Raw genomic sequence first — 116,903 nt, 5'->3', positions numbered from 1 at the left:
TGGCCTGTTTATAAGGGTCTCCTAGTGTGACCCATTGTCCCCAGTGTCCTGCACATCATCAGTGCAGCCAGGGGTTACTTAAAAGGCTTTCTCCTCACCTCTAACGCACAGATGAAGTCCAAGGTCCTCTCCAGGATTCATCTGATCCCTACCTGCATTTGCAATCACATCTTCTGTTACAATCCCACCTAGCTCCAGCCATTCTGAGCTCCTCAGCTGGAAGGGCAAGCACTGGGATGACCGACCATTCCACTTGTAACCTAGATAGCGCCCATTCCCTCCTCCCTTTCAACACAAACCCACCCTGACACATGGCACCTACCCCCCCACTGAAGAATCCACTTGCACAAAATTTTACTGATGGCATTACAGGGATGTACTGAAGGGGTTTTCAACCGCTAGCACCTTACAAGTCCTCCTAGAGATGTGGCACCTTCAGGGCACATCACTGCCTGCGGAGAGGGGAGGGTTTCTTCTTTACTGACCTCTGTACATGCCCGTGTGCAGTCCCAGCCTCAGTGGCTTCTCATAGTAACCCAGGTTTGTTCCACCTTCTCCCCTCAACATGGATCCTGAAAATAATGATGTTTTGTCTCCTTGGCCCTCTCGAAGCCCTTTTGGTGTGTAGGCCTTTGCAGGCACCATTTCCTCCCCGGGGAGCCTACCTTGTCCCCCAGGAGACCTCCCCGTGGCAAAGGCCACTTCCAGCGAGGGTTTTTTGTGGAAAAGCAGTTCTTTGGGCTGCTCTCCCTGCTCCCTCTGCAGCTGACATCTGTCCTGGGGGCGTTGAGTGCCGTGGGTTGTTGGCTGACTCCTTGTCAACCTCACCACAGCCCCCTAGACTACGAGGAGGGTGGGCAGGAAGAAGTTCGTGTGACAGCTCATGTCCCCGGTGCCTTGTCCTGGGCTTAGCCCTCCGGAGTCCTCAAATCCAGGTGGAATTAGTTAATAACTCTAGATATTATGAACCCGAAAAAAATTTCACTACCATTGACATCCAGGATGATGCCTTGGAAGAGGCATAGAATTTCTTAGGACTTCCCCAGAACCCAGAAGAAAATGAGTTCGGTGAAGGCAGAGTTTTCTGTTTTGTTCACTGCTGCATCCCCAGAGTCTAGAACGGAGCTTGGCACACAACGGACGCTCAGTACATGTTTGTCAAGTGAATGAGTCTAGGAAAGAAAGGTTTCATCTAAGGGAGTGATCTTAAATTTTAAAACCACCCTTGAACAGCAGGGGGCGCGGGAGAACTGGGCCTTGTCTCCGGGGAGGCCGATCGGTGGAGCCGCGGAGCCCTCTGCTCCTTTGCTTGGTTGGGCTCGCGCCCTGTTTGAGCCCCCTCCCTGCTTGAGCCCCCTCTAAACCCTGCACCTCAGTCTGTTCCCGAGAAGCCTCTGGAGGGCTTCTCCCCAAGGTGACCATCCAGTGCACCCCATGCAACATCCCTGCTGATGGGGTTCCCCGCAGGAAGACCTTGGCCTCCACACTCCTAAATCTCAGTGATCCTGGCTGGTCCCCAGACGTCTCCTCCCCACCACCCCCGCCACCCCCGCCATGCCACGCCCACCCCCCAAGTGAATGCAGTAGGACTGGGACACCCCGATTTCTGTTTTGTTTTTAAGCTTTTCAGTGGGGATGGCAGAATTGGTATCTGGGGCTTTAGCCTAGTGCCTGAGATTCTACACCAGTCACTCCGGGACCACCTGCACCAAAGCTTCCTCACAGAAAGCAGCACTGGTGCAGGTCAGGAGGCCACTGAGGTTGCGGTCCTAACTCTGCCACTGAAAAGCGTTGTCATCTTGGAGGAGAGAGTTTGGATCAGATGGCGGGGTAGAGAGAAAGGTGTCTCCCATCTGGACAGACAGCTCTATGATTGTCAGGCCTTTGAAGAAACCAGGATTCCCTCCTCCTGTATCAGTCAGGGCAGGGCCCATTACCTTTCAGTAACAAATGGCCCCTACGACACCCCCATCTCCCTTTTATTCCATGACCCAGACTGACAAGCAGTGTCTCTCTGGGACGTTGCCAGGGGACAGAGACATGAAGAACCATGCTCATAAATTTGTCCACAAATGATGCTTCCCCCACATTTCACTGGCCAAAGCAAGTCACACTGGCCACTTCTGAGTTCCATAGGGCAGATCATGAGATCCCCTGGAGGGAGGAGTGGGTCAGGGTGAAGTGGAGGGGCTGTAATAATTAGCAGCATGGCAACACCACCTGCTATTTATCCATTTGTTGAGCCCTTGCTGATACCCCAGGCACCTGGTGGCAGGGCCTCAACTCCAAGACAGTGATTAACTATGGAGCCGGCCAAAGCACTGCATACACTGATCATCAGTCTGTGCTTACACCGATATTTGTGTGAGAATACTATTCATAGGAGGTGATGAGCCAGGCACTATGGGAAGATTCAGATACAAGATCTTATTTTGTCTTCACAACTCTGAGGTAGACACAGTTATCCCCATTTTATAGATGAGAACATTGAGATTAAGTCACTCAAAAGATTAGGTCACTTGATCAAGTTCATATGGCTAGCAAGTGGCAGAGCCAGAAGATGAATCCGGAATCCTTTGAATCTGAAACCTGAGCTTTTAGCCTTCCCAACACATACCTCCCACAAGGAGCAGAAAAGCCCAGATGGGCCTGCCAGGATTAAGTGCCACCCACTGTGGGTAAGAGGAAGTCAGGGGGAGGCACCTGCTCAGTCAAACTAGGCTGTGGTTCCTGGCCGGGCAGGACCAAGGAGCCCGGGCATTCGGAGATGTGCCTGCCAGACTGACACAGGCCCTGGGACTCCTGAGCGCTCGGTCAGACTCCCCAGGGAAGACACACAGAGGCTCTGATCAGGCCTCCCTGGGAAGGGGACAATTTTCACTCTACGAAGAAGAGAGACCCTGGTGTTGTCAGGAGATGAAACCAGAGAGTAAAACCAGACCCTAGAAAGAGGGGTCCCCTGGAGCCAGACGCCCAGATTCGAGTCCTATCTCCCACACACTCTGGCTGTGTGACCTAGGGCAAATTACATAACACCCCTGTGCCTCGTTTTCCTTGCCTTAAGATATAGTTAATAATAGCGTCCCCTGCAGTGGCTGCTGGAGGCAAGGGAATGACTTGTGGAAAGCCCTAGGTACAGTGCCTGGCATGAGGAGGCCTCAGTCAGACAGCAAGTATTGTCACAGGGGCCAGAGGAGGTGTCTCCCCTGAGGAAGAGGGAAGTGGAAATGATGCTGCCAAGAGCCAAAGGTCCTGCCTTCAGCCAGGTCACTGGAAAGATTGTGAAAAGGTTAAATGGTATATCTGTATAGTATATGTCGTATACCAGTTAAATCTGTATATCTATATTTTTTAAAGTATGTGTGTGTGTATGTGTGCACACACCTGTACTCTGGACACCTGAGTGAGTGCGCACAGAATCACACTGGGGTCAGTGGATGAGAGCACGGCTCTAATACTGATGTCGGCTCTCCCTCCTTGGTCTTGGAATGATCCCCTTCAGCCCTGAGGTCCCCAGGAGCAGGGATGCAGAGGGCCTGGTGTCCTACCTGGGAAGGGGCAGCAGGTGGGCAGGACATCACTGAACATCATGAAACCCCTCTAGGAGACTCCTCGCGGAGTTCTATAAGAGCAGAGCAGTGAGGGCGGCTCACTCTGGGAAGGCTTCTTGGAGGAGGTGGCATTTGAAGGATGGCTATGGGGGTGGGAGTGGGGAGGACAGTCTGGGCGGAGGGAATGGCATGTGCAGGACAGGCCGTGCATTTCATTGATCAACTCCACATTGAGTCATTGTCTTGGAGCCAAGGCCCACGGCACACCACGCCGGGGATGTAGTAAGCACTTGATAGAAGTGCAACAGAGTGTGGAGGTGGCGTTCGTGTTCTGCACGAACAGAGGGCACGGGCTGGGATCCGACTATAAAGGGCCTGCAGGCCTGCGGCGTTTCTTTTCAGCAGGAGGGGGCCGCAGGGGAGGCTGGGAGCTGGGGAACGTGGACTTCCGGGTGGACTTCCGGGAGGTGAGACCTTGGCAGGAGACCACATCCCAAACCTCCAAACCATGAGGAGCCCTGTCCAGAAATCACTGTTAGGAGCCATTTCTGAGGCTGATGAAAGGATGCAGAGCCTAGCTGGGAAGAATAAGCACGGTTTTGTTATTCGTCTTAGCTTCCTGGAGGAATGTTAGCAGTCAGATGGTCCTGCTTCCTTCGGAGGGTCAGAGAAGGCTGTGGTTGGGCACCCACTGTGAGTGAAACCCCCGCTTCCCGGGCACCCCTCCTGACAAGACTGAGGTCTGGAGACGCTGTGCTCACCCCAAACACGCTCTGGTCCTGCAGAGTCCTCGCCCCACCCAGGCAGAGCTGGCTGCTTCTGCCTCTGCTGGCCAAACGTCTTTCAGGACAGGTGAAGAAGGCATTTGCCTTCACACCTCTTCCTCGTCTCCAATGCGAAAATTATTCATGGTTAAAAAAAAAACCCAGGAGGTTGTGAGCAGGAAGAAACTGTGAATCCTGCCCCACTTTCACATAGCGTGGACCATGAAGTCAAGGCCCGGAGATGAAAATCAGAACAGCCTCTTCCTCAACCTCTCCACGTATCATAACCCTCGTGGGCCAGATATGCGCCATGCACAGTACATTCATTTTCTTCTGTAAAACCCACAGGACCTCAGTGGGTAGGAACTACTGTCCCCATTTTACAGATAGGAACACTGAGGCTCAGAGAAGTTAACTTGTCTGGAGTTCACTGGCTAAATGAGCAATAGCCCTTGGTGCCTGGCTTAGCTGTTTTGGATTCCAAAGCCTTGCCTTTAATAATCTGTAATAACCTCCTCATGGTATTTATACCATGTGATTGGTTTCCTGAAGTGGCTGTAACAAACTACCACCAACCTGGAGGCTTAAAAAAAAAAAAAAGAACTTCATCCTGGTGCAGTTCTGGAGCTCGGAACCTCGAGATCAAAGTGTGGGCAGGGCCATGCTCCCTCTGGAGGCTCTCAGATTCATGACCTTGTCTCTTCCACCTCCTGGCAGCTGCTGGCATCCTTGGGTTATGGCCACATCCCCCCAATCTCTGCCCTCTGTGGCCACATGGCCTTCTCTTCTGTTTGTGTCAAGTCTGCCTCTGGCTCCCTCTTATGAGGATACTGTGATCGCATTTAGAAGCCCTCCAGCTGACCCAGGAGACTCTCCAATCTCCAGATCCTTAACTTCACACACCTGCAAAGACTTTTCCCAATGAGGTAACTTTACAGGTCCCAGCGATTAGGATGCGGGTATCTTTTGAGGACTATTTTTCAGCTTACCACACCACATATGTTCATTCCTTCATTAATTTGTTCCTTCACAGACCTTAATTGTGTGTGTTGACCATCATGCTAGGAGCTGGGAACTAGGAAATCAAAAGGAAAAGGACATAGTCCCTCATGGACCCCATGGTCACTGTGTGAACAGTTACACCTACTTCCCAGAAGCTCTGGGATAAAAGACAGGAGTCAGAGACATCAGGACAGTCACAATAGCTGGCACCTACTACCTGCAACATTTCTGATGTGTGCATATTAACTCACTTGACCCTCACAATGGCCTCATCCCCCTCTGGAGGGGGGTTCCACAGTCTGTACCTGTCACCTCCCTGCACAGCACAGGGTGAGGAAGTCAAGGTGAGGGAGAGTGTGGTCAGGGAAGGCTTCCTGCAGAAGGTGCCAATTCCACAGAATCTGGAAGGATAGGAGTTGGCCAGAGGAAGTGGGATGTGGGGAGAGGGTAGGAGTGAGGAGATGCCCCTGCACAGGGAGGCAGGAGGAAGCGGGATGCTCCCAAGTAGGGATGAGGAGACACAGAGGGTATTGAGGACTCTCTGAGGAAAGGAGTTTTGAATTTGGTGTCACTCAATCTTTGGGGAGAAGAACCACAAATCTAGTTGTGGGCTTTGGGCTTGGTGCACCTGGGGTTTGTTCATGCTCAGGTCTGAAGCCCCCACCTCTGCCAGATGGGCTCACTCAGCTCCCCTGGTCTCCTGTGTTGTGGGATCTGATGCCAGGGGCAGCCGTAAGAGCCATTTCTGCAGTTCCTAACAGGGCGGAGACCCAGCCCTGCCCGTCTCGCCTCTGTGCTGAGCCTGTTGGGTGAGAGGAAATGGGCATGAGCTGGCTTTGGAGGGACAAATACGAGGGTCCCAGGGGCAGGCAGCAGCCCCCAGCTTCCACACCCTACCTTTCTTTCCACCAGTGGGCTTGCTGGACGTCCCATAGCCAGCCTCTCCCCCTTCCCCGGATGTCCCTGAGTCTCTTCCTTCCCTTTCTCCTCCATTTCACAGGGCAGGTGGAAAGGGAAGGAATACCCAACCCTTTGTATTCATCAGCTCTATTCTACAGTTGCTTCATAAGGGAGGTACAATCATTATCCCCATTTTGCAGATGAGGAAACTGAGACTCAGAAATGTTAGTATCTTGCCCAGGAGCATCTAGCTAGCAGAGAAGCCTATGCTGTTCCCAGAATACAGCCTTCCCCTTCCTGCTTTCCCACATCTTGGACTCCCCAATCCTCAAACTTACAAGTTTCTCTTCCCAGGAGGTACCCCCAGAGAAATAAAAATCTCAAGGGGGAAAAGGCAGATAAAGGCCAGCTTTGTCCCCTGGTGCTGAGGCTGAAGAGAAGGGAGCCTGGCCCACTATCAGAGAAGCTACATGGCAGCCCCTGAGCAGGGTATGTTCACAGATGAGCAGGAAGACTACAGAAGGGAAACTAAGGTCCAGGGAGGAGAAGCCACACAGCCCATGTGCAGACCTGGGCCCCAGCCCACCCCTGGGTCCCAGTCTGGGTCCCTATGCTGCTCTTGTCTCCTGCAGATGATGGGGCAGGGCCTTATCTCTTCTGGGCAGGGGCTTTCTCCCAACCCACCCTTGGCTGGAGGTCAGGGACAAGAAGTGACTAAGACACATCCTGCCCTGGAGGGGTTCCCAGCATGCTGAGGGGAGATGGGTGCCCCACCAGAGAATTATTGAACTAAGAGGCATCTAGAGGAAGAGACCAGAACTCAGGCTAACAGGCAAGATGAAGAGCCTTCAGAGAAGCCTTCCTGGAGGAGGAAACCTCTGAATTGAGTTGGAAAACATAAGTAGGGGTGGGCTCAGCCAAGACCTGTGTTTGAGTTGGGGGTAACTAGTGTCACAAGGGCCTGGGTGCTGAGCAACACGGAGAGAGGGGAGAGGAGAGGCAGGCCAGGTCCTGAAGAGCCCCAGGCGGGGCTGGGAGTCAGCTAGGGTGGAGGCTCATCTGGGCACTCCTGGGAGAAGGCTAAGGTCCAGGCCTGCAGGCTGCCACCAGCCCCCAGGGCCAAGACTCTGTTCTGGACTCTCAGCTTGAGCGTCCACAGCTGCAAGGAAAGGGTGAGAGTGGAAACCCAGGGGAAAAGCAGGAACCTCCCCAAGGCGTTGGGTGGCCCTGGGCCCTGCAACAGGCAAGTCTGGTGGACAACCCTGGCTTTTCCTTCCTGCTGCCTGCTCTGGACTCCTTTCTGGCCCTTGTCCCAGGGTCCCTGCTCCCCGGCTCTGCACCCTTTACCAGGCAGGAGCTGCCCCAGAGTGCTCCTGAGGAGGCCTGTGCGCACCTAAGCCCGGAGACTGTCCTTTCTGAGGCAGCACAGAGAAGGTTGAGTAGGGGGTCTAGATCCATCCAACTTCAGACTGGTTAGGAATTCTGACCGGGCCTCCCACCGGCTGTGTGGCCTAGGGTAAGTAGTTCAGCCTCTCGGCTTCCTTGGGAGATGAGCGTTAACAATCGAACCTGCTAGTGTAGGAAACCCCTAGGACATACTGAGAGCTCGGGGCTGCTAGGTACCCCCAAGGGGCGCGGTAAGCGGGGATGGGGTTGGCAGCGAGGTGAGGGGGTTTGAGGTACGATGACAGGCGTGTGGACCCTAGCGCGGGTGGTCGGGGCTCGCGCCTCCTCGCTGACTCCTCCACGCAGGGGCGGGGCCTTCTGGCGGCTCTGGATTTCCGGGCGCGGGTCGCGCACCCGCCCTCCCGGTTTCCCAGGGGACGAGACGAGCTCGGAGCCGCCGCGGGACACGGAGTCCGGGGTCGGCGGTGCCGCGCGGGCGGCCGCCCTCAGAGGCGCGCGACTCCTTTTGTCTGCAGCCTCCCCCCTCCCCCGCCCGCCCCGAGGCGCGGGGCTGCGGCGCCGCTGCTGACACGGCTCGGCCGCCGCCGCCACCGGGCGGAGGCTGCGCGTCGCAGCGCCGGGCGGAGGGCGCGCGGCGATGGCGGCGGCGGCCGCAGCGCGGGACGGGCGGGCGCGGCGGGCGCGGGGCCCGAGCTAGCTGCGGGGCCGGCCCGGATGGCGGGCGGCGCGGGCTGGGCGGGCGCCCCCGCGGCTCTGCTGCGCTCCGTGCGCCGCCTGCGCGAGGTGTTCGAGGTGTGCGGCCGCGACCCCGACGGCTTCCTGCGCGTGGAGCGCGTCGCGGCGCTGGGGCTGCGCTTCGGCCAGGGCGAGGAGGTAAGAGCGCCGCGGCGGGGGCGCCCCGATACATCACCGCTTGGCTTCCCTGCCCTTTCACCTGCCCGCTCCCAGCCCCCCGGCGGTGGCTGCCCCCGGGAGGGATCCCGCCGGAGCTAAGGACCCCGAACCCCTGGCATCCCCGCCCTGTCGGACTCTCGCTTTCCACCATTAGCGCCCGTGCTGCGAGCGTCACGCGTCACACCCCGGGTGGCCTCGCTGCCCACCTTCCCACCCCCAGCCGTGCGGGTCCTTCGGACTGCTCTGCAACCCATTCGGTGTTTTCGGAGGAAGGAGCTGGCAGACCCTGCCTTCGGGACACCAGCCCCTTCCCACCCGGCGGAGAGCAACGCAGAGGTCCGTGTGCGGGAATTCCAGGACGCGGTAGGGAGGCACGCGCCCCACTGGGCCTGGCCAACGAGGAGAGGACAACTAGGGGCGCCCCGCCGCCTCGGCTCCTTGGCTACATCCAGCCGGCCTAGGACACAGCGGGAGGTGTCTGCTTGAGGCCTTCCTGGATTCTCGACCCAGCGCCCTGTGACCCCCATGCGGGCTCCGATGGGTAGGCCTGGCTGACAGCTGGCTGTGGTGGCTGCAGCAGGCCCGCCAGGAATCGCAGCTGAGCGGTTTCCAGCGGTGGGCCCGCTTCTATTTGGGGGAAGCAGGAGCTATGCTGATTGTTAGCAAGGCTGAAATCGGAGGGTGGGTGCTGCCAGGGGGTGGGCAGAAGAATATCAACAAATGTACTCGAGATCGGTGTCCTCTCATGCCACGGACACGGGCTGATGGCTGTTTCTCAGGGGGAGAGGGGAGAGCAAGGACCTACCTGGCAGGGGAGCATCCCCGCCCTCCCATTACTGCCCACTCTCAAGTGGTCAGGGCAGGAAGCCCTGAGTAGTGAGTTTCCAAGGCCACCTGAGGCCTCAAGCTCTGCATGGGCACCGGCTGGCATTCTGTTCCGGGGACAGCTGGGGCCTAGCATTCCAGAACGTGGGAGAAATCAGGGCATGGCTGGGTTGGATCCATGCCTCCCTTTCACCTGGCAAGGGGGAGATGATAGATAATCATCTCTCCATGGCCCCTGGGCATGACCCCCATCTGGGAGTCCCTGGGAGCAGTAGGTGAAGGAGGGTGAAGCAAGTGTCAAATTCAAGAACTCGGGTACTGCATCCCAGGAGGCTTACTGCTGCAGCCCGGTTGCAGCCCACCCTCCCCCTCTGCTGGTATCTGCACAGGCGAGTGCCCCAGCTCCTTCCCTTCTGGTCACAGGCTGCAGGGGAGAAGAAGCCTTGGGCTCTGGCTGGAACTGGAGTTCCAGAACCACAGTCTCTGTGGTGGGAAGGGCTTCCCTACAGGGTCTGGCAGGAGGGCATGGGGCCTCAGTCCTGAGCCCCCATCAAGTCTCGCCAGCTTATCCCTCATGCACTCTGTAGCCAGACCTGCTTGTCACTTAGTCATCGTGGTTCTGCACAAGGACTCATGTGAGTCTCTGTTCTACGTGGCAGCCTTTCAGTATTTGAAAACAGCACTCCTGTCCCCTTCCCACCCACTTCCTCCCTTTCTCCCTTCTCCAGGCCAAATACCCCCTGTTCCTGAAGCCCCAGGCCATTTCCATACCAAACCTCCGGCTTCCAGCCCTGAAGCTGCCATCAACTAATTGTGTGACAGAGCTTTCCTAGTAATAACAGGGAAAGCCTGGACCAGGGGACCCCCCAGGACTGTTCCAGCCCCAACACCTCTCACACTCACTGATGGCTCGGGGTGGAGCTGTCTTTTGAGTGGTGCACTCATACTAAGTTTCTGGCCATCAGACTCCCCAGGGATCTCTCTTAACAACCTCTGCCATGCCTCGATTCCCCTCCTTCCTGGAGGAGGGTCAGTGATTTCTTTCTTTTTTAAAGCATAATCTTATATCATTACAAGAAGCAGTTTATATGCACTGTGGGAAATTAGAAATATGGACAAGCAAAAACAAAAATATTATGTTCCCATCTCCCAGGGAGCCTTGCTGCGACACCTTGGTCACATCCTTCCAGAGCTGCTTCTATGCTTATAGGTAGATTTTCTCCGTAAAATGAGATCGTGCTGTGCATGCTGTTTTGTAGCCTGCTTTTTTTCTGGTAAATGATCAGTGCTTTTCTGCTTCAATAAATTCTCATCTCACTTAATATGCATACCTTATTCAGATTTCCCTATTTGGCCCCAAAATGTCAATCTTTGCTTTTTGTTTAAACCAATTTCCTCTCCAAAACTCTGCAATGCATCCAGTCGTTATGGCCCTTTGGTCTCTCTTACTTAACACAATTCTTTCTTTTTTTCTTTTTTTTTTTTTAATTTTAATAATCCTGACTTGTTGAAGAGATCAGGCCTGTTGTTTGTGTCAGTAATTTCATGAAATCTAAACATGTTACTTGGACCTTATTCCTATTCAATTTCATCTTGTTTATTTCATCCTATTGTAACAGAAAATAGAATTTACAGTCTTACCTCTGTCACTTTCAGATACTATACTGCCTGCAGATTGGAAAATTGGGTGCTTTGTGTCTCAATCTGCAAGGCTGGCTGTAAACCCAGGGCAGGACCACGGACAGGGCCTTGTAGGGGCCAGTTCTGCTCACACCGTTATTGACTGAGACCCACAGAAATATATTTTGCATCCTTGCTCACTGCACGCCAGATTCACATGGCACTAGAGAATATTATGTCATTTCCCCACAGGTAGGGACCTCTTCAAAATGCATGTTCTCTGACAGTTCCTGTTTCATTTGTTTAAAAATCAGGCAGAGACCTTGATTTCTCAGCCCCTCTAGTGCTCTAGGGTGGATAACTATCATTTGTTAGATATGGAGTTCAGAGAATTTCTCAGAGCTGAATATTCACATTTTATCAACTAGGCCCAGAATACCAGAGGTACTAGAGTCAAATGCTTTGCAAAAAGCAAAATATACTGGGTTGCAAAATATAAAATAAATATCCATGAGGCCATACTGATATCAATAAATGATTGAATAATGAATAAATAAATATGAAGAAAGTCTCCCATGCAGAAGAAATTAAAATAATTTATGTAGATAATAGATAACTCCCCATCAAGGAGGTGGAGCATAACTCCCCGCCCTGTAAATGTCAGATATGCATAGCAACTGTCTTCTAAAGAGCACAACATGGAAACAGGGGGAAGGTGCAACTTTGCGGTGAAGAAGCCAGACACACCCTGACTCAGCCAGGTCACCAAGGTCAAAATAAGCAGTGATAAGTCATGCAGGTGGTATGTACCCTTCATACCATGTGATGGGAGTGGCACTTTACTTTGTGATCTCCCTCCCAAAACCCAGCACCCCTGTCTAGTCATGAGAAAACATCACACAAATCCCAACCAAGGGGCATTCTGCAAAACACCTGCTCAGTCTGCCAAGGTCATCAAAACCAAGGAAAGTCTGAGAAACTGCCCCAGGCAAGCAGACCTAAGGAGACATGACAACTAAACATCATGTGGTGTCCTGGGTGGGATCCTGGCACAAGAAGAGGACGCTAGGGAAAAACTAAGGAAGTCTGAATGAAGTATGGACTTCAGTTAATAATAATTGTATGTATTAGCTTGGCCTCTGATGTTGCCCTGATTTGTTGACATAGGAATCATAGGAGAAAAGAGAAGATGAGGAAACTGACAAAAACTTGAGTAATGTGTGAGACACAAAGCTTGACGTGTTAAGGAACGTAAGGATGGAGAGGAGCCGGGGCACAGCGCTGTCCCAGCCCCGAAGGTCTGTCATACTTGTCAATAGGAGCACAACTCCTGGGACGAATACAAGAAACGATGGCCCAGGGCCCTGAACCGTGTTGGCCTCTGATATTTTGCTTTTTGCCTCTAACCTCTCTAGGCCTTTGTTTACTCATCCATAAAATGGGGGTGATGATAGTCCCCACTCCATAGGGTTATTTGGGGCTTGAGTGAGTTAGTACATGTGAAGTGTCCAGGATCTGCACAGAGTGGGCGCACTATGAGAACTGCTGTTGCTCTTATTACAGGCTTTTTTGTAAACACTTGCCAGCATCTTTGAGACATCCTTCTGGGCTAGGGGGTTCCTGGGGGTTGAGGCCATCTGCAAACAGTCCCCTGTGCTCTCAGCCCACTTTCTGTGTCCAGCTCTGAGCTCTGCATCTAAGAATGGAAGATGTTGAGAGCAGCCAGAGATATCTTGGGCCTCATCCCTGTTAAACATATCCTTCTCCCTTTTCCAGTTTGAAAATCATCCTCCTTGCTAGAAAAATGGACACAAAAATAGTTGAATGGTGTTTCTGCTGTCTGTTAACTCAGAATTATCTCCTCTGAGCAGAGGCAAGTCCTTCCTGCTGGGAATAGAGTTCTGCTCCCTCATCCCAAAGGGTGTTGTTAATTATTTTGGGAGGGTACCTCAGCTTTAGCTCACCTAGGGACTGCTCTATTATTTCCCCTCTTCTTCTCAGGTGCCAGAAACAGCTGGGACACTGTGCCTCCTTGTTCATATTAAGCAGGAGACGGAATAAGGGTTCAGACTGGCCTCCCTTAGGTCCCATGTCCCTCTGGATTAACGATGGCCACGGGGGAGATGCTGGCGCTGCCTGGCTTCAGTCTGGTGTTTGAATCGGCAAAGGGGTGGATGCGAGGAGGGCCAAGACTTACCAGGAGCCAGTCCTGGGGCTGCCAGGGGCTGGAGAACCCTGAACTAAAGCTGGATTCTGCCCAGAAGGAGAGGGAATTGGATGCTGGGGAAGAAGCAACTCTACCTCTGTGGCTGGAGGTGGGGAGGTTTCAGGAGCAGAGGCTAGAGGGGGAGGCGGGGCCAGGTCAGGAAAGGCTCTGTAACCGGTGGGAAGGGCCAGCAGCAGATCAGATGTGTGCTTGAGAACAGAAGCTGAGGCCAGGAGGGCGCTGTGACACCCGGTTAGACAGATAGAGGGGCCTGACTTGGGCGGTGGCAGCAGGGGTGCAGAACTGACGGGGATGGGGGGGCGGAAGGCCTGCAAAGCCCCAACAGGTCACTCCTGAAGGGTAGAATTGGAGGGTTTTTTGGAGAACAGTCCCCTCTAAGTGCCCCACCCTGATGGGGACGAGATGCAGACAACAGAGCAGGCAAAACAGAAGGCAGGCCCGGGTCCTCTGATCCCTGGGGGAAGGGCTGTGACCATGAGTGGGGAGCCAGATGGGAGTGGGGCCCAGAGAGACCTCTTCCCTGTGTATCTGCCTCACCCGGTGCAGTGGTGCTCCTGGGCTGGGAGGGCAAGGCTGCGGTCCCTCGGGGGCAGGGCGTGAGCACAGGGCACGGAGCTCTGGGGACAGGCTAAGAGGGCCAACCCCTTGGGCCTCTGGCTGCCTGCACCCCCTTTTGGCTGTGCTGGGAGGAGGGGCATGTGGAGAAAGTCCAGGGGCGGTGGGTTGGGGGCTGGTCCATCTTGTCAGACAATCTTGACACAGCCTGAACCTCTCTGGGCTACAGCTTCATTCCCAAGACCCGGGATCTAGAACAGGAGGAGGCTCCAGTCTGTGGGGGGCTTGGTGGAGGGCAGTGTGGTCTCTGCCAACCTCATTGAGATCAGAATGGGGGGTAGAGTCAGGCCTGCCCTACAGCAGGACATGCCCTCTGGAGGCTTTCAGTGGATGGAGACTCTCAAAGACAAGCTCCCCTTGGGTGCCGGCCGTTCACCCTGTGGGATAGAGCTCACCCCCTTTGGCAGTTGGATGGTAAAGGGGTCGGGGTCACCAGGCTGGGCTGGCAGAGCTGCTGTCAGACCTGACCCCAACTCTGAGGCCCAGGAACTTCCCCCAGCACCTGGAAAAGAACCAACAGAGCAGAGGAGAAAGGTGATGGGAGGGGGTGGAAGCAGGGCAGAGCTGGGGAGACCTAGGCTGTGGCTGATGGCTGAGGGGCAGAGCCGAGAGAGAGGCTGGAGGGCTGGTGGGCTGGGAGCAGGGAACTGGGAACCTGACTGGGGAGGAGGGTGGAACATGGCTGAGAAATTGCTCCTCTTTCCACAGGCCAGGGCTCCACTGCCACTGGCACAGGTCAGCCCTGCCTTGAAGGGCAGTGCAGATTTGGGGCTGGTGCAGCCCTGAGTGCCTGGCAGGTCCCACCCAGGTGCCCCACCCCATACAGCTTGGTGCAGACAGGAACTCCCATGTTCACAGGTCCATTTGTATGGGGTGGGGAAAGGGTTCTGCTCAGCCCTGGAGTGACTGCAGGGAGTGGGGTAGGGAGAGGCAGCCTGCCAGTGGTCGTCCCCACCCTGGGTCCTGAGCAGTCCCAGGTCAAGCACAGAAGGGGAGGCTGACAGCTGGCTGAGGTGGACAGTTAAAACTGGGTGAACCAGATCTGAGGTGGGATGGAGGGGAAATGCCCACTGGCCTGGAAACAGAGTGAATGTCATGCCTGGGTGAAGTGCTGCCCTCCCCGCCCCTGACATGAGTAGGTGAATGCCCTGGAAGTTTTCTAGAGTAGTCTTAACGGAAATACCTCTTGCATTTGGCGGTTGTCTTAATATGTTTCCAGGATTTAAAAAAAATTTTTTTCCCAGTAATATCTTGCATACCTACTATATGCCAAAACTCTTCCAGGCACTGAGGATCGGGAGTGTCCTGGAGCTCACATGGGGGAGGGGCTGGAAAAGAAACCGGCAAAGGGATGAAAATTACCATCGGGTGGAGTCAGGTGCTAGGGAGAAACAAAGTACTGAAACAGAAAAATATTTGCCCTTAGAGTAACCGTGGATGGCCTCTTCTGTCATAGATGGGCATTTAGGTGGAACCTGGAATGAAGTGGGGGCTGCACCTTGCAGACATCTGGGGGTGACTGATCAGGCAGAGGCAGAAGGGAGCCTTGGGATTAGAGGCCCAGCAAGCGGCCTGGGAGGCTGAAGAGGAGTGAAAGGAGGGGACAGGGGGCTGGGCTGGACGGGGAGACCGGTGGGGAGGCTGTCACTTCATCCCGTGAGACTTGCTGGAGGCTTGGAGCAGGGGTGTAACAGTGGAGACATGGGTGGATTTGGGTAACAGAACCCATTGGAAGTGGGTGTGAGAGGAGAGAATTTGGAGAATTTGGAGGCTGCCATGTGCTGAATGGGGAAGACAAGGGGCGAGGAGTCAGGAGTTCCACGTGGGCCTGTGAAACCTGAGATACCCCTGGCATCCCAGTGGGGCTGCGGGAGCCAGCAGTGGACAGCCAAGTCCAAGGAATGTGCCTCATCCCTGCTCCTCCCCACAGACCCTTGGCTCCTTCTACCCTGGCCCTTCAGTCACCCTGCCCACAGCAGAGTTGCTTATCTGAGGGAGAAAACACAGAACCTGATAAGGTGTGATTCAGCCCCCTTGAAACTCCAGGCTCGGGTTTGGGGGTCCGGGGACTCATCTGGGCTGGCTTGGGGCATCTCATCTTCCAGGCCAGAAGGCATCCTCCAGGCAAGGTGCTACCTGTCTACTGTCTGGAATGCTGACTGCCCATCTGCCCAGCTTCTCAGTCAGAGCTGCCTCCTCCCTGCACAGAATAAGAACTGTCCACAGCCATAACTCACTGCTTGAACCTGCTGTTGGCATGACCACTGGCCCTCTCCAGTGGATCTGGTTAGAACCACCCTCAAGCAGAGCTGGGCTCTTTTCACCCTTCTGTCCCTCACAGTCTCCCTGATTCCCAGCATCTTCTGATTCTTGGAGGCCTCCAAAGAGCCATAGCTTAGGGTCACCAATTCTTTGCAAACTGCCGCCTCTGGGGTCACTGTTGAGGGACCCATTGTCCATAGCTGTATGCCGTTGGGGACCAGGAGCAGAGCAGCTCGGAATCCAGAAGTTTGGGTACCAGTGATCAGGAGGAGAGTGGGGCTCCTGGTAGCCAAAGCCCCACCTTCAGCTATGAAGGTCTGAAGTTCCCTTTAGACCTAAGACCTTGAGTCTAACCCACGTCTCACTTGCTGTGGCACAAAACTCAGAGAAAATTGCCGGCTTCTTCCAAAACACATGGGCCAAGAGTGGGCACTGTCCCCAGGGAGATCCCAAGTTGAAGGCCAATACCTGGACAGGGTAGACAGAGGGCTGATTTACACTGAAACAGAACTGAGAGGGGAGTAGAGGTCCATTCAGTGCCTGTGTTGCTCTAGAATAGCTCTGCCAACAGATGAGGACCCACTGCCTCTCGAGGCAAGGTCATTCCATCTTGACGAGGCTCTGGGTGAGCTCTCTTTCCTAGAGTGAGCTAAGGTCTGTCTCCCAGAACTGCTGTTCTTCCTTCCCTCCACCCATCCATCCAGCTACGTACCTTCCTATTCAATAATGAATCCATTTATACATCCACGTATCCATCTATCTACCCATTCACCATCCCCGCCATCCATCTACCTGCTCATCCATCCATCCACCCAGCTGTCTATCTACCTGCTCATCCATCCGTCAATTCATCCGTCTACCCATCTACCTCTGTTCATTACCCATCCATCCATTTGTCCATCCATCTGTCCACCCAGCCTTCTACCAGCCTCCCCATCTATCCTCCCACCACCCACCATTTTCTGAATATCTACCTACACAACGCCTAAGCCCAGATCCAGGGATGGGGACTGGCATTTTCAGGGAGTGACCAGTGTCTCTACATGGTGAAGGCACAGGAAGGGCAGGAGGGTGAGAGCTGAGGCTGGAGCAGGAGTCGGACAGGAACCTTAAGGAGGGCTCAGGAGCTGGGCCTGCATGACTGGCTCAGATGAGCTTTGGATGGGCAGCAGCACCCCGGCACCTGCTTACCCTCGCTGGCATCTGCTGTTTCTGTGACTTTGCACCTCCTGCACTGGCCACTGGGTCTAAAGGGCTGACACCTTTCTGAAAGAAGTGAAAGCCCAGGTTATTTAAAAGATGCTTATGAGGATGGATGGGCCTCAGTTTCCTTCTCTGTAAAATGGGGGTCCAAACCCCTTCTTGTGGGGCTGTTTTGAGGGAAGGAGATATCTAAAGGCCGAGCCTGGCGCCTGCTGGCACGGTGCCTGCAGCCCACCTGCTCCGTGACCTGCGCTGGGGTCCCTGCTGCGCTCAGCCCGACAAGTGCACCGCTGACCCCTTTCCTCCACCTGGCACTCTTCCAGGCCTGGCCTCCCTTATGCAAGGGCCAGAGATTCTCCTGGAGCCACTGGTCACTTTCCGTGGACAGAGCGAGTGAGGGGAGGATTTGTGCTGATGGCCTTCATATTTCTTATTCTATTTCATCCTCAAAACAGCCCCGAGAATCTGAGAGGTGAGGTGCGTTGACCAGGGTCCCACAGGAATCGGAGGAGCTGGGATACACACCCAGCTCTGTCTGGTTCAAGAGCTGCCTCCTTCGCTGCCTGCCATTGGTTGAGGGGAGGGACAGGTGGTTCCCAGGTACTTCAAGAGTCAAGGGAGGGGGGAAATAACCAGATCTGAGGTTTGGAAATTTGGCAGAGGGGAAACCTCCAATCTAAGGCTTCCTGTGACTTTCTGAATCTGGGGTGCTGTGGGTTCCAGGGGTGGACCAGTGCCTGGCAGCGGCTGTAAGCAGGAGATTTGTATCCGCGGGGCAGGCGGGCATTGCCAGGAGCCCTGAGTGGGCCCTGCAGGCGGGGCTGCGGGCACTGTGCCCGCCAGAAGATGCCGTGGAAGGAAGGCGGCAGGTGCCAGCGGGAGCTGAGGTTTCAGAGCAGAGAGAGGCTGCCTGCAGCCGCGCCCTGAATTATGCATTGCCACCACTTCCTGTGCAAACGGTGATTAAAGAGCCCCAGGAGGCCAGTGTTTCTCTGCAGCTCCGCTTTCCTGCCGGACGCCCTCCTGAGATCCTCCCCAGGGCGGGTGTGTAGCAGGGGCAGGGCCGGGACTCAATCCGGACACCCCGCCAGCACCCAGTCCACGGTCCCTGGGCTCCTCTGTCTCCTTGGCCAGCGCTGCCAGCTCTTCCCACCGTGGCTTTGACCCCTCTTGCTCCCCGGTCCCTCCACCTCCCTCCATCCTCTCAGATCAGTCCAGGCCGGCTTTAACTTTCTCTCTGCGACACAGAGAAGTGGTTGGGAGCTGGGTCCTGGCATCAGGCACACCTGGTTTGAGGCCCGTCTGTGCCACTTTCTAGCTGCGTGACCCTAAGAAATTCCTTAACTTCTCTGTGCCTCAGTCTCCTCACCTAAAAAGTGGGCCCATAACATTGTGCTTGACACATAGTAAGTGCTGTAAATATTTGTTAATATGACTGTTACCACTTAGTCTAGGTTTTTTGGGTGGTCTATGCATTTCCATTTTTTCACAGATCTTTTTGAGCACCTGCTCTGTGTTAACAGCATCAAACTTGGGTCCTCTCACCCAAGTGCAGTAAAGCCAATCTACTGACACCGAGTGGTGGTGAAGGAAAGTGCAGTGTCTTGCAGGGTGCCGAGCAAGGAGCAAGGGTGGCTCATGCTCCAAAGACCTGAACACCCCGCTGGCTTTCAGAAAGGTTTTTAAGGACAGGGTGAGGGAGTGGGGGTTGCAGGGTGCATGACCAGCTCGTGGACATTCTTCTGATTGGCTGGTGGTGAGGTCATCAGGAGTCAACATCATCAACCTTCTGGTTCCAACTGGTCTGGGGTCTCCTGTGGTTTGCATGCAGTTAACTTCTTCCATGGTGGGGGTTTCAGTATCTGCAGAACAGGTCAAGGATACGGCTCAGAGTATTAGCGCAGCCCTTGAGGAGGAACAAAAGGCCCTTGGCTTTGTTTAATGGCTAAACTATTATTATTTTGTCTTGCTTGACTGTTTCCCTTTGTTTCTGCATTTGCTCACTTCTCTGATTAAATGTGCTCTTTGGAACTCAGGGAAGGCCTAGGAGGCTAAAATTTTGCTACAAACAAGAGGCAGACGGAGGACATGGGAAGGGGGCCTGTCCTGGGAAGGCTCCGCGGGGTCGTGCTCCGTTACAGTGTGAGCAGATACTCAGATGAATAGGTCACGATTCCTTCCCTGGGGAGCTCACCTCCTGATATTTCCTGTGTCTGGATCCCAGGCAGAGCCCTGTCACCTCTCTTCTGAAACCTGGTCTAGGATTGATCACCCATCAGGCACTGTTTATTCCTCCACGGTGTTCCGTCCTGCCTGGTACACCTGGAGGGGACCCTGGGCTGGCCGGTCAACCCCTGGCTTCCCAGCAGCCTCTGCAGGGCCCAGCCCCTGAGCTGGTGCAGGCAGGGTGGAGCCCAAAGGGAGCAGTGCCCCCAGATGTTGCTCTGAGAGAGCAGAGGTGGGGGCAGGAGTTATTGGGGGAGGGATCTTGGGCACCCCCAAGTCTTCCAACTGCACTGCACACTGGGCTGGACCTCCCTCAGTACCACTGACCATCCCCTGGGTCCCAGCCTGCCTGGGCTCTTCCCAGCCCAGGACTGGCCTCTAGGGTGGGCTTCTAAAAACCTCTGACCCCCAGTGGGCACTGCCAGGGGACACCTGCTCCCGTGTCCTAGATACTGAGTGGGTAGCACTGAGAGCCTGTTTGCCCACTCATCTGGCCACAGGCACCTGGGCTCTGGCCACGCTCCCTGGGGCTGTGGAGTCTTTGTTTCTCTCTCTGTCTCCTCCCCTTTCCCTCCCCTGCTTCCTGATTGACTGAGTTTCAGACCCTCCCCAAGGCATGAGGACGCCTGTTTCTCCCCATCAACACTGAGTATTATTTCAGATTTGTTTCTCCAGTTTAATGGATGTGTAATAGTATTTCAAACATTTTAGGTTTTCATTTTTAATTGCTAATGAGACTTTACTCTTTTTCCATGTTGCTGTTTACTCTTGGATTTCTGCATAAACTGTTGTGTCCATGTCTTTTGAGCACTTACCAAGGGGAATTTTTTTTTGATCTTTATATGTTTAAATCGATTCTTTGTATTTTTTCAGGACCATTGGACATTTTTTTTCTTGCTCTGTTGCTTTCCTTTTTTTAATCTGTGGATCACATTTATTACTCAAAAGTCCCTACATTTGAATATTTCTGTTTTTAGTGATACCATATCTGCCTTATTTCTAATTATAGTTATTTATTAGTTAGGAACATATTTCCCATCTCTAGCAAGAATAAATAAGCTCTTTTGTTTACAACCCCCAATTTGTAAAAATAGTTGACTTTAAACCCATTTACAGTTTATTTTGATGTTCATCCAAGATTTAATTCTACTAGTAATTTGAATTTATTTCTAAATTTATTTCTAAACCAGAACTGAATTCCATTATTTTTCTATTTTTTCCTCATTCTATTTTGAAAATGTTCTAACAGAAAAGTTGAAAGAAAGTGATAAGACCAGATGCTCCTCACCTCGATTCACCGTTAACGTTGTCACGTGCGGTTTCTCTTTCAGTCACTGATCATCTGCCGGCTCTCTCCTTTAGTGTTGCTTTGTGTTGCAGAAGCATTTGAAGTGAGTGACGACTTCTTGACATTTCCCCCATAAACACTTCAGAGTGTAAAGGCAAGGACAGGCTGCTGCCTAAACAAGTGCCACTGTGACACCTCAGACTTGATGTTAATTCCATCAGCTCGTCTGATATTCAGTCCATATTCAGATTTCCCTGGTTGTCCTCAAAATGTCCTTTCTCACTCCTTTTGTTTTGATCCAGGATTCAATCAGGGATCATGTGTGGCACTTGGTTTGTCGTGTGCCTGTTTCATCTCTTCCAAATTAGAACTGTCTCTGGGTTTTGTTTTGTTTTCTTCTGTAACCAACAGTGACATTTTCTGCCGAGTCCCGGCCGTAAGAGACTGGATGTGTCTGATTGTTTCCTCGCATTTTTGACAACGAAAGGGGGTGTTGTGAACTTCTCAGGAGTCCCAGGCTGTCGATTTGTCCCGTTATTGGTCATGCTGAGTTTAATCAGTTGATTAAGGCCAGGTCCGCTTCACCTCTTCAGTATAACGGTACTCCTCCTCCTTTTAAATTAATAAGTAGTCTGTGGAGTGGCATCTTAGACAATGTAAGTATTTGGTTCTCATTAAGCTTTTCACGCAGTGGTTTAGCCTCCACTAATGCTCCTTTCCTGCATAAATTGCATCGGTGGTTGCAAAATGGTGATTTTTCTAACCTATCCTTCCATAGGTAGAGCATTATTCTGTGCAGATATTTCCTTCAGCTGCTTTTCTGAGTGTTGCTAGGACCTCCTGGATTCTTTTCTTTCCAGTGTGTTATAATTCGTTACCATTGTTATTCTTATTGATGCGTAAAGATTTTTTTGTTTTGCTTTTAATGCGGCGTTATAAATTTTTGATCATTATTATTTGATATATTTTAAAATTGAGACAAGTCAACCGTCATTACCCTTTAAAAAAGCTCTTTGATTCTTCACCATTTATGTTTTTTTAAGTATGTCAACACATTTTCAAGGTCTTTAATTAGTGTTGCATTAAACTTATTAGAGAGTATTACCCTCTTTATTATATATTTAATTCTCCCAATAGGATCGAAATATTAACCTTAAAAATAAATGGCTTACAATTCGGCTAAATTAATGTTTACTATTTAATGAGTTTTGTTACTACTGAGGATGAAATACTTTTTTCCCATTGATTTTTTTCCTAGCTGAATGTCACTAGCATATAGGAATGCAATTAAATTTTCATGAATTTCTCTCATATCTCGCCACTGGTATGAACTCATTTATTAAACTTGTAATTTTCCGGTTGATTTCTTTGGATTTTCTAGGTAAGTACTCATGTCCTTTTCAAAAAGTCATAATTTGATTATGTCTTCTTTTCCTTTCTTTGTGAATCCAGTTAGTTTTGCTTCCGAGATGGGACTCGGGTGCATTTCTAAAACTAGTTGGACCAGGGGTAGGCGCTGGAGACGTCCCGCCGACTTAGGAGGGCTTGGGAGTGAGGCACGCTGGGATGCTGGCCACCCAGCTCGACTGTACGTTGAGGGAAACGGGCTGGAGTGGGTGCCTGAGCTGCAGCTGCCCTGCGTGGTCTCACAGACAGTGTCCCACAGGCAGTGTTGCCAAGGCTGGTGTTGCTCCGGGGGATGGTCTAATGCAGAGGGAAGGGGCTGATGAGACATAGTCAGGTATCTTGACCGAGGATCAGGGGAGGATGCCGCCTCCAAAGGCTGGAAAACCGAGGCAGAACAGCACAGCAGGGGGAAGGACAGACGGAAACTTGCTGGGACAGATGCCCTCAGAGCCGGTCTTGGGCAGCCAGAAGCAGCTGGTGGGCTGACGTTGTCCCCTGACCTCTGCTCCGGCCTTGGACTAGCTGGTGGAGCCTGTAGGTCGAAGGGTTGGTCGGGCTGGCAGATGCAGAGCCCCATCATCCTTCCCTTGTTATTTTTTCAGAGGGAGGGTCAGTTGCTTACTACCGTTAAGAATGTTGGTACCTGGGTTTAGGTTTATAATCTTTAGCACGTTAGTTCATAAAGACCACCCCCTCCCTGCCCCATTCTCCTTTTGTCAGAATGTTATTTCAAGACCAGATGGTAAATTGTACCACATGTCTTCCCAACATCTACTCAGTGTTTTAATGATGTTTGTTGTTTTCCCAGTTGAGGCAAAGAATTACGCCTGGGAGGGGAGGGTCTGATTGGCCAGGAATGGTCAGGCACCCATCCCCAGAGGCAGGCCACTACCTGGAATGGAAGGGTGTGGTTCCCCAAAGGAGAGCAGGGTGCACCTGCCAACCTGATGTCGGGCAGAGAGAAATGACAGATGTGGGACGCCTGCCTCTTAGCCTGCCCGGGAGGAGCTGGGTGGAGTGGGGGTGGCATTTATTTCTGTGATTCTCTTGGAAAATAGAAAGCGAGGGCCAGAGAGCTGCGTTCATGCACCGCTCTGCCCCTGACACCCCGCCCTGCGTGTGGCCATAACACAGGCACAGTGTCACCTGAACGACTGCCCGGGTGAATAAAGGAAGTACAAGTGGGCCAGCCAAAGGCCCAGGGGCTCCAGCCCCTCCTGAGCTCCACCGTGAAATCGTGTGATTTGGAAGCAAGGCCCTCTCTGCCTCTTGAGGTCACCCAGTGAGGGGTTGTGGGGACAGGATTTTGTAGTCAAGGACACAGGTTCTGGGCTGGATAGGTCAGAGGTCAATCCTCAGCTTTCCAACCTGCCAGCTCTGTGACCTGGGATAGGTCTCTGTACTTCTTTGAGCCTCATCTGGGAAATGGGGATGCGTTGATGCTGTCCTCATAGGGTTGCAGTGAGCATGGAATGAAAGAATGAGGCAGAGCCCTGAGCACCGTGCCTGGCTCATCCTAAGCCTTTTATACAGGGGAGTTGTTTTTGTGGACTCTCTAGTTTTAGGGAGCCGTAGAAGAGGAAGTATGGCTCTGGGTGTAGCCTGCTGCTGCTATACCTGCTGCCGCCACCGGTGCGGCCCCAGGCTGTTGATGACAATGATGATGATGGCGGAAGAACAGGTGAGCACCTGCTCTGTGACGGGCGCCAAGTCCAGTTGCCGAGTAAATGGCAAAAGTGGTATCGCAGAGCAGGAAAGAGGGTAGGCTCTTGAAGTTTGAATTCTTGCTTCTCACTTCCCAGGAAGACCGTAACCTCTCTGTGCCTCAGTTTCCTCATCTGTGAAATGGGGGTAGCAACAGAACCTACTTCCCAGGCTTGTGAAGTGTAGGTGGATTAACACACGGAAATACTGCCTGGCTTGTAGTAACTGCTCCTGAGTGACGCCCCTGATTGTATCCTTGTCTCCATCAGTATGACTGCTGTGACTTCGAGGAGCTCAGCCCAGCCAGGGGGCCAGCGGGGACCCATCACATCCCTGGAGAGGTTGTGACCTTTGTGGGCTGAGTCTGCCTGGGAGGGGGTGATGTAAAGCCCTTCTGTTTCTGCTTCTGCTGCTGCTGGAATATTCCCCTTCCCCACCACAGCCACCTAACTGCCCTCTTGTCAGCCTCACAAGGCACATGCCAGGGCCCTGGGTGAGGACTGGGCCACTGTCCCTGCCTGTGTGAGGTCCACCAGCCATTCAACGCAGATTCCCCTCCCAGGTCTTGGAGCTTTGAAACTGCAGACTCCACACCAGCTCCCGACCTAGCAGGCCTGTGCTGGGATGACTGGGTTGGGACTCTCCCCTTCCCTCTGCCTAGAGGCTGCACAGGCTCCAGATCAGAAGGCCAGGCTCCCAGCTGGCTGTCCTCCTTCCTCACTGAGAGAGCCCCTCCAAGCCCCTGAGCCCCCTAAGCCTCCACGCCCTGGTCTAGTAAATGGAGCCAGAGACACTCCCTTCGGAGGGCACGTGAAGGCAGGTGTGGTGAGAGTGGGCAGGTGCCACAGCCCTAGTCCCTCTGGTGCCGGGGGTCCTTCCCAGGATGGTGCCAGGGGCCCTGTGCCTTGGGCCTCCGCCCTCCGCCCCAGGCGCCCCGTCCACTTTCTCTGGGAGAGAGGCACACGTTATAAATAAGGGTGTAAATCATGTATGAGGCCTCTCGCCGCTGCTTTTTACTGCTGTGCTGCCTAGAAAAGAAATGTGTGAGGGGAAGGGGCTGGGCCACATTGGTCCCTGCTGTCCTCACTGGCTGGGCACAGCGACCAGACCGCATTTGGTCTCTTGGTGGCCCCCATCCCCGGCTGGGCCTGGTCCCCAGAAGTATGTGGTACACACCCGTGAAGCCCGTGGAAATAGACAGGATCCCAGCAGTGGTCCTCACAGGCCCTGGGCGCTTGTGGATTCCAGGCCCTCTGCCAGGGCCGCCGGCTGTGCAGCTCTGCCGAGGCCCTTTGGGGTTTCTTCGAGGGAGAGACCTCCTGGTAGGCAAGACACCAGCCTTCTCCTGTAGCCACTGTAGCTGTCTGCCTGGCCCCTGCCATCGCTGACGGGACGTCAGTAACACACGCCTGCAAGTCTTTCTTTTTTACAAGAGCTCTCAAATCCATAACCTCCTTTGGTCCCCACAGGAATAGTATGAGGTGGGGCCTGTCTGCTCCATTTCACAGGCCAAAAGGCTGAGGCTCAGAGAGGTCAGTGTCTGTCCAGGGTCCCATGGTAAGTTTGTGGTGAGACTGCTTTTCTCCTTGCCCCGATTTAGAAATTCCACAGTGAGGCTCTGAGAACTCATACTCTTTCTCATTTGCCACCTTCTGTTGTGTTGACAGCAACAACATTGGAATGTTGTCACCACCTGATTTTGCTATTTCAAGTAGCTAAACCTCAGTTCACCAGAAGGCAATGAGATATTCTGTTAGGCCCATTTTCTGGGTAATGGAAGGGTGGCAGGAAGGCATTTCTGTTTGAGTTGAAGTGTCAGTGCCCAGTGGAGGGCAACCTGGGGCCGTGGTGGGGTGACTGGAAGCAGGGGCTGGGCCAGTGTTGGAGGACTAGGGTGGGAGAGGCGGGGTCCCGGGACCATAGCCTGGGACGGGGCACTGGTGAGACACAAGGTTCCCGGCTCCCACAGACCAGCCACTCCCCTTTGATGAGCAAACACTCCCATTAAGTAGTTAAATGTAATGGGCCTAAAATCAACCAAAGCCCTAGAGTGAGCAATGCCCTTCAGACCAGTCTGAAGATCAGAGGTGCCAACAGAGGACCTGACGCTGAGGTCAGAGCTAGCGGTGGATATGAGGTGCACCCCATCACCAGGCTTTGAGCACTGTGTCCCACTGCAGAAAGCAGTGTCCCGGGGCGGGTGCCCCTCCCCTTCCAGGGTGAGATCCCTGCCCCCATGGCCAGGAGGCTCCCCACAGAAGCGGGACAGACTTGGGGTTACCACCCACCTGTGTCGGGATTAGCCCACCTGTCTTTGGGCCCGCCCCCAGCTCCCTCCTGGTGCTGGCACCCTGGAGTTCCAAGCAGCATACAGAGATTGTATCCCTCTTGGACCCCTGCTTCACAATCCTGGGGGGGTCCTTAGAGGTCACCTAGAGCCTCACTACTCCAAGTGTCCATCAGTATCGGCATCCCCCAGGAGCTGGTTAGAAATGCAGACTCTCAGGCCCTGCCCCAGACCTACTGAATCAGAATCTGCATTTAAACAAGATGCTGGGTGTTTCACAGGCACACTGACTGACGTGAGAGCCCTTCTGGGCAGGCCCATTCAGAAGCCCAGAGAGAGTACTTCCTGTACCTGTTCCATCCTACAAGAGAACAGGGCCATGTTTCCGTCTTTTCTTCACAGCACAGTTGGTGCTGGACCTGCCCATGGTAGGCACGGGGCGACTGAGAGAGGGCACCCCTGGGCAACTCTGCCCAGACCTGCAGGTTTCTCTGAGTCCTGGTCACTGAAGCCATCAAACCAGAACCTTCTCCCTCATGCTCAGGTGGCCACCCTCGTCCCCCATCCCAGACAAGCTCCCTGCATCTGCCACCATGGGGAGGAGTCAGGGCTGCCCTTCCCACCCTTGGAGACAGGTGGATGTCTCCAGGTCCTCTGTTCCTCTAGGCTCCCCCCTGTCCGGATTTGGATAGCATTGTGGTGGATTCTGTCTTACCTAACCTCACGATACTGTGAGTAGTTTTTTAAGAGACTCAATCAAACTCTTTTGGTTCTTTTCCCTGAGTTTAAAAATGATCCAATTCATTTTTAAAATTCAACCCATTAAAAAATGTAGAAGGAAGAGATAAAAGAACTGGCCATCTCAGCAGGTGCAGATAACCTGTGTTTACCGCTTTGTGTTCGTGACCAGCTTCCAGGCGCAGTGTGCCTGTGAAAGCTCTGGGCCAGGTTCCAGGCTAAGTCTTAGTGTCTTTCCCTTATATCCTAACACCCCTTGAGGCAGACGTCATTGCTCAGAGAGGCTGGGTCAGTCACCGTTGGTCACACAGCTGGTAAATGGAGGAGGTGATATTATCCTGCCCCTGGGCATGTGGCAGAATTAACAGTCATCTATACACTTTTGTGCTGGGCCCTAGGCTATTTTTATTTCAGTCTCAAGTACGGCAGGACAGCTCTCCCTTCCCTGGGGAGCTTTCAGGGAGCTGGTCTGTCTCCCCACAGGGCAGTCAGGCTGAGGGGCTGAGGAGACGTTTTGCTGAGGGAATGGACAGAGGGACAGATGGATGCATAGGCCAGTTTACCTCAGAGACCACCCAGGCTTCTGTCCCTTTCATTCCTATTCACACACCAAACAAAGCCCTCTTGGGTGGCCTAAGGGATTCTGGTCAGCGGCAGCCAGGGCATGAATGAGGGGCCACCTAGTGACACTGGGACGTTGGGGGTCTCATATAGGAAGATGTTTCCAGCTCCAGAGGCAGTGGCCTGGGTACCATGTGACTGACCCTCCTGGCCACCTGGCCAGAGGCACGCCAGCCACCCTGCCCCTCTCTGTTAAGCACTGGGCAATTTCATTCACGCAGCCACCCTCCCACCACCTCTATCACCACTGCAGCTCCTTGAGGAGGGGGTTCTTCATCAGTCAGAGGCCCCCAGCTTTAAGAACCAGGAACCAATGCAAAGTGGCTTAAATGCTGAGGAAATGTATTCTTTGTCTGAATGTGCAGGCCCAAGGAAGGTGGGCAGGTAAAGAGGGGAGGCACAGGCCTCGGGAGGGAGAGGGGAGCCACACCAAGAGGGGTGGGTCAGGGTTCCTTGAGACTCCCTGGGGCAGGCCAGGAAGTGCCTTCATTCTGGCGGGAGCTGTTTTGCGCCCCCACCCCCGCCCCCTGTGCTGCCTTTGGCTGCACCAGACCACCACCAGGAGTGCCTCTACACGAGGCCTACACTGCCTGCAAAGTGCTTCTGGGGAGGAGACCTCCTGGAGGAAGTGAGGCAGCTGCTGGAGCTGAGAGTTCTCTGGAAGGACACCTGTGGGGACCCTGGGGTAAGCAACACGGACCAGGGACATCCTGATCCCAGGATAGGTGGACAGTATCCTGCTGGGAGGGAGCGGGTGGAGAAGCATCTGTCTGGGGCAGCAAAGGGAGTAGTGTACGGGTAGGGAGGAGAGGAGGTCCAGCCCCTGCAAGGGTCTTGGGGTGCAGAAGGCAAGGTGGGGCGGGCATGTGGGAAGCAAGGTGTCATTAAGAAATGAGGCCAGAGAGAGAGGAACAGGAGAAGGGCTTGGAAGCCGCACCAAGGAGGCTGCACTTTATCAGGAAGGTCTGATGGCCCTGGTAACAGTCACGAGGATGGCAGCTCACAGCTGAAAGCTCTTCCTAGACGGCAGGCTGAGCACTTCACAAGTGTTGCTCCTCGCCGTCCTCAATGAAGACAGCTCCGAGAAGGAGCTGGGTCGTTCCCATCTTACAGCAGGAGGTCTGGAGGCCACAGCGGGTAAGGCTGAAATTCAGCTGCCTCCCACCCCCAGTCTGTGAGCCCCTCCTGCCACCCCAGGGGGCTCCTGCCCTCCCCTCGGGCCTCAGGGCCACACGCTCCGGGCAGCTTGTTTATCCACTTTCGCAGGCAGCACAGCTGCCTGATGTCAGGGCGCACAAAGGGGCCCTATATTCTGGAGCTCCCACCCCCACCCCCACCCCCATGGGACAAAGGACACAGAGGTGGAGGGGGAGGCAGCCACTGGCCCTCTCCATTAATCCTCAGGAAGGAGGGGAGGGGAGTCAGGCAACAGTTTCAGCAAAGCCAGAGAGAGACATAGACAGGGAGGGGTCCCAAAGTGATCCTGCTAGTTCCCATACCCCTGCCTCTGGCTGACCACCCCTAGCCTCCAGAAGCCGGCTCTCCCCTGGGATCAGTCAGACTTGTCCCAAATGGGCAGGGGAGAGCGCGTTGTACAAAGCGCCCCAAGGAGACAGGAGCTGGGGGCTCAGGGTCGGCTTCAACATCTGGGGGCAGCGCAAATGGGCCTGCGGGGCCCCTTGTTTAAAACTCACAGTGACCACAGAGCATTAGCCCTGTGTGGCTGCACAGGTCACGTGCCAGTGAAGGGGCTTCAGTATGTACTCATGCTGTGATCTTGGGCAAGCCACATGACCTCTCTGGGCCTGCCCCAGGGAGTCTGTTTCTGTTTTGTATTTCTGGTTTTTTTTTTTTTAGATTCCGCATATGAGCGATCTCATATGGTATTTTTCTTTCTCTTTCTGGCTTACTTCACTTAGAATGACATTCTCCAGGAACATCCATGCTGCTGCAAATAGCGTTATATTGTCAGTTTTTATGGCTGAATAGTATTCCATTGTATAAATATACCACATCTTCTTTATCCAGTCATCTGTTGATGGACATTTAGGCTGTTTCCACATCTTGGCTATTGTACAGAGCACATACTTTATATAATTTAATTCTTTTAAACTTGTTGACTTTTGCCCCAGTGGCCCCAGGATATGATCTGTCTTGGTGAATGTTCCATGTGCATGTGAAAATAATATGTATACTATTATTGAGTGAGTTCTATAAATATCAATTAGGTTAAACTGGTTAATGGTGTTGGTCAGGTCTTTTATATCCTTGTTGATTTTCCATCTAACTAGTTCTGTTGATTACTGGAGAGAAGTACTGAAGTATCCAATAGAAATCGTCAATTTGTCTGTTTCTCCTTTCAGTTCTATTAGTTTTTGCTTCATGTGTTTTGAAGCTCTGTTGTTAGGTGCATGTGCATTTAGCATTGTTATGTCTTCTTAGTGAGCTGGCCCTTTTATGTAATGTTGCTCTTGATCTTTGGTAATTTTCCTTGTTCGGATTAGATCATTTCTATTGTTCTATTTTCAAGTTCACCAACTGTCTTTTACTGTCATCTCCATTCTGCTACTGATCTTATCCAGTGAATTTTTAATGTTTCATTTCTTGTATTTTTCCATTCCAAAATTTCCATTCAGTTCTTTCTTACAGCTTCTATTTTTCCGCTGAGAATTTCTAGATTTCCATTTATTTTAGGAGTGTTCACCCTTCCTTCATCGAATGTGATTATAACTGCTTTAAAGTCTCTGTTTACTAATGATCACATCTGGGTCATCTTGGGGTTGTTATTTACTGAGTATCTTTTGTGCACTGTTGAGCTTTTCCTGTTTCTTTGCATGTCAAGTAATTCTGGAATGTGTCCTGGACATTCTGAATATTATATTATGAGACTCTGGGTCCTGTTAAAAATCCTCTGAAGAATATTAATCTGTGTTTGTTTTTTTAATCAGGAAATCAACCCAATTAGGTTGAAGCCTCAGGTCCCAACCTGCCTGCTGAGCTATAGTCCCAGTGTCAGGTCAGTTCTCAAAGCCTTTCAAGTGCTGTTTTGGGTTAGTTCCACGTATGTGCAGCTCAGGAGTGGGCCCAGGACTTCAAATACAACTTAGGGGGTCCTAATCTCAAGCTTTCTCCTCTCTGTCATCTCTCCCCAAACCCCTCACCTCCAGCTCCCAGGGGCCCCTTTTCCTGGTCTTCTGGTCAGAAATCTGAGGTCTTGGCCACCCTGTGCCGTTTCATGCCTCCCATGACTGGTCTACCTGCAGGGTGCAGTGGTGAGAGGAAAAAGAGAGAAACAAATAGCAGGAATCTCCCTCCCCATTTTGACCACAGGGACCCTTTTTCCTAGTTTCTCATTCCACAGAGAAAGAGTTTCCTTCTCTCAGAGTTTTAGGTGCCTGCCTGGCTGCTGCGGCTACTGTGAGCACCCACCTCTGAGCCTGGATCTTGCCTTGGAGTAGGGCTGGGAAAAGGATTGAAAAAAAAAAAAAAAAAAAAGGCCTTTCTTCCACTCTCTGTCCCCAAACAACGCCCTTCCCTGGCCTCTCACCAAAAAAGAGAGAGTTTCTTTGGGAGCTTTTTCTGTTCACACCTGCTGTGTGGTTCTGGGGTTTGAGCTACCTGAGTCTGGGCTGGAACATAGGCGAGAAAAATAAATCAGGGAATTTACCACCATAGTCATCTTACTTCAAGATTGATTGTTTATTTTTGACTTCAAGTTTTACTTTTTCTTCCAGTTTGCCTGCTCCTCTCCACTTTTCAGAGGTGTCATGTAGTTGCTTTATGTGGTCTGTCCAGAGCTTTTGCTGATACTCAGTGGAAGAGACCGAGTGCTGTGTACTGACTCCATCCTAACCTGAACCAGAGGTGTTTGGGATCTTGGCATTTCATTTAAAAATTTTGTGAGCTGCATTTGGTATGCAAGTGAGAGACCTGTGCTTGTCAACACGTTTGACATGACACATTTTCCTTTAAATATTCAAATTCTTAAGCAGAGGTCCTCTGGACCCAGTTTTCCTAGGTTAAAAGAGAACATAGTACAAATTTATTCTTTCTCTGGTCAGAGCAAGGCCCAAACTTGTGATAATGATCATAGTGATTATTATTATGTTAGTAGAAATGATAATAATTATCATTCCTGTGTTCAAATCCCAGCTCTGCCTCTTACTAGCTGTGTGACCTTGACCCTGAATGACAGCCTTCCTGAGCTATGGGAAGAAGGGTAGTATCTACTTCTGAGGTGGTTGTGAGGATTCGATGAGTTCATGTGTGTGGAGTGCTTAGAGCCAGCTTGGCACAAAGGAGGAGTTACTGAGCATTTGTTTGATTAATAATTTAATGGCTAACATTTATTAGGCCCGCAGACTGAGCCAGCTTATCTCCCTTGTTCAGATAATGACTTGCTTGAGTCCGTCTGGCTTGCAGATGTCAAAATGAGGGAGGCGTGGGTGGCTGGGCACAGGCTCAGGGAAGATCTGGCTGGTGATCAGTCAGAGGGTGGCGGCAGTGAAGCGCTGAACATCTGAGCTGAGCTGGAAGAGATGCGACCCGGGGGAATGAGCGGAGAAAGGCAACAGAAATAGAAGGGGAAGCCTGGTAATTGAGTGGCCCAAAAAAGGAGAGATCAATATTTTACTGCCAGGGAAACAACCAGTTTCCCCGGCAGCCAGCTGAGCGGCCCAGCTGTGTGTGTTTCAGCAAGGACAGCTGCTCCTGCAGCCCCCGCCTGGCCCGGGGTGCCCAGCCCTCCTCCCTGGGAGGACAGCCTGGCCCTGCGTGGTGTGTGGCCCAGCCCCCGGCGGGCCCAGCGCCTGGGGCCCTGGTTCACCACCAAGACCCCATGGGGTGGTTATCTGCTGCACTCACCGCCATGTGACCTTGAGCAAATCCCTTGCCTTCCCTGGAACATGGCTTCCCTGTTTGTAAAACCAAGGGCTGGGTCAGATGAACGCACCCCTGGGGGCTGCTGGCAAAAGGTTTCTGGTGTCCAGGAAGGTTAAGACTCTTGGTGATCCAGGTGAGAGGTTCCAGCTGTGGCGGGAAAAGCCCCTTCCATACACTATGGGACAAGAGATTGAAACACACTTTGGTGCAGACAGCCTGGCAAGAGCCTGCCTCTGCGGAAGGCAGTAGGGTTCAGAGGCCGATACTCGGGTCAGCGGGACCTGGGTCAGGAAGAATTACCACTGCAGGGACTGTCTCAATGTCTTAGCCTCTCAGTGTCTGAGCCTCAGTTTCCTCAGCTGTAACATGGGGGACTATGATAGTAGCTACTGTTAAGATTGTTCTGGGGGTCAGGTGAGACTAGTCTGACCAGAGTTCACAGCAAGACCTTGGTGAACACTGCCCGTCTTCTAAAGGGCTGCACAGCGGTTGACACGGCACGTTCACACCCACTGCTTTCTGGAACCTCTGCTCTTTGAAGTGCCCAGTGCGAATCCCGGACTCACAGCGCAGGGGTGTTCCGGGGACTTCGCAGTAGCCCTGAGATCCCATCTATCTGCCTGTCATCAAGCACCCTGGCACCTCTGCTCCAGGTTGGCTTTCCATGGAGGCAGGGGATAGACAGCCTGGCCCACCAGTGTCTCCCAGCCCCGGGAAGTTACAGACTCCATGGATCATGGAATCTGAATCCACAGCCTGCTGCCCCTTATGTGGATTTGAGGTTGGGTCTCCACATCAGCCATTCAACACTCGGTGGCGACTCTGCCCTTGACTCGCATCAGAGATAATTAATGCACAGCCCCTAACCTTGGAGAGGACTGTGGGGGTGAACACCAGGAGCCCCAGCCCATCCCTGCCTTCATAGACTCCCTGCAATGCCAGTGATGGGGAGGCAGGAGGAGAGGAGCCGGGACATCAGCTGGGAGGGCAGGTGGGCTCCCCTTGGCCCTGCAGGTGGCACCTGGGCATTGCTATTCTCAGAAGCCACATCATTGCCTGGCAGTGTCAGAGGCTGCGTGGCTGGAGGGGTGGGGGGGTGGGAACAGCTGCAGTGCTGAGGAGGCGCCGGCCAGGGCAGGAGTTGGCAGACAGCCCCTTCCTCCTTCCCTGGAATTCCTCCAGCCTTTCCCTAGGGCTTGCTAAGTGCAAAGTTCAGGGGGGTCCCAGAGGCATGAGGCACAGCCTCTGTCCACGCCTCACCCCCAGACTCACACCCGAGTGGAAAAGCAGTGTCAGCAGTGTCAGAGGTACACACTCAGGAAGGGAGGAGGAATGCTCACGTATGGTCTTCCCTTGCTCACTGCTCATCCTTCAAAGACCACTGGGCGTGTCCCTATAATTGGAGGGGGCTTCAGACCCCTGCTGCAACTGCCTTGCTAGAAAAGTGTCCTGTGGGCATGCAGGAAGCATGATCCTTGCAGATGGATGAACCCCCTAATATGGCTTGGACTTCAGAGCACGTGGTGGGCGATGTGGGCTGGAGGGTGTCTGCAGTGACAGTATTAACAGGACAACAGTGGCAGTAATCTGTTCTCTGCGTGCTGTGCTCTAGTTTCCCAAGAGCTTTCACACCCACCACCTGTAACCCAGCCCCAGAGGAATCTGGGAAAGGGCTCATCTTTGCCCACCTGTGCTTGGGATACTGATGGTGATTATGGCAGGTGTGGGGAGGGGAGTGGGTGGTGCCTGGCCACCAGCGTGTGAGAGCATATGAGAGAGTGTGCACGTGTGTGTCCATGTGGCTGTGTGTGTGGTTAGCCAGAGGGGCCAGTAACTACCGCCATCAGCCCCCAGCAGAGAGCCCGGCATAGAGGGGGTGCCCAGTTGTTACCTGTTGAATGAATGTTTGCATGTGTGCCGTGGAGGGGCTGCCACTTAGTGACAGGTTGATTTAGAAGCAGGCTTCTGAAAAAAAAATCAAGAAGCTGAATTTCAGGTATTGGAAATTTCAGGGTTGGTGGGGGAATGGGCTCCAATTAATTAGAAAAGATAGTTCTAACAAAATTGGCCGTTGACCAAAATCAGGAAAAAAATACCCAGAGCTCACAAGTTTGAAGTCAGTTTGCTCTGATCAAAGACTAAATTGAGACATCTTTACAGAGAACAGTATGGCAACTGTTATCAAATGTCTTAAAAACTTAGATGTCTTGTAGAACCATTTATTTTCATTTATTCAACAAATTTATGAAGCTTCTATTATATGCTAGTAATGGTGGGAGCTACAAGGTATACAGTGGTGATTAAAACAGACATGATCCTTGACCTCAGGGAGCTTACTTTCTAGAGGGGAAGATACAAATTAATAAAATTATCATAAATGCATAATTATGTATTACAACAAACGGTTTGAAGGAAAAGTATAAAGTGCTACAAGACAGAATAGCAGCAGGGTAAGCCCTAATTTGATAGGAGTGGTCAGGACAGGCTTGTCTGGGGGAGAAACAGTTCATAGAGGTACAAATGGAAACCTGAAGGATGAACAGACATTGCCAGATGATGGATGGAGCAGATGAGCATTTGAGATACTGAAAACAGCATGTGCAAAGGCCCTGAGGCAGGAAAATACGTTGGCTTGCTTGAAGAACTGACTGATGGCCGGTGTAACTAGAATGCAGTGAGTGATAGAAACAGAGGGAGGAGAGGGGAGGGTATAACTCAGTGGTTCAAACCCCAGTACCTCCATTTAAGAAAAAAAAAGTGACAGGAGGTTTGGCTAGAGGGGCCAGAGAACATAGGATGTCATAGGCCATGTTAGGGAATTTGGTGGGAAGGGAGGAAGGATGCATTCATGGAGTAGGATGATTGAGTGAGTGATGTTGGAGAGACAAGCAACAGTGATGACTGGGTCCTCACCGTGGCCAGGGGACTTGGTGGCTGAGGTGGGATGTGGAAGGAAAGTTACTGGCAGCAGGAAGTCAAGGATCTGAAAGGCCGGGAATCCGTGGGTCATCCACACAGCTGTAGAACCCCCCAAAGATGAATTGTAATAGCAAAAAGTTGGAAATAACCAAAATGCCCAACTGTTGGGGTGGTTAAGTAAATGATGGTATATCCAAGGGGCAGAATATTTTATAACCACTAAAAATGAAGGTGGTACCCACCAGGCAGGGTGGGAAGGTACTTCTGATGTACTGTTGAGCAGGGGAGAACCTTTCCAGCATCAGGAATGACTGATTCCTTTGGGCTAAACCTTATTTACGAGTTTTTTTTTTTGACACTTTTTATTGAAGTATAAGGTACAGATAGGACAGAAAAGTGCACTGGCCACAAGTGGACAGCTCAGTGAGTCTTCACTGTGTAGCTGGCACCTAGATCGAGACCTGGAAATGCCCCTGGTGTCCGCCTGCACAGCCCTGCAGATGGAGCTGCCGATTTTGACCATACTTGGTTTTGCCTTAAACTTTAATTTGTAATGAGTAATTTTAAAATAATGGACACAAATGTGACAAACTTATTTCCTCCCTGTAGACAAAGGGGAACTTGATCAAGGGTGTCTCAAAACTATAAAATGCCAAAAAAAAAAAAAAAAAAAGAAGGGAGGGAGTTAAAATGATGTGTTTTAAAGAAGAGTGGGAAGAGATGGGGTTTTGAGCCATTCTCTTTTCTAGAGTTTCGGTGATGAGTTTGTATTTTGTATGAAAGAAACCACTAAGTGAAAATTGAGTGTTTGTTTTCTATGTGCCGGTCTTTGCAGGAGTGACTTGGATTCAGAAGCTCAGCCCAAACAAACCCATGTTCTGAGCACCGCGGTGACAGATTTGCTTTTCCTCTCTTGTGCTGTCTGTTGACCTCAGAACAAAGTGGTGCCACCTCTGTCTGGGGCTGATGCTGACGCAGGCTGAGGGGCAGAGGGCTAGAAGGGGACCGCTGGCATCCCCTTGGCTCAGTTGACAAGCCCTCCCTCCATCCTGGCCTCCCTGGCCAACCTCACCCCAGCTCCGGGAGCCTGCTGAGGTGTCTCTGGGGGCCTCACACTTGTCCCTCCTTCCTTCCCACAGGTAGAAAAACTCGTGAAGTATTTGGATCCCAACGACCTGGGGAGAATCAACTTTAAGGACTTTTGCAGAGGCGTTTTCGCCATGAAAGGTGAGGTCTTCTGGGGGAGGGGGTCCCAGGGGCTCCCCAGATCCTGTCCAGCTGGGGAGGCTGACATGGCTTGGATTGCATCTCCCATTCCTTTCTACGGGGTTCCCAGGAGCCCAGGATGAGTTCCAGAAGTGGGTTCTGCCCCCGACTCCCCAGGGGGGCCGAGGGGACAGGTCTGAGGCTCTCACAGCTGCCCCCACCATGGAGGGCCTGTGGGTGTCTCTGAACCTCTGCCTTGGGGTCCCATGTCCAGAGCCAGGCTTGGCTGGACTGGCCGGACATCATTTCTGCCCTTCTGTTGTCTGTCCCCGTCCTGAGAAAGGCTCCCTCTTTGCTTTCCTTTCCTCTCTCGGCCTCCATCTCCCTCAAGGACAGTCAGGCTCCTGAGAGGTTTCCCAGGACATGGGACTTCCCGTTTTAAAACCAGGATGGTTCTGGGCAAACCTGGACCGAGCTGGTCTCCTCACCTCCCTCCCTGCCTCCCTTCCAAGTTTCCTTCCTTTGTTTCTTACCCCTCTCTCTAACTCCTCCTGCTTCCTCCCTTTCTTCCCTTTAAAGAGGGCAATATTGTAGAGGGGGTGGGTGGATAGAACGTGTGCTTAGCGTGCACGGGGCCCGGGTTCAATGCCCAGTAGCTCCATTAAATAAATAAATAAGCAACATAAAATCCCCCCCTGTTCCCCCAATTCAAAGGCAGTTGTGAGAGACCCACAGGAATCGAGTGGCCCCGCATGCCACTCTCAGTACTGTACTCTTTCTGGAGAAAGTGGTTCCTGTCACGAGCCTGTGGGGAGAACACAGTTGACGTCTGGGCACCCAGAGGCCCTCAGTTACTTTGATGGATGCCGTGTTTCCATGTCTGAGTGGGTCAGAGCAGGACGAAGCCTTTCCTGGGTGGCCGGGGGTTGGGGGGGGGGTCCCTCAGAGTCTGGGAGGGTGGGAAGGGAGCACAATTACTTCCATTGACATGAGGGGCAGAGAGAAGTGAGCTGAGAAGTTGGGGGGCCTGCTCACCGCAGCCCCAGTAAAGGTTTCTGAATGGAGTCGTCAGACTCAGCAGGGCCGCTGCTAACCGTGCCTGTCACGTGCCCGTGCTGGCACTCTGCAGGTTTGATCTCCTCTTTGCTGTTCTGAGACCAATTCCTATGTGTGGAGGGTTCCCCCGACAGCAACCAACAAATCAAACCCACAGGGTGTCCGAGGAGAATTCAGCTCGATTCTGACACCATCTACCCAGAGACAGCGTCAGGTCCCACTAGTTAAGGGTTCAGTCCTACAGGACTACTCCCTCACCGCCACTTCAGACGCCAGTTACAAGCCCAGGTCACCTGCGCTTCTGACCAGCTGGCTATAAATCAGAGGTTCCCGTGACCCCCTCTTTGGATTGGATTGATTTGCTAGAGCAGCTGGCAGAACTCAGAGAAACATTTTACTTACTAGATTTCTGGTTTACTGTAAAAGGATGTAACTCGGGGACGCCAGATGGAAGAGGTACACAGGGCAGGGTCTGGGTGCAGAGCTCCCATGCCCTCTCCGAGGGCACCACTCTTCCCAGATCTCCACGTGTTCACCAACCCAGAAGCTCTCCAAACCCAGTCCTTCTGGGGTTTTGTGGAGACTGCATTCTAGTCACGATCAATCAAATCACTGCACATTGGCCATTGATTCTACCTCCAGGCCCTCCTTGGAGGTCGGAGGTCAGGAGGTGGGACTGAAAGTTCCAGCCCTCTAATCACCTGGTTGGTTATCCTGACAACCAGCCTCCATCCTTAGGTGGGTCCAAAAGTCACTTCTGTAACATAAAAAAACCACCTTTTGTCACGCTCAACCCTTAGGAAATTCCAGGGATTTTTGGAGCTGTGAGTCAGGAACTGTGGATGAAGGCCAAATATGTATTTCTTATAAATCACAATATTACACCTCCTTTGTCCAATATGATTTGGAGGCATTTGCTCAGGGGAGGGGGGCCACCTGTGTAATGAGTCAGCAAGAGGTGGATCCTTCCTGAGCGTGGCTAGGTGTTGTGGAGTTTGCAGGGCTGCAGAGAGCCTCAGCCTCACAGCCTCAGAGTGCATGTGTTAGGAGTCCCTGTGATCCAGGCAGGGAGTATGGTCTTATGTCCCTTCCTCCAGGAAGGCCTCCTTGATTATCTTTGTCTTCCCTCTGCATTTGGGAGTCACTCATCTGTGTGTTCCCTGTTGGGGTTAGTCCCAGTGGCAGAACGTCTGGAGGACAAGGGCTTGAATCAGCTCCCTCTACCGATCCCTGGACTGGCTTCTCCATAGACTGGGTGCCCCATCTTTGCCTAGAATGAGCAGCTGGTGTCTTGGTGATGTGGGGCATCTGCCTTCCCGCAGACCTACCCTCCCAAGGCTGGTTCATCAGAGGCAGAGCTACCAGGCCGGGCTGAAGCTCTGCCCCTCACGGTCTGCCTGTCGTCCTTCCGCAGGGTGCGAGGAGCTGCTTAAGGACGTGCTGTCCATGGAGAGCGCCGGGACGCTGCCCTGCGCGCCCGAGATCCCAGACTGCGTGGAGCAGGTGAGCAGGGCGGCCTCCTGGGCAGGGGTGGGAGCCTCCCGCCGCCTATCTTGCCCTTCTTGGTCTTCTTGCCTTTGCTTCACCTTTCTGGTGTCAGGGAGGCCCCAGAGCCCTCTCTGAGTGTCCTTTGGCTTTGAAGTCAAGGAATAGATTTTGGAACCAGTGCACTGCGGCCCCTTAGGAAGCCACAGCAGAGGGTGTGGGGGCTGGGGGTCCTCACAGAGCACCTTTACTCTGCCCTGTGATCCCAAGGGGAAACTGAGTCCCAGAAGGAAAGTGGTAGACTTGAGGTCAATAGCAAGCAGGGTAACAATTCTCTTTTCTTCGACACCAACTGGGTGTCTGGGAATTCAATTCACTTCTGATGCTACTGCCCAGAGTTAGTGCAGACCCCAGGGTCAGAGACTCAGTCCCACAAGACATTGGGGACAGCCACAAAGGGGGTGCCCAGAAGGGCTCTGCACTTCTGTCAGGCCAACTACAAATGCGAGGGTTCCCACGACCCCCCTCAGGTTCAGTAGTTCACTAGAAAAACTCACAGAGCTCAGGAAAACACTAGATTTACAATTATTGCTTATTATAAGGGACACAATTCAGGAAAGATGCCCAGGGCCAGGTATGAGGGAGGGGCCTCTCCAGGGCCACCACTTCCCAGCAAGCAGTGTGCTCACCAACCCAGAAACACTGGAGCTCATTGTTCTAGAGTTTCTAGGACCATCTCCAGCCCTCTCGCCTCCTGGAGGTGGGGGTGGGCGGGCCTGAAAGTGCCCAATGTGGAATCACTGGTTTGGTCCTTCTGATGACCAGCCCCCTCCTGAGGCCCCCCTGGGGGCCCCACCTGAGTTACCGCATTAGCATGGACTCAGGTGTGTTTGAAAGGGGCTCCTTACGAATAATCACAATCACTCCTATCACTCAGGAAGTTCTCAAGGTTTTAAAAGCTCTGCTCCTGGAAGTGGGACAAAGGCCACAGTTTTACTGTTTTACTGTCATCATCACCTAATGGTTTGTTTATTAGAAAACTTGGACCATTTTTCCAAACCCTTGCAGCTGCGTCCTACAGACAAATAGGTTAAGATGCCTGGGTTGACAGTCTGAGGGCCTTTCCAGCTGAGACACCCCAGAGCTGGAAGAGAATTATCTTGGTTTCTTATCCAGGCCAGCTCCGAAACCTCTTCCTCAACTCTGGTTGGTGCCTCATCTGGACCCCAAAATGACTATTTTCTATAGCTGAAAGGGGCCAGGACCCCAGAGGTTACTTTGGCCAGTGGAACACCTACCTATTGGAGTCCAGCTGGGTGGTGGGGTCAGGGCTGGGACTGGGTGAGGGGGTCCCTACAGAGGGTCATAATGCCCAGGGCTGCCCAGCAAAATGGTGTCAGAGAAGGCCAAGGCTCAAGGTGGCAGAGACCAAAGCCAGGCAGAGACCAGGTATAGGCCAGAGCCTCCAAGGTAGGGGTCAGGTTGTTGGACCCCAGGGTGCTGTGCCCTGGGATGAGTGAAGAGAGCTGGGCTCCAGGCAGGCACAGAGGCCAGCAGTGAGGGCTCTGGCCTGCCTTGAGGATATAGGGTGAAGATGCATTTGGGCCTAACTCATGGGACCAGGACCAGAGCAGAGGACCCTGGGTACAAGACAAACACTGAGTGTCCCATGAGGTTTTGGGAGTGGACCCTTCGTGTATTGAACAGGAAGCAGGGTAAGGAGGTGGGCGGTGGGGCCCTTCAGAACAGGGTCTACACCCCACTTCAGCCACTGACTAGCCCTGCAAACCCAGGCAAGTCACTCTCCACTCTTTTGAGCCTCAGTTTCCTCAGCTGTCAAAGGGGGCTTGCCTACCAGTCCTGTGAAAATTCAATGAGAAAACAGACTGCTGATACGTGAGAATTGCCTTCCTCCACGTGTGGTGTCTGGGAGATGAGTAGGAGAAACGGTACTGAAGTTGCAGTCTGCATCTTTCTTTTACCTTTGGATACCGGTGTTTCAAAATTACATCAAACTAAAAGCCGACTCGTGAGGGGCTGAAGGTCAGGGTGGAGCCCTGGCCGGGCTTCCCCACTAGCCAGCAGCACCAGGGCTGGGTCCGGTTCCTGCAGCCATGGGCTGCTTTCATGGCCTCCACAGTAGGCCGTCCACACTGGCAGGTGGAGAAAAGGAGAGAAATACTCCTGGAGGAGTCAGCCTCCAAGAGAGCACTCTTCTTTTTAAAGCAAGATGATTTTTTCCAGAATACGAAATCTAGAGATTACAGAAAAGCAGAAAGATCAGGTCAGTCTAATCTCAGCAACCTTGTCGCCCCTCTCCTCTCCTCTCTCGGGACTTTTGGTGTGAGCCCCTCCCGGTGAAGTCTTTTCTGCCCTCCATGTAGGTCTGGTCCTTACAGGTGGCTCAGGTGGCCAGAGCCCAGCAAGGTGGCTGACGATCACTGGACACACTGCGCAGCCTTGGTTGTGAGCCCACTAGACAGGTGGGCAGTGTGGGTAACCGGGGCTCTGTTCCTTGCCATGGGCTCCTGAGTGCTGGGAGGGGGACAGTTCAAAGGCCAGCCTGCTAGGCCAGGGGACTCCTATGGTGAGGGGCTGTGAAGGCCTGGAGGCCCCAGATCCTGTGATGTGAATGAATCCTGTAGGGGGAGCTGAGGGGACCGACCTGGGGCAGGTCCTAATCCTGTAGGCTCGGCCCTCAGTGCCCTGCTGTGTCCCAGCTGTCCCCTAGGGGTCAGCTTGAGACCAGCCAAGCCAAAGGGACCCTGGCTTGTCACTTGGGTCTCCCAGGTACCGCTCTCAGGGAGGGAAATCTGAGGAGTGGTTTAGGACCACGCAGGGATGACAGATGCCCTCAGGGTGAGGGGGAACCTTTGACATGAGCACGTGACAAGTGTCTTGGTTAAAGTAGTGAAACGCTTTGTGTTGCTGGTTGGTGAATGGCTGCAAACTCGGCATCCTGCGGAGCCCGTCCCACTCCTCCTCTCCCAGGCCCCTTGAACCCCTGCTGGGAGCTGCCACTGCAGGGGCTCTGGGCCTGCTGTCCAGACTTGCTGGCCTGTGCAAGTCCGTCTGGGTAGGTGCTGCCTGCACCCCACCCAGCTCTTGAAGTCACTGGCTATCACCCTGCCTGTGTCCTTAGAGCCTATGCCCCAGTACAAAAAGCCTCCTTTAATGGCTTGGTAAACCCAGCTGTTGGCGAGTTTCCCAATGCAGGAGATTTGAGTTCGGTCACAGGGGATGCTGGGTGTCCCTGGTGTCCATGGATCGGCATCCCAAGGCTGAGGTCTCAGGAAATGTCCTGGGAGTCCCTCTGGAGGTTGGCCTGCTTGGTGGGCTGCCCACTGTTCTCCCTTTTTGCAGCCCCCAATCCAGATGGTCTCTGCGGGGTGGGGGCATGGGCAGGTGCATTAGGGCCCCACCCTCAGGCCCCACAGCCCTCTGGGATCCCGGTCCCTTGGTTGTTCTCTGACATGGGCTGGTTAAGAGGGAACCCCATAAAATAAATAGGGTGTCAGGCCACCTTCTCCTCCTGTGTAACTTACATCTCAGTGAACAGTGTCACCATCCACCCAGCCTCCAAGCCAGAAAGTCATCCTTGACACCCTGCATCCAGCCAGCCTGAGTCCCCCAGGCCCCACTCACCCCTGTCCCTCTCCCACGGTGCCTCCCGGCTCCTTGTCATCCCCAGCCTTTCTCTCTCCAGACCCACATCCCACAGTTGCCTCAGGATCTTCCTAAGGAGCTGCTGGGATTGTGTCACCTTCCTCTGTGGCCCCTCATCACCAGTGGGATGAAATCAGCTCCTACCCACTTCTCCAGCCTCGTCTCTCACCACCTCACCTCTCACACCCTGAAACTGGTGACACCCAACTGCACCTTGATTACTGAAAAGGCCCTGTTCTCTCTTGCCTCCCAGACTTTGCACAACGTTTGTCTTTCTCCTGGGATGTCGTCCCACTCACTGTCCCTGGGCTAACTTCTGCTCATCATTTAAGATGTATGTAGGTGCCCCCTCCTCCAGGAAGCCTCCCCTGGTTCCCTCTGCCCCCAGCCTGCACTAGGACCTGCACTGAGCTTCCCTGGGGCCCTGTGCCCTCCATCATCACTACCTTAACCTCACCCTCCAGGACAGCTCCGTGTTCCCCACACAGTGACACCATTTTGGCCTGGTGGTACCAGAGCTTGAGCTGAGCGCATCTCCTTCACACCCAGCACGGGGTCCACAGCGAACATCCTCATCCACACTCCACAGAGGGTTTCTCTAAGTATTTCTAGGATTCAAAATCTAGAAATGGAATTGCAGTATCAAAGGGTATGCAGATTTTATTTTCTAATCTATGGGGCCAAAATTTTCTTCCAAAAAGACAGTACCAATTGTATCATCCAACAGTAGCTGGGAGTGCCCAATTCCTTACCCCTTTGCCAGTCCTGGAAGTTCTCCATCTGCTGGCAGGCCCCCCGCCCCACCACCACTCTTTCCCCTTCCCTTCTCCTGCTTGGAGGAAACTCACTCTCACTTTCATTTGTGTTGCCATTTGGGGTGAAGGAGACCAGCTTTCCTTATGTTCACTGGCCCTTTGGGTTTCTTCTTTTGTGAATTGCCTATTCACAGTCTTTGCCCATTTTCTGTTGGGCTGTTTCTCTTTTCCTTATCGATATATGCAAAATCTATTTATATTCTGTCAGCCTGTATGCATTTTGCTTGTATTTTAATTTTGTTTTTGGTGTCTTTTAGTGTATAGAATTTTCAAGTGTGGATGTAATCATTATCCAACCTTTTATGCCATTTATGTTTGTGTATGATTTTTGTGCCTTCTTTACCTCAAGGCTATAAACATATTATTCTCCTAATTTTTTTTCAAATACTTTTTAGACAAAAAGTGTTTATGCTTAGCTCTTTGATTCACCTGGAGCTTATTTTTCATTTTGGTGAGGGTAATATTTTTATTTTCCAAATGCTGCCAGCTGTTCACATAATTACTATGGAATAGTCCCTCTTTCCACAGTTAGTTGGAAGTTACACCCCTTTATTGTAAGCTAAGTTTCCTTATAACATGGGTCTCTTTCTGGACTCTGGTCTATTGTATTGATCTATTTGTCTACCTACTTCTGAGCCAAAACTACAGTTTTACTATAAAACTACTGCTTTATAGTGTAATATCTGATAAAGCCTCCCCCATCATTCTTTATTTAAATAATTTCTTCATGTTATTCTTACTTATTTTCTCTTCCAGATTACTTTTTTTTTTTTTTGGTCAAAATCTATTTAAAAGCCTACTAGACATTTTGGTTGAAATTTGTAAATTAATTGAAGGGAACTCGGTTTGGAGGGGGTGTTTGTTTTTACCATATTGAATTCTCTCATCCATGAACATAGTATATCTCTTCGTTTATTCTGGACTTCTTTTATGCCCTTCAGGAAAGTTTTATGATTTCCTCAAATAGGTTTTGCACATGTCTTCATTGGGTGACTCTATTTAGAGTTTCTGTTGCTGCTTTGTGTAGGATCTTTTTGCCATAATTTTTCTAATCGGTTATGGCTAGTGTTTAGGAGACCATTTGATTTTTGTTGTTGATCTTGTCATAACAGCCTTACTGAACTCCTTTATTAGTTCTGATAGTTCATTTACAAACTCTTCTCCAACCTGCTTAATCTGTATAACAAGGCAGCCATGTTATTTTTTTCTGCATAAATTTAAGTGGCTACATAATATTTCATTTCAAGAAGACAACTAAATATATTTACTATATAAATATATAATTATTTACTACATAAAACCCAAATGTATATAGTTTCTTATTGTTGGGCACATATATGTATATTTTAAACTAATTTGGGGAATTCACAAAAGCAGTGTTATTCTTGTAGCTAAATCATTCCCCACAGCCGCAGTTGTCTTAGAGTAAGCCAGAGGTTGGCAAATGCCAGTTCTCATGAGCCAAATCTAGCAGCCTGTTTTTGTAAATAAAGTTTTATTGGAACACAGCCATGCCCATCTGCTCATGCTTAGATGGCTGTTTGCCCACCACAATGGTGCAGTTGAGTGGCTGCCACAGAGCTGTGTGGCCCACAGAGCCTAACATATTTACTACCTGCCCTTTACGCGAAAGGTTTGCCAACCTTTAAGATAAATTCTGATTGGTGGAAACTGTTTTATCAAAAGGATGCAAATCTTAACATTTCTAATACATCTGTCAAATTGCTTTCCGGAAAAGTTATCTCACTTACTCTCTCATCAGGATTGTGGTATATTCCTCCTACCCTTTGGGTCCTGGAAGTTCTGCTTTCTCAAATCTTTCTCATGTGAGAGGCAAAAGTTAGTTGCTCTTTGGAATTAAATTATGGTTGAACTTCTGACATTGCGCGTATTGGTCACTAGGAGTTCCTTCTTCATTCTTTGCCCACCCACATTCTTCACCCTAGTTTCTGTGGTTGTATTCATTTCCATTGACTTAAAAGAACTAGAAATCTTAACTTTCGACCATACATACAAGTGTTTTTTTCAGCTTGCCATTAAAAAAACTTGAAGTATAGACAGTTTACAATGTTGTGTTAGTTTCCGGTGCACAGCATAATGGTTCAGTTATACGTATATACATATATATTCCTTTTCAGTTTCTGGTGTACAGCATAATGGTTCAATTATATGTATATGTATATATATATATTCCTTTTCATATTCTTTTTCATTATAAGCTGTTAAATGGTTTTAAATATAGTTCCTTGTTGTCTTATCTATTTTACATATAGTAGTTAGTATCTGCAAATCCCAAACTCCCAATTTTTCATTTATTTTTGACTTTGTTTACCACAGCAAATTAAAAAAAAATTTAAGCCAACTCATTCATGTCTTCCGTTGTGGCTTCCGCCTTCGGTGTAAAGCTTAGAAAACTTTCCAACCCAAGACTGTGAAATGCTTCTGTTTTTCGTTTTCTTTTTTACGTTCAGTTGTTACGGTTAAAGCTTTGATCCACAGAATGAATGTTGATGTCTGCAGTGAGGTAGGGGTCCAGTTTTCCTTTGTTTCTCCTCAGCCCCTCTTCCCCTCCCTCCTGTCCGCCTCGCCTCACGGGAACCAGAAGCTCTTTACAAGGTTAGGCTTAAGTGGTCCCCTGATGGCAAAACAAAGGGAATCAAGACCTCAGCCTGAGCCCAGACTGGCTCTTCTGCTCACATTCACAGAAGGAGCTTTGCCAAACCCAGTCTTGCCAGAACAGGTTTTTGTTTGTTTTTTTTTTTTTTCAAATCTGTCCTGAAAAAAAAAAATCTGCCCTGGGCTGCTCTCTAGAACTGGCCCTGGAGGTGGGTAGGGCCTGAAGGTCCAAGTCCATTATTGTTTAATTTCATACATTCTGAAGTGAGTGTTTCTAAAACCACTTGCAATAATGGCACTTTTAAATTCTAAAAATACTTTTCCTGACAAACAGCGCTCTGATTCAGCTGTGCTGGTGAAGGTGTGGGCGGTGGTGCCATGCTTGCACTGGTGAGGCCGGGTGGGGGGAGGATTTTTCCTAGCTCAGGGAGGGGCCCAACTTGATCCTTTCTGCTTATATAAGGCCCCAGTATTTTTTTTTCTGTTCCAACACCTTCTTCCTTCCAGAGGAAAGAATAATTTACTTATCCCAAGCCTGAGAATCTCTGTAAGAATAGAAAGATCCTTGAGTCATATCTTTGAGAAGTAACTCAATTCTGATTAAACCATCAGTGCTAGGACCGAAGCAGAGCAGACGTGGAAGGCCCTTTTGTTTGTTCCCTGGCCCTGGTCTGCCCTGGACTGTCTGTCCCCCGCCTCCTGTCTCTGACCGTTGTTACCCTAGGTACGCATGGCTGAGCATTCCCGGACTTCCTGAGCCATCTTATACTCCACCTCCTGCCTACTCCAGCCTAAATGCTCAAGTTCACACCTGTCGTTAGAAGTTAAACTCACTGAGTTAGAGTTTGAGCAAACTTGAAAGAGTGATCACTTACATCCCCGTCTTTTTTAAGCCAAGCAGAAGGGGAAAGCTTTGGTTTTATTACCCTGTAGGATACCAATTTTGTGTCTACCCTTGCATCTTCTTTCAGCAGCCTTTCTTTCATTGACTGTACATACGTCGATCTCTCCCATTCTACTTTGAAGCCACTATCCCAACTTGACTCACTAATGAGTTAAGTAAATTTTTGACACAGGTAACTGTCGGAAAACACAAACATACACAATCCCATAAGGACAGATGATGGTTCACACATAAAGTTACATCAGGACAGGTGCTAGTTCTCAGAAATAGCAATGTAAGCCAGTGGGTCTCAACCCTGACTTCACACTGGATTCATGCAGGCTGCTTAGAAAACATACCGATGCCCCAGTCCCTCCTCCCAGAGATTCTAATTCAGTTAGTCTGAGGAAGGGTCTGCTCATCTGTTTTTAAAAGTTCCCCAAGTAATTCTAATGCACACCCAACATTGAAAACCAAGGATCTAAGCCAGGAATTCTCAGATTTTGCTGCATATTAGAATTCCCAGGGAGCTTTTAAGATTCTGGATGCCCAGCTATCCCTCAGACCAATGAACCCAGAACCTCAGTGGGATGTGGCCCAAGCATCAGCACTTTTTAAAGCTCCTCAGGGGATTCCATGAAGCTGTGACCCGTACAGCATCCTGGATTCTGGTCAGTTCACATCAATATTTCTTTCCCTGAGGGTGGAATGCAGAGGCTGGGGCTGGGGGAAGAGAGGGAAGAGTCTTCTACCTTGAAAATGGCGAATGCCTGGCATAGGGTGTGTGTTCAAATGTCAGCTGCCCTTTTCATATTGCCCCAGAAGTGTCCTCTGCGGAGAGTGGTTTGGGACAACAGGGCCCTGGCCCGGGATGTCCATCCCCCATAGAACCCGGCTGCCTGGATGATCAGACTTGGGCAGGGAGCATTCTTAGAGTCCAGTGAGCCATGACAGCCTTCCCAGACAGAGGCTGCAAGGGCCCACGGGGACCCTGGGGCAGGGGCGCTCCCTGTGTCAAAGCCCAAACAGGCATCTCATTAGAGAGTTCCCCGCCTGCCACCCAGTTTTGCAAACTTCTGAGAGCTCAGGTTGCCCCTGCAGAAGGTGTGAGAATGGAGAATGTACTTTTCCTCCACCTTTCAGGACAGCGGTAAGGGCAGTACAATGAATACCCATAGGTCCGGTGCCCTAGTGCACGGTTGTTGACGTCTGGGCAATTTGCTTTCTCTGCATCCGGGTGTGTCTCTGTATACACACTTTTTGGGAGTGGGGCTGGACCACTTGAAAGTTAGTTGCAGACATTATGATTCTTCATCTTAAAATGCTTGACCCTTCCTAAGAGCAAGGATCTCTCCCTGTGTAACCACGATACCGTTATCACCTGTGGGAAGTGTAACACTGATGCAATATATTATCTAACAGAAACTCCATATTCACGCTTTCCCAGTATGTTTATCACTTTACTTTTTGATCTCGGCTCCAACCCAGGATCACACCTTACACTTAGCCATCACGTCTCTTTAGTCTCCATTCATCTAGAATAGTTGACCAGCCTTTTGGTTTTTGCAGCCTTAGTGACATTTTTGTGGACGTTTTTGATGCGTTCAAACCGGTTGCTACAGAAAAGATCCCTCAGTCTGGATTTGCCCATGTTGATTGTCTAACCCTTTGGGGTAATGCAGTTTAAGTCCAAATTAAACACACAGAAATCTGGCCCTGGGTGGCCGGGGCCAGGGAGCAGGTCCCTATCCAGGCTCTTGGGGTAACATGATTTCACCTCCTATCACAGCTAGTCTCAGAGAGGCTTGATTTGAGCCCCTTTTGTTGGGGGGGGGGGGCTACTCCGAACCTGCCAGAAGCCCTTTTAGTCAGATCTTCACCAGGCATTGCTATGCCTCACCCAGGCTGCTCAGAACCCTGGAGAGAGCTCAGGTTTGAGTCCCAGGGGCCGAGGGCAAACTCTGCTCCACCACTTTCACTGTGTGTCTTTGGGCGAGTTGCTTCACTTCTCTGAGCCTTCTTCATGTCTGCATGTGTGATGCGTAACTTGCAGGGTTATGGTGAGAATGAAATGGGGCCATATTTCTAAATGGTCCTGAGAAAAATGGGTCCCCTAGGAAGAGGTGGTTTGGATTATTGTCTTCTCAGTACTACTCAGATCCTTGAGGGGAATCCTGGGTGCACAGGTGACATGGAGAATACCCTCCCTTTGTCATCCCTAGAGCCACCGACTTGCCTCCAGGTGCGCTCACCATAGCTTCCATCCTGGGCTTGTGGACCAGGTGACCCTGCTCTGACAAAGGCCCTGGATCCCAGCACCTCTTGTGGTTCTGGACGCGCCCCACATAGAGCCCCTCCCCTGCAGCGCCCCCTCCTGGATCATTTCCACTGGCCGGCAGCTGATGTACTATAATGCTCATGGGGTGGGGGTAGGAGGCCCCCTGACCTCCCATCCCCCTCTCTCCCCTCTTTAGCTTCTGTTTCCTCCAAATCTGTCTGACCCACTTTCTCACCTCCTTTCTCTCCACTACGCCACCCACTCATGTCTCGGCCCCTCTGTCTGGCTGAAGCACTTTGCGTGGTCACCAGGGACCCCGTCTTGCCCAGTCCTAGCGTCAATTCTCCGTTCACACTTTACTGGAACTCTCAGCCCGTCCTTGGCACAACCATCCTCTCCCTCCTGAGGATGTGTCCCTCTCTGAGCTCTGTTGGCCCCTCCTGCCTCTCAGACGTCTCGGTCCCTAGACTTCTGTCTTCCTCACACTCACTCACCCGCCGGGGGAGCCTGTGGGGTGGGGGCAGGGCTCTCTGTGCACCACCATCTATGGGCCCCCAGCAGTGACTCCCCACTGATTTTGCCTTTGGCTCCAGACCCTTGTATGGAACTGCTGCACCCTGGGCACTAACGTCTAGTGCGGTGTCACAAGGTCCCTTTGGTTCTGCTCCCTCCTCTTAGCCCTCAAAAAGGCCCCGCCACCCACCTGGGTGCTCAGACCAAAGACTGAGCCATGGTCTCTTTCTCTCCTTCCTTATAGGCAACCCATCCACAAGGCCCGTTGGTTTTACCTCCAGGACATGCCCTGGGGTGTCCAGTTCTCTCCACCTCCGTGTTCCACCCCTCTCAGAGCATCACTCCCCCCACCTGGTCGTCTGCATCCTCTCTTGTCTTTCTCCAGATTACAGCCGAGTGGCCTTTTAAACTCTTCAATTATGTCCTAGAACTCCTTCACTTAAGATCCAATCACTTGTCATCTTAGGGCAAAATCCTGAACCCTGACTTCTCACTGTGAGCTCCCGGATTTCACTTTGGCCTGAATCTTTGACCTGAATCTTCCCCACCATCCTCACTGGCCTTTTTTCTGTTCCTCAGACCCCTTGAGCTAGTTTCTTACTTTGCCTTGCTGTCCTGTCTACCTAGAACCCTTGTGCCTCAAATCTTTGAACAGCCACCCTTGCATCCTTCAAGTTTCAGCACAAACATCACCTCCTCAGAGAAGCCTTCCCTGCCTACTCCTCTCAGAGAACCCCTCCCCCACCCCTTCCCCATCACTGTCATAACACCCCGCTCATTTCCTTTAGAGCCTACACCACTGTTTGTCATAATCTTAAAAAAATTTTTTAATTATTATTTTTTAAATGGAGGTACTGGGGATTGAACCCAGGACCTCGTGCATGCTAAGCACACGCTCTACCACTGAGCTATTCCCTCCCCCCGTTTGTCATAATCTTAACTCTCTGTGTGTCTTGTCTGTCTCCCCCACTAGACTGTAAGCCCTGTGGGTGGAGGGCTTTGCCTGCCTGTTTCACTGCTGTGCCCTCCATGCCAAGCACAGGGCCTGGCACGGAGCAGCTGGTAGTACATACTGGATGGATGAATCTCAGCTGTGGAAGGTCAAGTCTGCCAAGGAGGGATGGGCTAGGTTTCATCCCACCTGGGAGCTGTGGAGGGGCATCCCCTTCACATCAAAGGCTGTGTGTACAACCACAGTCAGTGGTGGTGGGGTGCAGGGGGGCAGGCAGGGGAAGAAGCTGAAAGGAAGGGACTCTTTGCCGACTCTGCACCTGGGCTCTGAAACTTTAATATGTGTGTGAATCACTCGGGGCTTAACACAGCACAGACTCTGATTCAGTGGGTCTGGGGTTGCCGGACTGTGTATCTCCTACAGGCCCCCATGTGGCGGTGATGCTCCGGGGTGGTTGGGGATCACACCAGTAGTGCTTTTGGTCACTTGTGGGTCCACTGCCTTCCCATCAGTGCTACGGGAGGATGTGGAAAGAGTCTGGGGGTCCCCCTCCCCATTGCCTCCCACCTCCTGCCAGCAAGTGTTGTTTCTAGCAGTGGCTGTCACCTCCGCATGTGGCAAGGCCCACGTGGTTTCTGTCTCCACATGTCTGCTACCGTGACAGACAAGACATTCTCTCCCAGGAATTGTGCCCAGCCACCTGCTCTGTCACTGCTCTGATTTCTCTTTGTGCGCCTTTCGTTAAGCTGACTTTTGTGGGGCAGGAGGGAGTCAGGCCCCAGTGCAGGACGGGACAGCTGACCTAGCTGGGAATTGGAGGCTGAGGGGTTCCCAAGCTTTGGTTCAGGCACATATGGGCAGACCTGACTAGTCCTGGAGGCAAAGGGTTAATTTTAACTTGGGGTGAGCATGGGCTTTGGGGACTGAGAGTCCTGGCTTTGGATCCTGACCTTGTCACCTGCCACCCTGAGCAAGTTACTTAACCTCTCTCAGCCTCGCTCTCCTCCCTTGCTAAATGGAAGTCGTAATTGGTGTCTTTTGCACAGGGTTCTTGTAAAACTGAGAAATGAGGATGCCTGCAAAGCACTCAGTACAGTGCCTGGAAAACACTGGAATCTCTCAACTCAATGCATAGATTGTGAGACCTATCACGTAGATTGAAAACCTTTGGCCCCAGGTGTGTTGACCAGGTATTGACAGGCAATGCCTGTGTCCCAGGCTGCCCTCAACACCTGCATCCCAGAACCCCACAGCACAGTTAGGAAATCCAGCCCCTGGGGCAGCCTCCGAGAGTTGGGCCAGCCCTACATTAGACCCTTTTCCCAGGGTAGAGAGGGCCTGAGGGCATGAGAACCACACCTGCTGAGCCTGAGGAAGAATGCTCAAATATTTTACAAGAGAGATAAACAGCTGCTCCCATCCTGATCATTGCTACATTCTGTTTCCTGACCAGGGCAATGAAAATAATATGACACAGCACGAGGTCCGATTCTTGAGGGGAACTCTCTGTGAATTCTGTGGGGGTCCCCAGCCAGTTGCTGACTTGCCAAGCCTCTGATTACCAGCACAGTGTGGATGGGCAGGAGGGTTACTTCACAAGTCTCTGCCTCAGAGTCTTGCCTGGCCCCCTGCTTTGTACACTTGCTGTAACCAGTTGGACAGAAAAGGCTCCTTTGACCACAGGGGCATTGCCTCTTTTTTGGTTGATGGAGGTGCTGGGGATTGAACCCAGGACCTCATGCATGCTAAGCATGCACTCTGCCCCTGAGCTATACCACACCTCAACCCACTCCTCGCCCAGGGGGCTCTTCTCACCGCTGATGCTGTGACGTTACATATAGAACCAGCTTTAGAATGGCTACTGTTATCACACCCAGCCCAGGCTTCTTGCTGCGCTGTGACTTGGAACATTCTGGCTTTCCTGGGCGGAATTTTTAATCCAGGCTGAAAGGACCCCTGAGATGGGTGGGCGGTCTGGCACCCAGGCGGAGGCCTGTCAGGGCCTTTATCTGCTGCCGTGAACATCAGCTGATGCCTGGGAAGCGGCTGGACCTCTCTCCATCGGACTTTATCGGCAGAAACTCACTCAGATGTGTGATACAGGGATAAGTATTCCTGAGGACACACTAACCCCATTCCTTTAGATTTTCCATCCCTGGTATCAGGTTCCATGTCAGAAAGCACTGTTTCATCCTGCCGTCTTGCTAAATCCTCTTCACAGACATCTTGCTTTTATTCCCTGGGCTCGGTGTACGGCAACCCTAAACAGAGTATTTCTCCAATGTCCTTAAAATTGCTACTGGAAATCTTATCCGACTTGCTGCTTTGCATGCTTTGATCCAATACATTCTTTTTTGGATTTTTGCACCAGAGGGAAAAACAAGTCTTTCCTAATGAAATGCTTTCCTCCTCTCGTCAGTCGTGATACAACTAACTCCTCGCTCTCCCTTTTTCTTGGTAGTTAGAAAATTAGAGCAGTGGTGAATCAGAAACTTTCAATGTCCCTGCTTTTTCCATGTGGCTAATTTTTGCTTCATTAATCCACCTGTGAATAAGGCAGTCTGACTGTCTTTTGTTGTAAGTGATTCCACAGATGTCAACAACAACAAAAATGGGCGGGGCAGGGTGCAGGAGAGGGTGGGGAGGTGGAGGAGGGGCTTCCGTGCAGCCCCCCAGCCGAGCAACAGATGGAGCATCACCACTGCAGCCTGGCAGTGGGTCCCCTTCTGCGTGCTCGCCGGGCCTGGCCTCCCCAGGTGACCGCACCCTTCAGGTGCCAGGGCCTCTCTTTCTCAGCTTGTCTCTGTTTCTCTGCCTGTGTGCTTGCTCTCTGACTCTCTGCCCCTGTCTATCCAATCTCTCTCTCTCTCTCCCCTCTCCCCTCTGCCTCTTATCTCTCTCCAACCCATCTCTCTAGCCTGAAGGCTTTCCAGTTGGCCCCAGGTCTCAGCAGAAACCAGAAACGAGGGCAGGGCTGGGGAGGGACAGATGGAATGTCAACCCCGCACAGGCCTTTTCTGTATCTAATCTCTCATCACCGCCCGATCCTGTCCACTCAGACCAGCCCTGCACAGTAGGTACTAGTATACCCACTTTATTAATAAGGAAGCTGAGGCTCGGACAACAATTAAGTCGCTTGCCCAAGGTCTCAGGATGACAGTGCGCAGACCCAGGACTTTAATCTATACCTGTCTGATCCCGGATATCGCAGATCTGGGTCACCTCCCTGACCCCAGCCCGGGAGAAAGGACCAGGACTCATTTGCCCTGCGGGGTTTGCCCAGCGCCAGAGGCAGTTCATCTGGAGTATCTGCATTGCTGGAGGACAACCTTTTACCCAAAGGAATGAAACTATTCCAGGAGTTGGGGTGAGGTCTACACTGGGGAGAGGAGGCAGAAGAAATCCCCCTGCCCGTTCCTGCTCTGTTTGGAGCCCTGCACGTGGCCTCTGACCTGCACACACAGGGTCCTAACACTGAAGCCTTTTGGTTGGTGAAGGAGGCCATTGGCTCCAAGCTCTGGGCTGTACATGTTAAAAGGTGTTCCTCAGAAAGGGGTTCCTCTGCGAGGGAGTCTGGGAAACGCATCAAGGAGAGATGCGCTGGCTTCTTGGCTGCAGGACTTCGAGAGCCGTCAAGATGCTCAGGTTCACCTCTGGGACCCCAGCAGGATTGGGAGGCTGCTGGCCAGCCTTCTTTGCTCTTGGAACCCTTTGTGCATTAGCATCTTTTTACAGAAATGCAGAACTGACAGGCCCTGTGGGTAGCCCGGAGTGTGGTGTGAAATGTGTTTGGGGCATGGCTGCCACTTCTTCCCCAGAGGAAGCAGAATGTGGCCTGGTTATAACAGTGTGGGGTTTGGTCAGCAGCTGTTACACAGGGACCGAAAGGCTTGTGGCAACATACATAGTCATGGGTGAGTCTGGTCCCTCTATCCACTAGGAGGGTCACTGTGCTACACAACTTCAAAGGGGAACTGTTCTCATCATAGTCCATGGGAATGGTACCTCGGAGTTGTGCAGTGCACGACCCAAGCAGCCGAACATGACAGTACTGGTCCTGGCCCTCAGCATGGTTGTCTGACTGTTGCAATAGCCTCTCTGTTGACTTCCTATCTCCAGTCTGCCACCTTTGGTGTCTCCTGCCCCCCACCTCTCCAATCCTACCCTCCTCCAAGTCCCTTCTCCCCTCAGCCAGCTGCCAGGGATCTACAAGTACCCTCCAGCTGTGCACAGCCCTCGGAGAGGAATCCTGTCTCTGAGATGGGTGCATTATATTGTCTCAGGCAAATCACTTACCCTCTCTGGGGCTAATGTCTCCATTTGTAAAATGGAGATAAAATATTTGGGTTATATATATTTTTTATCACTAGATTCTGAGCTTCCAGAGGCCAGAGGCTGTCTGTCATTCATCTCTGTCTCCCAGTGCCTGGCACATCCTCAGTCTTGGTGACTGGTCACTTGGACCAAAACCTTTCTGCAGCTTCTCCTCTCATGTTTGATCAATTCACCCAGGATTTCTCGAACCCTACCTGCCCTTCCTACTCCTAAGTTTTGCCATGTTCTCTCCCCTAGAATTCTGCCTCCAACTCTCACCATTTAGGGGACAGCTCAGCTGCCCCCCAGAACCCTCACTGGAAGCAGCCTCCCCCTTTCACGCCTGCCCCTCCCCCATGGCCCTGCCACTTCTGCCTGACCGGGGTTGGGGGGGGGGTTCCTTTTGTCCCAGCCAGGCTCCTCTGTTGTTCGAGGAAGAAAAGGAGTTGGCACTTCACTGTACCCTCTTGGGGTTCCCAGAGCCTGCGTGGTGCCAGGTGCGGGGCAGGGCTCAGGACAGAAGGACACAGTGAATGAGAAACTGGTGGTGGCCATGGTGCTTTTTCCTGCTTTCTGGTCTCTCTCAGGCCTCTCTTAACGGAGGGAGGAAATCCTGGGCAGCATGATCCGCCCCGCCGCCTCCCCAGCACCGGCCCAGGCTGTGCCAGGACAGACCCGTGTGCTAATGCCGACTTGGGGAGTGGGGGTGGGGCACTTCAAGTTCAGGTTTGGGGTCCATTGAAAAAGTAGTCTTTGGGTCTGGTGGAGAAGGAAGCACATTGGAGACCCGTGTTTGATGCCTTGGCTTACTCGGCTCTCTGTTGTTTAAAAAAAAAAAAGCATTTAAAATGCCGAACTCAGGACATGACCCATTGTAAGTGGTCAGGGTCTGCTGTCCATGGGAGGAGGTGGTAGCTGCCCACTGAGAGCATGGGCTTTGGGATCAGGAAGACCTGGGTCTGAATCTCAGCTCAACCCCTTCCTAGTGAGACTTTGGGCATGTCCTGTCACGTCTCCAGACCTCAGTTTCCTTGTCTGTGAAATGGGCACGATCCTGGTGCACGCCTCTTCAGGCTCATTATGAGGATTCAGGGAGATCCAGTTGAAGCCCTTGGTGTCAGTTAGGATGTGTTGTTGGCGTCTGACAGTGAGACACAGGGCTAGAAACATTGGTGGCTATAAATATTTCTATTTTGTTTCTATTTTCTGGCAAAAAAACATGAATTTCTTGGACCTCTTTGTTTTCTCTCGCTTTCCATGACTGGCAGTAGCAGGTGGCTTTTCTCTGCGACGATCTTTTCACGGAAACAAAATTGTGTTTGTGTTTGATATCACTTCATAGGAGTGATCGCACTTGACTAGTAAAGAACAGCTCTGCTGTAAACCCCAGCTGGGCCACGTGCTGAGCCCTCACCACCCGCAGCCCCCACCCGCAGCCCCCAACCCCCCGGTCCCCTACCCACACACCCCCATGGACCCCTATCCACGGCAGCCCCCTCAGCATCCCCAGCCCCTCAGCTCCCTGCCCCTAGCTCCCCAGCCCCACAAGTCTGAAAATACCTTAACTATTTTAAGGCAAATTCGCCACAGAGGAGTAGGGGCACAGGTAGGGCAGAAAGGTCCCTCCCTACACACAAGCCTGAGCCTGGCCTCTGACTTAAATCAAACACTATCCACATCTCCATCCTCCCCCAATGACCCTTCGGTCAGGCCCCAAGGAGCACAGATAAGAACCACCGCCACATGCCCGGCTTGGCCGTAAGCCAAACAGCCAGTCAGAAATAGATGTGTAGGACTCCTCAATCTGGTATGCTAATATCCCTCAGGAATGTCAAGGAGGGTGACAAGACTTGGCCAGGGAACCCTGTCTTCCCCACAGGAGCAAACTTGGGAACTGCTGTCACCAGCACTCCAAGTCCTTCCTATTGGAAGTGTGGGCCACGGATGGCACGTGGGACCCTGTTAGAACTGCAGACTCTAAGGCCGAACCCAGACCTGCTGAACCTGAATCTGCATTTTAACAAGACCCCGGGTGACTCATTCACATGCTCCTTGAAGTTGGAGATGTGCACTGCCGGTCACTGGGTCCCGACCTTGGCTGCACACTAAATCACCTGGGAAACTCAAACGTGCTGATGCCCCAGGTCCCACGTCCAGATCCGGATTTCACTGGCCTGAATATCAGCTCAGACGCGGAGAGTTTTACATGCTCCTCGGGTGACTGCAATATGCAGAGTTTAGGAAGCACTGCTCTCAGTCTTATCGCTGGACCAAAAGCTATTTTATTGCTTGTGTTTGTGAGTAGGACTTGGTGAAAGGAAGGGTGTGGGTTAAGGTGGCCCTGGGCAGCACATGGAGGGGGAACATAAGAGAGGGTCAGGAGTGTCAGCTTGGAAATGCGCAGGGAAGCGTTTAAGGCCTTGGAGCCGCCCCAGTGAGGCCCAGGGGAACAAGGCAGTGTCCCAGGTCCCAGAGCTGGCTGCTTGCAAAGCCTGACCCAGGACTCACTTCCCTGACACCAACTGCCAGTTAGTGTCTGGGTGTTTAGAGTCACTACCTCCACATTTTGGGCCCTGAACCGAAACCTCAGCTGGGTTCTGATCAGCAGGCTGCCTCTGCTCTGCTCCTGCTTTGCGCGCGGGCTGCTGGCGCAGGACTCCAGCAAATCATCTCTGAAGCCAATAAAGCTAAATCCACCAAAGCCGGAGGCGTTAACACATTGTAACCACGGGCCTCATCCCGTCGTGATGAACACCGACTGCGAGGCAGCTCAGCTCAGCAGAGAACGGGGTCTCCAGACGGGTGGGGCCTGAGCGCCAGTCCTGCTGCTGGTCAGCTGTGTTGCCTCGCACTGACCCTTCTGCCTCTCGGGCCTCGGTTCCCTTATCTGTGACCTGGGCACGACAGTACTCCCCTGCTGCAGGGAGCGTGCAGACTGAGACACGGGACAGAGGCGCAAGCAGGGCCTGGCAGGTGTAGGCACCAGATCAGAGTGAGCCGGGGTTGCTGAGGGCTTCGTGTCACGTGGCATGGCCTCGGGATACCAGCCTCAGTCCCTGGGAACACCCTGACCCCCCGGGGCCAGGGGCCTCCAGCACATACCTTTCACCTCCCCTGCCGGACACACAGGCTCCATCGCCATCCCACGTGTGTGTTTGGGGGCTTCGAGGAGACCTGCACTGTCAGTGTGGGGGACTCCCCAGCCTTCCTGGGCTCATCCAGCAGCAGAAGGTGGCCACGCTGGCCACCCTTGGTGGCAGTCTTCCCACCGCGTGGGCCCACTCACGACAGAGCAGCTGTTACTGTCATGGTTATTTTAGTTTCAGTCCTCCCTCCGGGAGCCCAGAAGTAAAAGGAAACCTTAGCTCTGCAGCCTTGTTACTGAGAGCAGAGAAAGCGGAGGGGGTGGTGGGTGAGCTTGCATCTTCTCGGCTGGGGCTGCACAGGCTCAGAATCGCAACATCTCAGAAGACAGAGCCCCAGCCACTGTCCGATAATGACACTTCAGATGACAGGTGGGGAAACAGAGCACACAGGGTCCAGAACTTCCTCAGTGGTGAGTCAGGGCCGGGTTGGAACCTGGTTCTCCTGGCTCTGGTGTGTAAGGTCTTTCTCCTGCCTCCTATGACCACGGCAGCCAGGGAGGAATTAAGGGTAGTTGATTCAGAGACCTCTTCTCTTTAGCCAGTGTTTCCATGTGAAACGCAGATCCTCGAGCCTCAGTGCCAGACTCAGGATCTGGGGTGGACCCGGGGATCTGCATCCTGAGGAAGCAGAGTTTGGAATCGTGGCTGCGGACTCTCCCCATTGGTCCCAAAGCCCCAGGCCTGTGCTCCGGGCGCCTCCTCTCTCCTGCATCAAAACCCCAGCCCCTGACTCATCTACTTCCCTTTAAAGCATCACTTATGTGGCACACCCGACAACAGTGGGTCCCAGAGGAAGGCGACATAGACAGGGTCCTGTCATGGAAAAGCACATTCACCCTGGACCCAGGCAGCCTGGGATCGAATCCCACATCTGCCACTTCTAGTTGTGGGCCCTCAACACGTTTCTTCACTGGCTGGTGCCTTCGTTTCCTCACCTGTAGGTTGAGGAAGTGATGCCTCCCTCCTGAGGTGTTGGGAGGATTAAATGAGTTGGTATAAATAAAGTGCTTAGGTGAGTACCTAGCACTTAGTGGAGTCTGTTCGCTATTATTATGCCCATTTTACAGGCTGAGAAAATTATGCTGAGAGAGGTTAAGAGACTATCCCAAGGTCACACAGCCTCTAAGGAGCAAAACTGGTTGAGGCTTCGACCCTTGTCCCACCTATTCCCTGCCTGGGTGTCTACACCCACTTCCGCCGGCCAACTGCAGCTCTGCTGGTGGATTACAGACTGGTGAGGAAAGACAGCCCCTACCTTCTACCCCCTTACCCACTCTGGGTTAGGATGGAGTCCTAATTCCATTAGCCAGGAAGGCGGTGTCTGGAAACCAGATGGCCATACAGAGCCACCTTTATCCCAAAAGTCTCTCCTGGGGACAGAGGCTGCTGGGGACACTGCCATTCTCAATCTCGAAAGCTCAATGTTTGTTACAGCAATGCCTATTTATGCTCAAAGCTTATTTTCAATTTCTGGAAGAAATTGCATTTAGAACCTTTGTGATTTGGTCTAAGAGAATGTGCTCAGACATCAGCTCTCTTGGTCCTCGGGTCAACAAGGCCACTTCCTTGTCTGGGGAAGCAGTAAAGTCCAGGTGTCCTTAAACCCAGTGTCCGCCTGGAGCTTTCTGGTGTTGGGAAAGTGGTTTCTTCCTGGTGCTCCCCTCCCCCACTCCCACCCTCCATCTTTCTGTGATTTAAGTCTCATCTGAGTAATTCCCAGGGGATTGGAACTGGGGAGTTTGGTCCCACATCCGGCTGATGCTCACCCTCAGAAATGGCTCGGTGGTACCTCTCTGGCTGCTCTGAGGACTCAGGAACTGAGTGAGGCCATTCAGGCCCGTGGAGAGCCTGGCCCAGGGCCTGGCCGGCACCGCGCCCCCCTCTTCCCGCCGCCTACCCCTCTGCCTCTCAGTGGCCTGGGGAAAGGCAGCTCCGTTACCATTCTTTTTCTCTTCTTTCATCCCTGCCGTGATAGAATCTGCCCTGAACGGTCAGTGCCCGGCCAGCTCTCAGGGCCCATTCTAATGAAGGTAACTGAATGCCCGGGCAGCTGAAACTGGCCCTTTGCAAAACAGCCAGGGGAGGGCTGCCCCCGAGGGCAGAGTGTGCCAGCTCTTGTTTGCCTTAGCCTGGTATTAGAGCTGGGCTGGGCCCTGCCGCGCTGACAGAGGGGCCCAGGAAGGGGGAAGGGGACAGAGAGCAGGTTTATTTGGGGTGAGCTGGGCTGGCTCATGGCAGTTTGCTCTCAGTACTTTCGGGAGTTGGAAAGGCAAACATTAGATTTGGGTCACGCAGGGGTAGGCGGAGAAGGAGATGGTCAGATTAACCAGGATTCTGCTGCCAAGCGTGGGGGCTCAGGGCTCTGAGCTCCAGACTTAGGACCCTTCTCATCAGAGTTTCTCCTGCCCTCTTTCCTTTCCTCCTTCCCTCTGCTCAGAACCCAGAACTGCAAAGCTGCCCTTGGGCAGACACGTGCCACCACTGTCCAGGGCTCCTTTCCCTGGACTTGTGAGGCCACAGCAGAGCAGAAAAGGCCTGGGAGTCAGGCAGGCATGCGTCAAAATCCAGGCTCTGAATGTCCTTGGGCAGGTCGCTTAATCGTTTCAAGCCTCAGCTTCCTCATCTGTGAAATGGGAAGAGAAGGGCATCTACTCTGGTGCAGCCACGTTTGGTGGGGACCTGAAGCTCTCTTACAACATGTGGAATCATCTTTAAGGTAAAGGATCTTTTGCTTTTGCAAATTTTACAAAGCACATGACCATGTGAACATGGGGGAAGGGCCCATCCAGAGCACTGGAGGGTCCAAGGAGTGGAAGCTTCCTTGGCGTTATGTGTATACATCCACCTGGTCGAACCATGAAGAATCACATACTCTGGTATTTGTAGAGCTCCTGGAACAGGGCCTGGCACAGACTAAAGCCCTTGTAGTGTTAACCTTCAGTTTTTTTACCTCTCAGGGTTGTCGTCAGCATTAGGTGTACGCAGTGCAACGCTCGCCACCCCCACGCACGGTGCTGGCAGGTGTGTTCATCCATCCACTCACCTAATAGTACTCATAATGGGCCGGGTGCTATGCTGAGGTCTGGGGCCAAACGGTCCCTCCTGGAGCCTTCAGTTTGGGAGGGGTAACCGGGCCGCCAGTTAATTACACAAATAGGCAATTCCAAGTGGGATGGTGGTGATGTGAGAAAACTACGTGATACCTCAGGGGAAAAAAACTGAGGAAGTAGAGAGGAGGGTGTAGCTCAGTGGAGGAGGGCATGCCTAGCATGCATGAGGTCCCGGGTTCAGCCCCCAGCACCTCCATTAAAAATGAATATAAAATAAATAAATAAACCTGATTATTCTCCTCCCTGCGAAAAATGAGGAAATCATTTGACTTGGGATATAAGGAAAGGTCTCTCCTGAGACATTAAAGGAAGGAAAGAATTCTTATTCCTCTAATTTCTGCATGTCCATCTATAAGGCAGTCTGGCAAGGTGACCAGGTCCAATTAGAAGCTCAACAGATGTTTCCTATTTGGTCTCCTTGACAACTCTGAGACGAGAGGATGCAGACCAGCAGGGAGAGGTGGTTTTTCCCGGGGCTGCGTGCGTACTAAATGGTAGAGCTGGGACTTAAACCTCCACCGACCGCCTTCTGGCTCTCTCAACCCCACCACTTGGCTGGCACAGGCACGATGCCCTTGCAGGCTCAGGTGACCTCATGATCTCAGAGGTCACATTACCGCTGCTACCAAAGTGGCTGTGACCTCCCTGGGGTATCAGACTCCAAGAGCAGCCATTCTCTCAGACTTGGAGGGCCCTCCTGGCGTCCTCATGCACCTGCATCATAGGTGCAGCTGCACAGACCCAGCTCCCGTGATGGTAGACGGCAGCTCTTCCCTGACTTTCTGGTCTACCCCTTTGGTGCCCTTATTGCTGGAGGGGCCGTTGATGCTCTGTTACTTGTTAGCTTGGAGGCCTGGAGTGTGACGCATTCAAACCATTAAGACAAAGGTCAGAGTTCAAAAAACGAGTAGGGGAGCAAGAAGGGCCCAAGTATTGGACCCAAAAAATCATAGTGAGAGAATGAGCTTATCCCTGGGCTTGACAGGCAGAAGGGGGAAGAGGTGATGTGTAAGTCTCATGATCCAATGGAGGGAAGCAGGTATATAGCAGGTAGGCTGGGGGGTAGGATGGGGACTGACACCCCTGAAGCATTTACTAGGTGTCACCCCGTCTGCTAGGTGCTTGAAACCTCTTCCTGAGGGGTCCTCGTAACACTCTTGTGTGGTAGCCACTTTAATCTCCATTCACAAATGTGAGCGCTAAGTCTCCGAGAATCAGATGAACTTATTAAGGCTCATTCCTGAAGCTGACAGGAGCTTATGGAGAGGCTCATTATAGAGGTGACAGTGGGCCACCTCGTAGACAGAGTTTTCTATGTAAGTTTTTTTTTAATTAACTTCATTGTTTTCAAATACAGAAACTTGTCATATTTCTGTTATCCCTTGTTAAAAGCTGAGGCAAAGGTGTTCAATTCCTGTGTGACAGAAGTATGTCTGTGGGAGAAGAGAGTTTAGAAAGTGTCCAGGATTGTAATATTTGCACTTGAAACTCAGGACCAGAGCAGCAACGACGGCGCACAGGTATTGAGGTCATGGGAACCAAACGCTTTGGAGACCTTGCCCCACGTAAGCCCCCAGCTACCCCATGAGAGAGAGATGATATTATCCCCATTTTACAGCTCATGGGACTGAGGCTCAGCTATTAAACAGGTTGCCCAAGGTCACTCTGCTGGTAAGTGGTGGAGCCTAGACTCACAGTCAGGTCTATGGGAGAGGAGGGAGCCAACCCTGTCTCAGTCCTGCCTTGAGCAAGCTTTGATGGGAGCTGGTGAGCAGGTGGGAGCTGTAGGACTGGGTGATGGTGTGGTGTTGATGGAAGCAGGATTAAGCCCTTGGTGTGATAATGAAAGTCACCACTGTGTTACTGTCCAGCTGGCCAGCCCGTCACCTGGCACCCGAGATGGCAGTGCGCTCCACAGGCGGGATCTGGACTTGTGCCCAAAAGCAGGTGGCCTTGCCGGGGGTGGGGTGGGATGCCTTGGCTTAAGCCCTCAAATGCAGAGTCCATCCCCCCGAGGTCAAGTCCCCAGACCTTGGCTGAGCATGGCCCTGGGACAGACTGGGGCTGGGAGACAACACAGTCCACCTGGAGGGGCTCAGCCTACGGGGGAGGCAGACACCGAAAGAACCACCGTGCAGAGCTGTGTGAGGAATGTTCCAGCTGTACTTGGCCCCTGGGCACCTGGTGAGGGAGCAGCTGCTTCTGCCCTGGGGGGTCAGGGCAAGTGCAGGGAGCAGGCTGTGCCAAACTGGGCTTTGAAGGCCGAGTCCTGGTAATTCTCCTGAGCACCTCCCCATTGCCTCCACTGTGTGCCCCCAACACTCTTCCTCTCCAGAGGAGACCCCGTTTACTGACAAGGCTCAGCCATGCACTCATTCAATAAATACGCGTGGGGCACTAGAGGTCCAACTGGTCCCTCCCTCCAAGAGCTTTATTCTAAGGGGAGAAGGCAAGACCATACACAGGAAAACAGTCAGTAACGTAAATGCAGACAGATGGGCAGGGTAGGGGAGTCTCTGGAGGTGACGTGAGGGATGGAGGCATGTGAAGCTGGGGGTGGGGCAAAAAGCAGGGAAGTGTAAAGGCACTGATGTGGGAAAGAGCTTGGTTGGTTTGAGCCGTCAAGAAGGCCACTGTGGCTGGTGAGGGATGGAAACAGGGAGGCTGGAAGGTGGAGCCGGGCAGAGATGCCTGAGAGCAAGGGGCGGGGTGGGGTGTGGGGGCCTTTGGGGTTTATCCTGGGTGCTGTGGAGGCCAGGCGAAGGTTTTCAGTTGGGAAGTGACAAGGCCTACTTGGTGGTTTTTGTTGTTTCGTTTTGTTTTGTTTTTTGTTTGTTTTTGCGGAGGAGGGTAATTAGGCTTTTTAACTTATTTATCTTTAATGGAGGTACTGGGGATTGAACCCAGGACCTTGTGCATGCTGGGCATGCATTCTATCGCTGAGCGATACCCTCCCCCCAAGATCTGCTTGGTGGTTTAAAGAGCTCTCTGGGGTGCATATGTGAAGACAGCACTGGCATCAGGGTGACCAGGTGATTTGTCTAGGTCTACAAGAAATTTGTCCAGGGAAGAGGTGGTAGCAGCTTGGCCCAGGATTGTGACAGGCAGGTGGCGAGAGGAAGTGGGCTTGGCTCCAGCTGACGGGGTTTGCTGATGTCAGGGGAGGAGAGAGTCATTAAGGACAAGCCTGAGGTTCTGGCTTGGGCTCCTGGGTGGATGTCGGGCAGTGTCCTGTGCTGAGCTGGGGGGTCGGGGGGGAGGGGTGGGGGGAGAGGGACTGAGGGAGGCAAGTGGGGTTTGGAGGGAAATTCAGCAGTTGGGTGTGGACTTGGTACTCGAGATGCCTACTAAAGACATTCACAGGGAGCAATGCACGTCCAGATCCCCTTTAGATCAGAACCCCTCATTCTTGCATCTGCCGGGGGTGCCGGCTACAGCAGACCCTCCCTAGGCCACAGCCAAGGGGGCTGCCTGGCCCCAGATTACAGACTCTTCCTGGGGGCATCCTGCATCCCACAACTGGTCCAAGTATTAAGTGTTTTGCCCCCTTGCCTCTTTGGCGCTGAAGGGCCATCCCAGCTCCAGAGCACCTAGGGTACCAGGCCTTGTTACAACGGCATTGCTGTTCACGTCTGACCCCACCCCATCCCACTTCCCTTGTGCCCTCGCTGGTTGATCCCTAAGACGCTCCGCAGTAAATGTCTTCCATGGATAGTTTGGATACAATAGTCGGGACCTCAGGGGAGAGGTCCAGGCTGGACATAAACATTTGGGAGTCCCAGAAAAAAGAGAATTCACTCCTAGGAGGAAACCAGGAGTGCAGGCATCCTAGAAGCCAGGTTGAGAAAGTGTTTGAAGGAGCGAGGTCCACTGGGTCAGATGTTCTGGGGAGAGTTTAGGTGGTATGAGGACCCATGTGGCTCTGGTTTATTTGTTTCCATCCTGTGGTATTTAGGGAGAGATTTTTAAAGCTGAGGATCATCTGGTGAAGACATGAATGAATGGAGAAGGGGAAAGGAGAGAGAGATGGGGAGGGGGGACAGTGGGTGGGAGGTGGTTGCAGGGGCAACGAACCTTCGAGGGAGTAGGGTCCAGGATCTGAGGAGAAGGATCCATCTATGAACCACACCTTGAAGCAGAAGGAAGGCAGTTAAGGCACCTGCACAGGTGTGCAGACCTGTGGAGGGGACAGGAGGCGGGTCCCTTCCGGTCTGTGGATTCTTTGTTAAGCACAGTCATCAGCAGTGTGTGAGTGTGAGCGGCAGCGGGGAAGCAGTGCTGGACTGAGAGGAGGAGGGAACCGGATTTAGCCCGTGGGCTCCCAGCTGGCAAACGGCAGAGGTGTGATTCAAATTCAGCCCGAAGCTAACTTGAAACCCTGATCTCTGGGCTTCCGTAGCTGGAAAAAGCACAAGGAAAGACATTCCAAGCAGATGGAGCAAATGTGTCGAGATGTGGTATGTTTAGCAAGTAATAGATGGAGTAACAATAAAAATAGGGACTGAGCTACCGCTGTGCTAAGTAGACTTCTGATCTAGTCAGACTCCACTGCGCCACTGGCCCACACCTCGGAGCATTATTCATGCGTTATTTCATTTAACACCCCCCACCCCATCCCTCAGTAACCCTCTAACACAGATACAGTTTCTCCTCCTTTTTTTCAGATTTGCAAATTGCCTACTTGCTAAAATTTATCTGTAATCCCCAAATCAATACTCTTGGTTTTTTTGGGGGGGTGGTAGTTAGGTTTATTTATTTATTTGTTTGTTTTTTTAATGGAGGTACTGGGAATTGAACTCAGGACCTTGTGCATGCTAAGCATGTGCTCTACCACTGAGCTATTTCCCTCCCCCCTGCACCATTTTTGTACTCACGCACATATAAGCTTAGAGAGATGAAAATTCGAGTTGCCCAGCTAGGGGCAAACAAGATGTGACTCTGTCTTGGCTTTTCAGCTCCTACTGTCAACAGGTGTCCTTTCAGCAGTCTTTTCAGTGCCATGCTTTTTTTTTTTTTTTTTTTTTTTTTTGTGATTTGGCTGTTTAAAATGACCCCCAAATAGAGTGCTCAAGTGCTGTCTAGTGTTGCCAAGAGCAAGAAGGCTGTGCTGTTCCTTAGGGAGAAAATGTGGGTTAGGTAAGCTTTGTTCAAGCATGAATTATAACTCTGTCAGCTGTGAGTTCAATGCTAGTGAATCAACAACATATATCAAATATCTCACCTTTAAACATAAACACGCATAAAACAAGGAATGCATTGATTGGCTGATGAAAAGGTTGTGATCAGAGGCTGGCAGGGATCAACTGGAACGCTGGCTGTGGGAGGTGAGTAGCAGAACTGGGGCTTGAACCTGGCTGGCCTAGCACTAGAGCGCTTCTCAGCCTTGAACATGGCCTTGTGGTCTAATGAGACAGCAGGGGCCTGGCCTGGAAGAAAGGTTTCTTTTTCAGCTGCCCCAGGGGCAGCCCCACCCTCCCCTGCCCTGGCCGCCTCTGGGCTCCGGCCTCTCCGGCATCTACCTGAACACAGCAGCTCCTTCAGTCCACCCGGCTGTGGCCACAGAGCCCTGCTGGGTTGTGGTTTTCCCCTAAGTGGGAGGAACACTGGCTCAGTGTCCAGGGGAGCAGGGCCTTTGGTTTCCTCTTTTCCAAGCCCGGCCCTGGAAGGGAAGCCACAAAGGAGGTGTGTGTGCCTGAGAGGGAGGCCAGCTCCAGTCTCCAGATGAGCCCATCCCCCCTGTTTATTCAGGGGCCGTCTGGCCTCTCCTGGGTGGGTCCAAGGGAGCTGTTGGCTCTGGGCCCTCCAGGAACCACGTCCAGGACCCGGCTGCCCGCCTGCCCACCATTCCCCCAGCCCCCCTCCCTGCAGCCCTCCTGTCATTTGTGGGGCGGCTGCTTTATTGTGGGTTTGGGGTGTTTTTTCATGCCAGTATTACTAAGATAATTTAGGAGACAATTGTGGGCGACTGTGCTTTCAAAGTGAAATTACAAGCCCTTCAGGGTTTGTCCCTGAAAAAAGATGTAAGTTTGTCTTCATCCACTTCCAGCTTTGCCTAAAAATTACTCTCCCCTCCAGAGCAGGCTAAATTCCTGAGATTAATGCCTGCCACTGTGGGGCGTCCTGGATGCAGGTCCTAATTGGCGGCTGACAGCAGATAGGCAGGGAGGGCTCACAGGACTGTGCGGAGGAGCAGTGACCGTGGTGAGTGGGGCTCAGAGGGCCAGGGACCCCACCCTGCCCTGCCGGAGAGCAGCTTTGGAGGGCAGGCTGCCGTCCAGCACAGCACTGGGGAGGGTTGGGTGGACCCAGCAGGGAGTGCAGCCCAAGTGCCAGGCTGTTGCGCCGAGGAAGGAGCCTGGGCTTGAAGTGAGAAGAGCCGGGCACAGGATCCCACGACCCTCCCTGAGCCACTGTGTATGAAAGCTGCAGCTCAAGGACACAGCTGTCGGGGCCACAGAGGCAGAATTTGGACCCCAGCATCTCAAATGTGAGGCCACTGGTGACTCACACACCCAGCACACCGTGTGTGCACATGTGCTGATGACTGGAAGCCCTAGGTGTCCAGCGGTGCTGGGTTGGGGGTGGGTTGGTGGGGAGCAGCCCTCTGGCATCAAAGGGGACTGAGCTCTTTGTGTCTCATTCTTCTGACATCTCTGGGTGCCTGGCCTATGGTTTCTGCTTGGTGAATGTTGTTTGAATAAATGCATGAACTAGTGAATGAATGAATAGTCTTGGTTCCACTGTGGTTGTTTTGAGGGAGTTATTGAACAATCTGAGCCTTCTTTTTTACATAAGGACACTATTTTTTAAAAAACTTTTATTGAAGTATAATTGATTTGCACTGTTGTTTAGTTTCCAGTGTACAGCTAAGAGATTCCATTATATGTATTTTTCATATTCTTTTCATTATGGTTTATTACAATACATTGAATATAGTTCCCTGTGCTTGGACCTTGTTGTTTATTTTATATATGGTAGTTTGTATCTGCTAATCTTAAACTAATTTGTCCCTCCCCACCTCCTTTCCCCTTCGGTAACCATAAGTTTATTATTGATGTCTGTGAGTCTGTTTCTGTTTTGTAAATAAGTTCGTTTGTATCCCATTTTAGATTCCATATATAAGTGATATAATGGTATTTGTCTTTCTCTTTCTGACTTACTTCACTTAGTATGATAATCTGTAGAACCATCCATGTTGCTGTGAATGGCATTATTTCATTCTTTTTTATGGCTGAATAATAGTCCATTGTGTAAACAGACCACAACTTCTTTATCCAGTCATCTGTTGGTAGAAATTTAGGTTGCTTCCCTGTCTTGGCTATTGTAAATAGTGCTGCTATGAACATTGGGGTGCATATGTCTTTTTGAATTGGAGTTTTCTCTGGATATATGCCCAGGAGTGGGATTGCCGGATCATATGGCAGCTCTATTTTTAGTTTTTTAGGGAACCTCCATGCTGTTTTCCATAGCTGCTGCACCAGTTTACATTCCTGCCAACAATGTGGGAGGATTCCTTTTTCTCCACACCCTCTCTAGCATTTGTTATTTGTAGACTTTTTAATGATGGCCGTTCTGACTGGTTCTGATGTCAGTTCTGATGCCTCACTGTGATTCTGATTTGCGTTTCTCTGATAGTTAGCAATGTTGAGCATCTTTTCCCGTGCCTCCTGAGCCTCCCTTTTTCGGGTGCACAGTCTCTGGGGTCAGCTGTCTGTGTTCAAATCCTGGCTCTCCGCTTACTGGCTTTATGTCAATAACCTCTGTGAGCCTCAGCTTCCCCATCTGTAAAATGGTTAATACCTGCCTCTCAGGGTTGTAAGATGAAATGAGTTAATACCACGCGAAGCACTTAGAACAGAGCCTGGTGCATAGTAAGTGCGATATAGGTATTGGCTATTCATATCTTTAAAATGAAGATAATAGCATCTTGGTATTGTGAGGGTGGATGTGTTGGGAGCCTGGTACGTTGTTTTCCCAAGCGTGTTCCTTACAACACCAAATCCTTGTGTTGTTAGATGTTAAATGAGAAGGGGTCCTGTCCCAAGCTGGACAGCCTTAAGAAACTCCAGGTTAAAACAAAGCTAGACAGGTTTCTCTCCTGCTGAGATGCTCTGTGACATCTTCAAGGGGTAGCAAAGAGGTTCGCCTGCTGATTCGACCACTGAGCCCTTTTTTGCTTTCAGAGTGGGATAGGGGCTCCATAAAACACATTTTTGGTTTCTTTTTTCTTTTTCTTTTTCAAATGGAGGTATTGGGAATCCAACCAAGTAACTTGTGCACACTCAGCGTGTACTCTACCAACTGAGCTATACCCCCACCCCCATAAAACACATTTTTGGAAGCAACAAATACTTCTTCCCTCCTTCTCTCCCTGGAGCCCTGGCCCCATCCTGCTTTTCTCATCCAGTGTCACCCAGGGAAATTCCAGGATGCATCTCCCTAAGCATGGCTCTGGGGTAGGACGTAGCAGCCAAGTCCATACCACACGGGTGCCCAGCCCTCCACTCTCATTCGGTCTTTTGGGCCAGCAGACTGTCATTGCACCTTCAAGGGCAGGACACTCCCCTGGAGGTATCACAGAGGTGCATGTGGACTCATCACAGAGGCCTGGAATGGGCTGCAACTGATGAATATAATGCAGGCTTGACCATGGACGCCTCCCCAAGGATAAAGGAGAAGAGCATGTGGCTCTGACTTGCTCACGGTCTTTTATCATCCTTATTAATTAGTCTCTGCTGCTTCCCAGACCATTCAGTTGCTGTCAATAAGCTGGTTATGCAATAAGAGAGGCAGCTGGGAGTCCTGGACGTGGTCCAGCAGATCTGAATGTGGACCTTGGCTTTGCCACCCTGGCCAGAGCACTTAACCCTCTCAAGCCTCAATTTCCTCATCCATAACATGCGTACAGTAACATCTATCCCACAAGATCGTTGGAGTAAAATAAATGAGAAGAAATGAAGTGACCAGAACATTATGGACCTCCAATAATTGGTAGCTGTTATTAATAATAAGCTTCAGGGAAAGGGTCTCTCTCTGGTTTCAGAGCCCCTGTCCAAGGCTCCTGTTAGGCAGAGAGTGTCTCTTCAGAGCTCAGATCTGATGCGTTCTGGAAAGAGGGCAGCCGGATCTTGAAAAAAGCCTTTCTCATTTCCATGTTTCTCTCCTTTCAAATGCCCGTCTCAGGAACTTCAGAAAAGACTCCTGCTAATTGACAACTAATCAGACCCTCAGCTCTCCACTGTCTGTGTGTGAGTGGTCCTCAGTCCCATTCGGGGCCCCAAACACTCCCCAAGTGCCTACTGTATGCCAGACATGTTAGTAGCTAGAGTCCAAAGACACCAGAGACATGGACCCTGTCCTTAGGAATGGCATGCAGTACGGTAGGGAGCCTGACAGGAGGCCCATCTCAACAATACAGTGCGTTCCTCACAGTAACAGAATTTGTGTTTGAGGCAAGGAAATCATAAAGCCAAGGAATAATGTATTATCACTGGAGGAGACAGGCAGTTCACGCCAAAGTGGGGTTTTGAAGAATGAATAGGAGTTTGCCTAGTGAACATGTTGCAGAAAAATGTGTTACAGCTTGGTGTTACAGCTCAGTTATGACAGCAACCTGGATCTGGGCGAGCGACCAAGCAGCACTTGGAGAGTTGGAGAACTCAGGTTTATTACGCCAGCAGGCCCAAAGGAGTTAACACTCCAAGCTCTGGACCCCATCTGTAGGTTTACACAGGCTTTTATAGGCTGCCATTTAAACTTTGCAACATCATATGTAAATAATGTATAACAAAAGTTGACTAATTAGGAACAAGCTTTGTAGAAATGGACTAATCAGGAGTGAGCTCAGGGAACCAACAGAATTTTAGGGGTAAGTTCCACTTTCCTAGGAGTAAGCCCTTTCAGAGGCAAAAAGTGAGATAGAGCCTCTGGGCCAGGGAACCGGATGATGCTGGCATGAGAGTAGTGGCCCTGCCTGGGGGTCCTGCTGGTCTTTGTTTTTGGGGCTTCCCACCTCAGACAGAGGAGGCAAAATGTTTGATTCTCAAACAGCCTCCCCAGTCTATTCTCAATCACCTCCCCTTTTTGGGGTTGGTGTGTACCCTTCTGCCATTAGCAAGCTTTGTGACTGTGGTTAAGTCATTTCTTCTCGCCAGGCCTCACTTTTCCATTTGTAAAGTGTGATCTCTTCTAGCTTTAATGTGATGCGATTTATGTCTATAGGCCTAGATGATAATAATTTGTAAAGAGTTATCCTATCTGCAAAAAACTTTCTAAAAGTGGTTGGCATTGTTTGAATGCACAGCCCAGCCTTACAAATTTAGTTGTACGCTTTCCATTTGACTGAAGAGGAAACAGGCTCAGCGAGGAAAAGTGACTTGCCCTTTGCCTGTCGGTGGCAGAACCAGGCCTCGCATCCAGGTCCTCTGACCCTAAGTTTGCTGTTCCCTCTGCTGTTCCACACAACCTCTCATGCACCCCACAAGCCTGAAATCTGTCTGTGGGTTGGATATAAATGATCCTTGATGGATCACTGGCCTTGCGCAGGCCCCCCGTCCACTGCTACTGCTGACAGAGGGGGCAGGGGAAGAGGAGGAGCCAAGGGCACCATGAGCAGAGGATGCCAGGCCCCACCTAAAGAAAGAGCATAAGGGAAAGAGGTCAGCAGGGTGAGGGGCAGGTCGGACCCTGGAGGTTGTCAGGTGGAAGCTATTTTAGCGTGATAGCAGGACGAAGTAAGTCCACGACAGCAGACAGGGGCCCAGCTGCTCTTTCCAAAAGCAAAAATCGGCACCTAAATTCAGGGTGACAGTAGTCCCCTGCCCCCAAAGTCTCTCTGTCGTTCTGCTCTGGTTTCCTTCACAGCACACGTCTCGGGCATCATGCATTCACGTACCTGTTCATTGTCTGATTCCCTCACTAGGAAGCTAGAGCCACAAGAACAGAGGCTCCTGATTATACAGGTGAATTTCCAGCACCTCGAACAGGGTCTGGCACATAGAAGGTGGCCCTTAAATGTGTGTGAGTGAATGACAGAATGAATGAATGAACGATGCCTTCCCCTGTGATCGCTCCAACCCCCACTGTAGTCAGCGAGCCTTTGGTAAAGTGGTTCTCAAACTTTGCTGCATTGCAGTCACCCGGAGAGCTTTAAAAACGGTTAACGCCTGGCTCCCACCCCAGCCATTTGGATTCAGTTGCTACCCAGTAGGACCTGGGCATTGATTCTTTTTTTTTTAAGTTCCCCCAATGAGTCTACTGTGCAGTGCGGTTTTGGAACTGCGGCTGTGTTATTCACTCCTAAAAATCAGAGATGTGGGCTGCCAGCTTTGGGAGGAGGCAGGGATTGGGGGAAGAAGCATTTGAAACAGGGAGAGTTATTTATGCTCTCAAGGGTTTGCAGTCACCTGATGTTACCAAGACTTGAGGAAAGGGAAGTTCTTCCTCCTTGCCCTAGTCAAAGAAGACCTTGTTCGTTTTCCTCCTCACTCGCCACTACCTCCCCCGAGATGACTGGATGAGTCAGAGGAAACACACGTTCGCTCACCATTTTCCCCTCTTATTGGGTTTGCATGAGTAAGAAAACCCATTGTTTACATGTGCACAGGTTGACAAGAATAGAGCTTTGCCATTCTGAATACTCAGCCCTGGTCCACAGTCAGTAAGACCTGGTCCCGCCCCATCTGCACAGCGCCCAGCCAGATGTCAGACAGGAACCCAGCCCCCGGGACAGACTGCTGAAGGCATCCCAGCCAAAGGACAGTCACCAACCCTGGTGTTTGCCAGTGGAAGGGGACTCGTGTTTCCGGGGCACACACCTGGGTCCAAGGTCTGCTCCTGGGCTAGCCTAGTGTTACAGAGTGGGGAGGGACCTTAGTGATGGGCTGACCAACCACAGCTTTCCGGAGGAGGGACTGGTCCCGGATGCCTCTTCTTCCCTGGCACAGCGCAGGCCCCCTGGACAGGCCCCTGCCAGAGTGGGAGGGCTCTGAGATTCAGGTGTTGCTCTCGTTTTTCTAAGCGGGAGGTTGGGAATAACTTTCCCTCGCGTTAAGAGGCCTCTGCGATCCCAGCATCCTGCCAACTTCCTGAGTACCTGTTTCCCTTTCTGAAGCCACTGCTTGAGTCACCAAAGGTTGAATTTGTCACCTGGGAAGGAGGGCTGAGACTTAGCAGTTGGGGCTTATGCTTTCTGACTTCGGAGTCAAGGAACCTCTAAAGAGGAGGTTGGAGAAGACAAGTGTTTGTGGCAAAGTCTGAGCGGGCACCATGGAGGGTTTTCCATGCAATGAGACATAGCTGGTGATACTGTGTTGGGACAGAAAGAATGTCCAGGGTGTGACCAGGTCTGACGGATGTTGACAGTCCTGACTGATGACTGATGTTCGTCTTGGAGATCCCTAGGAGGGATCCCTAGTGAGGCCCAGCTCTCATCCTGGCTCTGCCGCTAACTCTGAGGAGCCGTGAGCAGAGAAGCCATTTCCCACCTCTAGGCTGTTTCCCTGTTAGGGAAATGAGTGGTTTTACTAGACTAGGGATATGAAGCAACTTTAAGCCATGGAACTCTTTGTTCGTATGAAATTTCCTGTGGAAGTCTACATGTAAAGCCAGTAGTGGTGGGGCTGTTCCTCTTGCTTATCTAGAGCACACTCCCCCCACCCCACTTTAGCAGGGTCTGCCCAGAACCCTGAGGGATCCCAGGAACCCAGCCTGAGAACTGCTGGACCTGGTGCTTCACCCCACCCCCCACTGACACCCCCCCCCCTTCCCCTCCAAGCTCTAGCGTTGTTTGTGTTACTGTTTTCTGTTTGTTCATTTGCCTAATGTTGGTTGGCATCAGTGGTGGAGCTGATGTTGACACTGGGTAACATGCAGAGAGCTCTTGTCCTGTTACAGTGATGCCACGCATGCTCAGCCTGGCCTTCCGTATGGCCCCAAACACGTACAAAACATTGCCTCTTTACACCATCGGATGCCGAGCTACCTCCTGCGTGGTGATAGCAGAAGTAGACAGAGGTAGGTAGCTGTGCTACAGAGAAAACTCGCTCACCTCGCCCAGCACCTGGATCAGCCACGTGACCACGTGCTTTCCGCCCCCATCTGTTTCCGGAGGGTTGTTAACTCCTGTTTCTCTCTGGATTTGGCATTCAGCATCACGCAAGTATGCTCATATTGACAATAGCAGTTTTATGTTTTATGACATAAAAGGAATTAATCAGAGTGACTTGCAGTCTGAAAATTACTCTTGGGTACACTCCCTGGTAGAGGGTTTCTGTTGTTTAATGAGGCTGTTCTTTCTCCTGAAAAGACAAGTTAGACCCCTCAGGAGACTCATAGCGCTAGGCAAATGTGAGGGAGTCACCTCCCTGCCACTTGCCACCCCCTGCCTGTCCCACCCCATCAGTAGGAGGGAGAGGGCCCTGCGCTGGCAGTCAGGAGCCTGAGTTTCAGTCCCTGCTCTTCTGATGTCTTATCATGTGGCTTTGGACCAATTCCCAGCCTTCTTTGAGCCTGTCTTCCCATATGTAGCATGGGGGAAGAGTACATTAGATACTTACCCAGAGAGTCTTCCCAGCTTAAATGGTCAGAGTCTATGCTGAGGGAGCAAGGTAGCTAACTCAAGACCTTCCTTGCTCCCAGCCTTATAGGTAGGACTGTGCTCAGAGGCAGAACTGTGTAGCCTGATAATTCTCTCCCAGGCCCCATTGGGACAGAGGATGCCGAGTCCTCTGGGAGCCCTGTCTGGGCTAGAGTCCTTAGTTTCCACATTCTGTTTCAGAAACAGTCGTCCCCCTGTCCTGAAACTATCACTGCTTCCCTGAACACTGGGGAGGATATCAGGGCCTCTCCATAAAGTCAATGTCCTAAATTCTCCCGAGAATTCTAATCCTCCTGAGATTCTAATCCTCACCCCAGTTCCCTCCCAGCCTCTTGTTTTATGGTAATGGATAATGGCTACCATTTATTGAGCACCTGCTATGTGCCAGACCCTGCGCTAAGTATTTTATGGGTTCTGATGATGAAAAAAAATTTTTTTAATGGCGGTACTGGGGATTGAACCTAGGCCCTCGTGCATGCTGAGCACATGCTCTACCACTGGACTATTACCCACCCATGTGCCCTGATGGGATTTTGATCTTCACAGTAATCCTAAAATATATACTCCTGTTATGGCTCATTTACAGATGAGGAAATCAAGACCCTGGGAATGAAACTTGCCTGGGGTTATCCAGTTACAATGTGGTAAAGTCAAGATATGACCCTCGGCTCTGGCTCCAGTGCTCATGCAGCAAATCACTAGGTCAGACTGAGGCTCTTTCGTGCCACTGGTAGTAACTTGGAGCTGCTGTTTACTGAGTCCCTGCAGCATGGAAGGCATTATATGAGGCACTTACTTTATCATTTCATTTAAACTTCACAAGTGGAAGAGGAAAGGTCTTGTTTCCATTTTGTAGAGGTGGAAACTGAGGCACTGAAACATTAAATGACTTCCTCATGGTAAATTGTAGAACTGGCAGGCTTCAAACTTGGTGTCCAATGCTAGTGTCTTGGACCCTCCTCTCTGTCATGCTACTTTTCAGAAAACATACCTGGAGATGCACCGCACCCCACCATTTTGGGGAGGAATAAAGAGGAACCACTAGCACCACCCTCTCCATAGAGCTCTGGAAAGTGTCCATCAGCCTGCCCCTGGTGGGGGAAGGGAGGGGACTTGACAGGCCTGACTTTCTCCCTTGAGCTTTGCTGGGAGAAAGCCAGGACCCAGAGAGGTTATGATTCTCTTCCCAGTTCTGGGTGACCGTGTCATGTGACCTGCTTTCTGGCACCCCATCCTGAATTAGGGGCAGCATGAGACTCAGAAGAGAACAGGGGAAATGGAGATAGAACCTCCTGGATTCAGCCCCACCCTAAAACCTCACAGGAAGTGGCCGAGCTAAGGCCTCAGGGCAAGCCCAGGGTACATGGGCTCATCCATGCACCACACCTTTGGTGAATTCCTAAAATCAAGCGTACTCGCTGGGCCAAGGTGCACAACAACCCATGAGGCACAACCCGTGCCATTCCCATTTTACAGATGAAGATATTGAGTCTGAGATGTTACATAACTTGACCCGAGACTCACAATCCTGGCAAACAGGATTCAAACTCAAGTCTGTCTGATCCTGAAGTCAGTGCTCTTTCTGATACACCACAGTGCTCCTGTGTGTGAGACAGTGGGGGTGGACACAAACTAGGGTGAGAAATAGTCTGTGGCCTCCACACGAGATCTCTGAAGTGCAGGGCATGAGCAAGGAGGAGAGGGTCAATTGTGATGGAGTTTCTACCTCATCCAAACTGCTCCAGCCTCCCCCCGCCCATGCAGCCCTTGCCAGGGCCCCCCCTCTAGCTAATGCTGTCCCTTTTGGAGAGTCCCCAGCAGGTCTGGGAGCCCCAGTGGGATGCTTTGCCTCAGAGACAGGCGCTGGAAAACAGAAAGGCAGCTGGGAATTTATTTGCAAGGGAGATGTTGGAGATAAGGAAGTTGAGAGCAAAGAGCCTGAGACAAGGGGACTGAAAAGCTGTGTGTGTGTTGTGTGTCTGTGTGTATTGGTGCTGGACCAAAGCATCCAGTTGCTAACAGGCCCTGCCTATACCAAAGTGTTGCCATGTTGGTCAGTGAGGACTCAGGGACAGCAAAGGTGGCTTCATATGGGCCAGAGCCAGTTAGGAAGATAAATCTTCTCCCCACCCTCCCCGGTTACACAATGCAACATCAAGTCAAAGGGAAACCACACTTGCAAAATTTGTTGGTTTACAGTTTGCCTTCTTTTAGTCCAGAGCATAGTGAAGAGTTATGAGGGAGCACATTGTTGACAAATTACATTTACTAGGATCCAACAGAAGGGGTCCGTCCTTGTTACCGCTTCGTTCTTTGTATTCTGGTTATAAAGACAGCTTGGACTTTACACAAAAATAATGGGAAAGCTGTGGGTGGGATTCAGGATGAGAATCAATTTAGGAGTCAGCAGGCTCAGGCTGGTGGTGGTGGTGGTGGCGGTGTGAGGCGAGGGTGGGGTTGGGGGTTGGCAGATATTGGTTCGGTTCCGCAATGTGAACCAGGAAGCGGTGACAGCAAACTGAGAGTAGCCTGGAACAGGCAGCTACGGCCACAGCGCTTGCCAGGAAGGCGCGCGAACTTACAAATTCCATCTCCCAGAACCCCGGGTCCGGGGCGGCGGTAACCTTGCGGCGCGGGCTCGGGAGGACCCAGGCGAACTCCACCTCCCGAGGCTACCCCTTGGGGCAGGGGTGGGTCGCCCGGGCCCGCCCCGCGGCCGCGCGGCCAATGATTGGCGCCGCCCCAGCACCTGCCCCCTACCTTAGGAGGCGGGGTTACCTGGGCCCCGCCCCCTGAGGCTCGGGTTCCCAGGCCTCGCTTCCTTCTCCTCTGGCCTCGCCTCTGTCGCGAGGCCCCGCCCCTTCGAACCCCGAGCCCGGGCGCCTCGTGATGTCACGGCAGCTTTGATACAAAGAGCCCTTCGGCCCACGCGGGTCTCCCGGCAACGGGCGCGGGTGGGGGCGGGGCCGGCGCCTTCAACCAATGCCCAATCCAGCGAGCAGCCGCGGCTCGGACCGGACTGTTCCTGCGCCTTTCGCGCCGCCCGCTGTGTCTCCGTCTGCCCCGCCGACCCGCGCCCGCCGGCTTCTCGTCTTTCCGCAGCGCACCGACCTGCGGCCGGACGGGGGATGCGCACCCCGCCGGCCTCCGTGGGCCAGGTAAGCGGCGATGGGGGCGCTGGGAGGGGCTCCGGCGACGCGCACCTGGCCCGGCCCGCGGCCCCGAGACCAGGGAAGTTGCCGAAGCGCGGAACTTCGCCCGCAGCCCGGGCGCCGGCTCCCGCCCAGGCAGGGTCCACCCTCTCGGCCCTGGCCGGGGAGGTCGGGTTACGTGCGCCCGGGCTCGCTGGACCTCGGAGGAGAGGCCGCCACCCACCCTGCCCCTCTGCCCGCGCCCAGGTGCAAGGGTGGGAGCACTAGCCCCGGGGCGCCGGGAGAGGCGGCCGCTTCTCTCTTCCGCACCGTCTCAGAGTGTTTTTAGGGGTTCTAGTGGGCTGGGAAGGAGGCTTGTTTGCCGGGACAGCTCTCTTTGGACATTCCCCGCGCCCACGTCCCACCTTCGCACTCCACCTCCCCTCCCAGCGCGCCTGCTCCTCGGGGACCGGTGTTGCCCCAGCTCCCTGCCCTTGGCCCTGCGGAGTCCCGAAGCGGGCTGTGCATTGGCGAAGTTTTTCCGTAACTGTTGGAGGCAGCACCGAGGCTGTTCGCGGGCTCTCCTCCACTTTCCGAAGGACTCTGCCGGGCAATAGGGAGGGTCAGCCTAATTTGGGGGGGACAGGGCCCTGCTCCTTCCCAGCCAAGAGGCTGCTAAGGCCGGAGGTGTGCGCGGGGTTCCAGCTCTTAGCTCTCTGGGCCCTAAGAGCCGGCAGGTCTGGCCCGGTAGTAGTTCCTGTTGTCACAGCCTATTCTCTGCGGCGACAAGCGTCTCCGTAGTCTTGGCGAAGCGGTCTCTGGAGAAACGTGTCTGTGCTGGGGGAACCTGGTCCCTGCTTCAGCTCTGGACTTTTTTCTTCTCATCCTTGCGCCTCATCCCAGGCGCGGGTGGGGGCGGGACCGACGCCTTCAAAAGCACACCCTCCAGTGTACCTCTTTCGTCTTTTCCCCTTCTCCCTTGACCTGCTCTCCCACAGATGGCTAGAGGATACATCATTCGGCCATGAGGGGCATGCCAGTGTTCCTTGACTGACTGATTTATAGGCCGTCTCCTCAAAGGAATGTGAGGGGGCTGGGTTCTTGCATTCAGCCTATAGGACTTGGTGGCAGCTCCCTGGGCTGGTTCCTGGTGATCCACCGAACCTCTGTCCTCCCTTCCTGCAGCCGGGTGCTAATTGCAGGGGCTCCTGGGACGGGGCATCTACAGGTCTTCCCCCTGGTGAAATGTAGTTACAGTGATTGTGGGTGGGGGGAGGGTACCAACTGTGTGCATCTCAGACATCTGCAGCAGGGCTCGCTATCTCCCTCCTTGTAACCGAATAACCCAGGCTAGGTGAAGTCCTTGAGTCACTGTCCTTGACTGGGGTCTTGCCACCCACCTGACACCAGCTTATCCAGATAGACTGGCCCAAACCTTACCCTGCTGGGCTGGCCTTCCTGAAATGCTGATTATGTGCCCAGGGGTTATACTAGGCAGACAATTCCCTGCCTTCAAGGTGTTTGAAACTTGGGTGGAATTGTTCCCGACCCAACCACCCCCTCCCCCTCCCCCCGAGCCCTCAGGCAAAAGTTGATCTGGGTTGTCTCTGAGGTCTCTGTGACTTCACACAGGCAGATGTGGCCTAGGGGAGTGAGGGAAGCCAGCCAAGAACTTGGATTCTTCTGGAGTTGCAGGCAGCACCTCCTGGGCTGATGTCTACTGGAGGACAGCTTTGTAGTTTGGGGACCCTGGGCTTTGGTGGAGGTGGTGGGATTGATGACTAAGGCCAGCATGAGATAACACTGCCCAGGGGAGGGACTAGCCAGGCCAAGGCATGACCTAGCAGGCAGGAGGCATGACCTTTGCCCCAAGGAAGACCAGTAAGAGAGATTGCCTGGAGCCTGTCCATAGAAAGGACTTTCAGTCAAGGGAGGGCAGAAAGGAGAAGAAATAGGGTGCCTGGGGCAGCCTGCCCTGGGGTCAGGGTTGGGGGGCACTAGGCTGCAGCTTGAGAACTTGCTGGTGGATAGTCTACTACCCACCCTACCTCCCGAGGATTTGTGCCTCTCCCCAAAGCACACTGGCCCCTTCATGGCCTCCTAGCCCCCTCCCCTCCTCCAGCTTCCCCCACACCTGGGACTTTCTCTTCAGCTGTTCACCTGAGGTCCTCACAGCTCTCACCTTCCAGCACCCGCTGAACCCTTCAGCAAGGTGGCTAGAAACTTCCTTTCTTAGGGCTGCAGTCCTTCCTCTGAGGTGTCCTGTTATGCCAAGGGATGTTTCACAGCTGACCCTGCTCTAAGGGGCTTCAGAGTTTCACATCACTTAATATATTTTAGGTGTGGATAGGGAGGGAGTGCGGGTGGAGGAGGTGGGAGAGGCTTCCAATAAAATAGCAGGTGAGCAATTCCTGGGGGGCAGGCACCTTAGGGACTCAGGGACTTAGATGGGGGAGGGACAGCTGGGCAGAGGGAGAGCCCCGACTCTGGCCCTGTGCCCTGTCCTCCTGGCACAGGGCTCGTTGCCTTTTGAAACAGAAGCATAGTTATCTGGTCTGCCGGCTGCCTGGTGTTGGCAGTGGGGCACAGTGCCTTGGCCTTGCGGGCATGCAGGATCCCTGGGGTCAGGTTCTGTTCCCCTCTGGTTCTTGACTCATCACTGGCCTCTAGAATGAGGGGGACTGCTCAGGTTTTCCTATTGCCCCGTCTCCCTGCAGCTGGATTAACAGCTGTCCCGCCCCATGGCCAGCCAGGCCTGGCTGGACAGTTGGGGTGTTGATGTTGATTTGGCAGATCTATCCTGGTGTCCTGGACGTTGTGTGAACATGTCTGCCGGCTGTGGTCCAGAGCCTCTTCCATTAGGTGGCTTCTTGGGCACAGATCCCTCCCCACGTCTGTTCTCCTAGCCCCAACCCAGCCCTTTGCCTGGCACAGGACGTTCATTCAGTCAATAGTATTTGAGCATCTGATTCACATTGGATTCTGTGCTGGGCACTGGGGATACAGCCGACAGCAATCCCTGCCTTCACGGAGCTCACGTGACAGCAGAGGGCAGGAAACAGGTGAAACCTGCTGCGGGAGAGATGGCAGGAGAGAAAACTGGGTCCTGGCCAGTGCTGGGCCAGCTGTGTTTGAAACAGAGTGGGCAGGGAAGTCTCTGCTGAGAATGTGGCCTCTGACAAAAGAGGTCCAGGCAGAGGAAGCAGCAACTGCAAAGGCCTGAGATGGGACTGCGGCTGGTGAGGCGTGTCCAAGGACCTGCAGGGAGGCTGCGGTGATGGGAGAGCGAGCCGGGGAAGGCGCAGGGGGCGCCTGATGCTGCCAAGAGACAGCCTGGAATCCCAGGAGGGGAGCAGCAGTGCAGTTGAGACTAAAAGTCTCCAGGCACAAGATGCATTTCAGTGCTCTGACCTCTTCAGACCTGTGCCACTGAGGGGTTTGAGCACAAAGGTGGCATTTTCTGGGGAGAGGCGTCTGCATGTGGCCGTGGCTGTGTGGATTGTCCTGCCCTCAGCCCGTGTCGGGTCCGGTGAGCGTGTCCGCATGAACGTGGAAACAGTTCTTGCCGGACTGTGTTGTTTCCACCCCACAAGTCGACAGCAGCCGGGACTGCCTGGGTGATGCCCGTCAAGCTGTGTCTCAGGAGGCGGAGCAGGTTGGGGCTGTCCCCCCGGTTCCCACGGGCCAGTGCCGCTGCAGGTGTGGTTAAGTCCAGCCCTCAGCACCCGCAAAGGAGCCTGCAGCCCTTGCTCATCTATACTCTGGCTGCCCCTCCCTCATCTGCTCTGCTTCCTCCTCGGGCTCCCTGACTCCCTTAGCCCCGGGATGCCTCCATCTTCACTCCTTCTACCTCCGAGCAGGTGGCAGCACACTTCTGGGCCCGGGTCTGCGTAGTTGCCCGGCAGCGGCACCCACACATCTGGGCAGCAGCTTTGGGCTAGTCTCTGTCTAGCCGAGGGCCCGCCGAGTGTGAGTGTAGGGGGAGGGGAAGGAGAAAGTGGGCATCCTCCGAGGGTCGCGTGGACATCTGAGGAAGCGGCTTGGGGGTCCAGAGCCCCTGGGGGAGCGGGTGGTGGCCGGGTGCCCTCTGGCCCAACTCCATCTGGCAGCTAGTACAAGTCATACCAACGTTCCTAAACCCCCTCTTTTTGACTTCCTTCAAGAAATAGGAAGTTTTGCGACAGTTGGGCAGCTTTTTAATGGATTCAAACTGCTTCATCTTCCCAGACAAGTGGGTTCTTTCGCAGCAATGTAAACATGATTCAAATGAAAACAAAGCTCTGTGGCCGTTAGTATTAATATCTGTGGCTCTGCTCATGGGAACTTTTGTGTCTCAAGGGATCAAAAAGAGGAAGGCCTAAACAGAACCGGCGTGTGGGAGAGTGGGTGGGAGCTCTCTCACTCTTGAGTCAGCTTTTGTCACCCCCACCCTCCTGCGCTCTGTGCTCTAATTACCATAAAAAGTGACCGCACTGCTGTCTGCTGTCTGCAGTGGACTCGGGATAAGAGCTGAGCGGGGCCTGCTCTCTGTGCCAGACTTCCCTCTCCCTCTTAGGATAGGAGAGAGGATGGGAGCCAGTTTTTCCTTCCTGCTTACCTGCCTTCCTGGGAGAAATAGCCACCTCAAAACACAAGTGCCTTCATCTCGTGTTCAGCCACCCAATTCCTATTTTCTTTAAGTAGAAAAAAAAGTTTTGGAGCCAGAAAACATGTGGGTCTAGATCCTGGCTTTGCTGCTAGTTGTGGGACTTTGGGCAAGCTACATCTCTGAGCCTCAGTTTCCCCGTCTGTAGGATGGAAGTGATAAAAGTAGCCACCTCCTAGGGTGATGGTGCAGATAAAATGAGCCACTGTGACCTGAAACACCCAAAGTGGGCTCTGACACTTGTTGGGTTGGCGTCTGATGGACGCTTTGGTAGCTAGAGGCAGGATGGCACTGTCCCTGAGGGCCTGGGCTCTGGAGTCAGGCTGTCTGGGTTCAGATCCTGGCTCTGCCAATTACCATTTGTGGAACCTTAGGCAAATTATTTAACTTCTCTGCCTCAGTTTCCTCATCTGTAAAAAGAGGATGATGCTAATATCTTCCTCAAAAGGTTGTTACATGGATCAAATATGTAAATATATGAAAAGCACTTAAGACAGTGCTTGGCATGTGAGTGAGCTGTTATTTTTAGCTCCTTCAAGCTTTTGCTGGTTTGATTCTTGTGACTGATAACATTCGCACCTAACAGAATTTCTTGCAGAGAGGATGTCAGCCCCAAAACAGGAAGGTGGCAGGGGAAGAGCTCCACCACCCCAGGACCTTTGCAGGAGGAGCACGATTCCACTGCCTCAGCTTCTGGGTGTTTAAATGAAACAACTCGGCTTTTGCAGATGCAGACTCTGGGGCTGGATGGGGTGACTGGCGCCAGCATGGCAATCTGTGAATGAGATGCAAAGCTTGTTCCGAGGTGATAGCCATCTCCCTGGGGCTTGGTGTGAGGCTCTACCTTGTCCTTCCTCCCAGAGGCTGCCTGCTCTGCCCGGGGCCGTGGCCTCTCTACCCAGGAGGGGCGGGCTGCACCTCTGCCTGCTGCCTGCTGTCCTTCACCTCCAGCTGGGGCCTGCCTGCCTGTCCTCCTGGGCCTGGCCGGAAAAGCCAGCTGCTGGCGCACAGAATCTGCCTTGTGAAACACTGTGGCTCTGACTGGCTGCAGGCCCCAGGAGATCTGGAGAGGGGCCAGGTGGAAAGGTGTGGGCTGTGTAGCCACCGAGCCATGGCAAGTGACTGCCCTTGGTAGTTTTCCAAGGAGCTAACCTACCTGTCTGCCTGGCTCGGCTGCCCCGAGGTCTGTAGCTCCTCTGAGGCAAAGCTGGCCAGGCCGGCTGGTCAGAGGGGGTGGTCAGGACAGCCGGTGGCTGACAATGTTGAGTAACCTTGAATTGATGGCCTTCTGGCAAAATGAGGGTTCTTGTTGACAAGACCGGTATGGCCAGCACATTGTTGTGTGATTACCTGCAAGACTGCATGAGTTATTAGCAAAGAAGGATCTCACAGCACTGGGGGGTGGCGTGTGCACGCATGGAGTTGTCATCTGCCCTTCAGTGTGCGCACACAAGGGAACCAACTGACTCCCTGCTCCCCACTAATATTCACTCCCAGAGGCTGCCTGCTCCCCCAGGACATGGCCTATCTACTCACACTGTATTTTATAGATTCTAAGACATACTTTTCCCCCACATTTTAACATCTCGAATTATTGCATGTCATACATTCACTGGTGTGTTATAAATTGACAGTGCCATTTCTTGGTATACTCGAAATAACAGTGCGTAACAGTGCTTAAAACCAAAAAGGCATCTTGGATTTAATGAAACACAGAAACTAGGTAACCTCTAGAGAACTTACATAATTTGCCCAGTTTCTTCAAGGAGGGAAGTAGTGCCACCTTGTAGTGGTGGGAGGGTTTATGAGGGGACATTGATGTGATTCATGGGAATGAGCCTGGGCTCAGATTCCAGTTTACAGCTCAGAAGCTGTGTGACCTTGGGAAAATAGAGCAACCTCTCTGAGCCTCGAGTTCTTCCCTATCAAATGCAGGTCATGGCTCCACGGTCATCAGGATTGTGTGCAAAGCACCTTTCCCTGCTTCTTTCCCGCTGGGTACCATCTAAGGTCACACTCCTTCCAGCTGGATCAGAATGAAGGCAGGGAGAGGGTCTCTGGCCTCTTAAGGTAATAGAGGAAAACTGGCCTTCATACCCTGGCTTCCTGATGCAGTTTACAACCTTTGAGCATCATCTTTTCCTTCCTTCCCTCCTCCTCCCGCTTTGCCAGAGTTTTCATCTTCACATGTGTTTCCCTTTAGCAATTTTCTTTCAGACCTCTTTCCTCTCTCACTTTCTGTAAAATCTTCCCACATGTAGCCTCTTTGAAGCTCCCTTTGGTGGAAGAGGGGAGGGGGCTCTGCCCTGAGGCCAGGGTGGCACAGGCCCCAGGAGCCTCAGCTGACAGTAGTCAGTGGTCTAGTGTGCTGTGGTGCCTGCAACCTGCAGCTCAAGTCCAAGTTCTGGCGTTGCCCTGTGGCCTGGCTCTGCCATGCTCAGTGTTGGACCTTGCCATTGCCAAGAGGATTTAGCATTCTTGTACCTTCCTTGCTGCCTTAAAACCAGACCTTGTTCAGATCCTAGTCCCCCTAGCTCTGTGACCTTCTGCAGGTTACTTAACCTCTCTAAGCCCATTTTCTCATCTGAATGGTGGCCAATGCACAGAAACCCCCGGCACATGCTAGGTGCTTAATAGATGGATTCGTTCCCAGTCTTCCTCAAATATTTAAGACCTCCTTGTGTTTCTTCAGCTAGGTTCCAGGGGCTCTGGGAGCACCAGCTGACAGAGTGTTGCTCCAAGTAAATGCCCTGAGACAGATGGAGATGCTCGGGGCAGGGAACTGTCTGGGGGAAGACACTGGGCCTACCTCTGTGAACAGGATGTGGCGGGCAGCCTGGCTGGGCTGCAGGGGGATGGAACGGGTTGAGCAGCCAGTACCTTGGTGAGGTTGGCGAGGGGGCTTCTCGCTAAGGGAGGAACTGGGCTGGGGAGGGCAGCGGGCTGAGTGTGAGGCCCCGGGAGACAGCTACACTGCGATGTCTAGCTGAGCGTGGACCAAGGGAGCCAGGGCTCAGCGAGAGACGCTGCCCTGGGGGAGGCTTTCAGAGCAGGCAGTGGTCTTAACCCTTGTTTTCGTCCAAGGTCTACTCTCTGCCTCTCCTGAGATTCTGATGAAACCAGTAGCCTGACTTTCTGAGTTTTGTGTACAGGGTCAGGGGTTCACGGCTGCCTCCTTGAGGTCTGAGGGTGGACCTCAGTCCCTCCCATGTACTGAGAGGTGCAATGCAGTAAACCAGCCCTAAGGGAAACAGAGCTGCGGGAAGTGGGGCAGAACTTCGCTTACAAAGAGCCTGTGTCTGCCCGTGCAGTGGCCCCTCTGGGACCCCGGGAGGCAGGGCTCCGGCACAGCTCCTGGCTGGGGACCGGGGGAGCGAGTGGGTTAGCCGTGCCAAGGCTAGGATGCAAAAGCTTCCCGCTTGGTGATTCTCCTCTCCTTAAAATGGTACATAAGGGGCAGGGAGGTGGGGATGAGGCCCCAGCTTGGCATGTGCCTCCTTCCCCGGTGTCACAGGGACAGTCACAGGAGCAGAGGCAGGGCTTGCTGGAGGCCTGGTGCCCACAGATGGCTGTAGGGCTCTAGACGCTCCATTCTGGGCTGGGGGTGAGGGTGGAGGGAGGGGATGGGCCTCCCAGATATGGTGACTTTCTAACTGGGGCTGGTTTAAGGACAGGCATTTGTGGCCCAGGGAGGAATTGTGTTTCTGGCGTAAGAAACAGCACGTGTTGAGACGTTTGGGGGTGGGGAGGGGTAATGCTGAATGGGAGATTGGGGTCCGAGGGGAGGGGGAGTGGCCATATCGGGTCCTGAGGCTGAGACTGCTGGCTGGGGATGGGTGTGCTGGTCTGAGGAGTCAGGACCTGGTTCTGTAGCCAGTGGGGCCTGGCAGGGGGGCTGTGTGAGGTGGACAGGAGCAGAGCCTGGTCCCAATCTGTCCGCTCCTAGAGGGCGGGTCAGATGAAGCCTTGGCCATCGGCTGGGGGTCAACACTGACACCTGCTTGGCCTTCCAAGGTGGAAGGGTTTCTGTGGCGGAGAAGAGGTGGGGTGGGTACCCACCCCAGCTTTAGATTGTCAGCTCTGTTCAGGTGTGCCCTCCCTGGGAGGGTCATGTCCCCTCGTTTGGGGGTGCCCTGCTGAAGGAAAGCAGCTTGGCCCCCCTGGTGGGCTCTCAGAGGACAGCTGGCCCCTGCTGTCCCTTCTCAGGCCTTCACTTTAAACTCCTCTTATCATGATGATAAAACAGGGAGCCCCCAAGACAAGCCCCACAAACGCTTGGCTGTGTGAGTAATTAAGCCCTCATTTCAAGCCGCCACATCTTTAAAAGCTGTAATTTGTAGCCCAAAATAGCTGCCTGTTCTGAGAGCCAGGAGAGTCCTGGTTGTACCCCTCTTTCAACTTGCAGCCTGTGAATTTGCTTCTGACATCTGAGTTGCCCTCTACCTGGCCCGTGGCTTTCTCAGGGGAGCTGCAGATACAGTGGCTGGTGGGAACCGGGGCTTCCAGGCGGGTACTTGTGAAATCTTTTTTTGAGAATTTAGAGGGGGCGATGGAAGTTAGGGTTCCCGATTCAGGTCCCCGGGGCTCCACCTTTCCGTGTGATGACACGGGGGTGTAAAGGGCAAAATCACAGTGTCCTTTCAGGGCAACGTGGGTTAAATTCTCTGGGCACCGAGTCCTCATCTGTAAGGAGGCGATAGTATTTACTTGCAGGATTTTTAGGGGGAAGAAAATGAGACCACCTCGGTAAAGCATGTAGCAGACATGGGGCACGTGGTTGGCACAGCCATGTGTTCCTTTCCTTTCGTCTCGGGTGTGGCCGCAGTCGGCCGCTTGTGGACAGGTCTTGCCTATGGATCCGAGTAGGTGGATGCTGGGGACTCAGCTAACAGGAAACACCTCCCTTGACCTGCAGCCTCTCCAGGCTGACATGCCTGGAATTCTTGGGGCTGGCTGCTGGGTTTGGTTTCCAGATGTGGAAGCAATTTAAGTTCTGTTTTCATAATCCCCAACAGTTTGCCTCCAAAGTCCACGTTCTCATTTGAAAATCAAGACCGTTGGCTCTACTTCAGGGCCGGGGAGTGGGGCAGGGTTGGTGGCCTCTTTGAATCGTTTCTGCTCAGGAGGGAGGTTCACAGGGGTGCTCATATCTGGGACCCCGGGCTTTGTTGGGGCAGTTACACTGCATTGAGGGTTTGGTCCCCATGGGAGCAGAAGTTGACCCTGAGGCCACCTCCCCTGTGGGTTTTCCTTGAAGATGGGTCACTTAGCCACATTCAGCTGCAGTATCTGCCTGGCGTCCTGGTCACCATCACTGACCCTGGACAGCCAGCCTGTGGGGAGAGGAGACTCCGGTTCTGGCCATGTCGGAGGGAGGCTGGCATCACAGCCAAGCAAGTGGTAAAACACCCTCCTTCCCAAACTGACCACAACAGAGGGAAGAAGTCTGCCTGAGTTTCAAGTAGCCAGAAATACTGCCTGGCATGGAGAAACTGGTAATATCTCGCTCAATTACTGAGCGCTGCTGGCCACAGAGGTGGCCTGACCCAGGGTGAGAGGGTCTGTGGCTCTGTGGTTCCAGGGCTAACTGCTGATCTCTTGTCAACCAGTCACTGTTTAGGCAAAATAACTTTTACACTCATGTCATAGCTACACTATATACAGCCCTGGGCAAACAGAAATTGCCTTTGCAGTTTTAAATGTCTCTGGCTGAACTGCACACACGCACTTCTCCTTAAAATTTAACCGTAATACCTATGCAGTTGAGAGAACACACGAAACTTGGGAATAATTTGCTTAGGTCATGTGTAGATAGTGTTTATGAAACGTCGGCCTGACAATCGTAGATCCACCAAGCTTCAGTTTCAGCAAAATATGGTCTCTTTAGGAGCAGCAAGATCTCAAAGTGATCATGGAAGAGAAGCCAACAATTATTTTCAGGGGAGACTCCCCCAAAACAAAACAAAATCCCAAGTTTCTTGATGAGGTTCTTGAGATCCAGGAATTCTCTGTGGAGGTTGAATTTAATGGACCTTGAAGGAATTTGCTCTTATTATCCCGGTGGGAGGGCGGGTGAAAAATAGGGACTGAGCTGAGGGATTTCCTCAAAGGCTTCCTGGAGGAGGAGGAGGAATGGAATGTGTATTAGTCTGCTAGGGCTACTTAAACAACAGAAGTATATTTCTTCATCATTCTGGATTCCAGTGTCCGAGATCCAGGTAGCACGGTTGGTTTCGTCTGAGGCCTCTTGCCTTGGCTTGCAGTTGGCTGTCTTCTCCCTGTGTCTTCACATGGTTGTGTGTGTGTGTGTGTGTCCACATCTAATCTCCTTATAAGGACACCAGTCACATTGGATTAAAGACCCTGTCTCCAAGTACAGTTATATTCTAAGAGACCGTTGGTTGTCTGTGGGGAGACACCCGGTTTTACCCATAGCAGAAAGGTTCTCTGGTACTGTCCTCCAAGGGTGGGAAGAGGGGAGTGTGCAGAGCCTGCATCCAGGGAGAGCCTGAGTGAAGGGCAGGCAGCTCTGAACCATTTGAAATAAAATTAGGCAAGACGTTACCAAAACTAAGGGCATTTCTGCCTTTGTAACTAGATACCAAAGGCCCACTGTTGATGAGGGGCCCGTCGGGGATGCTCTGTTTATAAAAGTTTCTAGTGATGTTGAGACAGTTGTTCTTCCAGCTTGAGCCACCCTCTCCTCTTGATCTGGTCATTTGTAACCTAGACCACCCACTCTTCAGTGCTTACTTTCGAGGGTTTGTTCTGCCCGAGGATGCTGTGCTGGTCCTCCGGGCTCCCTGTTTCTGCTGACGCCACCTTCAGGATAGCATTCTTTAAGGATGGCTTCCCTTTTCATTGTTCCTTTTAAAGGGAGCTAAACTTGTCAGAGACTTTACACTTTTCCTTAACGAGTCCAGGCAGTTCGGGGCAACTACCTTCCACACTCTACATAAGCTTTCCTTCTAACATACTGAAAAAATCAGACCTGTAAGAACTGATGATGGGAAGCCATCTCCCCGAGGTTGTGCCCCAGGCCACGCTCTACGGTGGGTCATAGCACCACCCCCACCAGCCTCCATGGCTCCAGAGCCCACCATTCAGCCTGCTCCAATAGCCGCGACTCCATCAGCGGCACAAGAGTACCCTGCAGTGTTTCACATGAAGCCCAGTCCAGCCCTTGCCACCAGGAGAGACCATCATGGAGCTGGTCACGGAGGAAGAAGTTACCATTAAGAATTCATATGCCCCCAGGTGCTCTCCAGTGCTGCTACTATGTTCGCTTTGTCTCTGTAAGTTTTCTTCCTGAAATGTTTGAAATAAAATTAGGCAAGACGTTATCAAAACTAAGGGCATTTCTCCATAACTAGGTACCATCAACACACCTAACAAATCACGCATCGTTCCTAACATCACCCAATGTCTCGTCCATGTTACAGCTTCCCTGTTTGTCCCCAAAAGTTAGGTGGGGGCCCCTAACTTTGCTTGCTTGCAAGCTTGCTTGAACCGGGATCTAATCAAGGATAACAGCGTATGTCTCTGGTTAATCCAGAACCATGGTTCTCACAGTGTGGTCCTGGGACCATCAGCATCACCTGACAACCTAATAGAAATGCACTTAAAAAAAACAAACCCCACAAAACATTGCAACCTATAGAAATGCACATTTTTCAGACTTCACCCCGGGCCTCCTGAATCAGAAACTCTGATTCACTGAATTTTAACAATCCGCCCCACCCTGCACATGACTCTGATGCACAGTGAAGTTTGAGAACCACTCGTCTAGGAAAAAAAATCCCCCTCCCTCTTCTTTGTGACATTCTTTTTTGGAGAAGACCAGGCTCGTGGTCTTGCAGAGGGTCCCCACATTCTTTCTGCCCGATTGTTTCCCTATGGTGGCGTGGAGCTTGTCCCTCTGTCTCCCGCAGTCTTGGTTAGTAGAGGACCTAAGGCTTGATTAGAGTTAAGTGTTCGGTGAAGGCTCTGTGGGAGGTGATACCATGACCTTCATACTGTATCACATCCGGAGGCCAGTGCGCGGTTGTTTCCAGTTAGCGGGGCTGGGTTTGATCCCTGCGCAAGAATGACAAGAGCCTGTTTTCTCCGTGTGGAGGTGTTGGGGGTGGGGAGGGGTGTCCTGCAGTCATCTGCAGGGTGATTCTGCAGTTGTTGGGGGTAATGCTCTATTTGTGTCAAGTCAAGCTTGTGTCATTCAAATCTTGTCTCCCTTCTTACTCTCTTGTTTGCTTGCTCTGTCATTTAGTGAGAGACGAGAGTTAAAAACCTCCAACTTGCAGTTCTAAGTTTTGCTCTGTGTATTTTGAAACTATGTTATTAGATGCACAAATGCTTAAGAGTATCTTTACATCTTATTAAATTGATTTTTTAATCATTTTTTAATGTTTCTCTGTCTTGCCTGGAAGTGTACTTTGATATTAATATAGACCCTGCGACTTCTGGTTGGTGTTTGTGTGGTGTATCTTTTTTCATTTTAACTTTCTTTTTTTAAAAAATGTATTTATTTTTATTGAAGCATCGTTGATTTACAAGGTTGTGTTAGTTCTTTTACTTTCTACCTATCTGGGTCCTTATGCTTAAATCGTGTCTCTTGTCAGTGGCATGTAGTTTTTTTTTTTTTAATCTAGTCTGAATATTTGTCTTTTAATGGGCTGGTTTATTACATTTACCTTTAATGCATTACTGATGTGGTTAAGCTCTTTAGTATTTGGGTTTTTTTTGTTTGTCCCAGTCTCATCTTTGATGCTCTTTTCCTCCTTTTTCCTGAGTCCTTTTGGATGACTTAAGCATTTTTCTATTCCGTTTTTTTTCTCCATTTGACTTTTAGCAACACATTTTTAATCTTTTTTTTCCTTTAACGGAGGCACTGGGAATTGAACGTGTTAAGCATGCACCCTGCCAGTAAGCTGTATCCGTCTCCCCTGTTTTTATTTTTTAACTGATAATGTTTGATGCGCTCAAATGTGTCATTGGCATAGAAGCGGCAATGTGTGGATAGAGGGCTCAGAGCATCTCCTGGACAGGACGGGTGGCCCTAGTGAGAGGGGTGTTTCCAGTGGGGTTCCAGAGTCTGACCCATAGCCTCATGGGCTTGAAAACCACAAGGCCCTTCCCACACCCCCAGGACTCAAGTGCTGCTTATGCGGGCAGGTTGTCCCTGGGCGGATGCACGAGCCAGGGTGCCAGCTGGTTCATGGACAGTGAGAACCGCCCTCTGGCAGTGAGCTCAGGCAGCCCTTCTGGTTGTCAGCAGGCTCCTGGGACGCTTGTCCCGGTCAGAAGGGTGGTGAGTGAACTCGGACACGGGGGAGATGTTAGAAGGTCTGAATGGACATTGAGTGGTCTCAGGCTCTGGTGCCAGTGAAGCAAGGCCCCATGGCCTCTGGAGCAGACCGGACCCACAGGTCAGCTGGACAAAACACCTCTGGCCAGTGCCTGGGTGGACACTGCCAGGATCTGCTTCAGACCCTCTCACCCAGCCTCTTAATACTTCCAGCTCCTCTGCTCAGCTGCCCTTTGGGGGATCTGCCCACCTCTGGTCTTAGTTTGGCTGCCGAGGGCTACCTGACACCCCTCATTTCTAAAGGTTTTCTGGGGGCTACGTCACCATCCGCCCCTCAAGCTCCTGTGATGCCATCTTAGCAGTAGCGTGAGTGTGGAGGGGAGGGTGTGAGATCAAGGAGAGAGATAGCTCTAGTTGCAATTAAAACCCCGAATAAAAGGCAGTGCAGGCTTCCACACCCCTTCCGTCAAGCAGCAGGACTCCTTATATGACCGCCTTGGCTTTGTGTAAATGGCCCGGGAGTGCTGGAGAAACACCAGCATGACTTTCTCTTTCTATTCTGTTCAGTACTGGCCTGGGCTTCCACAGCAGGTGGAGGCCAGATCCACAACTGAACCAAGTCGGCCTGAGAGCCTCAGTCTCCCCATCTGTAAAATGGGGTGGTTTATTTAGCACCTCCCTCCAGGGGCGATGTGAGACTCGAACCCTCTCAGGATTTCCCACTGGAGACTAATAAGCTCCTGGGGAAACCCGGTTGTCACTGTTGTCTGCCTCCTGGGATCTGCGGGTCCACTTTATGAGGAACATAGAGGTAGCAGTTGGGGCACCTATGCTGAGATCTGTTCCTGGGGTCTCCTGGTTGGGGCAGGAGTGCTGAGCCCAGTTGAGGGTGGCCACAGGGTGTGTAAGGGACCCCAGTCCAGGTAACCCCATCCCCTCCCCGTGGACCTAGGGCATCGGCATCCATGAGTTAGCTCCTTAAACTGAACCTTCTGCTACCTGTGAGAAAGACCCAGTGAGACCCTGCCCAGGCCTGTCCCTGTTCCTGGGCTGTTGGCTGGCTGGGAGGGTGATGGGGGATTTGACTCCCCACCTGCCCCCTCAGGCCTGCTCAGCCCGACCCAGGCAGCAGGCTGGCTTCTCCCTCACCCTCAGCTTGGTATGTGTCCATCCCTCCCCTCATACCTTCCCTGCAGGGGGTCCCTGTGTGCCCACTGGTGCCTGTCTGCAGGGGAAGCTGGGATGTGCCCGGTGCCCGCCTGAGCTATTTTTACCCAGCCCTGTCCCCACAGAGCTGTTCTTTGGCTCCAGTTACTGCCTGGGGAGTGGAGCTGTTGCCAGGGCTGGGGGTGGAGAGTCAGAGCCTGGGAGCCTCGCGGACTCCATTGTCCAGGCAGCATGTCATCTTCACACTTGTTAAAGGGTGTAATTAATGCACAGAGAGATCATCCAAGACAGTGGGCAGAAGACAACCCTGGTGGGGAACAAAGAGGCACCTGGCATGTTTAGAGGGCGGGTTTTGCGACTTGCAAACATCTGGCTTCCAGAAGCTGAACCCAGCCTACCTTCACCACTGGGAGTCACAGGGACAGGTTCCTGGGGGCTGGAGAGAGGTCACTGGGCCAGGAGGCACCTCTGACTGTCTTCTCTCAATACTGTGAAGACAATGATAGCTCAGATTTGTTGAGCACTTTCTGCTTAGAGTATGTAAAACTCATTTAATCCAAGTAGTTAACTCCATCCCATAGATGAGAAAACTGAGGCACTGAGAAGTTCAGGGAACCTGAGACCACAGAGCTCATCAGTGGTAGAGGGGGAATTGAACCCATCAGTCCGCCTCCAGAGCTTGCTCGTAACACCACCCTGCCCCCGCTCTCCTTTGCTGCTTTCCCAGCATCTGTGAGGTGAAGGTATTGTTCTAGATTCTCTATGGCAGTCTTGCCAGGTGTGTACTTCCATCCCTGTTTTTAGATGAGGCTCAGAAATTGAATAGCTGGTTCACAGCCAGCCAGGGACCGAGCCGGGGTCGGCACCCAGGTCTCGGAGTCCCCACCCTTGGCTCTTTCCAGCTAACCATCCACAGCACAGTTTGGTCCAGCTGGTACTTGCTAATCACTACCCTGTGCTCCCTGCGATGCTGACCGTGGGGGTTCAGATGTCAAAATCCCCATGGTTGCCCCTTTAGGGTCTTCTCTTTCCCAGGGAATGTGGAAATGGGGTCACCCGGAGTCCCTCAGCTGCCAGGAAAATGCAGAGTAATGGGCTGTGTGACTTCGAGAGCGTTTCCCACTGGGAGCAGTGGGGGAAGGGGAGGGTCAGAGGGAGTCGTGCACCTGGGCCTGCCGCACCCACTCCAAGACCCTGGGCAGTGGGTGGTGCTGGCCACTCTGAGGCTTGGAAGGGCCCCACAAGACCTGATTCTGGGCCTTCTCACCAGCCTTTGAATTCAGCTCGTGCCAACTTCCTACAGAGGAGGGAGTGACTTTGGGGCCTGCTGGAGGGTGAATGCTGCTCTTGAGACTGGAGTGGGGCGCCCACAGGCCGGCTGTGTGCCTCCAGGCTCCCACTTGCAGACAGGGCCAGCGGTCCGCTCTGGAGACAGGATGGGGTGTAGGGGGGCGCTGGTGGTGCAGACCTGCCCTGCTGGAGCATCTGGCTGGGGCCTCAGAACTCTCCTGAAACCCCCGTCTCTTGAAGGTGGCATGCCTCCTGGCGTCCTGCCTGTCCGGGACCTCGCTGGCTGACCAGCCGGGGTCCCGTGGGCTAGAGGGGCAGCTCGGCCTCTGTAATATGCAGCCCCCAACAAGGCCGGAGCAGAATTTAGTGCTCCTGAGGCTGCTGACTCCCTGATGCTTGTGACCACTGTCATGTGTGCCCTTAGAGTAGTCTCTGGGGTAGAGGTGACTGTCCCCAATCTGTAGGTAAGGAATCAGGCTCAGAGGTCACTTGCCCCAGGTCCAAGGTCACATGGCTTGTGAATAGTTGGACCAGCCAGGACTGAAACCCCATCTGCCAGGATCCAGAGCCACACCCTCACCCAGCCCCTCACAGGGGTGTCTTGGAGCTCCTTGGCAGGGTGGGCAGAGGTGACCTGCAGTGGGCTGGACACGGGCCAACCACAGGGTCCTGGGGATACGGTCACCTACGGTGCTGCCTGGAGCTGCCTGCCAAATACACTGTCCCTTCCTTAAAGGTACCCTCTCAAAAAAAAACTCCCAGTCTCACTCTTTCTGCTTTCTGCTCCCCGGATCCTTGCCCCCTCCAGAGCACAGGCCTCAGGTCTGGGACTCGCTGGGAGCTCGCTGCCAAGGAGCGAGACCTGAACGCAGACTGCGTGGTCTGTTGGGAGCGGGCAGCCCTCGGGGTTCTTGGCAAAGAGGTGCCGATGAGCATGAGGTGCCCTGTGGATCGATGCCCTCCTCTCGTGGGAAGGACGCCCCGTCCCGGGGACACCGCAGCCCAGGTTCCTGCTGCCCGGTCTCGGCCTGGGGGCTGTCTGCAAACTCTGGAATCTTGCAGCAGCAGTAGAATTTGCCCTGCTGCCCCCAGGCAGATTAATCGTTAGCTCTGGCACATTCCCCGGAGATCTCCCCTTTCTTGGAAGCCTGCATAACATGGGGGTCTCCGTGCAGGGCCCGACTGGCCCAGGGGCCTGGCGGGAGGGTGGCTAGGCTTCAGGAAGCCCCCAGGCCTCCTGGAAACCCTGCGAGGATGATACGTAACTTTGTCTAAAAAATATATAAGGAAGAAACTGACTCAGAAGCATTTCTAATAGGACTTATGGTTCTCCCAGCCGGGGAGGGGTGGCTTCAGGTGAGGTGAGAGGTTGCCTTCCAGCATCTTCCAGCAGCTGCCTCTGCTTGGCCTTCCTGCCTGAGGCACTTGGGAGGGAGCATGCTGTCCCCCAACCTCAGCAGCATCCCCCCGGCCTTCCCCAGACAACCCGGAGAGCGGGACCCGGGCTGGGACCGAGGCCCCGGGGGAGGAGCACGGGTGACAAGGCCACTTCTGTTCAGGAAAGAAACCAAACCAGCACCACCTCTGGCTAACCGAGGTGCACGATGTGTTCCTTTTCTTATAGCTGTCTTTATGTTATCTAAATTTAGGGGAAAACTACAGATCTCATTGGGATATGACATCGTCATTTGATATGCCTAATCTACTATCAAAACCTAGCCTAGAACACCTTAAACAAAACCACCCAGAATGAGGCCTGTTTTATAATTGTGTTGAATCTCTGCCATAATTGATGGAATGCTGCACTGAAGGTGGAAAATGGAATGGTTCTAAGTATATGAGCTGTTGACCCTCCTGGTCGTGCGGCTGCCCCGCCGCCCAGCAGTAGGGGAGCTTCAGACCGTGTGTCGCTAGCCCAGGAAAAAGAGGAAAATTCGGAATTCCAAGTACAGTTTCTACTGAACACGTATCGCTTTCACACCGTCGTAAAGTCAGAAAATCTTAAGTTGAACCATTCTCCGTTAGGGACCGTCTGCGCTAGAAATGGGTTTGAAGTTATAATTAAAATTTCCACTTGCCTTGAGCAAACAACTGTGGGGTGAATGAAGAGGTGCTGATGTAGGGAGCAGCCAGTTTTGAGAGAGAAGGCGGGCGTTTTGAGTGAGTGCATGTGGGGGGTGGGGTGAGGGGCCAGACTTGGTGTGTCAGGAGCCTGGCGCCAGGTCTCAGCTGGGCCCCCTGTTGCTGGGCAGCCCCCTCCCACTCAGCATCGCCTTCCCCAGGTGTCAGCTGGAGAAGACCACTCCTCCTCCTGCCTTGTACACGCCCCAGATCTCCCGGGTCTGTCGTGAGAGATGAACGGTGTGTGTGTGACAGACAGGACACTGTGTCAGGTGTGAGGGGCCAGACAGCTGTGGACTCTGCTCAGAGGATAAAACTATGCCTGAGGAGTTGGGAGGGAGGGAAGCAGGGACCCCTATGGGGGGGTCTGACCCCTTCCACTGCCCGGGCTGAGACAGGCCACTCGAGGCCCCTCTTTCCATCGTGTGCGTGGTGTTGGGTGTGATGCTGTGGGACGTCAGGTGAGAAGGGGGCTGTCTCCGGAATTTGGTGGCTATTCTGTAAATGTTTGTTTCCCTTCGTTTCTTCTGGAACGCAGCTTGCTTCGGCTTGCAGACAAGCGCTTGCTTGGGGCATGAGCTCTGATAAGGTTGGGAGCCACATGGAACTGGATTAGTGACATCTAGACAGAAAGGGCCGTGTGAACACCAGGGGTGAGTTTAATTACACAGCCCCTTGGCCTGCACAGTCAGGGGTGCCTGGCTGCCTGATGCCGACTTTATTGGTCCATCTGGTGCTCAGCCCGAGTCATGGCACAGGCAGGAGCCAAGCTCATTAATTGCCATCTCTTCCTAGCCGGGCGTGACTTGCTGGGGGTAGACCCAGCAAGACCCAGCTCACCGGCGGACAGCTGCACACGTCTGGCAGGCCCAGCCGAGCCTGTCGCTGACCACTTTCCTTGGATGTCCCCGATCCTGTTCTTGTTGGCGATGCCCCTAGACTTTTCACAGCCCTCTTACTGTCCTGTGGCTGGAGGAAGCACCTTTAATGGGGGCTCTGCCAGCTCTTAGCCAAGGAGCACACCGAAGAATCTGAGGAGTAGCTTGACATCTCACATGGGAGCAGGTGGAAGATACTTCCCTCGTCAGAGGCAAAGCAGACTCGAGAAATGGTTTGCAGAGGGCTGCCTCTCCGACTGGGATAATCACTGAATAGAGCCAGAGCTCTTCTCCTATAAGTTTAGCAAAAGGTTCAGGCAAATCTTTGTGGTGCACTGACATTGTGCTGGACAGGGTGCTGGGCACTGGGGACCAGCCCAAATCTCAGAATCGAAAGATCTAGCGTTCTTGCTCTCCAGTGTGGCTGTGGCAGGGCCAAGGCAGGCCCATGGCCGGGATTTATTCATTGAGGTCCTGCTATGATGACCCAGCGATCCTGTAAGATTCCGTGGCCATTCTCAACTTGCAGAGGCAAGAACTGAGGTTCAGAGAGGTTGTTTGACCTACCCTGAACCGTGGAGGGCAGATCCCAAGCTGTGTGGACATCCCTGTACCACGATGCTTCAAACTCCACTAGGTCAGAGTCACTGTCGGTGGGGCTGTGCCCTTACAGTCACCAAGGAGTCTTCTCCAAGTCCCGTAGCTTCCCGTGCAGATTTTGTGATGGGGACCCTGCCCAGCTGCCCAGGTACCCTGGATGACGTGGCTGGCCTGGTTGTGGCCCTGCTCCATGGATGGCTGTCCCATGGGTTCCCGCTCCTCACTGGGTTCTCACGAGGCCGCCAGCGAGAGAGCCCCCGAGACCAGTCACCTGCCAGGGTCTCATACCTGAGCTCTCGGGGTCTCGGCCTCCCGGCACCACAGTCTTCACTGTCCCCAGCCCTGCTGATGTCCTTGCAGTCTGAGGAGCAGTGCTGGGTCCTGGGGAGCCAGCCTCACCCCTGCTGCCCCCTCTGTCTTCCCAGGGCAGCGAGGTGCCAGACCCCACCTCTGCTGACGGCGAGCTCCTCCTCAGGGAGCCCGGCTTCTTTCTCGAGGACGAGGACGAGGCTATGACGCTCGCCCCACCCGAGGGCCCCCAAGAGTCGGACATGGACGGCCCCATGGAGAGCACCCAGGGCCTGGAGGGGGCGGTCAGGATTCCTGCCGAGGAGAAGGACGCGGGCCTCGGGGCCCTGTTCCTGCCAGAGGACAAGTGAGTTAAAACTGCCTGGAGCTCTGTGTGTCAGAAGGAGGTGATGGTCATGGCCAGAGATTTGGAGAGCAAGGAGAGGGGTTAACCATACGGAATTGTCAATTTTTAATTATTTCTGACCTTCAAAAGAAAGGCAGTTTCATATGGTTCGACCTAATACCTTTTCCCAGTGCAGAGGTTCTCAAACCCGCACAGCTCTGGGAGTCACGCTGTTCATGGTGGGGTCCTTTGGAGTCCTTCATCCATGTTGCTTCCTGGGAGCGGTCCGTCCGCTGTACCTATGATCCGCCAACCCAAGGACAGCTGGTCGTGTGGACCACAGACCTGTTGTCATGCTGGCTAATCATCTGCCATCTGATCGTTCCCACTGTCTTCTGGGACTGATCACCAAGAGGCAGCCAGAAGTTAACCCACAAGGATTTCAATAAAATGTATAGGAGAAAGAAGTGAGGAGTGTGATGCATTCCACCCAAGGTGCTAAGGAACCTGAGGGCAGATAAATAAGTAAATAAATGGTACAGGGTGGAGGTACCAGGAGACTTGACCTTTAGTGCCCAAACACTGACACTGTGAATCTTAGAAGTTGGGGTACCTCGGGGGCAAAGTTTGAGAACCGCTGTTTCCCCATTTTTGAGTGTGGGGGCTTAGGAGGCTAGAGAGATCCTAGTTTATGAGTGAGAAGGTGCAGAAGCTCCTGCTCAATGACTAAGGGGAAGATATGTTTTGGCAGGTGATGAGTTGTGTTTCTGTTTGTCCATGGGTTACAGACAGCCCCTGACACTGTCCCAGGCCATGCTGGGTCACCCATGAGGGGTCTAGGGTCTCCGACCCGTGCTCTGTGGCATCTGGCTTCTTTGGAGTAGAAATCCCCTCTCTAAACTAGCAGAGGCATGTCACCTAGTAGCTCATTGTTTGTTTTAAAACCTCATTCGTTGTTAGAGGACAAGCAATGACACAGAACTTGAAAAAGGTAGGAAAAGTGAGAGTGAAGGATAAATAACATACTGAACTCGTGGTCCCGCCACCCAAACACAAGCCCTGTTACCATTTAAATGTTTTCATTTCCTGCTTTTCCTTATTGTATGTAGACCTATGACATGCTCTGTCTCCCAGTGTCTAAAATTTTGTCTTATAGTTTACATTAATTTTTTCACATTATTGCCAATATTTTTTACAAACCTTTCAACACCAGTGAGATAGTCCATAATGTATGTGATCATTTCATTCATTGCTCTATGCTGCAATTTAATAGCTAATTCAGTGTAGCTGTAGGTAAACCATGCTTTTGTAAGCAATGTTCCTCGAGAAGCAGTGACATCTCTTGTGCAGAACTCTTAGGATGAGGTCCCCTAAGTGTACTTACCAGGTCAAGAAATGCAAGCTTTATCTGGCTCCCGGTATCTGTGGCACTGACTGACCTTCCAGAAGGTCTGGCTGGTTTCTTCCGCCGCGGGCTCTGGGTGGCGCCTCATTAACAGCCGGCTCTCCTGCAACCCCAGGTCCCTGGTCCACACTCTGTCCATGACGACGTCAGACCTCTCCACGCACTCCACCACCTCGCTCATCAGCAACGAGGAGCAGTTTGAAGACTACGGGGAGGCGGATGATGTGGACTGTGCCCCCAGCAGCCCCTGCCCTGACGACGAGACCAGGACCAATGTCTACTCGGACCTGGGGTCGTCCGTGTCCTCCAGGTGGCCCCTTGGTCTGGAATGGCATTTAGGGCCCAGGAAAAGTAGCAGAACCAAACCAGCCTCATCCCTGGGCAGAGCTGTGAGCTCCGTAGGCTCTGCTCCTGGGCTGGGGAGAGGCTGACTTTGCACCCTGATTAGGGGTCTGGAATTCCTCGTCCTTCCTTCTGCCTTGGGGAGGAAACACAATTAACCAACCTGGGAGCCTGCAGACTCCAAGTGACATACTGATACCTCCCCACGCACTTGAGTCATTGCTTACTTTAACATTAGCTCTCAGTTGCCATCTCTTTGAAATGGGTGCAGCTCATTGGCTTCCTCTCTATGAGTATTGGAGGAGGGGAGATCTGTGGCTGTATTTCCACTCCCCACTCCTCATCTCCCAAACACACACGAGGCTCATGGGTGTTGAAGAATCCAGTAATAAGTAAGCTCGGCGGGTGGGGCGGGGCACCAGACTGGACAGCGGTTAAGAAGATTTCTTCCTCTCTCATGAACCAGTGCGGGGCAGACACCTAGGAAAATGCGGCATGCGTACAACAGCGAACTGCTGGATGTTTACTGCTCTCAGTGCTGTAAGAAAATCAACCTGCTCAATGACCTGGAAGCCCGACTCAAAAACCTGAAGGCCAATAGGTGAGGCCCTGGAGCTCAGCACAGGGGTGGGTGGACTGGGTGGGGCCAGTCGGAGAAGCAGTGGGGGAGGTGGCCCGACTCTGTCTTGGCAGGTGATCAGGGGGCCACTTCTCAGGGCCAAGCTGGTAGTGAATTCCCTCCAGTGGGCGGGCAAAAGCCTCGTCCGCACTTTGGTATCTGCAGTCGGGACAGAGGAAGGAGTGGGCTAGAGGCCCCTCTGTTCAAAGCCCTTTTCTCTCTCTCTCTATAGCCCCAACCGAAAGATCTCTAGCACAGCCTTCGGACGGTAAGGCCCCCCCAGGGGCGTGCGGGTTGAATGCTGTCCCCTTTCACTGCTCTCCTGCTGCCAGGGTGGCGGCTCCGTGCCCACAACCAGACCCAGCCAGTGCACTGCATGTGGCTGGTTGGGGAGCAAGGTGCCCCAGGGCAGCGGAGGCAGAGGGAGATCCACTCCTGATAAAGAGAGGCCGGCCTCCTCCCTGTCCCCTCCCTATCCCCACCCCTTGTCCCTTCCGGCAGCGGTCAGCCCCTCCAAACTCTCAGGGGCCTCCACCTCAGGCAGGCACAGCAGGGATGCACTGAGAGACACAGCCCTCCCGCGGCTGTTGGTGCCCTTCCCCGTCCTCTGGGGCTGGCAGCCGTACCAGCAGAGACCCTGGGCTTCCCGCAGGAGAGATGCACCATTAATGTGCCCACTGGAGCTGGTCACTCTGCTCCAGGTTAAATCTTGCACAGCTGATTCCCAGGACTGCCAGGGTCCCACTCTGGTTCTCCTGCACACTGGCCCCAGGTCCACATCAGAGACTCTGGGAGATCCAGCGAGTGTCCGGAACCTGGGCTGGAACATTTAGCCAAGACCCTGGCTGCTGCCTGTCAGGGAGTGGGAGCCGCTGGGGAGTGGCAGCTGGGTTTTGCCTCAGGCAAGAGTCACCTGGATAGTGGCTGCCTGTTTCCAGTCCACTCACCAACCCACTGTCCTGCACGACCTGGGTGGTCTCCCTCCTTCTGCCTTCCCCCAGGGTCCCCAGAGATGTAGTGGGAGCCAGCCTGGCAGAGGGCTGGGTGGTCTCAGGAGGTCCAGGCCTTCTGCTGGGACCTGGTGCCAGGCTGGCTTCACTGGGTGGTTTTCCAGGTGGAAGAGGCCAGGGGCCTCACCCACCAGCTCTGTTCCTTGGTGGCTGCTGGCTGGGACACTAGTGTGAACAGGATCTGAAGCAGCAGGAAAGGGCTGTGATGGACTGGCCATGTCTGCCACGGGCTCAGGAGGGCCATAGCGGCATGTCTGCCATCTTCTGGGCGGGTTGATCTCTTGAGTTCAGAGGTCAGGCCGCTCTCCTCCCTTGACTGGGCGAGGGCAGCCTCCTTAGAGGGGGTTCCTGGCACCCTCCCCGGGCCATAGCCTCCGGCTGGACCCCAGTCTCAGGGGCCCCCGGCAGCCAGATGCTCCTCCCCGACCCTGCAGGCAGCTCATGCACAGCAGCAACTTCAGCAGCAGTAACGGCAGCACTGAGGACCTCTTCCGGGACAGCATTGACTCCTGTGACAACGACATCACAGAGAAGGTGGGCCTGGGCGGGCCTTGATGCGTGCTTACTGCCTGGGGGTGGTAGGGGTGCTCCTGGCTGCTGCCTGGGAACTTGGGAGACACCCCCACCCAACGTGACTTTTGAGGGGAGGGTAATTAGATTTGTTTGCTTACCACCCCACCCAACATGACTTTGGGGGGGGATTAGATTTGTTTGTTTATTGATTTATGTTTGTTTCTTTAAGAGGCGGTTCTGGGGATTGAACCCAGGACCTTGTACGTGCTAAGCACATACTCTACCACTTAAGCTATACCCTCCCCACTATGAGTCTTCTTTGTACATGCTCACATGGGGATCCTGGCCATCAGCCTCACCTGTTAGTTTTCAACTCAGTGGACTTAAAGGTTTTCTTTGCCCCACCTCTGCCTCCCTGTGGTAGGTGAGCTTCCTGGAAAAAAAGGTGACAGAGCTGGAGAATGACAGCCTGACCAACGGGGACCTGAAGAGCAAGCTGAAGCAGGAGAACACGCAGCTGGTGCACAGGTCAGGCCGGCCTCGGCGGTGATGTGGGGCGGAGGGCTGGCCCTGTTGCTGAGCCCCCGGCAGAAGCCAGGGGAGGAACCTGCCTGTCCTTCTAGCTCTGAGGCTCTGGGATGCGTCAGCCCCTTGCTGCATGGCCCTGCCCGTGCCAGACCCCTGGGGACAGGTCTTTGGGAACAGGGAGACAGGTTGGAGCTTGACCTCAGCCCCCCAGGGCTGCAGCCCCAACACAGGTCAGAGGCAGGGGTTGGGATCCATTTCTGGTCTCTCTGTTCTGCAACAAGAGCCTGACCTCCCTTCCTGGGGAAAAGGGAGAGAGGGAGGCCGGTACAAGCCGGGGCTCACACCCGCCCCTAGTGGAAAGGGTCTGGGCACTACTGTGCCCTCCTTCTGATGGAGGCCCGCTGAGCGTGACTCTGATGAGGTGGTGCTGTGGAGTGTGGTGCATGCCTCACGGGATGGCATGAAACTTGGTAAACTGCTCCCCACCCAGTGTCTGGTCCTCAACCTTGTAGGGCCCAAAGACGGGCCCTTTTGTACGTCCCAGGTCAGCCTCATAGAGGGACTGTTGCCAGTGACATGTCCCCCAGACTGATGTACCAACTCGGCTGCCAGTAGTGGAGTTAGAACATCCACAGTGGGGCCTGGCCTTTCCCGGGTCTGGTATGCTCAGGGCCGCCAGCCGGGACATGTCCAGCTTTGGAGCCCAGGTGCCCAGTGAACTGAACTATTGATCAGAGGAGTATCAGCCAGGAAGGAATAAAGCAAAAAGAGGAAGTGAGGCCGGAGGGCTGCTTGATCTGGCTGTGGCGAGGCCGGCACTCCCTGTGTCTGCCTTGGGAGTGCCCCCTGCTCCCCTCCGAACCAGCTAACGGGACTGCCCCTCGGTGGCGTGCGTGGCTGGCACACCTCTCCTTAGATGCCACGGTGTCCCTCATCCCACAGACCTAACAGATACGCTGCCTGGGGTCTCGGGGTCCAGGGCTCCCTGTGGTCGCAGCCTGGGTTGGGGTGAGAAGACTCAGGACTCCGTGCCACTCTCCTCAGGGTGCACGAGCTGGAGGAGATGGTGAAGGATCAAGAGACCACTGCTGAGCAGGCCCTGGAGGAGGAGGCGCGGCGCCACCGCGAGGCCTACAGCAGGCTGGAGCGGGAGCGGGGCACGGAGATCGAGTTGCTCAACACCAGGTCGGCCCCTTGGGGAGGGTCTGACACCCTCCGCCCTCTGCCATGTCCTCGCACTCCTGGTCTCACCCTGTGGGCGCGCGCTGTCCCCATTACATAGATGGGAACACTGAGCGCGAGGGGAAGCCTCTGTTCTAACAGTTCTCCTTGTGATACCTGAACATATGGACGTGTTCTCTAGCAAGCAGGTAAAAGAGTGTTTGTGTTAGGTAAACCAGGGAACAACATGGGTCTATAAATAAGAGAATAAGTAGAAAAAAAAGTGTCTTATCCCAATTCCTGGGCTGGGTCTGATGTCCAGGCTTGGAGCGCCCCCTGCTGCTAGGTTCTCCCTGACCCTGAACACTAGGGCTTACTGACCCTGGGCCACAGGGGCCAAGATCAGTGGAAGAACAGGGCTTCTGAGCCTTGGATAAGGCTGCTGGAATCCGAGGCAGGCAGGGAGGGGAGGACTGACCTGGGAGTCTGGCTTGGTCACCCATTAGCTCCATGACTTTGGACATACTGTCACTTCCTGGGCCTTAGTATCCATCTGTCATCCCTTCCCATAGAGTGACCAGGATGCACATCAAAACACTGCACACCGGTGAGGGCTGTGTTGATGTCCCAGGGCTGCGCTCCCGCTGACCAGGCCGGGGTAGGCCCCTGGGCCTCTGGCAGAGGACGGCCATCCCCGCACTCCTCAGGCCCCCGGGGCCCCAGTCTCTGAGCTGAGAGCCTCCTGAGTCGGCCAGGCCCAAGCTGGGGTGGAAGGCAGGTGGGGAGGGGGCTTCCACCTCGTACCTCATGGCTGGCAGGCAAGCAGGTCAAGCGCCCAGAGGGAAACGGGCGGGCCAGGCCCGTGTGCAGCGGGGTGAGGGGACCTCCCCACTCCCCTGTGCCTGAGACCCGCTCTGCCCTCTCATGGACCGGGGGTTCATTTAAGTTTCTAGAAGCTGCTGTTTTGCATCTGTTCCTAGGGGCTGATGCCTTCATTAATCATCACTTCTCTGCCTGCTCTTGACAGCTGACTGAGCGGCTGGCCTGAGAGAGGTGGCTGGGAGGCGGGTGGTGGAAGAAGACCGTGGGAGTGCGGGCCTATGCGGGTTAGGGTGCTGTCTCCTAACCCTTGCCCAACTCCAGGGGCACTGTTCCTGTAGCTGCTGCTGGCAGTGCTCCCAGAGTCTGCAGTGTGCTGTGTCTCACGTCCTCCACCATCTCAAGTCCCCTGTGAGGTGGCCTCATCAGAGCAGGGTGCTGGGTCTGAATTCCTCTCAGGCCCTGGCCCAGGGGTCCCTCCTGGCAGTGGGGGCCGGGGAGCCCCCTCTCCGGGGTGGAGGAGGTGGGAGTCGGGAGGAGATGGCACTCTGCAAGAATCCCTGCCAGAATGGCCCCGGCCGTCCCAGTGTCAGGCCAACAGCCTGTCTCCACTGCTCACTTAACACCGATCTGGGTGCCCGGGTTCCGTCTTCTCAGGAAATCATGTTAAGACAATCCCTCGTGAACACTAACAGAGGTTATGATGGTCAGAACCACTGCCTGGGGGTGTCAGGCAGCTGCACCGAGCACTCAGAGGGAAGAGCTCTGAGCGAGATGCTGGAGGAGGACGGAAAACAAAGACAGCTGTTTGTTGCCTTTGGACTGTGGCTCCTCACAGGAGGGCCTTGCCCCGGACAGCCACGCACAGCCGCAGGATGACTCTCCATTTAGCAGAAAAATACCACCATCCCCATCTCCATGTCTGCAACGAATCTTATGTTCTTATTCACACATGAGTTTTCTTTTTATCCAAAAGTAATAATAACTCAGTGTCTTTACTATTTTGCCTTAGATGTCAGGAAGCTTAAAGTCAATATAGTATCACTTGGAACAACTATTCATATTCTCACTCTCTGTCTCTCTCCGCTGCTTCCAGGAAGCAGAGAATCGCTGCACATTGTCCGATCGTAAGACAGTCCTCACTTCTGACCTCCTTGTCTTTCTCCTGTCCCCAGGGTGCAGCAGTTAGAAGAAGAGAACACTGAGCTTAGAACGACAGTGACTCGACTCAAGTCACAAACAGAGAAACTGGATGAGGTAAGTGGTGGGGCCAGGCATCTCTCAGACTTGGTTCTTGAGCTGAATCCACAGAGAAGCCATGTTGGCCATCGGAGGCCTCTAGTTTCTAGTTTCTGAAATTCTAATAAAATTGCCTTAGCCAGAGAAAAGACAGCAAAATATGAACAATAATTTGTCTTTCCGTACTTCTGATTTTCCAAAATTTCTACAGAGGATATATTTCCTTATATTATGGGGGAAAATAAAAAAGAGAAGGAGGTTAGCTTCTGCTGGGGCTCTTGCCTTCTATTCAAGTCTGTCTGGCATCACTGAAGGACTTGAGGGTCCTGAGATTTTTCCAGCTGTCTCTGGAATCCTGGGGGATCAGGCTGTTTCTTTAAGCTGTGCCTCGGAGGCCTCTGTCCAGGGGGCTGGTCTGGTGGCCTGTTTGTTTAGGTGGCTGCCCAGACCCCCAGCAAAGCCCCCGGGGCACAGCAGGCCCCACTGGGACCTGTCCCCCAGCCCTGCTCTCCCCGGTCCAGGAGCGGCAGCGCATGTCTGACCGGCTGGAGGACACCAGCCTGCGGCTCAAGGATGAGATGGACCTGTACAAGCGCGTGATGGACAAGCTGAGGCAGAACCGCCTTGAGTTCCAGAAGGAGCGGGAGGCGACGCAGGAGGTGGGTCCCAGCCAGTGGGCACCAGGGCTCCCCCGGCGCCCTGGCTCCTGCCGACCAGCCTCTTTGCCATGCAGCTCATCGAGGACCTGCGGAAGGAGCTGGAGCACCTGCAGATGTACAAGCTGGACTGCGAGCGGCCAGGCAGGGGCCGCGGCTCGTCCTCCGGCCTGGGCGAGTTCAGTGCCCGGGCCCGAGAGGTGGAGCTGGAACACGAGATCAAGCGGCTCAAGCAGGTGGGCCCTGGGAGCCTCTGTCCCGCGGGATATGGCATCCAAGTCCCCGCCGGGTGGGCTTCCTGTGAGGGGCTGAGAGCTGTCGCTCCACCTTCCCCCACGGAACTGTCCGCTCCCCTCCACACCTCGGTTGCCGACTCACAGCTCAGGCAGGGCGAGTGGAAATCCCAGGGTCTCTCCTCTGAGTCCGTGAAGAGAAATAGACACAACTCTTCTGTCCTTGGCACGTGGGTAGAGAACGAGATGCCACCCAGCCACCATCTAGTGCCTCACTGTGTCGGGTCCTCCCAGGAGCAGACCAAGATTCCATTTCCAGTGGTTCCCAGAAATACTCCTATAATTGGAGACGGGTTAGGGATGGGGGGAGCGGGATCAGGAGGGGCAGTGACCAGCGAGAGCGTGATGGTGAGGGGAGCCCCGTGCTCAGAGACCCTGCAGTGCAAATTACACCTCCCTCCCAGCTGACTCCCAGAGGGAGGCTGAGGTGCTGGAGGTTCTGCTCCCACTGCAGTCCTAAGCCTCAGCCACGAGGGGGCGCCCAAGGTCCCAGGTGTGAGCAGTTAGGAGTCTTGAGGCAAAAAAGCTAGAGCTGAGGGCTGGTGAAGAGGGTCTGGGCACAGCAGTACCTGGCCGGCTGGGAGCGAGGGTGCCCCTGGAAAGAACCCCCAAGAGCAGGGGTCCTGAGCCTGGCTGCAGGAGGAACCAAGGAGATGAGTTGACCTACTGGCCTGGAGACCCAAGCATCACTTCTCAACATGGGGAAGGAGCCACTGTGGGCTACATCCCCCCGACCCGCTCCTGTGTGGAGACTTGACTCCCAGAGCAGGGCTGTAATACTTCCTCAGCCTCACAACACCCCAGCCCCTGGCCCTCCCCGCCATGTGTGGCACAGGCCACATCATCTGTGGGTGTCCTGAACTGGCTGTGACGCCCAAGGGAAGGAGGAGAGGGTACTCGTGGGAGGCAGGAGACAGCGGCTGCAGAGAAGTGGGTTCCAGGGGGTTCTGGACGCTCCCGGGAGTTGATGTTGCTCTGTCCTCCTCCACAGGAGAATCACAAACTGCGAGATCAGAATGATGACTTGAACGGGCAGATCTTGAGCCTCAGCCTCTACGAGGCAAAGAACCTCTTTGCCACCCAGACCAAAGCCCAGTCTCTGGCTGCGGAGATTGACACGGCCTCTCGCGATGAGGTAACGTGCCCACCCGCTCTCGCCTTGGAGCCTGGCCCCTTGTCTGTGAGTCCTGCCCCATCCCACCTGCCCCGATGACAAGCCCCAGGCTGGCCAGAGGGACGGGGCAGAGCAGGGAGGGCAGGAGGCTGCAGGCCAAGCTAAGTCAGCTCTGATTTCCAGGACATGCTGGGAAGAGCAGGGGCTTGATGAGGCTCAGCTCTGCCCAGAGCCTGCCGAAATGGCTGGTTAATTTCACCAGGGGAATAATCCAGGGGAGGCAGGAGGGGAAGGACCCTAGTGTTACTTGGGCACCTGCTTGCAGTATGTCCTCACTTAATCTTCTGACGACTTGGAGGCTTTCTGCACATGTCTGCATCACAGGTCGAGAAACTAGGACACAAGATCACCCAGTTTATGGAGAGAAAAGGACCCAGATCTCTAGCATCAAAGCCCACTCTTGGGCTATGGTTTTGAAAGGTCAGGTCTCTGAAATACCCTGGTTACATTGCTACATGAATCGTAAGAGGCAGTGAGCCCCTTACCCTGAGCTTGGACACAGAGCTAAGAGCTGGCCCCTGGCCACAAGGAGCCCCCACGTGAGCCAGGCACCAGCCTCCAGCCCATGGACGGAGGTGGCATTTCTGTTACAGCCTACAAGACTCAGAGAATTGTTGGGGGGTGTGGCCCAGGCATTTACATATCTGACACTCCTTGGGGGTGACATCTTAGACTCATGCCCAGCTCTGAGTGCTGAGGTTGGTCTTGGGGCTGCCTTGCCCAGGGTCTCCTGAGCCCTTCTGTCATCGACTGCCGGCTCACTGCACGCCCGGGAATCTGGGCTCCGCCTGCGCCCAGCCCAGTCTCGGCCCTGACCTGTCTCTTGTTCCCTTCAGCTCATGGAAGCCCTAAAGGAGCAGGAAGAGATCAACTTCCGGCTGAGGCAGTACATGGACAAGATTATCCTTGCCATCCTGGACCACAACCCCTCCATCCTTGAGATCAAACACTGAGGCGAGGGGGCTGGCTGCAGAGCGGCCTCGGGACCCCTGGACCCTGGGATTCAGGAGCAGACCCCGCATCAGGATGCGGCCCGGGTCGGGCCTCACACACACACTGTAAATGTGTCTCTGGCCACCGTGTAACGTGTACTGGTGTGTCTGTGGGGAGGCCGTGCGTACAGCACAGGGTGCGCGTGCAGTTAGCTGTCCACGCACTTTGTGGTCCCTTTGCGAGGGGCAGAGGGTCGGCTCTCAGGAGTTACTGTAATAACGAGAACTGGAAGCTTGTGTTTCAGATACTGGATAAAATGATTCTACCTCTGGGGACAAGGATTAAAAAGTACTCGGTGAGATGGGCTCTTTCTCCCCATCCCTACTCCCCGCTGCAAATGGGAGCAAGATTAAGATCTTTCACAGGCATTCGACAGCCTCTTTGGCTGTCTTTCAAGCCCAGGCAGCTGCGCTCAGAGAGGAGGGAGGGGTGTGTGTGGCCCTTCCGAGCCCCTCCCCTGCTGGCAGCCTGTGTGATGCTCATGCACCGGGCGGGCGTGCAAAGGACTCAGGCTTGCAGAGGGGCTACAGGGGGGCGCTCTTCATTCTGAGAGTTCTTGGCACTTTTAGGGTTCTCTGTAAACTTCCCCATCCCTGCTTACCCTTTCTTTGTTTTTAAGACAGTGAAAAATAAGCAGCCTTCACTTGGGTGTGCATGAAGGATTAAAAGGCAGGGGAAGGGGGCTGGGGGATGGGGGTGTCTAAGGCACATGCTGGCATTGGGCAACCAAAGACGTGATTTTCGGGGAGGAGTGTGCTCACAGCCCTGTCAGCATCCTTCCCCGTGGCCGCATTCTAAGAGAGCAGCTCGGAGGGAGCGGTCCCTGCTTACCTGCCTCTGTTCTCCACACGGCCTGCTGATGGCCTTGGGTTTACAATCTAAGCTGAGGCCCCCTGCGTTCCGGCCTCTAGAAACACTCCTGTATCCGGTTCTTGGCCGGGGAACAAATGCCGTGCTGGTGGGAGACACAGCTGGGGAGGTGGCAGGGAACTCTTTGTCTCCATCCTGGTGACACGTGGTGGAAATTCACCCTCTGGATCTTCCATGGGCTCTTGTTTCAGGCGGCTGGGACTAGATCTGGTACTTTCCCTTCAGTTTCCCAGTTTGTCTCAATTCTGTGCGGCTTGGGATTCGTTTCCTTTATCAGATACATAAGAACGTGTATGGTCTTATTCCCCAGCCCTGCAGTTGCTGGTTTTCTTCAGCATTTCCAGTGGGAAAAGGAGAGTTGGGGCATGTCGGGGAGAGGTGTATGCAGAGGAGAGAGGGCAGGAGGGGGAGAAGAGGGGACGTGGGGACACAGGCAAGTCCCCGCTCACAGAGCAGGGCTGTGGCCAGGACTGATGTCCATTCCACCCAGTCAGCTTCGGCTTTCGTTGCATTTCCTGATTCTTTCTAAGCATACGCATGGGATTGGTTTCCTGCGGCAAATAATGGGGCTGCGTTGGTCTGATGTAGGACTTTGGGGCCACCCACAGCAGGAAGATGGGAGGCAGGGGTTGGTCTCCTTGGGCCCCTCGAGGATCTGAGAAGCAGCAACAGTGGAAAGAGGGTGGGTCTCTTGAGAATTTGCTAAGAGGAAGGAATGGCAGGAATTAAAGGACAGGAAAGAAGATGAGTCATGACGTGGCTTTGGTCTGGGTTTTGTATCGGAAGGAGTCCTGCGGAGAGGCCAGCCAGACCCGGGTCCTGGTCCAGGGGACCCTGCCCCAGGGGTGAGCATTTCATGTGTAACACCTGACATGCTCTTTAGCTGCATTGATGGGGTTCCGGGGAAGCCCGCGGAGGCTGAGTTCCTGGAGTGACCACATGGGAAGGCATTTCCGCCATGGGGAAAGGGGGTGGGAAAAGCTGTCGGCCTGCAGGGGGCGCCACAGAAACGGACTCCCTCAGGAAGCCCTGAGCCTGAAAGGCCCTAGGGACCTGGTGTGGTGCGGGGGTCTCTGGAAGGAGCTGACTTTAAAGTGAGACTGAATTCCATTTAACACACAGCCCAAGTTAAATCCAACCTTCCTTCAGCCAGAACACATCAAATTGGCTTTTTAAGATCAGGTAGCTTTTTTAAATGCTCTTTCCTGTTTGAAAGCTAGCCTGGGGTGGGGGTGGGGCAGATGGCCCAGGGGTCCCAGCCCCACAGCCCCTGGGTGGGCTCTGTCTAGAGCTGTCCTAACTCTGGGTGCAGGCGGGGCTGACCCTGCTCCCCTGCATTTTCTCCTTTGCAGGTTGAGAGGGCTCAGTGGTGGGGCTGTGAGACAGTGCAGGGATGCTCAGTTCAATTTGAATTTCAGGTAAGCAACAGATAATTTTTAGTAAAATGTTCCCTGCAATACTTGGGACATATTTAAAATGGAGAAGTTCTTAAAATTCTGATAACTGGGCCCAGCTCCCAGAGGTTCTGATTTCATTGGTCTGCGGCGTGGTCCAGGCCTGAGACTGTTTAAAGAATCCCCCGGGTGGTTGTAATTTAACTGGGTGTCCTCTGTAGGTTGGGTGTTTGCTAAACCTGGTAATTCCACCAAGTAGGGGTTAGCAGTAACTTGTCTCAAGTTTAGAGGCTTTGGGGGCGGGAGTATGGGGAGGGGGTTCAGCAGATTCACATTTTACGGGACTCTGAGGTATCCTTGTATTTAATTAGAAGCCGAACAGAATTTGTTGAGCCCGAGAGTGAGCATTAGATACACCATCTAACTAAAAAGGAAGCACTTTCTGGTTTATCTAGGGCCGTATTCTGTGGGACAGTATAAGAAATGAAGTTCTAGTAAAAAAGAAAATTTGTTTAACTTTGAATTGGTCAGGGTTAGACAAGTTATTTTAAATTTGTAGATTCTTTGAGAATTGTCAGAGGGAAATTATCCTTTATCTACAGCCGTTCTGACCTATGGAAAACACAAAGCTTGACAATTTCCCAGAGTGCTTGAGCCTGAAACTGGTTCTCAACATGGGCTGTGCATTGGAATCACCTGAGGAGAATTTTAACGTTCTGCTGATTGGGCTGACCGCTCCCCGCCCTCCCCCCGCCCCGGAATTCAGATTTAATTGGTGTGGGTGAGGCCCGGGCACTGAAGTGTTCAAAGAGCTCCCCAGGTGAAGGTACTGTGCAGCCCAGCTGAGACTCCTGTCCTGGGAGGTTGCTGGCCAGAAGCAGAGAAAATGGGTGGACAGGCTATTGGGCTTGTTAACCCAGGTGCTGGGGAACAGGGAGTTCTCTTGCTGGTGTATTGATGTCTGATGGTGAGAAGTTAGCAGACCCCCTCCCCCAGGATGGGAGGCCAGGTACCTTCAGGAGCAGGTGGATCCAGCTGCCCAGCAGCCTGAGAGTTAGTAAACTTGAGTGGGTAAGTCTCTGCCTGTTGCTGGTGGAGTCAGCGGGTGGCATGTGTAGGGATGTATCCAGAGTGGGGGGAGGACAGAGTTTGGAGGGGTGCTGGAAGCAGCCTCAGGAACAGCTGCTGCCTCCTGTTCCAGCAGAGCCCAGTGGGATTCCCGCCTTGTGGGGTTTGCTCTGATCTGTTTTCAGGCTGGACGAATGAGGCTCACCTCAGCCCCTCCCCTGTTATTCACCAGTCCAGCATCCCTGCCCAGCCCTGGGGGCTTGAGTCGCTGGTCTGCTAGATTCCTGGCCCAGCTAGGTCCTGGTGGTCAGGACGGCTCTTTTGTTCCAGTGAGGGACTTAATAACCTGCACAGGCATACAGGGGCCATTGGGGCCTGGTGGACGAGGGAGAAGTGAAGCCCTCTTTCTGTGCTCTGTGGGTAGGTGTGTTTAGCACATTAGCAAATTTAAACCCAAAAGCTAACTAGATGCGATCAGAACAGGGGAATATTGGGTGGTTACTGTGCCAAGGAAATGACTTTGTTCACCTGGCAGATCCACAGCGACTCTTTTAAGGAGCTGAGGTGGGTTTTAGATCAAGGAGAGGGGCCATTCAGGATTCCAGCGCTGTTGCCCCCCCTGGCCTTTCCTCCTCTGGGATGAGGACAGCCCCTCTGGGACGCTGCTCCAGGTTGGGGAGGGGCCGCGCCCTCCTGGGTGACTGTGAGCAAGTCCCTTTCCTCAGCTGACCTCAGGGCCCCCCAGGCCCTGCCACCCTGCCCTGAGTGCGCGCATGCTCAGGAGGGAGCAGGAGTGGCCAGAACAGTGGGGCTGCCTGCCCGCCCTTCAGCCTCACTCCACCTCCCCGGGAAAAGAGGCTGCTTTCTAGAAAGATCTGTTTCTAAAAGTGTGGACCCTGCAGAGAGTGATGCCACGTGGCACTGGTGCTCCGACCCTGTAGGCTCCTTCCCGCTGTGACTGTAATGGAGTGGGGTGGGGGTGGGGCATCTGCCCCCAGCCACCAGCAGCAGGGTGGCTGGAGCGGCATCCCAGGGCCGCCCCTGCAGGACCTAAGTGCTGCTGTCTGGGGGGACTTGGGAGGTGTGCCTCCCCCGGGCCCCCTGCTTTGCTGTGCTGCGCCGGCCGTGTTTTGTCTGCATGGTTTGGGGTCACTGTCCTTGTGCCTTCTCTGCCCTGTCACCACTGTACAGGATTTTCCGCGTTGCCACTGCCCCCTTTTCTATGTCCTCTCGTTTACCCTGGCCCTTCCCGCGCCCTGTAAAGTGTACATAGCGCCTCCCCTACATGGTGTCCGCGGGCCGCCACCCCACGAGGCCGGCTCCCTGCACGCGCATCCCAGTCCCTGGGCTCCGGCTCCGCTTCCCTCCACCTACTCAGCCGCTCAGACCTGGAAACGGGATAGAATTCTTTATTATGGTCTTCAGCTCGGGGGGCGTGGGCCCACTTAGCCCGTCCTCCGGCCTGCCGCTGTTTAGAAGCCCCACACCCCCCACAAGGCCAGCTTTGTGCAAGCAGCTTCTCCCCCCCCCCCCACCCTTTCCCTGCATCGGTGTCAGTGTCTGTAGGTGGCAGAGCACACCTGTCGAGCCTGGACGTCAGCCTGGCAGGGGTGTCAGGGTGTCTCGGGTCTGCAGCCACTCAGTGAGCCCCTTGGAGGATGCACCTCCGGCCCCCGGAAGAAGCTCCTGCTGTGTGGCTCCCCGTGCTTGGCCCTGGGCCTGGGTTCAGGGCCACCGCCGTCTGGTGTCTTAACAGCGTCAGACCCCAAACAAGCAGAAGGAAGGGGCTTCTGGCTGCGTCCCCTGCCGCTCATTAACAGCTGCCGAGCTCTTCCTCGTCTGCCGAAGGTGCTCAGACCGGGTGCCATTAGATCCCTGATGATGTCAGGACCGCTCTGGGACCATGCGCGGCTGAGGACCTGCAGTCCCCACTTCCCTGGCTGGGTTTCCAGGGCCCAGGTGCAATGAGCTGCACGTGGGGGCTCATGCCCAAGGGTTTGTCGGGCGGCTCTGATGGCCCGAGGGATTCAATCCACTTGAGTCTTTCGCCCTCCGCGGGAGCCTCCATCCAGAAGCAGGTCTAGCTTTGGGGCTGGGGCGAGACCTCTACCTCCAGGCCCCTGGGTGGGGAGAGTGGGGTGAGGCTCCAGGGCTGTGTCCCAGGGCCCTGAGCTCTCCGCCGTCAGCCTGCTTCTAGCCAAATAGGAGCAAGCTCTCAGAGGCAGGCTCCCTCGGGAACTTTAATGTACAGACCAAGGTGTAAATAAACACTCTGCTCCTCTTGCCTGACTTGACGGTGTTTCTGTGGGGAGAGAGGGAGGGTGTGAGGCCTGGTGCCAGAACTCCTGGGGACAGACAGTCTCCCTGGGTCACAGGCCATGCCCTCTACCCCAGCCTGGTCTCACACCAAACTGCTGGCATGGATCCTGCCAAGCGCTAGGGATGCTCCAGGTTGATGGCCCAGACGCCCAGGTTCCTGCCCTCTCCTTGCCTGCTCCTTATGGGATTCCAGGTGTCAACAGGGTTCACAGGCCAAGCAGCTGGAGACGACTTGGCCTTCTTTGTTGGCCCAGACCCTCCACCCTGCTACACAGGCCCTGGTGGCCTGGGTCTGCCCCGGTGGGCCAGTGGTTCCCCATTCATTGGATTCACACGGCCGCCTGGGCTCACGGCAAAGTCATCTTCCAACACAGGGAGCTGTAGGTTCTGGACCTTTACTCCCTCCATCCTCCTAACGTGCCTTTCCCTCCCCAGTGAGGGTTGCCAGATTCTGAAGTCAAGATACAGAATACCTAGTTAAATTTGAATTTCAGATAAATAATTTTTCAGTTTAAGTATGTCCCAGGCAATACCAAGTTACTTGTCATATATCTGAAATTCAAATTTAACAGTGGGTCCTGTGTTTTATCTCATTCCCACCTCCTGCCAGGGTCCCTCTGCTGCCAGTCAGGGGTCTCCAGTTCCTGAGCACCGGCCTTACACCCCAGTTTCAGGAACAGCTTCCTTCTTCGTTTGCCGCTACTTTTTTGGAGACTGGTTCTGCCTTCCCTGCGCCAGCCCTCCAGAAGCACCTGCTGGCTTTTCAGGGGCAATAGCCTCCTTGCACCCTGCCTTGGGGTGTGTGTTGAGTTCTGAAGTCCTGAAAAGGACTTGACATGGAGGCGAATTCCCTGTTGTCAAGGAAGCGCAGGAGAGTGCAATGGCATCTCGGGGACCAGGGTGGGGACAGGAGCGTCACTGAGAGCCCCAGTATTAAACTTCCAGTTTGCTTATGTTTCACAATAAGCATTTTCTAAGCACCAACTCTGTGCAGGGAAAGATTCCTGGACTTGAAATCAGACCTCCACTCCATGACTTCCATGTAACCAAGCAAGTCACCTCTCGGAGTTTCAGTTGCCTTGTCTGTCAAGCAAGGGAAGTAACAGTTCCTACCCTCAGACCTGTGACGAGGAGTAACTGGTAGCATCTGTCAGCTCACCAGATGGGGCTCCAGTAAGTGTTGCAGAATCAGAGTCTGGATTTCGGGAGGCAAGTCTCGTCTTCCCCCAAAGACTCCTTGTCAGTGTCTCCTCTGTGATACGAGTTTTCTAGGGCAGCTGTGAAAATATACCACAAGCTGGGTGGCAGGGGTGGGGCGGGGCTTAAAACAACAGAAATTTACTCTCTCAGAGTTCTGGAGGCCAGAAGCCCGGAATCAAGGCATCAACAAGGTTAGTTCCTTCTGGAGGCTCCGAGGGAGCATCTGGTCCATGTGTGGTTGCCTGCAGTCCTTGGTGTTCCTTGGCTCGTGGCTGCAGACCTCCAGTCTCTGCCTTCGTCGTCACATGGCCATCTTCCGTCTATGCATCTCTGTGTCCATCTGTGCTCCTCTTATAAGGACACCAGACATTGGATTAGGGCCACCCTACTCCAGTGTGACCTCATCTTAATTTGATTACAGCTGCAGTCACCCTGTTTCCAGATAAGGCTGCGTTCACAGCTACCGGGGCTTAGGATTTCAACGTATCTCTTTGGGGGGACATAATTCAACTCAGTTTACTCTTCTGAAGAGAGGTGGGAGCCAGCACTGCT

At 53.1% G+C, this 116,903-nt stretch overlaps 1 protein-coding gene across 3 annotated transcripts; it reads left to right on the top strand.

Moving 5' to 3' along the window:
• The first annotated feature begins 8,323 nt into the window (after positions 1 to 8,323).
• On the top strand, positions 8,324 to 115,121 carry RAB11FIP4 (RAB11 family interacting protein 4). 3 transcript variants are annotated; one of them, XM_074343080.1, is made up of 15 exons: positions 8,324 to 8,497; positions 36,481 to 36,568; positions 39,018 to 39,106; positions 98,540 to 98,769; positions 100,269 to 100,463; positions 100,962 to 101,096; positions 101,347 to 101,382; positions 102,559 to 102,658; positions 103,062 to 103,165; positions 104,210 to 104,350; positions 106,321 to 106,402; positions 106,906 to 107,043; positions 107,118 to 107,276; positions 108,325 to 108,468; positions 109,344 to 115,121. In XM_074343080.1, the coding sequence occupies exons 1-15, from the start codon at positions 8,339 to 8,341 to the stop codon at positions 109,458 to 109,460; spliced, it is 1,917 nt and encodes a 638-aa protein (XP_074199181.1). In that variant the 5' UTR covers positions 8,324 to 8,338; the 3' UTR covers positions 109,461 to 115,121. The 3 variants fall into 3 exon arrangements, with proteins under 3 accessions (XP_074199181.1, XP_074199180.1, XP_074199182.1); XM_074343079.1 differs by having other exon boundaries at positions 108,325 to 108,513; XM_074343081.1 differs by lacking the exons at positions 8,324 to 8,497; positions 36,481 to 36,568; positions 39,018 to 39,106 and adding an exon at positions 77,822 to 78,136 and having other exon boundaries at positions 108,325 to 108,513.
• The last annotated feature ends 1,782 nt before the right edge of the window (positions 115,122 to 116,903 follow it).

Source organism: Camelus bactrianus, chromosome 16 (genome assembly GCF_048773025.1).
Source record: "Camelus bactrianus isolate YW-2024 breed Bactrian camel chromosome 16, ASM4877302v1, whole genome shotgun sequence".
Lineage (NCBI taxonomy): Eukaryota > Metazoa > Chordata > Mammalia > Artiodactyla > Camelidae > Camelus > Camelus bactrianus.
Note: the sequence above shows the minus strand (reverse complement) of the source record. Positions and strands in the feature narration are given on the sequence as shown.

What these genes read in the sequence shown, in the direction of transcription:
- RAB11FIP4 (XM_074343079.1), top strand. Translation starts at nt 8,339, where the DNA reads ATGGCGGGCGGCGCGGGCTGGGCGGGCGCCCCCGCGGCTCTGCTGCGC. An exon ending in GCTTCGGCCAGGGCGAGGAG is followed by an intron (nt 8,498 to 36,480) that starts GTAAGAGCGCCG and finishes TCCTTCCCACAG; the next exon opens with GTAGAAAAACTCGTGAAGTA. An exon ending in AAAAACCTGAAGGCCAATAG is followed by an intron (nt 101,097 to 101,346) that starts GTGAGGCCCTGG and finishes CTCTCTCTATAG; the next exon opens with CCCCAACCGAAAGATCTCTA.